Below are 119,310 nucleotides of genomic sequence, written 5' to 3'. Positions count from 1 at the left end.
ACATGCCTTTCATGACAAACCACAACCAAAAAGTCTTTGTCGAAAATCGGTGAAACAAAACAGCACTTTCGTCCTGGACTCTTGACAAACGGCATATTTACATTTTTTCTTCGTCAGCTCCGAAACTTAGGAGAAAATTTCTGTTCAGGTATGCCACCAATTTTCGATAAAGACCTGTCAGCTGTTCTTTGTCATTTGACGGGAATTTTCAATACATTTACTGTGTTCTTGAGTCCGTCTTGCGCCGTGGATCGAAAAATTCCTATACCTCAATTTGCAGGTGCGTGCGACGACATCCCACCTTATTCTACTCGCAGCAGCGCAGCACGCTTTTGAAGGGGAGGGGTGGGGGAGCAAAACACATTCATATGGTCATTTTTACGCTTTTAGACTTTTATTTTCTAAAAAAATGTGCGCATACTTGTCTTGAACGGTAAATACATCGTCTGCAATTATCATCTTTAAAAATCCATATATAGGTTTAAGCAGAGGCTTAAAACCTTAGACTTTGAATAGGAACTTTTTTTTGTGTTGTTGAGTTTTTACATACGTGCAATCAGGTATGATGATTTACGTCTGGGACCGACATTCAACGTCATACCCGAAAGACGTGGGCCAGAGGTCGAACCTCCGCATCAATCTGTAACTTCCCATTTACAGGCGCACACCACAGCTCCTAGATTATATACTTATAACAATTCATAATAAGAGATTCATTGTTTTGCATTACATGAGAGTGTGAATCGCTTACAAACTTTCGAAAAACTTCATGAAGGGCACATGAGAGTAATTCACCCACGCGCAAAGCATGTCGGACAGGCGTAAGTAAAGATCACATGACTTTATTGATTAAAATAATTTAATAAAAATACACAAATGTTTGTATATTAAAACATAAATGATAGAAACAATGTCATGTTCATACTCTTTAATATTTAAGGCCTTTGGGGAGGCTAGACTTCATTTTTGTATTTCATTTTAATTATTATTACCCACAATGCCTTTCGGGTTTTTCTGGCAATGAACTGGCCGAAGTTATGGTTAGTCTTATTTCAGGCCATTTAACTTTTGATTGAGCTGGGCAAGTACCCGATTAACATATCAAGTTTTAATGTACTGTTAATTGTGACTAATTTCAGTAAATTAAAGCAAAATCTATCGTGTGATTGATTTTTGATGATTTTTTGATGAGCTATGATTTAACACGTGAGTGAATGGGGGTCTGAAATACTCATGTGAGCCCTGAAACATCCGCCAGTGACCATGACTTCAGGAGGAGTTTTGTTTTTCAAAGGCCGACTTCCCGTCTAATATACGTTTAGGGCCTTCAAAAGAGCGGTGTAGAAGTAGACCTAAAATGACGTCACTTTTTTCTCAATATTCATTGAAAATTACGGAATAATAGAGGTAGATGTACGGGTTCCATGACATTTGCTCCGGCGACAATCTGCACGTTAAGCCAAATATAAAACCTAACCTCCACAACTAAATAAACCCGAATCCTTATCTTTACATTATTCTGAACCAAAACCGCTATTTACTTTTATCTTTTTAAATTTAATTTCCAGGCAAAAGACAACAAGAATATGTACAAGAGGAAGAAATTACCATGCACCGACTAGTGCCTGATGATGACTAAAAGAAAAACTAGTTTCTGTTATGAAGCTCTCCTCACTAGTCGGGATTTACAAATATACAAAAATAAAATCGGTATAAAATGGCGATATATGTTTAGATGCATTACTTATTAAAACAAAGAACTTAATGATAATAAAGAGATTACAATCCTAACTCCACCCCTATGCCCTCGGAGGCCGGAGCAATTGTCGCAGGACCAATTGTTGTGCCACCGATCTGCACGACCCCTCTGATGGTATACTCTTCTTCAATAGACCAGTTCGTAGTTACTTCATGGACAATTTTGGTCAAATGACCTTTCATTTCTTGTATTATGATAGGCAGACTTCAAAGCAAGATATTACGTAAGCTTGCCTTACATAGCAGGATGAAGAAATTGAATAGACCAGGTGACTAGAATAGCACACCAATGAACACTTTATGAAGGTATTTGTTTCATTCCTACTTTGAATGCATATCATAGCATGTTGCACAATGTACTTGGCAAACTGTAAAATACCAGCCGATCGTGGACGCATTGTTGCTTTTTGTGGATGTAAATGAAAAGCACTAGGTATTCAAAAGAATATATGAATAATCAAGACATCAAAGTTGGTGCTTATCTCATTAGATTTTAAACCACCATGTCACTTTAGTGCAAATGACCTTCCTCTGATCATGCGTAGAATCTTTTGATCATGCGCAGAAAGGAACTACGAACTGGGTTTATACGCCACCTGTGCATTTACGTCGCCACACCAACTTCACCACTTTCACCTTCCATTTTGTGAATAAGAGAGAGTGAATTCCTTCCACAAAGACACCCCTAATAATGCTAATTAGGTTGATCAATTCGCGCTGCAATGAAATATACAATTTCTTTGTTGATTTGAGGTTAAAGTTAAAAGCTTCTCAAGGCCATACGTTCTCGTAATTAGAATGATTTATTCACGAGCCCGTTGTTCGATTGCGAGCAGGAGCAAAGCCAAAAAAAAAAAATATATATGTACTGTATGTCAAAATGGGCAATTTGGTGCAAACTGATATTTTCCCCCATTATCATCTGCGTGAAGTAGTTGTTTTGCAGTTTAGCAAAGCTATTTTGAAGTGATTTCTGATTGATAAGACATATAGCCATTTGGGGAAAAAAAATTAAATCTGAAGTATTCATTTATTTATTTATTATTTTATTTTCATTTGTTCATTTATTTATTTATCTGTTTATTAATTCATTTGTTAATCTTTTTATTTATTCATTTATTTGTTTATTTATCAATCTATTTATTCATTTATTTATCTTTTTACATATTTATTTACTCATATATAATTAATTGTTTACTTCATTAATTGATTAATTAATTAAGTCATTTAATTAATGAACTATTATTCATTTGAGGGAGCAGAAATCTTAGTGGTAGTTTTGTTTAAGGACAGAATGACAGAAAATCAAATTTTCTTGTAGCGTTGTCTGCTGGGTTGTTTGCATGATATCATATAGACTGCAGGCAGAGACCATGCTTGAAACTTTCATCAACATTTGGGTCTTCAGTCTTGACTCTCGACACAAGACTAGCGCATATAAAACTTGCTGATTCAATTAAGATGGCGTGACCCCCCAAAAAGAATAATGTTGCGTATATGTAAATCATTATGACGTTTACGTAATGTCATGTAATTTTGAAAAATGATTATACTTTTATGTACTTTGGTTATTGAAATGTGGAAATAAAATAAATTCATAAACTAAAAATAATTTTCTGGGAGAGAGGACCTTCATTACACATACCATTGTAGGCTACGCATTCGGACCTCTTAACTCGAGTGAAGGGTTAGCACGTACATCAGGGGCCCGTTGCAGAAAGAGTTGCGATCAAACGCAATTCAAAAAATCTTGCGCAACTTGATTTTCAACCTATGAAGCACCCGTATTCGGGACTTGCGCTTGATATTTTGACTTGCGTTGAAACGCAACTCTTTCTGCAACAGGCCCCAGACTAGATATCATATTGGAATAAAATCAATAACATATTAAACAGGGAAGATGACATTGGTGTTTTATAGTACAGGTATTGTTTAATCAGCTATCGTCGTGTTATTTATTCTTCATTAACGGGAAGAGCATCAATCATGGAGTCTTGCTACGTAACACATTCACCTATATGTAGGCCTATTTTTTACGTCTCGCATGGTGAAGTCTATCATTGCACTTTGGAATAATTTTATTTGTTTCGAGAATGTACGATTATAATGTTATACACAAATCAAGCAGTGAATATTGTATATGACACCGTTAATCTAAAGATAATTCAATTTTTTAAAGTTAAATTCATTGTCATACAAAATGAAAAAAAACCCATAAACACATGTGCGAAAGATACAATCTGAATATATAGGGATAGATTCTGAACCTCAAAAAGAAACGTTTCACTTCTTCCTCATTCATCAAACTATACTATCACCACGAACGTATGTATATATATTTCAAACTATAAAGGGACTATATGATTTTCAATTAAAATTTACCACACAAATGCAGTCTGGTAGGTTTAATTGGTAAACAAATGTTATGCGTATCTCACCGATGCGCATTGCAAAGTGGGTCTTTAACCCAAAGTGTAAACTACCTGTAGATCACATCTAATTAATGTCGTTAGATGACTATTAACGAAATTAATGGATGATTGATGATTTTGTAGCTAATTTTCAGAATTACATTTGGAAACTGAAACAGTATCATCTTTCGTCGTCTTACCACTAACATTACCGAGGAAAGATGGTTTTATGCACTGGCGGAAGGGGGGGGGGGGCATGGGGTTATGGATCCTATAGGTTTGAAGAAGACATATTCTTTTTCCTCAACTGAAATGATCTTTTGTAGGACACGAACAATGGTGGAATGAACCAGAAATTTCGAGGGATGGGGGGTGGGCAGACACGGCGCATGGACTAAATATTTAAAAAGCTGCGAGAGCGAAGCGAGCTATCAATTTAACATTTTTCAATACAATTTTTTGAAAAATATATTTTGACATAATATCAAGAAAAAAAAAATCACATTTCACTCCTTTTCCTTTCATTTTCTTACTTTTCTCCGTTCGTTTTCTTTGCCGGGTAAACTTTGGGGTCCATGACCCCCCCCCCCCCCCATCGAATCTGTACGCCAGTGGAAAGGATTGTGAATGCCATTGAGCGTAGGCGCTATTTATCGAGTGCAAATTGAAACAACGGAGACACTATAATCATGATAATGAGCCGTGTTCTAAAAGTAAAACTAAGTCATAAATATACCTCAACTATTGTCTTCGAGCTGATAGTTTTTATGTCTGTTTGGATTTTCATAACGAATTAATATTTGGAATGTAATTTAAAGCAAACATTTCTCATGACACCTCCGATGAGAATTCAAATCGCGTTTTGATTGTTCGGTGTAGAAAAGTAAAGCATTTATACACTGCAAAAACTCCGGTGTTGATTTAACACCAGCCCGGAATCTATATATGTCCACACCAGAGAAGTGTTAAACAACACCAGTTTCGTTTTGGTCTAACACCAGAAAGGTGTTTAAACAACACCAATTAGTATTAAAACAGCATCGGTTTGATTAAAAACTGGTGTTGTTTCAATACTTCTCTGGTGTTAAATCAACACCGGAGTTTTTGCAGTGTAAATGTACTTATGAAAGGTAAGTATATGAAATAACTGGTCCATTTAATGGCATAAACCATTGTTGATAATCTTTATCGTAACATGAAGCGGTGCAAACTCATCCTCTTTATTTTCCACCACAGTGAACAATATAGTTATTTAAAATCATGGCCCTTAAAACTTCAATTTATCAGGTAGGGTACATTCTATTTCAATAACTAACCTTACTTGATTAAGTATTAATATGTTACTTTTTTAAACCATTTAAATATGTAAAACGGTACTGGGATCATACGAGTGACAACATAATGATTCAATCATATTACATAATATCGCGTTCAGACTATCATTAATATTTACTTTCTTCGCATTATTTAATACTGCAGGTTGGCCCTTCTACTTTGATGAAACTACATGTACTTCCATTCACAGGGGCGCCAAGAGGCGCAATTACAGAGGCATCAATCTACGTATAGATACAACAAACTAAACAATACGGTAACACTAGAATGTCTTGACTCCTAGCAAAAGTAATATTGAGAGTGGATAAATGGTAATCCAAAAGGCAGAGCCATTAATGCTATAATGTTATTGAATTACTTTGAATATTTTTTTTAAATTTCATTCCAAACATTTGCTGGGAGTCCGTCAGTGAGGATTTAAGCAATATGATATCATGTATCCTTCACAAGAATTCGTTCACATAGTTACTATATTTCCTTAAAACGTTTACCATAAAAATATAATTGACTCCGATAATTTAGCCTATTTTTTACGTATATGTATGGTAATACTCTTTCATGATAATCTTGTTTGTACGGTATAGCCTTTTTTCATTAGTTTATCTTCAGATACCAGAAGAAGGCCCGATGGCCGAAAGCTCGTATCAAACCTGATGAAACAAAGACCAGGCTACGTGTCAATGCTTTCTTGCTGTATTAGCATCCTTTCAATTATATAGACACAAAAAGCACCCACCCTATGTTGAGGTCCATGCTCTTTATACAATTTATATATATACAGAGAGAGAGATAGAGTAATCACAAATGATAAGTATATGCCGTAGAAATAAAATCATATATTTTAAAATGAGCGTAGCTCTCAAAAATGAAAGGTATATAAGTCACACTCTTCGTCAGTGCCCATGATGTGACAAAAAAAGAAGAGAATTCAAAATCCGTTTCTGAAACAGTCGTGAAAACATACATTCAAAGGCACCGGGTGACTTAGGGATTATAAAAGGGGAATTTGGTGTAGGTAACACTCTCTTGGGATTTTGCATTCGAGACCAAAATTTGGATGCGGAAATTTTTGGCTTTCCCGAACCCCCAGAGAGGGTTAAAGGTATTGTTTAACTTTGTGAGCAGCCGATTTAAAAAATTCTCAAACCAAGATGAAACATGTGTACAAGTGCATGTATTAGAACTAATAAATCCTGAAAACAACCATTATTGAGAATGAAAAGCTAAAACTACAAGGCAAACCCTGATTTTGTAAATAGGCGTCTTATAGACGCCTAAATAGTACACACAAGTGTATGGGATGAAATTAAGATGGTGTTTTCGGTCACTTTATATATCAATTTTTGAAGCACTAAATAATTATTTTCGAACGCAATTTTTTCTGGGCTTCATTTTTGTAACATATCACAGACACAGGTTACAAGCGTGACCTTCTAGCTCAGATTTTTTAAAAGTCAAACCAATGTTAACCAATCACTTTAAGGATGACTCTTTCAGGAATGTCCGGACAGATGCGGAACTGAAGGGAAGCGGATTACAAACTTTTTATATGCCCTGTCCTGACGTTGTGCTAGCCCTCCAGTGGATGCATGGCGTTATATGAGAGTCCTAGGGATGGGAAACTGGAGGGGCATTTCATCGAAACTTCATTTCCTCTTCTATATTGATCAGTTTTACTCTTATGGACATTCACAGAAACAAAAGATTCGTCGAACGCTGCTGTACTGATTGCTAGTTCGGCATGTGTAACAGTGAAGTTCGAGTTGTGTGATAGGTTTTATTCAATATCATTCCTGCACATCTATTTTGGAGTGTTTGCAGGCTTAATATTTTAACCCATGTGGATTGGAGTTCCGTAGTATAAAACATAATTCAAGGGTTACCTGGTGTACCTCAATAACAACAACTTACAGGCGCGTAGCCAGGGGGGCGGTGGGGCGGTCGCCCCCCCAAAAAGAAAAAAAAAGAAGAGACAAAAGAAAGGAGAAAAGCGAAGGGAGGAAAGGGAAGAAAGGTAGCTTTGTGGGTTTTTCTTTTTATTCTTTATTTTTTTCTCAAAAGAGAAACTCCTTCACTCTTAATTGCTCTAAATTTATATATATGAATTTTGCTTCCGCGCTGCGCGCGGTTAAATGACAATATTGCAGTTCTCCTTTGTTTCCCTAACCCTTTCTCTAACCCTGTTTTTCCACGTCAGCTATGTGTTTCTTGCCAGTTAAAGTTAAATGCATACATTAGGGCATGGAATAAGAGTAATAGGCCGAAGTATATGAAGTTCTTTTTTTTTCAAATTGATCGCGCAACTTCTGGTCGGGTCGACTCCGGGCGGGTAAATCTTTATATCAATTTCTGCCGTCACCTCCATATTATAGGCACCTTCTCCCGCTTTTCAGCTCATTACTAAACAACCATAATTTGGGGGCAAACGGGTTCCTTATTTAAAAAGAGGAAGGTATAAAATTCGTGTCGTATTGAATAAAAAATGTACAATATTTTTTAAATCAAATTCTATTAAAATTTTCCTGCACATTCACCTCCTGTCCTGTTTTGCGCCCTCAGTTAGAAATTTTGAATGACACTTGAGTTTCTTTATCATTCAAAATTATGCGCTTCAGGATAAATCAAAGAAATTATACATCATCCTTTTTTATATAATTTTAATAAATCACAGAAGTTTCAACTTTTTGCGCACCATTTTCCTTGTAATGAAGTTCAATAACCTTAGAAAATCAATTGAATTAGAGCTGATGGGGTAGAGATATCTGCATTTGATAAAACGTCCACCCTTTGAAATTTCAGAGTTTCATTGCTCTGCACGGGGAGAAATATCTTCCTCCCGGCATATATCCTTAATTGTTTTGCGAATTAAAGGTATGCACTGTCGCTAAATTGTTTGTTATCAAATCTGATCTTTCCAAGGGAAGCATTCAGTATAACTTCGGGAATACCCTTATCTCGGGACCCTTTTCTTTAGAAAAAAATTGATAAAACGCTTTAGCTTCCGCGCTTCCGCGGGGAAAATATTATTTTAATTTCCTCCATTTTATCCCTTTTTGTGCGTTCACAATCACTTTTAAAAACAAGGTTCAAAATCACAATATAGTCAACTGAATTGGAGCTGATATAGGTACTAGAGACAAGAGAGACGGCTCCTTTTTCATTTTAATTTAAGAAACACCGAAAGCTTCGCGCTTCGCGAAGGGAGGGGGAAACTCCCCCTCCCTGCACCCACCCCCTAGGGAGCGCGCTTCGCGCGCTCTGTAAGTGTTGGCACGCTTCGCGTGCATTTACCGCCCCCTCCAAAATGAAATCCTGGCTACGCGGTTGCTTACATCACCATCAGCAACAACAACAAAAACAGCAGCGACAGCAGCATGCAACAACAGAGCACTGCACCACAAATAACAAGTGCGCCCTTAATGTAGACAGAGAAGGTTTTGGGAACAGTTAAATACATGGGCAATGAACCATGTTAATAATTAAAATCGATGGTTTGGAGTGGGTTTAGCAACAGACTCAGATGTCAACATGTTCAACTATAATTTCATTGAGGCAACTCAGGCAAGGGTCTATGTTATCAAACATTTTCGTTAAGTCAATAGTCAACTTTTTATTTCTATTTCCTCAAATGAGAGAGTATAATTAACAACTGATTGTCACTGTAATGTACGTTGTGAGACAAAATAATAAACCGACGTTCCTGTGCATCAAGTTTCATACCATCGAGTTTCATAGTCGTCAACAACCTTCCTCAAACCTGACATGTTTTTGTGAAGCAATGGATTTCATCGAACTGGCATCTCTGGGAGGCAATGAAGTGCCTGGAAGCTGCTTCCGAGCCTCCTGGGGAGAGAACGGAGGGTACGAACTCCTGTTTATACCCTGTTGAGGAATGGGCGGAAGTGGCCTCGTTGCCATATCAAGGATTGTGCTTTTCACTTGGGCACTGCCCTCTTCTTGGATAATCGATGAAAATAAAATGGCAGGAGTCATTTCCGTTTTGTCCATCGAGCTTGCAGGAGCCTCCATCTCCTCCCCTTCCGGAATGCCATCAAACTCTATTGGGATGTGCCTCCGTGGCTCTTTTCCCTGATCCTTGCAGAGATTTTGCTCCGTAGGCCATACACGGGACTTGCCATCATCATCCGGTTGACAGGGAACACTGTAGGTATTAGAGATTGCCTGTAGTGAAGGCATACCATGTAAGCTCTGATGAGGACTGGTCATGTCTTCATAGTTCTGGTTTGAGACCCCCCACATTCCTTCAGGAGAAAGCTTCCTCGATAAAGATGGATCCGAGCGACATAAAGGGTTTTTCCAAAGACTATTGCTTCCCATCGGATACGATCGACTTGAAGGATTTAGACTGTTGTCCCGAAACGATTTTAAACGGTCAGATTTACTTTGGGATCCTCGCTTCTTCTTGAAATTGATTTGGATATCATCATCTGACATGCGGCAATTAATCCAGAACCCTCCATCGGACCCATCGTATAGGGGGTTGCAGAGTGTCTCCAAAGATCTGGATATTCGACGAGTATCCTTCAAGCTGTGATTGAAAGTTCGTCCGTATCCAGCGTTTTCCTTCAAGACCTTTGGACTTATGTTGCCTTCTTCCATCAGATGAGGAGTGACAGCTGACATTGCAACAGCCAGTGGGTTGCGAACCGACAGGTGCGTGTCGTTGTCAATCATGAGCGTCTTCCCCTGGCTGGGACTCAACGATGTTGCATCATGGAGGTCATCGATGTGCTGGATGAGTATTGTGGACGGCGATTGGCTCCGACAGTAACGGTTGCGACGAGAGAAGCACATGTAAATGATCACCATGCAAGAGACAATGAACAGTATTCCTAGAGTGGTTATCGTGGCCGTTGACCCTGGTTGGTCTGGTTGACTAGATGGTTCATTCGAGGCAACAATAGTGGTAAAAGTTGATGGTAAAATATTTCCTGTAGAAAAGCCAGAAGACTCCTTTGTAATTAGTGTATCCATTCTCTCTTCTGATATAGGTAGATGATAATAGGCCTACTCTCCATCGGGAAAACTCAATCATTATAGGTATTTATACAGAGATCATCATCGCCATTTCGCTCAGATCCTTAGGACAAATGCCGATTATACCAGTGTCATTTTAACATCTCGTGTCCATACCATTCAATCCAACTTCCAACAGCATAACGCCCGTTTGAGAAAATTCGTTTCGGAACAAGAACATGAAGTGTAGCAAATCAAAAAAATAGAAACTTTGTATTTTCCCTCATTCTGAAAAGTTATTTTCCTTCTATCATTTCGTCCCGCGTAGAAGTTATCATTTGAGGTATGCTTAGGATGCTTAAGCAAAATTTGCGAAAGTAGTGTAAGTGTGTAAGCTCAGTCGCTGTAAGAAGCATTGGTTCTTATAGGAAGTACTTAAATAGCATCGTCTTTCTCTGTACTTGTGGTTTTCAGACAGTCTTTTGTTTGACAGAAGGGCAACGATATTTTATTTTTGTTTCGTGTGGATTCGGAACATTAACATCCATTAATCACGACGTATAGCGAAAGGAGTTTCGAATATGAAGCTTTACATTCAATGGATTATACTTTCAGTTTTATCTTATGACACAAAGAACAATGACAGTTTAGTGTAATAGATCAAATACCGAGGCGTAAACAAAGATGTTGCATGCAGGAAGGGGTGTGGTCGCAAAGTCTATAGTTTATGGGAGAGCTTTCTCGGGTACGTTTGAAATGTGTGTTTGTGTGGGATGTAGGTGTGTGTATGTGCATTCAAAATGTGTTAGAAATAGAAACACAGAGACATGATCACCTAGGTTGTGTTTCGAAGACCTTGGATGATCCTCCTTGTAAGGAACGTAAAGGGCGTCAACACTTTGCAGGTGTTGTTGCACTCTGCGTTCGTTGGTTTTCACTATTTGGCCACCCGATTGGAATGGCCGGATCACCGGGAAACTCATCTCATGAAGTAACACATTTTACAAGCAACCGAGACCCTTGATGCCGACTGGCAAAGCCAGAATTTATCAATGAAAATCACCGAAACTGTCAACAAGTACAACTGCCGCAGCAGCTATAGGGTAAATCCCATTATAAGATACTCCACTGGTGTTTTGGATGCCTAGTGCATCAAAGCGAAAGGAGGATATTAAACGAAAGAAAGAGACTAATTAATTTGACAAAATCATCTAGTAAAAACATGTTTATGAACCTCATTATTCAAGTTTTATGACTTTAGCACAAGGTTTTATTCTTGACAATGTTATGCTGTCCGAAGCTTGATTGTGAAATGAACCAGTCAAGAATTATAGATATGAAGTATTTTGGGTAACACACAAACAGATGAACTACAGAGACGTCAGTCGGAGCTAATAAGTGGGTATTGTCAAAAATCTTAAAACTTTATTAAAGAGTCACAACACGACACCGACTGCAATCTGGTATGACATTGGTAATGATAAGCAATTAGTCCTCATTGTCCAGGATATATATATCATGATCATGAAATAGACACGTCTTATGAAGTAAGAAGGCATTTTGTCGCGGTAATCAGTATATGTTACGGAATACGTTAAATATGGAATACGTAGTATAATACTCTCCAAATGCAAAAGAGATAATCTAGTGATTGTAGGGATCAATCCATTGTGAGTGAACTGTAGCCAACATCCTTAAAGAGTGCATTTTCGCTTCTTCTGGAGTGAATTGTGCGTCTTTTCAGACACTTTCATTAAAAAAAGAGGTAAAAATCTCAATCATGCATTCATTTCATTCTATCCGTATTTCCGTCATTAACGTCGATATGGCCATTTCCTTTTTATGTGCAACTCATCCTAACTGGCCCTTTTGTACGGTTGTATTGGCAGCTCTCGGCGTGGTATTTTTGGGGTATCATTATAATAATCCCTCGAGAGGGATTACGTGAGCATGAAATTGATTCCTTCCTACTGTTAAAGAGGAAATTATGTAAAAAATAAACAAACACGCGCTTCTGAACCTCACAATGGGCCTTTTCAAAGACAATCGGTATTATAATAATCCCTCAAGAGGGATTACGTGAGCATGAAATTGATTTCTACTGTTAACTAGGAAATTGTGTAAAAAATAAACAAACACGCGCTTCTGAACCTCACAATGGGCCTTTTCAAAGACAATCGGTAAAGCATGATAAATTGTTTCATTAATTGTTGAATACGGTTTGCTGTCGTTTTGTCCTTTCAAAATGTAGTATTTCCGCCGTTTTTCCATGTATTTGTTCTCTATCACACGCGCGGACCCCCCCCCCTCTTTCCCTACATTTCCTTGTTTCTTCTTTCCTTGAATGAACCATGGACTAATAAAACGGAACGTTCTTTCGACATCCTTTAATCCACGCATTATCCACGTCTTTATTATTGATGTGCTTAATACCTGACAAGGATCTTTCAGCTCATATATTGAGAAAGTATCAAATAATGAATGCGTACTTGTCATCATAATTAGAGCACATGCGACAGCTTGAAAAGGAACATATTTCTCATTTAAATTTGTTTGGCTGAAGACGCTTTGAACGAATGCATGCCAAAAAAAATATATTTTTGTAATTTCAATGTTATTGGTGTTTGATATCGGAAACTTCAAACACATGTGCTTACCTTGTTTTTAAAAGACGAGTTCTTTATCACATACCTTATGAATAGAAAATGTGAATACATATTAACATAATAACCCTGTTTTTAAAGAATTCAACATAAAGGAACGTATCTCTTGATGACAGAACTATTGAATGAATACAAAAGGGGGAAATGCATATAGGACAAAAGACCTTAAAAAATGTCACCAACATCATGTTCATCACCATTATTTATACAATGTTCAATACTTTTTCTTTCATCTTCCGTTCTGTCTGTTTGCAACTATAGCGCAAAATTCCGGTAGCCTCAATATACATACGCGTCTGGTACTGAAATTGCAAAAGAACACCCGGGCACCGTCTTACAAAGAGTTGCGATTGATCCGATCAATCATAACTATGGACGGCCACCAACGTCAACATCTAAAATGCATATTTGTTCAAAATATTTTCTAGGTATGATGTATATTCATGCATTCCTCATTATCTTGAAGATTCAGTTTGATTCTCTTAGTTTCTTAGTTTACTAAGATATTTCCCGAAGAAAAAATTATGACCTTGATAGATTTCCATATACCTGAGATTGATCGGATCAATCGTAACTCTTTGTAAGACGGGGCCCCATTATCCCCTCCTCGGTTTCTTTCATATACTTTACCATCCTTCTCTGTACGTATTTCCTCTCTTTTCTTGTTTGCCTTTTTTGCCTTTTTTCCCATCCAGTGTCACTTTTATCATTCTAACTTTGTCCGTTAATAAGGAGGATCCAACCTTGGTCTTAAAATGGTGTGTAAAATAAAGAGAGAGAGGAGAGAGAAAGAGAAAGGGGGTATCGTCATCATGATTGGTGAAAGTTTGAAAGAAATTGGATAAGCAATAAGAAAATTATGGCTATTTCAAAAATGATATCACTAAAAATATATAGGGAATGCATATACTTAATTATCACGATTTCGTGGTTTTTCTCCTATCTATTCCCTTGAGGCAGTATTCAAAATAAAACACAGATTGTTTGCGTCCTCATGATATAAAAATATATTTTAAATAAAACCTTTTATTTATTTTTTTATTATTATCATAATTTTTATTGCATTTAATCCATTTCGTGTATCGGAGTAATAACGGGACGGAAGAGTATTCCATAACTACATCATAACAAAACCAATACGGCCAATCCCCCCAAAAATAGTCTAATTCGTCAGATATTTTTCAAATTTCAACTATCGATTTGTCTAATTCTTCAATTTCCTCTAAAACCTTTTATTTTGGATTGCACTCCCTCTTTACGAGGAAATTCAAATTATATTTTTTCACTTGAGAATCAAAGAGAAGATGCGAACGATATATGTTATATAGAGGTATACCCTTGAAAAGGCTTGAATACAGCCCATCTTCATGTCTCTTTCATGCAAGTTTATATTAAATCTATTCTACGCAATATAATATAACTTTTTTCCATCGTTGTTTCTTTTTTACCCCTCTGCCTTCCCGTTTCTACAAAATAGTATTCTTGCATTTAACATCACTATATCATATTTATTTATAATTGCAATTCCTGTAAATGGCACGATTTTAACTCATTATAATTATTTTATTTTTTCATACCAGCCGATGACCCAAATTGAAATTAGCTTTCAAGTGTTTGTGGGTCTTTTGTTCAAGACTCCTGAAAGTATTCTTCTATGTATCAAATCCATTATGTTTGGTGACTTGGCAAAGAAAATCAACCAATCAATAATTCAATCACTCAAATTGGCAAATGGTAATAATTTTTTTTTACCTGATTGCTAAGAAATCATGAATGCTTGTCAGAAAGCAACCACAGGTCCCACGGCTTAAGGTCCTCTCCGAGGGACATGGTAATATGCCTTACCAAAGGGCAAACCAAAACCGCAATATAAGGTAGTGCCAACGGGTCATAGGAATCCGCAACCCCCGCTCTACCAACTGAGCTATCGCGTCTATAGTTCATAAATATCTTATGAATACCAGACTCTCACACATCTCACTGCACCCCTTCTTTCCCTATCTTTCTCTCTTCCTCTACCACTCTCTATCTCTTATAAATTGCTTGAATCCAAGTAATTATATGTAGTGTGCATATCTTCTTATCCAAGGCAATCATGAGGGAAAGATACCAAAAATGTCAGGGCCATGGGAACGATTTTTTTCGCTGTTGGTGCTGAAGTAAATTTGACAAGCAAAAAAGAAAAAAAAAGGCTTTCACAACGAAATGAAGGTCGTTTGAGTCCCGAGAAATTTGACACCCCCCCCCCCAAAAAAAGGGTTTCAACACAAAATGTTGGCCATTTACAATTCATTTCTCCAGAATTCCAAGGGGTCAGGGTGCTGCCTATGGAAAATAATACACGCAGCACCCACTGGGAAAACCGGGGGGGGGGGCTGCTCCAGCACCCCCAGCAGGCCAGGACCCCCGCTCCCAGGGCCATGGACAATGTCCGTTTATGATTCTGACTTCAATAAGGGGTGATCACACATGACCAGCTGAGATGGATGTTCATGGCGGTTTTCCCCCGAAGATGGATGCAATCAGTGCCCTTATAGTTCAGTTTGGTCAACTCGCTTTCAGTGTGTTACAATGTTTTGCAATATCTTTGGATTGTGCTTTCCTAACAAAGCAATACGTGCCTTATCGTATACCCATTGAAAACAAATTCGCCAAACTCTGTAATATTACAAAGGTCTCCGATTGCATCCTTTTTTTGTTGGAAAACCAAGCTCGTGAATCGCTATCTAAGCCAGGGAATTGTAATTGCCCCTATGTGAAAATATTGACTGGTCAAAGGCAATAAGAAAGAGGTACGACTTCAGCAGAGTCCTAAAAGTGGATTTCTGGTCACAAGAGCAAAGGAATGGATAAAAATATAAATCAGTGTCAGGGGCGGATCCAGGATTTTCAAAAAGGGGGGCACATTATCCCAAAGTAATATTTGACAACCCCCCCCCCAAAAAAAAAGGGTTTTAACCAAAAATTAAGGGTATTTTGTCCCCAAAAAATTTGCCGAGCAAAAAAAAAGAAGGGTTTTAACCAAAAATTAAGGGTATTTTGTCCAGAACAAAATTTGACAAAGCAAAGAAAAGAAGTCTTCACTTTCAAAGGGGGGGGGGGGGGGGCACACTTCTGTTTTAACGGCATTTTTACATTACAAATTTTAATTGTGCACCCCCCCCCCCGCCAGTGATCAGTGTTATTCCCAAGGTGATTTATGAATGAGGTTAATGTACTCTCCATTCCATTTTCTTTCCCTTCTTCATTATCTCTCTTTCCTCTCTTTTTCCTTACATAATTTACATCATCCATTATCAATTTCATTCCGACAAATGGCTCCAATATCTAACCATCAATTTCTTCTTTAAATATATTCATAATTAAACTTCACTTATATTTGACATTTTGTTAATATATTTTATTAAATGCATGTATGTACAATATATTCATATTTTGTAAATACATGTATATCTTTAGTAATACAACCATGTTAAAATTGGCGTGTAGTTAACTAATTATTTCTACTTGTGTAAAGTCTTGATTTTCTTGAAAAGTTGCATATACAAGGAAAACGTTCCAATTAAACGAAGGAGCAATATAAATTAATCGGGGGGGGGGGGGTGTGAAATAATATTTCAGAAATATCAGAGTAAGAGGACCAAGCAAGGGTGAAAAAATGTCAGTATCATGTCAAAGATTTGGCATTAAAAAGAGTCAAATCAAATGAAATTTGACACTGACTTGGTAACATACATACAGTGCGTCCCACAAAAAAGGAAACCCGTTTTCAGAGATAGATTTCACAATTATTAAATAAGTTTTTACTATAAATTTGATACTCATGGCAAGAGTGGAATCTCATCTCTAATTTGAAACCAATAGGTTGAATAGCAAATCGTTCTTGCATGGCCGGTTAAAAAACAATAAATAATGAGGCATATCAGAAACGATTTGCACAGAAACTGTGAATCTGAATCCTTTTTCATTTCAGGGATCAGTGAGAGTACAAAAGAAATGCTAATGAGCCAATTATCAATAAGCACTTTCATCGTATCATGAACCAATCTTGTCCAATTTTTCTGCGCAACATGGTTTTGACATTAAAATATTAAACTCGTTTTGCTCATTAATGTGTGACGTGTTCGTCACATATTAGGTATCAAAATAAAGAGGAATAATTGAATTATATGATTGTGTAAATTAGATATCATAATTAATTTGCCTTAGAAGAAAAAAGATATTGGAATCCCGGTTTCCTTTTTTCTGGGACATACTGTATATTAAAGGAGAATGAAACTCTTGGAGCAAGTTAGCTTTTGTGAAAGCAGAAAAATCAAAGAATAAGATCAACAAAAGTTTGAGTAAAATAGGACTAGCAATAGAAGAGTTATGAGCATTTGAATGTCAAGATCACTAATGCTATGGAGATCCTCCCATTGGCAATGCGACCAAGATCTATGATGTCACAGATGAACAACTCTCCCCTTTTGGACACTGAAAATATACCCCAAAACATCTCTTTTTGCTCATTCTATAATCATATGACAAACGATTCATCAATGATATAATGTTGTGAAACCTCTGTACTTGAGATAGACTCTATAAAAGTGAGAATATAAGTGAAATAAGTACTAAAGTAATGAGGGAGTTGTACGTGTGTGACATCACAGATCTTGGTCGCATTGCCAATGGGAGGATCTACATGGCATTAGTGATCTCAATATTCAAATGCTCATAACTTTCTTATTATTCATTCAATCTTCCTCAAACTTTCAACAATATGTTTCTTTGATTTTTCTCTTTGATATGGATTCAGCTGGTTTCAAGGGTTTCATTCTCCTTTAAGTGATGTATGATATTTGATAAACATCTCATAAAAGTTAATTAAATGTCATCTAATTCTGTTTAAGCAATTTACAAACATAAAGTTTTTGTCAAAGTTAATTGACCCAAAATGACCTTTTGACCTGAAATCAAACTCACATAATTGCTGGTTCTTGATAAACAATTATCATGTTTCATGGAATGAGGAACCATAAATTTCAAAATTACTGAAAAATCAGACGTATGAATGTTGATAACACAACATTGTTAAAGTTCATTAATCTCAAATGACCTTCAACCTTGATTTTGTGAATTGACATGATAAGTGACAGTCGATTACCATAATGTCCAAGTTTCATGAAATAAGATCATAAAACCTGCACAAGTCCAATAATTACCGACGTCAAGCAATGTTTCAGACCAGATTATGCAAAACATGTACCTATTCTAAATCTAACTCAAATTTCTCAGAAGTCGAACAGATTTCTTTGGTCCTAATAGATTTGCCTAAAGCAAAGTTATTTGCACTTTGAAGTTATGACATAAAAAAAATAACTTAAGGATTAGATTTATTATTTTGCTTCACATTGTCGCTGAAAATGCTATCAAAGCTTCTGTTGTGCAGGTGAGACAATGATGGTAATTATAGTGCAGGGATGTAGTCACAGCTGGTACATCTGAGTCGCAGCCGCTGGAGAAAACCTTCTCCCATAGATTTTGTACTTGTGACTTGGGCCGAGGCCATGACCGGCACAACGTGGCCTCAATTACATCCCTGTTATGGTGCGCTTTCATGCGAACTTGCGAAAAAGAACACACACAGACTCCAGGGGCACTGCTCACCAACAACACCAACAGTGATCCAACAACTTTCCTTGATTTTGATTGGCTGACAAGCAGAGTTTCTATGGTAACGGTTGGATAAAGCATCCTTCCCTTTCATGAATTCTCACAACGGTAGAACGCCTTAAGGCCACCGCACACCTTACGACCCGACTGGTCTGCGACTGAGTGAGGGGAGATAAATCGCAAGGTAGTCATAAGCCTCGACACCGCACACCTTGCGATCCGACAACCATGCTGTCTGCGACTCATGCATGCGCTATTTGCTTTTTGCCATAGCAACTGAAAAAATGACGCTTACTACTGCGCCTGCGCGTTGCTGCCGTTGCATATCCTGTACGCGTCATGACTCTGCTCTCTGATTGGCTGGAAGGTGGATTGAGCTTGCGATCCAGTTTTAAGGATTCGACATGACAAATCCTTATGATTTTCCTTGCGATTTGTCTATGACCGGTCTGAAACTCTCACGCTGACAAGAGCTGTGACGTCACATTTCTCTTCACTCAGTTGCGGACCAGTCGGGTCGTAAGGTGTGCGGGAGCCTTTAGACTTGCAATACAACTTCTGGAATGCTAATAGGCACATGTGCAAGACATTAAGTTATTGTTGTGCGCAAGCACATAATAATAATAACATTAACAATAATATTGAGATTAATTCATATCTAGGGAAATCACTGTATAAATATACTTTACTGTACTTTGATACTGCTTTCACTGCAAAAATGAATAGATACATGTAATCTTCTTAAAATATGCTTTCTTCAATACACAGATAACAATACATGTATAGCAATATCTGGCCACATAAACATGTCACAAAAGTTGCATTGCAAACTAAATCTGGAATGAATCATGAGTTGTATTGTCAGAACATTTAACTACTGTCACTATCCTATCACCAGTATAAAACTACTCTCTTTATATTTACATACATAGGACCATTTTTTCGATGTGATTTCTGCTATGAACCTTGTGCTGCCTTTTCCAAACTTTTTGTAGCATCCTTGAGTTTTCCAACCAGGTCCTGAAAAATATTATTAAAAAAACACCAAATTAATATAAAAACACAGAAAATGGGCTGATGAGTGATTAAACCATTGACTAATACTGGAACCGGGAAGTCCCTTTACAAAACCTATAGGAATTACAAAATTCTGTCGTCAATGGGTGAAGGCATTTACAAAGTGTCGTTTATAGGACATGGAAAATGTACTTCTGTGAGTTCTGCGTGAGTGTCATGTATCCCATTCTCAAGTCATTTCTGAAGAGAAAGTTTCAAACTTTCAGTATTACGAATAAGTGCAACAAAAATTTTGCCCCCATGCCTCCAGTCCTTTAGGGTTAAAGTATTATAATAAACATTTTTTTAAATGAATGCCTGTTAAAAATGATATTCTTATTAGTGTGCCTGTTAAAAATGATATTCTTATTAGTGTGCCATTTGTGATTTGACATCAAACCAACATCACAATCATAATAATCACCACCAGCACAACTATCAAGTACCATAAAACCTACCACCATCATATCATCACCATCTTCACTGACATCATTATCATCACTACAATCATCATTAACATCGTCATCATCCTTGTGATCATCACAACCACCTTCATTATTGTCATCTTCATCACCACCATCATCATCATCCCATCATCATCATCATCATCACTACCACCACCACCATTATCATCATCATCATCCCATCATCATCATCATCATCATCACCATCATCATCATCATCACCATTATCATCATCATCATCACCACCACCACCACCACCACCACCATCATCATCATCATCATCATCCCGTCATCATCATCATCATCACTACCACCACCACCACCATCATCATCATCATCCCATCATCATTATCATCCCATCATCACCATCATCATCATCATCATCATCACCATTATCATCATCATCATCACCACCACCACCACCACCTCCAACACCACCACCACCATCATCTCCCTCTACTCATCATCATCATCACCCACTATTAAACACAACTATAAACTCACCTGTAACTGTTCTAATGAACAACTAAACTGTACATCTTTGGTGCCTCTATGACCCTGCTCTGTCTTCAAACTTATCTGATAGGTCGGCTGGTTGATTTTATCTATGTGCTTGTTCTGCAATGAGAACAAAAGAAAATAAAAACAGTAGAATCAAATGACCATACTGGAAACTGCTATGGAAAGTAGCACTAATGGTGATATTGATCGTAATGAAATGATTGGATGAAATTTAATCATGTGACCAGTCATTTACTTCAGCTAACAGGCAAATTTGCTAATAAATGCTCGGTACTTATGACTTGTGGGGGCACCGTGGTCTAGTGGTCATAGCTCTCGTCTCTCAATTTGAGGAACGTGGGTTCGATTCCCAGCCATGGCGTGTTTTCCTTCAAGAAATTTACCCACTGCGCTGCACTCAACCCAGGTGAGGTGAATTGGGTGCCCGGTAGGAAAAAAATTCTCGAATGCTCGAGCGCCTGAGTGGGCAGCACAGCTAAAGCTGTAGTAATAATAGCACTTTGTATCCTTGGGCAAAAATCACTTTATAATCCAGCTACTATTATCTCACTAGGACTACTTCTCTCGACCAGTGATGAATTTTAGATGAGGATGGTTTATCAGTTAACAAGGATCCACATTACTATATCACAAAAACATATTATACACATCATTTTTCTCAGGCAATAGTATAATCACACACTTGCTACCTTTGAAACAGTCCAAACGCCTTTGGATATGCTTCAGGCATGCAAGAACACCACTAAAGGTACCTCGGGCGAGCAGTTCTGAATAATACCCTCAAAGATGTGTTTTATTTGTATTTTGAATACCATTTTCTTTTACGACATACTTTAAAATTTAAATTCAAATTTATTTATTTATTTCACTTTCATCAAACAAAAACAAATTGTATACCATGTATAAACATAAATATTTGTATCCCTTGCAAAAAAAAATAATTTAATAATACATATGTTGTGAAAAAAACTTACAAAGGGGGGGGGGGGCATTTTTGCTCAAAAGAATGTTAAGAAGCTCCCAAAACAAAAACAAAACAAAAAAAGGTCTTCACTTGCATCTGCACATTTTCTTATAAAAAAGTATTTATTTATATCTCTCGAGGGAAAGGGGGAGGCACGGGTCGGATGTGCCCATATCTGGATCTGCCAAAACAGCATTCCATGACCGAAAGTGAATTTTTAAAGTCCCTCATGAGAGAGACTGCCATACCTACCTTCAGATAGTAGTCTAAACGCCAGTCTACATCAACGATGTGGGGAGGGGTGTGGCTGATGTTACTCAGCATGGATCTAATCACTTGTTTCTTCTCCTGGAAGCACTTGATGAAGATATCTATCCTATCCTGGCTGAACTTGCTGTCCTCTAAGATGGAGCTACATGTAAACATTGAATGAAGACATCATGACATTAATGTTTGTTTCAATGTTTTCTTAAGTCATATCATTGTTGGGGTGAACAAATCTTGTCTTGAGGGAAGCTCAAACTTAGAAAGATAGCAACGGTGGCAACCTCACATTGTCTGACAATGGTCTCCTACTTTCTGTTAAGAAGTCTTTCTAGGCAAAAGAATGTTGCTACTTATGTCTTGGCTATTAAACGATGCTTTTTCTGAGTTGTCCTCAAAATATTTAAATCTAGAGATATAAGGTTTTGTCACCCCAGTGAAAATATTTGATCTAGTTAGAAGTGTTTGTCAGAAGAATTTTAACACTCTTTGACACCATTACAAAATGAAAAAAAAAAATCTAGAACTACTTCACAATATTATGAATTCATCAGGCATACCGTAAGGGCACTAGTATTCAACCCGTTTGGAGAGTTTCCTCAAATATATAGAAATATGAAATCTACCTTAATTTCAGACCTGTGTTATTTCCAAGAGCAAATGCTGGTTGTTCTTTTTGCGTTATTTTTTTCTTCAACCAGTCGACTGTGTGCCCGGGCGATCGAATTATACGGCGATGGTTTTTGGCACTAGTATTCAACCCGTCGGCACTAGTATTCAACCTAGCAACGAAAGATGGCCCTGTCTCTCAATCTGTCCTTGTCCCATCCAACTAAGGACTAGACCATTTGAGATGAGACCGAACAGGGAATTAGTCAAAGCCAGAGACTTACATAGATCTAGATCTAGTTTAGCAATCTAAACCATTTTTAAATTTGCTGTCTATCATCACTAGGTTGAATACTAGTGCAATTCAGTGCAAAAGGTCATCGCCGCATAATTCGATCTTCCGTGCATACAGTCAACAGATTGATAAAGAAAATATCGACAACATATTACCCTGGGAATAACAAAGGTATGAAATTAAGATAAATTCCCTATTTCTAAATATTTGGGGGAGTTTGTCCAAATCTTTGAATTATGCCGGGTTGAATACTCGTGCCCTTACGGTACATGTCTATCCTTTATGTTGTTGGTTTCAAGCAAAGTATGCATCTAGGTGATCATTTTTATTTGGTGAAGCATGTTGCATCTTGTTGGGGGATTAGAACCACATTCCTTTATTTGGTTTAGGCTTGTCAGAAAATAGTGAAGAAATCAACAAACTTCTGTGCCCCCCCCCACTTATAAAATCCGAGATACGCCCCTTCCTGAATCCAATGTTGACCCACCTGATTGTACTGTTGTCTGCATCATGTTTACATGCTTCTAAGACAAGGGTGTACAGTGCTGCATAACTCTGCTTCAAAACAGCTGGTTCAATAGAGGAAAGAGCTCCATCTGAAAAGAATAATCAATTAAAATGGTGATAGTTAACATAGAAAAAAATTGTTGTTCATGGCTACATACGAACCACACTTTAAGTGCTGATTTTATTAGCCAGTGTCATCACTCTAAATGTATATATACAAAGGTATATACAACGGTAGCACTGTGGGCTTCGTTCAAAGTACGTATAATTTTCTAATTTTTTTGTTTAATTTGTCATCGCTTTGAATGTTTTCCATAAAGTATTATCGTCAGCAAAAATAATATAAAAAGTATGTTTTTGAAGTTATTGCATTTATTGGTGTCTATATTATCAAACAATCATGGAAATTGTGCATAAAATGAATCAAGAATCTAATTTTAAAAATACAGACAAGCTGAAGTAAGGTTGTGAATTGTATTAGAGCCACCAAAGACCTTCCTTTTATTTCTGTGGAAGAGACATGCGAAGCAACTTTCCAGGTCGAGGTAAGCGATTTTGCTCTTTGTTTATGTGCTTTTTATGTAAAAAAATATTTGTAAAATTGAAAATGGAACGCTTTTCACCAGAAAAAGCCCTAGTGAGTAGTGGAATGAGTTTCGGCCAACATTATTCGCGTTATGAAGCGATGTTAACCAACAACTCTAAAATCCATTGGGTACACACGTTCGTAGTGTGGGGTTAGTATAGCATACTAACCTCGCAAAACGTGTGAGTGACACGAACCATCGCCTGAGCCTGAGGTAAGCTCTGCTCAACTGTTACATTGTATGGCAGTGTATCCTATTGCCGGACACCTTTATTTCAGTGCTTTAAAAATGACAACTAGAGGAAATACAATCAAGAAAAATTCGCACTTGCTATTCTAAATATTATGGAAATTATGAATATGATAAAATTATTTTATATTTACCAACCATTTTCTTTGCATCGCACTTGCCGCATACCCCTCAACGAAAAACAATTATTTTCGTGCGCGACAAATTACATCATGATTCCGGACGCGCGCCGGACGGGTAAAGATATTCTTGATTATTATGATGTAAGAACAAATTTGTGTGATTTTTTCTTCTTATATCAGATCATGAGTAAATTCTAAGTTTTTGTTTACTTTTTTTATATCGAATCTGAGCAGATGTTGGTACCGTAATAAATTTGTGTTTGATAACTTATTTTATTTATTTTTTTTAGCTGCATGTTCAATGGCACTTTCCAATATTATGCTAGTTCGTATCGTGACGCTCATCACGTTCTATCGATGCGCTAGCTACCGATCGACGGCTCTACTCACGGGTACCTTGAGAACTAGCCGTCGACGATCACCCACAATACACCACACCTCATCATTCGAAGGAGCGGACGAGATTGAAATTCGGCAAATCAGGCCCATATTTCTGTTAGAAAATATATCAATTGCTAATGCCAAACTATTGATATTTTAAGCATTTTCTGTCATTTTAGAGATAAATAAGGTATAGGCCTAAGTTGGATTTTTTCGCCTTGGCCCTTGCCCCACTCACACTAATACGTGGTTTGTATATATATACGAACCTCGTACACCGGACCGTGTTTGACCGTAGATTTCGAAGTAGTCGGCAAACATTGCTTCATTGCTGAAGTAATATTTGCCGAAACTCCTTCTCGCTACGCACCAGGGCTCTTTCCGGTAAGTAGCAATACATAACAAAATTATACATACATGTATGATATTTAACTCATTTCATTTAAAAAGAGCAAATTTCGCTTACCTCGGCCTAGCAAGTGACTTCGTTTGTCTCTTCTACGGAAATACAAGGAAGCCCGTTGGTGGTGCTAATAAATTTCACAACCTTGATTCAGCTCCTCGGTAATTTTATAACTGTGTCTAAATTCTTTGAATGCGCAATTCTTATGATTAATTTACTAATTATGGGCACCAATAAATAAAATACCATCAAAAACATAATTCAGGATTACTATTGGCGATGATAACACTTTTGTTGCAATTAATTTAAAACGATGACTAATATAATTTTTTTTTTTTTAAATACACATGCCTGGAACAAAACCAGCAGTACAAGCAGTATTAACGAACGTCACGGTATACCAAAGTCTATACAATGAAAAGATTGGACACTTCACGGACTTCGCGTAATGCCTTGCGTCGATTTGCGTGTAAAATAGTGTAGGTTCCTAATCTTTCCCTTGTCGTGTCTTTGATATGAATATAAATCGCGCGCCTTCTTTAGGCGAAAATTGATATCTACGCTGACCAAATTTTATCTCCGTGAAATCTTCACTAAAGATCAAGAAAATATACATATTTTTAAGAAAAAACTTCAAGGAGAAGTCACGGAAGGATCTAAATGATTCGGTAAGTGTCATAGCAGAATGTGAAATACCAGATTATTGGTGATATTTTATGTGGGCAAAAGCCCACTATCTTTTTGACTTGTCGTGTGTGTCGCGTGCATATGACTGATATTCCTTCGCACGCGAGATGATATGAACCCATGGGTGCCCTTGCCCACTCTAGGCGACACCCCAATACTTACCCTTGTTAATAAACTGGGACTCCACTCACGCGCATTTGGGCCGCCCTAGCTTAGAACTAAGCAATATTATCTAGAAATTGTTAAACTGTAGTCATAAAATATATTCTATTAAATAAATTGATAATGTTTAATCGGTACTCACCGGTTCTTTTGTTGCATTTTCAGACCATTTCTCACAATTCTTTGTAAATATTTGCGGTAAATTTTGTCGCCGTAGACAGCTATACGTCCATCTTTATTAATAAATGGAGCGCCCTTTACGATAGTTGTTAATGCCTCGGATAAAATTATTAGGCATTTTGGCCTGTGTTCAAGGCGTTCTTTCTGTTTTATTTTTTATATTGAAGATTGTGCATTTGTTGAATAGCGCCGTCTACGTCAGGTATGAGATCGAGTGTATAAATACACTCTTCAAAAATAATTATGATTCCGACCTGGCGCTGTTAAACTTCAATCTCTTTCACCTAAATTAGCGATGAATGCTAGCATTATAAAATATATATTATTAACGTCTGACAAAAAGAATAATCAACCGATCAGCTGACGAGAACGCGAATCACGTGATCTTCATATCAGCTTCGATCGCGAGTCAGAAGTGAAGAGCAACTGCCCAGAAAATCAGGAAAAAGCCGTGAAAATGTAAGTTCCCCTTCATTTCTTTCATTTTTTGTTGTTGCTAACGATGCATTTAAATAAGAGAAAGGAATATAGCTTGTACTTGTGATATAATATAGAAATATCCTGCTCTCAGAGATTTCTAACCAAAAATAATACTGATGTCGCCTATGAGGTCCATACATGTAATGTTTGGACCTCATACTAGTGTAAGGGTTTACAGGCATACAGATATTATTCTTTGCACTTGAAGCTTTCATATATATTACTGAGGACTGCTTGATACATGTAGGGGAGAGGAGTAGGACTTTTGGAAAAGCTGCTACAGCTATGGTCTTGGTTATGAGTTATCTGTAGAATAAAGCCTTTTATGTAATGGTTTGACTCTAAAACTATCCTGTCTGAAGTCTGGTTCTTGTTCAGGTATTCTACCCCTTTCACTAGGAGTACCCTTGGCCTTGGCCTTGCCCCACTCCTAGTACCAATGAGGTCCAAGCATTACATGTATGGACCTCATAGGCGACATCAGTAGTATTTTTGGTTAGAAATATCTGAGAACAGGATATTTCTATATTATATCACAAGTACAAGCTATATTCCTTTCTCTGATTTAAATTATAATTGGGGTGTCGCCTAGAGTGCCTTGCCCTTGCTGTTGCAATCTTGTTCTATGTCTGACTCTGAGTACTGTATGTAAAATTGAATAGCGGAAGTCTTCTTAGTCTTACGGTAAGAAATTGTTTTCGAACGCAGTAATATGCGCGTCCGGAATCATAATAGTGTCCGGTAAATCGGTAATACAATACGTGACTATAGTATAAATAAGTCTATAGGGCCTACTTAGAAAATAGAAGTTAGAATTACTCTAGTGAGATGCTAACCCAGAGAGCTCCCGCCCGCGCAGCGGGCGGGAGCCCAGAAGCTTACCGTGTATTTTACCATTGTCACCGGACTAGGGTGATTTATGGTCTAAATATTTCTCCAAATGAATTGTGAAAACGGAAAGTATACAATTACCACGATTATACGGATGAAGGTCTAACGAGTGGCAGATTCCTGACATCTGGGCACAGTCTGGAACCTCTAAAAAACGAAAAGTTCTCTCCTTCTACCCAGTCTCGATCGGCCATTTTGTTACGATTTTTAACAAAAATGGCCGATCGAGACGGGGTAGAAGGAGAGAACTTTTCGTTTTTTTGAGGTTCCAGACTGTGCCCAGATGTCAGGAATCTGCCACTCGTTAGACCACTCTAGGCGACACCCCAATACTTACCCGTGCTAATAAACTGGGACTCCACTCACGCGCGTTTGGGCCTCCCTAGCTTAGAACTAAGCACTAATATCACCTTAAAAACTAAATCTACAAGGTATGTATAATCTATTTATGAATTTAATAATGTTTAATCGGTACTCACCGGTTCTTTTGTTGCATTTTCAGACCATTTCTCACAATTCTTCGTAAATATTTGCGGCAAATTTTGTCGCCATAGACAGCTTAGCGTCCATCTTTATTGATAAATGGAGCGCCCTTTACGATAGTTGTTAATGCCGCGGAGAAATCGTTAGGCATTTTGGCCTGTGTTCAAGGCGTTCTTTCTGTTTTATTTTTATATTGAAGATTGTGCATTTGTTGAATAGCGCCGTCTACGTCAGGTATGAGATCGAGTGTATAAATACACTCTTCCAAAATAATTATGATTCCGACCTGGCGCTGTTTAACTTCAATCTCTTTCACCTAAATTAGCGATGAATGCTAGCATTATAAAATATATATTATAAACGTCTGACGAAAAGAATAACCAACCGATCAGCTGACGAGAACGCGAATCACGTGATCTTCATATCAGCTTCGATCGCGAGTCAGAAGAGAGGAGCAGTTGCCCAGAAAATCAGGAAAAAGCCGTGAAAATGTAAGTTCCCCTTCATTTCTTTCAATTTTTTTTATTGCTAACAATGTATTCAATTAGTGAGATCGAAATGTAATGATTAGACAGTACGATAGCTTGTAGTTTTGATAAAATACAAAAATAATCATCTTCACAAAGATTTCTGACACAAAATACTACTGATGTCGCCTATGAGGTCCATACATGTAATGTTGGACCTCATTGGTACTAGGAGTGCGTTAGACCTTCATCCATATAATCGTGGTAATTGTATACTTTCTGTTTTCACAATTCATTTGGAGAAATATTTAGACCATAAATCACCCTAGTCCGGTGACAATGGTAAAATACACGGTAAGCTTCTGGGCTCCCGCCCGCTGCGCGGGCGGGAGCTCTCTGGGTTAGTGAGATGCCTGGATTACCGTACCCCGCACAGATATTTACGCATGGGACCGAATTCAAGTTCAACTTCAAACATCCGGATTACGTACTCACCATTTTCATTAGAATTACCGGTTTCCGAAACGTCTGAGAATATTTTCTGTAGCAAAGGCTCGAAGGCCTTATCTTGAACTCTAGCAGAACTCCCGGCTAACTGCAAACCATCTTGAATCTCCACAGAAATCTCCATTTCGGTTCCCAAAATACGCCTCTTTCCAAACTTGAAAGTTGAAACAGACTACGGTGTCTTCAATTTGCAGAGCGATAAGTGTTTGAAAATATAACAGGGATTTGGCGAACACACTTTTCGTAGTACTCTATCGTCAACGTACAGTGTAAAATTTAGAATGGTTGTTAATGAAAATGTACTCGAAAGGGTTCCTTTTCTATGAGGATAAGTTGGGGAAAAAATCGAATTCTGTAAATAAAGAGACCAAAAGTTATATCGATGATAATCCCATACATACCAAAGTGGTGTAAGACGCACCGGCATATGGATTTTTTTTTTACATCTTCAGAAACTCGGTTATTATTATTGCCTCAAATATCTTAATTTTACTTTAGTGAAATATTTGAAATGATATCATTTCACCCAAAACTTAAATACATCGTCCAATCGTGGAAAAAAAAAACACCTTTTTTACGCGTCTTGGGGAGTGGTGTCCACTTTGTAATGGCAGTGTCCACAGACGGCGACCCCCCCCCCCCCCCCTGGGTGTCATTCCCTCTCAATTTTTTTTTTCTGGGGGGGTCGTCTTCTCTCGATTTCAAAGCATGATATTTTTTATCCTTTTCAAAGCATTTTTGATAGATTTTGTACTATTTGTTTGCTCATCGCTCCGAAAGATGAATGTGATGGACAATTTTTCAGTAAATCTTGTTGATTCTGAAGTGGCACGCGTATACTCATCAATCAATCAATCCATCCATTCATCCATCAATCAATCAATCAATCACCGCCCTGAAATAAACCTTCATTCGATCTATACACGAAGTCGTGCATGATATCGTCGCTAGGCCACTAATTTGGATAGGTTAGGCGGGGATGTTCAGCCCACAAATCCTAAACCATTACCCTTAAGAACTGAAATTGGTATGAAATGAGGGGCTTACCTAACATGGGGCCGTTTCATAAAGCTGTTCGTAAGTTAAGAGCGACTTTAAGAACGACTGGACCCTTCTTACGCGCTTAACCATCGCCAATTCAATATACCATTTACCACAAGAAATTAGGACCACCAGTCGTTCTTAACTTACGAACAGCTTTACGAAACACCCACCTGGACTAATTGCGAGCTTAAATTCCTGGGGCCATTTTGCCGCCCCCCCCCCCCCCCGCCAGATCTCGTCCGCGGATCTTGTTATCACGACGAAAATTAGGTAAAGGACATAATCTACGTGGTTTCATAGGTTAATTGGAGTGGATTCATAATATTTTCAAATATTACTTTATTGCTTTCATTTACTTAAATAAACGTCCTAGAAGGCTAATGTTCAGTGAAAAAATACATTCCTAACAATAAATGAAAAATAATTCCGGTACCAAAATCTATTTCCCATGCATCTTTAAAAACAAACTTTTTTTATGTATTTCTTTCTTTATTGCTTTTCCGACAATAATGTTTGTGACATTATCTCGGCCATAAATAGCGCCGAATTAAATGATTACTACCAATAAAAGTTGAAATAATCATTCATTTATGAGTTTTAGGGAAAAACACATTTGTATCAGTGGCATACAGGGGGCTTGGGTGCTTACCCCTCCAAATTTTTCACGGCCAAAAAAAAAGAGAAAAGGAAGAGAGAAGAGTGAAATATGACATGATTTTCTGATATGTCAAAATCTGTCACAATCGCGACGGAATTAGCACGAAGGTCGAGAATAATGTTGCATAGGTAAATTGCACTGAATCCATATAAAGTACTTTATTCATGAAATCATACTTTTTGCTCTGATTCACTTAATACAAGTCCTAGAAGCTAATATTCGATGAAATTTCCCCCCCCCCTTTTTATACATTCCTAACAATAAATGAAATATTCCGGTACCAAACTCTATTTCTCATGCATTTTATTTATTTTTTCTTAACTTTTTTTTATGTATTTGGTTTTTTTATTGCTTTTTGTACAAGTTTTATTTGTGACATCACCTCGGCCATAAATAGCGTCGAATTACATGATTACAGCCAATGAACATTAAAATAATCACTCATTTAAGAATTTCAGCTAAAACGCATTGTGTATCTGTGGAGAGCAGATGGGGGGGGGGGCTTAGTGGCGCTTACCCCTCTAAATTTTTTCACAGCCAAGAAAAAAAAAGGTTAAGCAAAGAAAAAGAAAAATAGAACGATGAAATATGATATGATTTTCTGAATAGTATGTCTAAATTTATCACAAAATTTGACTTTGTAATAAAAAATGTCGAAATTTTGCTCGCTCACTCAAAACTTTTTATAAATTTTGCCCGATACGCCAAATCTGGCCCCCTAAAAAATGTTTGGCTCATTATGCCTCTGTTCTGTATTAATCACAATTTTGAGCAAATTTCGTAACCGCGCCGTATATACACGGGCATCACAAACTTGATCTTAAAAGTTGCGCGAGACTTGAAAGTATTTATACAGCGAACGGCGAAGTCAAAGAATTTCGCGCGGTGAATTTATCGCCAAAAAAATCGAGGGGGCTGAAAAGCCTCTCCCCAGTATAAGTTACGGTTAAGGACTAGATGGTCATCTGCAATGGGGGTCTTCGAGAATTGATATCTGAAATGGGGGGGGGGGGGGCTGAGAAAAGGGGAGAATGAGTTGATCAATGTAAAAAGTGAAAATGAAATCATTTGGAACAGCTGGCAAGGAGTGAAAATTTTAAGGGCCGCAAATACCTGTATTCCCATTATACGTGAGCCCCATCCCCTCCCTCGAGCGACTTCAGCAATATTTGATCAACTGAACATCAGAGTCATTATCGTCCTATTGACACCGATATCGCCATCAACATCACCACCATCGTTGTCATCGTTGTAATCACCATTAGCAAACGTGATCATACACGTGATCATTCATCAGCGATGGTTCACTCCCGTTTTCACGATTCTATATTCACCAGTCATACTGCCAGGCCCAACACTCTTAAAAGGGAAGGAGCTGATTGGAACCCTTTTTTATCCCGTATTAGGAACTTAAGGTTCTTCAAAGAAGCGGGAAATGGGTCTAAACAGTCCTTTAGAACCGTTTATGGTTGTACAAGGAGCCATTTAAGTCTTTCTATACAACTTGTTATTTATGTGGTGTTAATAACCCCATAGGTTGTATGAAGAACCCTATACAAAGTTTATGGGGTTCTTCACATCACCGAGAACCCCATATGTGATTCCATGACATTTGCTCTGGCGACGATTCCTCCGCTGCAAATTCCACACATTAATGGAATGACCAACTTAAACCCTCTATTTACCACTACACTCTATCCTAAACCTACCCTAAACCTGAAATAAAACCCTATTACAACCCTAACCCGATATCCTAGACAAAATAAAGCCCAGAGCAATTGTCGCCGGAGCAAATGTCATGTCACCGTATAGAGTACCCTAATTTATAAAGGGTTCTTTGTAGAACCAATAATATTTCTAAAGGACTGTTCAGAACCATTGTTTCTGCTTCTCTTAAGAACCCGAAAATTCCAAATCCGGGACAAAGAAAACTGCCGAGAGTGAAGTCCAACCAAATTGTTATTCCCCGCCACACTCAATACACTAAATATTCTGAGACAATTTGCATTGACTTCTTATTTCAAAATATGGCTGTCATTGGCGAAGCGCCATTCACATGAGACGTAAATATGCAAAAATGCGAGGGGGTGTTACCGAAAGAAACGCGACCCTTGAAAGCTTAATCTCACGAAAGAAAAAAAAACTACTGGTGTCAAAAATTCAAAGGGCATACTCAAACACCTTTCCCCTCCCAACCCCCGTCAGATAAAGAAATGCAACATCCACACCACACCAACCCCCTTGTCCTGTATTACTTCACAGAAACATTCAACAACACAATTTTATTTTTCGGTAATTTTCATCTTTATTCGAAAATTTTGACACAGCTTCACTCATCGGAAATAAAGGAGAGCAATATTTCATGATTACAGAAGGAAATTCAGGGCTCCGTAACACAAAGATTAGCGATCAAACGCTAAATTAACTGACCAATCAATATCAATGTTACATGCACATTAAGTTTAAAATACTGACCAGGAACCAATCAGGGGTGTTCTTTCATATTTGCAATTCATCGCAAAACTGTAAACTGCAAGAAAAACGGGTTCACTTTTGCACTTTCAGCAATGCAACAATAAAGTGTAATTTCGCACCTTTTTGTTCCGAAAACGTGAACATAAGCATCTGTAAACGTGCTTCAAGAATTGTAGGGGACAAAGTTGCACACAAGGGCCCTGTTGCAAAAAAAAAAACTATGGCAGAGTTTTTTAATGTGTAAGTTTCAAAGGCATAATTTTGTTTGCAAGTTTTTAATATGGCAAAAGTTTTATGCAACGGGTCCCAGATGTACGATGCAGTTCCAGAATGGCATTGGGTTGCACCTTTAAAGGCGCAAATTTGAACTCGTTTTTCTTCAATGTACTTCCAAACTATTTGAATTGGATAAAGACTATTAATCCCGGATATCCCCATTTCATCAAAATATTTAGAGAGTAAAGAAAGTTAATTCTGTTTCATGAAACGGATCGTGGTCAAAATGTGAGAGCTAGTAGACAGTTCCGGTTAGAAAAGGTTAGAGCGATCATTTAAGGAACTGTGTTTCTTGCTCGAATCCTTTTCAAATAGCCGCTATCCGTTCATCGTTAGCAAAGATAAATTGGCTACCCTGCGTATTTCCCCCCCGTATTTCGGCCACGTGCACAAATTCTAAAACGGGAGAGGTGTCCCTCAGCGGGTCCGATGGTCTGAGTTTGAACATAACACTCTAATCAGAGGGTGTACTATGGTAAAATGCATATTATCATAAAATAGCATTCCCTCACTTGCCATAATTATTATTGTTGCCTTATCTGCACGAAACGTTGATCTAATTGCATTGGTAAATGATCTATCTTTGTTATGTTGGCGTTTTGTTCTGTCAATGTAGCCGTAATTTCGGTGTAAAAGGAAGGTAGATACTGGACACTTTCTCGAATCATAAGCGAAAAATCGATAAAAACTAATTTCTTTCGATGTCATATTTTTTAATAGGACAATATATATGGCAAGTGACCGTATGACTATCTTGACCAATATATTCCAGAATTAGAGGGATTTGGACAAATAACTATGCCATAAAACTAAAAGTATTCTTCCTAAATATTTCAGCACAATATATTTGAATATTATTTTCATAGAAAATTCAGAATCATAAACTTTCCCACTAACGCAAGAAGACCTGAACAAAGATGGATATTTCATTTTTCTTATAAACGTGATGTAGGACCATAGGCAGAGCAAATACGGTAAATGAATCGTTGGAAGTATAAAACGGACCAAATTTTACATCGGGAAGTTTCTAAAAATCTTAAACGAGGATATGATGATGAATAACCCCGCTGAATCAAGAAGGAGAACAAAATCCGGTGATAATCAATTCAATAATGATTAAAATGTCAAGAATTTGTTAAAAACCTAAGATATAAGATACGATGCATCTCTAAAGTAAACATCAGCATGGATAAATTAATATATTTTCGTAAATAAAATTCGAACCATCCAAAATGACATACATGAATAATATCCACCCTCCAAGAGCGAACACAATCAAGTTTACATACCACGAATTTTCCTTCAGAAGGTTATTGGTATTAAACACAAAACAAAACACAAAACATGGATTTCCGAGACACTGAAATAGTTCCTCATCACGATACTGCACTTTCTGGAGGCCTCTTGAAAGGACCCAATAAAGAAAATCATTTTGTACAGAAACCACGGGTCCGACCTCAAAATGTCTTGCTCAGCTGAGAATAAAAGCAGCATGTCCCTATCTTCGTGGTATACCGACAACGGGCAAAACGGATTTTTTTTTATCATTCAACAAACATTTCAGGTCAAAGGTCACTATAGGTCCTCGCTTGCACGGTCGCACACCAAACATCGACTCCAAGTCGGTGATAAAACACAAACTGATTTCTGATCATTGGATCGCTACATTGGGTGTTGGTGTCGATGGCGTTGGTAAACTGATGGAACTGGGATATGGCTGGCCTACCCAATTCTCGGGCCCAATGCAGCAAAAAGTTGCGTTTAAACGTTTAAACAAAGCCTAAAAATCCAGCGCAAGTTCCGATCGTTATGAGTTTGAGTTTTTTAGAGTTGCGTTTGATTGCAACCCTTTCTGCAACGGGCCCCAGATTTCATGAAGTAGGTGGACAATTCGAGTAAGAACCGACTAATTACACATCAAACGAAAGTCGCAATTGTCTTCACGATGAACAGATGACCGTAGCAGTGTTGAAGATATTGCTAAATGCCTGGAAAATCTGCGTTTCAGTTGCCATCTCACAGGTTGTCATATCTGGCAACCTCTTTTGTTTCTGATGGATGAGAAGCAAATGTATCTGTTGGACCGCTTCTATGGTACCTGTATGGTAAACAGTCCTTTCATGACATGCTCCTCAGATTTGGATTTGCTTGAGAACCCCTGAAAACATCAGCCTACATGCATGATTGTATAGAACGAAGTTACACAGTCTTGCAAAATCTTACATAGCACGTGTGCCAATTTACTCCACTCGTTGCGTTCCTATTCCGATGGCCGCAAGAATTTCTTACAGATTGCGATAAAAAAACTGGGAGATCCTACAGCTGTCCGACTTAAACCAATGGTCGATATGCATGGGAGTTGTATAATCCGTCGCTATGACCTGTTCGCTGCAACAACAGACCCGGGCAACGCCGGTACGTTCAACGCACTATTCGATTTCACTGTGTCCGGTTGCACACCCGGTGTCGTTGCGGGAGACGTGTTTTCCTGCGAACCCTGGTTCGGCGAAGTGTCCTTCGGTTTCGACGCAGCTGATGGGAGAATTTTCTGCTGGTTTTGAGAAGTGTCTGTTTTCTTTGGTATTTTCTCAGGAATGATGGACGCGTTTTTATCAGTGAGGGTTCTTTTCAGTGGTTTGGCAAGTGGTTGGTAAACACGGTAGACAAGAGGCATCGGTCCGACCTGTTTACATGGAATGAAGAAGAAAAATAGAAGAATTACTTCAATAGGAAACAATAACTTAATACGAAAAGAACCAACCGCATCGTATTTCTGTTATCGCTTTTTCATGACGAACACTGATTTTATTCTGTTTCGATGGTGCTTGCATTTATTGCATCAGAAGGGAATAATGACCATATCAAAATCAATGTATCGTCTATCTGTGGTTGATTTCAAGAGGATATTCTTCGCATCAGTAAGACTGCACTGGGAGATGAGGAGCAGGGGATAACAACAGTTAGACGAAAAGGGCTATAAAGAGAAGTATGACAAAGGATTACCATCATACATAATATCAACAGGTGTCCAACTGTTAAAAATATCGAATATCATTGAAATTCAGGTTCTCCCGAATTTGGCATAGTGTTTGATTTAGAATTGAACGTAAGTTTCTTGCAACGTCCCATACAAGACATTTTAGAATAATATTGAACCTACCCGACCCCATGTGTAAATGTAAGCAACGTCCATCAAGGTGTATTCGTCTGGTAGCAGTTCATCTTCGCTTCCTCTGTACATGACTTCAATCTGAAAAAAAAGGGTGGAATAAATCAATAGACAACATTATAAAAAGATTATTCGAGTCACGACGCAGAATAACCGTAAGGGAACGCAGCGATAGGGGGGATTTAGCCTCATGGGGTTGGATATAAAATCGAAAACTCTCTAGGGGACATTTTAAGGCGAAATATCGAATATTGGTTCTGTCAAAAAAGGTGTTTAAGATCTTGATCTTGGACTCCCATTGTACCTTCGTTTCATGAATTGGAACATTAATCCCTGGACACCTTGACCCGCACAAACGTTGACCTTTTTAAGGGAAAGAGACAGTGGCGTAGCTACGGGGGGGCCTGGGGGGGCACGTGCCCCCCCTGAGATTTGGTGTGCCCCCCCAGGTGCCCCCCCAGAAAAAATTGGCAGAGCAAAAAAAAAGGAAAGAAAAAAGGGAGAAGAAAAGAAAAAAAGAAAAAGGAAAAGAAGAAGAAAGACAGAAGAAAAAAAGAAGAAGAAAATAAGAGGAGGAAGACGAGTGAATGAAATAATGTAATTAAAAAAACAAATCTTTTTATGTTACTATATAAAATTTTTGCTGGCGCTTCGCGCCAGAATTGCCTGTTCGATGAGATTCATATCTTGCTCAATAGGCTGATATGGAGTAAGGTTTGAAGTCAATATACAAAACATATTTTAGCTCGACATCGAGCTTTCATTATTTTTTTTTTCATTTACAAATTTAAGTGCTCTGTAAAATGTCCGTTTTATGGTCTACATATATCAGCATTTTAAGCTCACGCTGCGTGGTCACATTGTTTGATTTGCGAAGTTCATATTGTCTACGTGTATTCCATAATGTTCCATTAAACAAATGTATTCAGAATGCCCAGATTTTAGGTCTACATCTACAACACGCGCGATAGCCTGCATGTTCTTTATTTAAAATGTACATGTACTTGAATTATCCAGTTTCACATCAGAATATCAATAATTGTCTGCTCACGCTTCACGATCGCATTATTAATGATACCCAATTGACTATATCCTATTTATGATTTACAAAATATGAATAGAATGTCCCGCTTTTAGGTCTAAAATCTCAATTTTCTTCCTCTCGCGCTTCGCGCTCGCATCAATTGTTTAGTTACATACCTATCCCATTTATTAATACAAAAAGTGCTTAGAATGACCATTTTTTAGGTCGGAATGTAAAAAAAAATTTGCTCGCGCTTCGCAATCGCATTATCGAAATATATACCGTCTTCGTGGGTAACTGTAAGCAGTCCTTAACAGGTCCCTTTTCGATAATGCTAGAACAGTTTATAAAAATTTATGTTCGCGCTTGGCGTTCGCAGTAGCCATCTAGTTACATACGAATCTTGTTCAGGATCACACATAACATTGCCCAGAAAATTAAATTAAAAATACATGAAAGTAAAAAAAAAATCGCTCGCGCTTCGCGCTCGCACTTTTTATCAGGCTTATGAGATTATTTCATGTTTATGTTGTTTTATAAGAATAAAACTAAGAAGTGACTGATATAGGTGAAGATAATTTCGGGCCCCGTCCCCTACTGGCGAAAGTCGGATCCGCCCTTGTGACATATACACACACACACCGGGAAAATGGTCGGTGCCCCCCCTGAAAAAGCAAGGACCCCCCAGTGCCCCCCCGGGAAAAAAATCCTAGCTACGCCACTGGAAAGAGACCGCGGTCACGTTTGGCGGACATTGACGAAGTAGTTCGACCCGCAACGGATCGAAAGTTCGACCATCCAACCGATATCGCCCGCCGAATTACCTCAGGCCGACTCATATATACGCGAGCGTATAAAAAAAGTCAAAATTTTATGAAAGAATTGTCTGAATTATCTTTCGGCTTTTAGCTTCACATCATGCTCGATTTCTGAAGCACTTCGTCAAGACAGTAAGTAAACGTAACTAAATAATTGTATGTTACATGACACGTTCCCACACACATAATGCATTCCGCTCCCAATCAAAGACTTCATATTATGTCTGTTATCGGACATGCCATTGTTGAAGCACGAATATCGAAAGAAGGGGGAAAGAGAAAGAGAAGGAGATACTTTAATAGAAGGGTAGAATTACCTGGTAAGCCAGTGATAATCCAAACTTGTGTCTGATAAACTTCTTGATATGACCTATGGAGACAGCTGCAGGGCATCTTAAGTACCGTTTATCAACAATCTGTAAAAACAATAATAAAAAATAATCTCAAAAATTTCAGTTTGTATTCGCCAAGACATAAGAAAGAGAGAGCAACCAGACCGAAACGATGAGTTCTCAATTATAAATCTGAAGGGACTGTCAGAGAATGTCCGAAGGAAGCGTTTCCTGGAATGTGATCGTCCGTCTGCCCGTCCACGATTAGGCAGATCAAAAGATGTTTCCACGAGTAGAGATGATAATAACATTGTGTGCGCTTGAAAATATTTTCGGCCAGATAAACGGGCCGTAGAATTTGCCTCGCAAATCTAAAGCTATTACTTTTCTTTACACTTTTTTTTTTGCCTCATTCACATTAACCCCGGAGACAATTTTGAACTGAAAATACAATCGTGGGGGGTGTGCCGTTTTAGGATAAACACAATCGCGAAGATGTTCGATCGCATTCACAATTACGTACGCCTTTGAAGAGAGACATCTACAACTCCTGATAGCACATTTTTACCTTACTGAAGTCCACCCTTGTTCTTCATTCCGGAGAAAACATATTCGAAATCATATTCTCAGTTTAATCTTTATAAATTTGTACTTCGCATTTCCAATATCGACCTATACACATCTAAATATGTAAACCCCTATTGTATCCACGAAGGGGGTTATATGATTTTTCCTCAGACTCAAAGCAATCGCTCGTCCTTTCCATGTCGAACCACTTCCTTAACCCAACCCTCCTGCTCTCATGTATTCACTTCTTCTGTTTATTCTTTCGTCATCTCCTCCTCAACCGCCACAAGAACTCAGCAGTACACATTCCGAGGTTAACCCTTCGTCATCGATGAACATCTACCGCATTTTCTTTAGGATCTTATTTCATTATGTTGTAAAGTTGGATGTTTTAAATGATATTTGCCTTACCTCGTCTGACAACCCGTTTGCATCACCATTTGCTCTCGTCTTGCCGTTTATTGGACCGCTGGTACTCTTTAACGTCGACGTTCCATTCGGCTTTCCTTTTAATCTTTCCTGCGCCGATCGTTCAGCTGCATCTGTCTGACCTCCCCGTTTCTCCTCCGTCGCCTTAGCACTTGACTTCGCACCGCTCGCCGCAACCTTCAGTGCTGCGGTAACCGCAGCGCTCACAACCGCTTGTGTGTCTCCTGCCGTTGGTGCCGCCGTTGGTGCCGCCGCTGAGGTATTTCCTTTACTGCTTCCCGTTGCGCTCCCACCGGCAACCGCGGTAGTACCACTGGCAACGTCGGGATTACTTCCACCGCTCTCACTGCTTGTATCACTACTGCTGCTGCTGCTGCTGCTACCGCTGCTACTGCTGGTTGACACATTGTCCCCATTACCGACTGAACGCGGTAAGGCAGCGGCTGGTTTAGGTTTTGGTATGTGAATGTTCTGTTGATAGTACTCGAGGGAGAGACTGAGATGTTCATCGTCGGTGTAAATAATGAGCTCCTGTTCGTCCATTTCTCCAAGTTCTTCCCTTGAAACATTCTGTGCGAGACTAGTACCTATAATAAGAATATACCACAATTTTGTTTAGGAATTTATGTGATACTTTCTATTTTGTTTAGTGGTCATTGCAGTTCAAAGCGGCAAAAATTCAATATTCAACCTTAAAATGTGTCATCGCTTTAACATTCATAACAACAATTTCGAACTATAATTTATGCGAGTATAAGCCGATTTCTTTGATAATGTCATACAATGAAAAGAAATACCGGGGAAATGTAACTATGGATTAATTTTCCAAGGGGGCGCCTCGAAGACATTTCTTGGCGATTACTTTTAGTCTCCATTAGATAAATCCTCCAAGCTTTTACTAAAGATTTATAGTAAAATTTTTCTCAAAGTTCGGAATTAAGTTTGTTTAATAAATCAATCGGAAGCGGAAAACTCTCCCAGAAAGGTTTGATAAATATGATTAAACTTACTGGCTTCTGGGTGTGACTTGTAAAACTCTCTCCTCCTTTTCATTTCTCCTGCAGTAAGAAAAAATGTAAATCGGTATTATTTTGTTTTTTCTGGAATGAATGTTTATACTTAATAAATTAATATCAGATATTGACAGCATAACCCCTTTCATGTAAGAGATACTCATACTCTACGTTCGAGTGAGCTATGAACCAAGTTGAGCTTCGTTTCTCAAAATCATGTAGTCGTGGAAAAGGTTATCTCCGAAACAAATTCGTTATTCGGAGTTCCTTTACAAAACCTCGCTCATCCTTTTCATTCGTGCACGGCACTTTACTTCAACTTTTCCAGATAAACTAATTTGTTCATACTATATTTCCTATGCTTTAGTCAATCTTCTAATGCGACATCCACTATTAGCACAGGTATGAAGTCTAATAAGTTTATATCCGCATTACATCAACACTATGACCATGGGGTTCTCGCTGCGTCGAAGAATGTGAGCACAACGAGATTGTTATTGACGTGGTAAAGGCATAGTGAACAGTATACCCATGACACATTAAGGAGCTTCTTAGGATATATTAACAGCTCCATCGACGTACCAAAAAACTGCGCGGACATAACGCATATCCAGTTTGTCTCTACGTCAAAATATACGAAGGTACTACGAGTTGCCATTTGCTCAGACGTAGCTTGAACGTAGCAGAAACTGTTTGGACGCTATACAGACCTCTTCTGTGTGCGCATAATAAACTTAGTGAGAATGCCGCCAACGCAACATGAACTTAGCAAGGGCGTGGTGCGGACGTCGTAGACATTGACGTTTTAAGTTTTTTACGAAAAGCAACAACGTTGGCGCAAAGTCCAATGGATTTTCTCAATATCAGCGACGTAGCAAGAAGTTAGAACATCATCCAGTGCAAAAAAAAACAACAACAAAAAAAGCCTCACGCATTTTTATCGTTTCCTCCTGTTGCCAGTGTAGTAAAGTCGAGTATTTTAAAAAATGCTTGCTTGGTCTCTATGTCGATACATATGTATACATTTACGTTTACTTACCTTTGAACATGCTGGGTACCAATTTATAGACAAGATTCTGCAACGTTTTGTCAGATCTGTGGGTATCAGAAATTGAAAAGAAAGTCATTTTAAAAAAGCGTTCTAGAACCTCTGATGACCGATACACAGATAGAAATCGAATGTATGACAGTTTTTCTAATAATGTAGTGATATGGTGCAGATAATATTTGCATTTAGCATACATCTTTATCAAACATCTTTGGGGGCCTCGTCGTGACAGTACTGAATTAGCATCGACACTTCAAATCTTTCATGAACACTTGGAACTTTTCCTGCATCTAATACCTATTGCAACGATCTGCAGGCTTTTCTAGGTGATACGAAATTATTACTCTAAAAACACTATTTGGGTTTTATCATAGAGGAAAAAAATAAATAAAAATCATCACCTGTAGGCCCTGCTATGTTTTCAAACCATATTTTATCATTTAAAATCCTATGTTGAAAAATTCTATAAAAATACGTTAAAAATATTTTAACAAATAATCGCGTTAATACCTGATGTTGAGTAGTGGTCTGGTCTTGTGGACTTGTGTGTCACATACCGGACATTGCTTACTGGTGTGAAGATAACGAACAATGCAACTCCGACAAACTAAATCAAAACAGAAAGGAATATATGAGGGTATGACAAGGCAGAACATGAGAGAGGGGGAGGGAGTTGAGAGCAAGAGTCAAAGATAGGGAAGGGTGGTAGAGGAGGGACAGGCATGACAGGCATTTTCCATTAATCATGTATAATTTTGTTTTCATGGTCAACCCCTCCCCTGCCCATCCAAACTGTTCCGCGGCCTTTGACACAATCATGATAAAATAGCAATCAGATAATACTGATACCTAAACCAGTGTAATGAATAGAGGCTTAAAGGGATGCTCCGGGCTGAAGATATTTCCATATCTCAATAAATAGAGTAAAATTAACAGAGCAAAATGCTGCAAATTTCATCAAAATCGGATGAAAAATAACGAAGTTATTGAACTTTAAAGATTTGCAAACAGTTCTAGGCATGTCTTCATTTCATGAATATGCATTAGGAGGGCTGATGATGTCACATCCCCACTTTCCTTTTTCTTATGTTATTACATGAAATCATAATTGTTTCACTTTTTTTTTTATAAATGTGTAAATGATGTGTCTCCATTATGATGAAATACGTTGCACTTGCAGCAAGAAATAACTAATGCACTTAATCAGTTGTCAATCAAATTGTTTTAGTTCTTGGTAGAAAAAAATTGAATAAACTTAATTTCAAATAATAAAATACAAAAGAACAAGTGGGGATCTGAGATTATCAGCCCACCTAATGAATATTCATGAAGATATGCCTATAACTGTATCACCGGAATAATGCAAATATATAAAAGTCAACACATGTAACTTCGTTGTTTGTTATCCGATTTTTATGAAATTTTTAGCATTTTGCTCTGTAAATTTTACACTATTTATTGAGATATAAATATCTTTAACCCGGCGCATCCCTTTAATTAACAGTTCGGTTATGTACCCGATTTTACTCACATGAATGTAAACATTCCATGATGCTTGTCGCATCCACGATATATCCTTTGCACAGCGTACATGTTAGGTGCTTATTTAGATCCGTTATCTTCAATCGCGTTTTGCGATGCATGATGGCTCTGCAAATAAATCAAAACAAAGGGAAGAATACACTTATAATTATGTATATTAAAATAATAAAATTGGATATCGGTGTAGCGAACAAAGTCCATCGTATCAAGTAGGCCTACTGAAAAACCTTCGAGTATCGCACTGGTTCGTCAGCTAAGGTTATTCTCACAACTCCTTCCAGATGGCATACACTGAAGTGGATCGTGGTGAAATTTGATACTATTCATTTCAGATAATATGTTTTGAAAATCATCTGAAAACACTATAAAACTAAATATGGCAAAAAATACTAATAAGCATAAAAAAATGTTAATTTTCGGCGCGCTTTCCTCGCAAATGTCTGTATAAAACTTGGCGAGTGGAACGTGCCGATTTTATTTTTTAGTTTGCCTCCACCCCCATCCAAAACATCGATCGAAGTACATGCAAAGAGTACATCTTTTTATTTAAACAAGACAGTGAAGCGCCTCTGGCAGTCCCGCCTGCGTTACGCGATTCAATATAGCAGCAGTGCTGACTTTGAAAAAAAGGTATTAAATAGTTATTAAAAAAAAACCACACAATTCATATGACAATAAAATATAACATTCGTTGACACTAAATGAACTTTGACCTTGGTCATGTGACCTAAATCTCATGCAGGATGTTCAATGATACTTGAGTACTCTTATGTCCAAGTTTCATGAACTAGATCTATAAACATTCAAAGTTATGATGGCAATTCAGCAAATGCCCCCAACATGGCTAAAGGTCGTTTACCGTAAATGACCTTTCACCTTGTTCATGTGACCTGAAACTTACACAGGATGTTCGGTGATACCTGAAAGCTCTTATCTCTAACTTTCATAAACATGATAAACTAGATCCATAAAATTTCTAAGTTATGATGGCAATTCAAAAAATTCCCCCAACATGGGCAAAGTTCATTGACCCTAACTGACCTTTGACCTTGGTCATGTGGCCTGAAACTCGCACAGGATGTTCGGTGATACTTGATAATATGTCCAGCTTTCATGAACTATAGATCCATAAACTTTTAAAGTTATAATGGCAATTTAACAAATACCCCAACATGGCCAAAGTTCGTTGACCTAAAATGACCTTTGACTTTGGTCATGTGACTTAAAACTCAGGTAGGATGTTCAGTGATACTTCATTACCCTTAAGTCAAAGTTTCATGAATTAGATTTCGGGCAGGATGTTCAGTAATACTTGATTACCCTTGTGTCCAGGTCTCATGAACTGGGTTCATATACATGTACTTCCCAAGTTATGATGACATTTCAAAAACTTAACCTATGTTAAGATTTCAATGTTGACGACACCGCCGCCGTCGGAAAAGCGGCGCCTATAGTCTCACTCTGCTATACAGGCGATACAAAAATGAAATAAGTTGGTCCATTGATGGCTCCGTAATTAAGTAGAGACGACTCATCTGCCCAAGGGCAAATGTTTGTATGTAATGTATTTTTTTATATGGATTTTTTTTTATTTAAGAAAATCTTGAAAATAGTGCAGTGGCGATGACAACGGTGATATGTCTTTTTATTCCCCCATCTCTCTTATACTTCATTTATGTTAAAATGCACTTTTGCACTTTTGAGAGTAATAATTCAGTGGGTGCCGTAAGAAAAGCAAAACTAATTCAATTTATCGGGTTTCGGTTTGGGTTATACTGAGAGTGTATCCCATCGATTTCAGTCTAGAATTTATTGAAAAAAAGTCCCAAAATGCACATTCATTTTAAATGAATTTTTGTATTGGGATACTAAAATGGATTATGTATACACCATCTCGGAGCTATATAATTTTGCATACTGTAATTCACATTCCTTGTATTTACACAACCGTTTCATGGTGTATGTCGAGTGTGTGTGTTCATACGTGCAAATTTTTCAAAAGGCACATTTACAACCAGCGAAGAACGTGAGCCAAAAACAAGTTGAATTTTCTTGGATAATCAATACATTATTAGGTACATTTATCATTAATTTACATTCGATTGGCGTGTACATTTGTATGTACATCTCACATTGGTAATCCAAACGTGACCATATCATTTTCTGAGTGTATACTCATTCATAATAGTTTTCCTTTGACAGTTGAATTCATTTAATTTATTCGAGACCGAAAATTGAAGTATACATATATAATATATACCTAGAAGTATTAATATTTCTCGTATGTAGTTCGTGTTTACACTGTAACATTACCTTGTCATTTGGTTTGGTTATTCCACGATCATAATATTGAATACAAACAATATCGTAGCTGCATGCCCACTCAAATAATAATATTCTGAGGTCATGATAGTGCACAACCTTTTTTCAAGGCAGTACATTATATATATATATATACAGTGCGTCCCAGAAAAAACGAAACCGAGATTTAGCGATGATTTATCATAACTTAATCACAAAGAAAATAGACAAATGACCGACCAATGTAAAGCTTAGAATCTCCTCTTTCATCTGATATTAATTATTATTATCTGATATTAGATTATTTCTCCTTCACGCATGAGTGAGCAAAAACAATTTGAAGAGGGGATACCAAAAAGTCATTTGGCGGGTTGTATCTAGCTTTCAAAAGGAAAACCACATTTTAAAAAAGTTCAATATCTGCTCTTTAATTTGATACCTCAATTACAGAAAATGGTCAAGAAATAACAAAGTTCTGGTTATTTGAAATAAGGCTTGAATTTCAATAATTTCATAAAATGAAGAGGTTTTACAGGCTAGCGTTCAAACTCACTCGACACTCCGTTTTGTTTACGATCAGCCATGCATTTAGTCTTTTGTTAACCATGCGATAGCTTCTTTGGGAAACCGGTGAAAACAGTTTATTTAATGAAATTATGGAAATTCAAGCCTTATTTCAAATAACCAGAACTTCGTTATTTCTTGACCATTTTCTGTAATTGAGGTATCAAATTAAAGAGCAGATATTGAACTTTTAAGACATGTGATTTTCTTTTTAAAATTCATATACCCCCCGCCAAATGAGTTTTTGGTATCTTTCCTTCAAATTGTTTTTGCTCACTCATGCGTGAATGAGGAATAATCTAAGTAATATCAGATGAAAGAGGAGATTCTAAGCTTTACATTGGTAGGTCATTTGTCTATTTTCTTTGTGATTAAGTTATGATAAATCATCGCTAAATCTCGGTTTCGTTTTTTCTGGGACGCACTGTATATCATGAATCACCTCTTTTTTATAAATGGCGTAAATCTTACTGTAAAATAATTTATGAACGCCCAGCGTATCCAATCGGAGCGGGTTGCACGTACAAAACCAACATAGCAGTAGAACAAATAGATACAAGAAAATGGTTTGAACAAACAGATATAATATGAAGAAAGTGCATATATTTTTTTTTTTTTGGGGGGGGGGTGAAAACTGAAAAGTTATTAAATTAAATGCATGGTAATATTGACAAGATTTTAATCGAGCCGTCTTAGTTAACAAGGGCACACTCTTCTCATAACTCTTTTTTTTTCTGAATACCAAACTGTACAAGGTCACGCGGAGCGCCTGCCTGGGGCTTTTCGAAAGTCATATTCATGTCCACTTATATCAAAACGGAATTATACACGGTATTTTAAAAGCGGCATGCCTGAAGCGGATAAGACGAGGGGACTGTCTCATCACACCAAATTACCTGGTCCTCATGTCGGTACCATAACCCATCCCAGTAAAAACCTAAACAAGACCAAAAATATAAATGAATTAATAAATAAACAAAAAAAGATTGAAAGAAAAGCGAGCGCATGCATGCCCTCCCAACCGATGCATGATTTAAATGCTATCGATTTTTCTTCTCCCTCAAGGTGTTTATTATGTCGATCTCACAAAGTCTGCACCTGCTCATATAGGAACGCAAACCTCTTTTTGTATTACTCATTTGGATTATAGAGCTTCGATGTATTGTATAAGCATTCTCGTTTTAAAACTTACTATGTACTGTTTACCTCCCCCCCCCACGAATCTTTAAAAAAAAAATGCATGGACGAGAAAGAAAGGAATACAGAAGAGGAATAAAAAGTGGATAGCTATTTAATAACAAATGGCATGAATGGGGCAGAAAGAAGGGTGACGTAATAAACTACAAGAAAGAAAAAGATATAAATAAAATGATACAAAAAATTGAAAAACTTAAAGAAAATTGGAACAATCAAAATATGATTATCAAAAAGGAAGAAAAAATAGACCCTTTTTCCAAGACTGCCATTTCTTTTTTCTTTCAGAAATTATAATGTCCTTAATGAATGGCAAAACCTAATTGGCAAGAGGCGGAAAGCAAATAGGATTTGCGATGAATCGCACATATTAAATAACGATTCAGGTTGGGTTCAGTGTTATGATGAAAAACGAACATGCAATAATGTTTGAAAAACATTTAACGAAGGAAGCCTCGATCTTGTAAGGTGCGTGCTTAACTGTATAAGAGGTCAAAATCATAAAGACTTATGTTCTCTTAGTTCATCGCTTAAACGCTTACATTACCCATGGACCTATTACGAACCACAATGTTACTAGCCAATAACTCAAATACAAAATGGGGTATTGGGAACCGGGAATTACTATCAAGGAGGAAATGGGGGATTACCCTTATAACATCGCACGGCAACGAGTCACGTGATAACATGAGCACGGGGCTTCCCCTAATCCGAAGTGGACAGCACCACATTGAATTAAGCATGGAGATGACTCCGAAATACAAATGAAATACATCTAAAACTAAAACTAAAAAACGCAAACTATTTAACAATGTTTATCTCATAGCGGAATGGGAAGAAGCCGCACCCAATTATTTTTTTAAATATCAAAATATCTTACTTTGTTTTTACTTGTCAATGTATGTTTATTTTGCCATTTTTTATGGGGGGTGTAGTAATTTTTTTTCATTAGTGTCAGCCGAGAATTTGTGTAAATCGCTACCCCCCCCCCCCCCCCGCGTCAGAATAACCCCAATATATATTGTAAATTTGACTACCATGAATTCAGTGTTAGCAAATCCTCCTGAAAAGCGATAAATGTACATACATTAAATATCATGGAGTGCTATAATCATGCTAAAATCAAGGGATCGGAGCTCAAACCATGGGGGTAAAAAAAAAACCTTCTTGCATGCTTACCCCCAATGCGCATGTAGACCTTGGTCTATGGGCAAACCAAGTCAATTGCCCTTTATTTCATAAGAATGCATGCAAAACCTTAGAGTATTCGCTATTCACCGGATTATCATCATTTCCGCTCAAAAAGAACCAATGATAGACCTATCACAGAGCAGGGTCGATAATAGCAGTATATCGATTTTTTTTACACTGTCAAAACAGTTGGCTCGACAAACATTATCTTCCTATTGATACCCGCTTCATAAAACTTGTTATATAATATAAACAAATTGCAGGGACGGTTTAAAACTACTGAAATTGTTCAATTTGATTGGCTGATCATAAACTTGCTATAGAAATTGCGTATAATTATGATAACAATTCTTTATGAAAAGGGCCCCAGAAACCTTAGAAGGGCTACCCACGTTAGCATTTAAACGATTTACATGTATTCACTCTAAAAACAATGTGACTTCAAATTTGAATAAATATCAGATAATAGCGTACATGCACAATTACTATTATCTATTTTTTGGACAAACTAAGGGTATATTCATTTCGATAAGCTACCGCACAACATCTAAGATACTGTACTTATACTGTACTTCATTTTTTTTGGAAAGTCACCCTTCAATTTTAATACAAATTTTATTTATATATTATAGCAATATCTTTTTTTCTTCTCACTCTCCCAATATGCGAGAATCCCTGAAAGAATAATGAACACAAGTCGAGTTTATGTTGACGCCAGATTTTGGCTTAGATCAACGGACGGGGGCGCAGAATTCTTTTGCAGCTGTCAAGGTATTATCCTCCCACAGAAAAAGGGGTTTTACTATTAAAATTACGGTTGATTTCTCAGGGTTTTTTTTAAAAGTGTTTTCTTGTCTCCAAAAAGATGACAAGCAAACAAACATGAAAAGGGTCATCAATTGAAAAATAAAAACTATTTTAGAAAACGGGGGTACGGGGTATTTCTACTTTTTTTTTGGGGGGGGGGGTGACACGACATTTGGTCCGGCGACAATTACCAAAGGCTTTATTTCGTCTAAGATGTACGATTAGGGTTGCAATAGGGTTTTATGTTATATGTTTAGGATAAATCCATAGGGTTGAAGTTGGTCATTCCATTATTGTGTGTAATTTGCAGCGGAGCAATAGTCGCCGGAGCAAATTCGATAGAATCGAGGAGGGGGCGTGCCCGGCTGCTTACACGTATTTACCTATAAGTACGGCCTATATACTCCTGCATACACGAAGTTCCATAATTATGTACTGTTTTAACGATTGCTAGAGAGATTTTGAAATGAGGTCGAGTGAGAGAGTATTGGGATCATGATTCATTGACACAATTCTGATGACCTTTTGCGTGGAGTTTCTGTATCGTTTAGAAAAAACGCGCCTTTATTTTTAGAGCACCACTGCATGTTCCTATATTTCTAGCGCTTATGTTAGGTCTACACAGCAAAAAATTGTGGTGTTAACCGGTGTACATAGAGGACCACACCGGTTATTTTACACCGGTGTTAAATTGACAGTGTTAGTTTAACACCTTTGGTTGTTACATTTACAATCTTTGGTGTCATGTTCAATCTCTAGGGTGTAACTTTAACACCACACTGTGTGGTCCTCTATTAACATCAACTGGTGTCAGTTTTAACACTGATCACAGTTTTTACAGTGTACAAGATCGAATTGATCGCGATTCATTTCATCCCCCTTATTTTGTATTGACGTAATTAATCAAGACAATAATTGTGGTTTGGAATGAAAATCCAAGAATTATACGTACATGTATATTGCATTTAGCCTTATAAACAAGTTCTTTCAAATCAAGAACAATGTACGATGTATTTTGTGTATAAATTTTGCATGCATGGGAGAACAAAACAACACTATAGAAAACAAAAATCAAACCATTTATCCCTTTTATAGGGGGCGGGGTCATCCTTTGTTTTCTCCCTTTTGGAGGTGCTATTCTTGTTCAAGTAAAAAAAAGGAGGAGCGGTGATGGTCGGAAAATTTGCGTTTCTTCCGCACCAGGGGTGATTCCCCCCTCCCCCTCTTCAAAATGTCATCATCTCGTCCAAAATATATAGAGTAACCAAATTAATGTCTCACGAAATTACAGCGCATGCTCCGCACTATTACAAATAATTTTCCTCGTTTTCTCATATTCCTTAGTTTGATCCCAGAAATGTACACACATAAAACAAAATGACATTCCATATCAAAATTTTGAGGAGAACAACACGAACAAGGTCACAAAGGTGAATCAATTATGGTTTCCAAGTAACAACGATCATTTAATATAAATTATAACTCTCCCCGACTGCGATATAATAGAATTTTGATATATCGCCGATATATCAAAATTCTAAAAGAAATATGCATTATAAGAATACGGTGTTGATAGAAATGAGGAAATAAAGTGTCCAAAATGAAACATGGTAATGATATCCCGCTATATAACATTTCATTTTCTATGAAACTTATAGTATACGTGTGTGTCAAAACACTGCCGCATAAACCACGAAAGCGAGGACAGACTCATGTCAAACAACTATTCTCCGATTCTCACACAACATGTACAAGAATGTATTCTCACGTAAAAAAAATGTGTAAAGTGATGTGCATTATCATGTTTTATATTGGATAAAAACGTTCTTATTTTTAGGAAATTCGGCCCCTACTATAAATTTGAATAGACCGATAATGCGTGTGTTATTCCACACACAAAAATAAAAAAATAATTCCATAGACATAGATCTAGACGTTATATGTACGTAGATTTAACTGTATTAGGATTACGAGCGAAAATATTAAACTTCACAACAGAACTAAACTCGTTTTTTTTTTTAAAGACAAAACAGCCTTATTGGTTTTTAGTTACTGTCCGTGTTTCGTTTACTTTGTACATGTAAGATATCAAAATGTCTCGTCTTATTTCCGCTTGCTTACTCTACATTGTCTTCGTGATGTGAAATCTCATGTGCCAACTTATTGTCTATACGGTGCATCCTTTACATATCCTCGATGCAGTTATAGCTCAAGCATTTTATTAAAGGGATACTCCGGGCTGAAAATAATTATATCTACATAAATAGAGTAAATTCACAGAGCAAAATGCTGAAATGTTCATCAAAATTTGATAACACACACTGAAGTTATTGAATTAAAGTTTAGCAATAGTAAAAACATTTCTATATGCACGTCGTCATGAATATTCGTTATATAGGCTGATGATGTCACACCCCCACTTTCTTTGTTACATGTATATTTTCTGAAATAATAATTCGTATTTTCATAAAGCGTGTATCCCTTATAATGGAAGACGTTGCAGCAATGAATATCAACAGCATTAAATTAGTTGTCAAGCCATTAGTTTCAATTCTTGGTGGAGAAAAATTGAATACACATAATTTTGTGTTAATACAAAATAATAATTGGGGATATGACATCATCAGTTTGCTAATTGAATATTCATGAAGACGTGCAGAGAACTATTTCACCAAAATAATGCAAATCATTTGTCATAACATTGTTATTCCTTGTCCGATTTTGATCAAATTTTCAGTGATCTCTTTGTCTGACTTTTCTTTATCTATTCAAAGAATTATTTTCGGCCTGAAGAACCCCTTTAAAAGTAATAAAAAATATACTTCATGTACAACATGAGAAATGCTTGACCGAGCACACTAAAAAATGAAATGTTAAAAGAGCGATTGAAAGGTTGGATGGGTGACAACCTTTTCCAAAATGCATTTACCAATTTAAATGGTCCAATCTAATATTTGAATTTTTGGATTCAGCTTTATACAAGGTTTTTATAACATTTAGAAAAGGTTGTCATTAATACTCCAACCTTTTAATTGCTGATTTGACATTTCAGTTTTTAGCGTGATTGTGGGGGGGGGGGGGGTTAATCTGCAATGTTTACATTGTAGGCTTAATTAATATTATTTTGACAGTTAATCAGTGATTCAAAATGGTGATCACTGATCCAAATGATTGTCAGAGCAAAATCGGAAATAAAAAAGAGGAAAAAAATCTTTTTCACGCATAATGTTGCAACGCCATCGAAATAATTAGTTGTCTACAGTTCTTGGGTAACATACATGTAGATAAAATGATTATCAATATCAGTGATCCCGATGGTGCAATATGTAGATCTAGATTCAAATAAAAATTTTAAAAAATACTTCATGTTATCATTATCCCCAAGAATTACATGTAATTCATCGAGCAAAATGAGCCCTGCCATTTCGAAATCACTTGCACGAAAGCGCGCGCTTTTCTCCATCGTTAAGAAAAGTAAACGCGCGCTTCTACAGTTTAATTCACTACATGTACTTGGAAATGCACTGTACGAATGGGTCCATGGTCATGATGATGTGACTTTTCGAACGGCCACGGTGCACGGAGATATACGTGAGCGGTGCGGGACGGAGGCGGAGCATGGCCGGGTTCCCCCGGAGGATAAAAGGATGCCTTTCCGCTAACACCTCCCCAATTTTGAGATGCCTCGCATGCACCTTCCAGCAAAACCGAAAACAGATCCTCCTCGCTTCTCCATCCACGCTCCATCTCACTTCGTCGTCTTTCTTGGAACAAAGGATTCGGTTTTGAGAGGAAGGGCAACACCACAGACGTCCACAGATGACTTATACAGTCATCTGGTCATCAACGACTTGATTTTTTAGAAAAAAAAATCTTTCGGGTTCTGAGTATACATATTGTTATTGTAGAATGTCTTGTATATAGGAAGATAAACGATGCAACATTATTTATGGAATCACACGCGGGATAAATCACATTACTGATCATTCAAGCGAATATACATCATTCTGATGGATTATTCCGCTGTTATCAAAACAAGAGGAAATTCCATTTCACCCTATCGTTTAGAAAAAAAGAATATTATCGTTTTATTCTTCATCTCCCGGCAAGGGAATTACTTCATATTATAGCTCAATTGGACGCTATTAGACATTTATCCCTATCTGATTTTTTTTTTGTCTGAATTCATTCATTTCTAAAGAGAAAGGGGGAGAAAGAGTATATTCGCCATGGAGAAAGAATAAAACGCTTCTCACTCTGCTTAGCATAGTCACATCAATGATAATTAACTTTGGAGTGACTTTAAAATGTTTCACACAAATTTCACTTTTGGTTTCACTCGACAACTAATGAAATTGAAAATTATTCACCCCTCCGAGTAAATTATGATCTAGAGTTTCTTTTATAGATTTGAATAAGCAATTTGGTTTCTTTCTAGATCTAATTTGAACTCCACAATCTGATAAAAAATTGAGGACGGGTACATTATATTTAGGATGATGATTATTAATCGCTCTGTGTTAACATAAATTCCACATAATAATACTACATGCAGACAACCATTTTTGTAAAGCGGTAACAAATAAAAATACGATGTATTATGTACATCATGATGTCAAATAACGCATGTAGTTTTTTTACACGTTTACCCAAACAAAATCTTGATCATATTCAATAACGGCAACAATTCATACATACATGCATAATAATATGCAAAAAGGAATGAAATCAACTTTTCAGTCTTCTTGCATGTAATCATAATGGAATGATGATTTGTTTTAATTTTCTTCTTATCGGGGGATGTTTTGTCTGTTTTCTTTTCTTTATCTTCGTTTACTTGTATATTCAATTCAATTCATCATGACAATTTATTTCATTTATTTGTTAATGATATTATTTTATTCATAAATATTATTAGTTTCGGGGTTGAATGTACAAGCAATTACAGTTATCCGATATAGGTATCATGTTTTCTTTTTGAGGGTAAAACTGTCACAATAATGGTAAGGTTGTGGCATATACAAGTCAAGTACCAGGGGGCCGTTTCATAAAGCCGTTCGTAAGTTAAGAGCGACTTTAAGAGCGACTGGTGATCCTTTCTTACGCGCTAAACCATCGCCTATGGTGTATAACATTTTCCAAAAGAAAGGATCACCAGTCGTTCTTAAAGTCGTTCTTATCTTACGAACAGCTTTATGAAACACCCACCAGTATTGATAAAATAAACATGATCGTTTTTAAACTGTCTCCGAATTGGAAGGAAATTCTTTGATTTCCAAATCGGAAACGAGCGAAGCGAACCTGAAACTTAAAAAAAGGTGAATCATCCCGCTTGTGTCTGAAAACGATGTTAACAAAGATTAAAATCATCCTTGGTATATTTATCTCTGCATGTCTGTATACATTAATTTTTCATAGAGTATATACATATATTTGAGGCATATTATGCTATATGGTCGTAAATAGAGTAGAAATGTATTATCTATAAATTTCAGGGATTAAAAATAATCCACATCGGCTGTAAATAGGGACCAGTCGAATATAAGATTTAGATTCTAAATCTTGTGGATTCAAAATAAAGCTAAAAGATTACAATTTAATCTTGGGTGGATTTGAAAATTAATCCTTTTTCCTAAATATTAAAAAATAAATACAAGATTCGGCTGGTTCCTATCCCGATCTCGATTAATTTAAAATCCTTGAAATTTAAAGTGCATTCGTTTAAAATATCAAATTTTGGCATAAAACTATAATGGTCATTGGTAATGTGCATCATGTATACAGTGGGGGTCAAACTTTATCCAACCATCACGACCATGGTGCAGCAATGTAGCAAAGTATGCCTATACTATACGAAAGGATCAAGCAATACCCCTCCCCATGTATACTCTTGCCCCTTCCACTTTCCATCTTCATCTATTATCACAGACATAATTCTAAAAATGTTGCAGAAGTTTAAACCAGCTGTTTTTGCAACCTCCATCCCAATTTGACTTTCCTTGAAAAAGGAAGAAAATGAAATTCCCGGCCGGTGTAGCGGCAGAGCTGGTTCCACCGGCGGATACTTTTTGTTTTGTAGTAATCTTTATTATTCATTCAAATAAAATTCATGCATACATAATCGAGAAAATAAAACAAAATGATAATTGCAGCTGTGAATACATAAATCAAATTACACTGAAATAAACATAGCAGACAAATTGTATCAGAACAGAGACATAATCCGAAATCATGCAAAAATAAAATTTCAACAATGTATGCAGCTAAAACAAATAAAAAAAAGACATAACCATGATAACAGCTACGCAAACTGAAAGAATGAATGTATATTGATACGATATCCGCCGGCAGGTATCGTTCTTAACGGCAGATATCGTTCTTACTCGGAACCATTTCTGCCGGGTTGATTATTTATTTTCCTATTAAAAATAGATAAATAAAAATGATAGGTCCTATATAATTTTGAGGGAAATGAGTATTAAAGAACGATATCAGCCGAAGAGAAATTGATTCTGAATCCACCGGAGTTGGAACACGATCCGCCGGCAGATTATAGTGTTCCTAACCGTATCTGCCTTCAGATCCGCCGCTACACCAGCTCATCAGCTTTACAGGTATACATTTTCAGATAATCATGTTTAAGGGGTCGAACTTCTTCCAGCTAAGCTCTCTGTTTATATCAAAATCAATTTATTGATGTTTAGAAACGTTAGAAATCACAAAATGCACGATTGGTAATAATAGGTAATGTGCATGCACAATACTTTAAATAAACTTCACGATACAGTATACATGTACATCTGTATCGGGAACTGCACATGTACATGTACATGTAAACTAATTTTCATCCGAAATTAATATATTAGTGCATGGTTACCTTTTCATTCGTACCCGTTAAAATTGTAAAAATAACATTTAACACATTTCCAAACACTGTATATTCTACAGACGTAAGGGGTGGGTAGGGTGATAGACCCCACTGATAGAAATTTGATTCCCTTTTTTTAGTTGTCAGACCCCCACCACCCCCCCCCCCCCCCCCTCTCCGACAAGGTGTTCGAAGTACATGTACACCAATGTCTCCAAAGTCACATAAAACTTATATGACGCCCAAAGTGATTATTGTAGCTGTCGTACAATTATGCTGGCGCTGTTTCTATAAACGCTATGTCATCGGATTCTGGATTCTACATGCTTGTATCATTATTGATCTCTTAGTTCTTCAGCGAAAATCATTTTGAAACAGTAGTGAAGTATGATTTTATTTTCTAAATAAATTGTCATGATCTATCACCAAAAATAGATTTTGGACTATTAAAAATGGTCAAACATTTTCGCTCGAAGCTTTTCATAAGTCTTGCCCCAAACGCCATGTCTGACCCCCTCAAAATATTACGCTGCTAATTTTTGGCACTCAAAATACTCATCAACTGCATTAATTTCAATATCTACATGTATCAAATTACCAAGGCCAAAAGTTCCAAGTTCCATAAAGCTTTTTCGTTTATAAAATAACGCATGACCTTGCGGTCAACTTGAGAATGAAGTGCTAAAAAATATAGGTGTAAATCTATATTTTGATGTTTTGTTCTTAAGTGAAAATACTCATCATGATCAAAGCTAACGTTGTAAATAATGCTCGTGGATGGGGAGTGGTAAGATTTATTTACACGCAGACAACTTTTATTTCTACCTTCGTAAGTTGATGCGGTATGAACTGATTCACGAAATTAAATGTTCTTAAATGTTATTTTCATAGATTTAAAGTGAATTAAAAACATTGTAATTGTTTATTTTAATCAAGTTACAGAATAAACATGCTTTCTTCTTTCTTCTCACTTCTTTTTCTACTTTCTTCTTTCAATACTTCTTACTCTATCATAATTTTCCTCTCTTCTAAGACATGTTTTGAGTGATTGTCTGAGGTGACCATGGACCTATATAGGTCCATGGTCTGAGGGTATATCTGATGTTTATGACAATTCGTGGTGTGCAATTATACTATTCACTTTTATCATCATCAAGTTTGAAGTAAAAAAAAGACAGCACGGTGATTCATAATCAATTTAGTTTTCTGCAATACAGACGCTTAATTAAATAAATTTGAGCGCGCAAAGGAGGAACATGTTGGTGTATGGAAAATAGATCTTTTATCCTTGATTGTAAGAGAAGAGGCATTCATTTTATCTGACTCAAGTTACATGTTAAACATGGTAAATGCACATTACAGTTGTGTACGATTACAATATTATTTTTGCAAAAATATAGGAAACAATGGAGAAAGGAAATTACAATGTAAGTTTATCCCCTAGCCGCGCGAAGCGCAGACGCGAAATTCAATTCATAATGAAGTTTAGAACTAGAAGACGTCTAGTTTACTGAGTTATTTTAAAGAAAACTCTCTTTGTTCCTTTTCCCCCTTAATTCGCTTTCTCAATTGCCTTCACCTTCCCCCTCTCGCTCAGTCTTTTTTATTCAATTTTCCTGCATGGGGGGGGGGGAACCCTGATGGGGGAGGCACCCAGACCGCCTCCCTGCTTCGAGTACTTGGTTGAATTCAGTGACCAATTTTCATAATTATTTAAGCGCAATAGAGTCGATTAAAGAGTCATGTTGTGATGATGTACACGCACACATGGGGAATGTACATGTACTTTGTGCCAAATTGTTACACAAGGGCAACATTACTGACGCGATTCGTGTTAATTACTCACTGTAAATTACGTCAAAGATTTTTTGTGTGTAATTCAAGTGAAGATGAGTATGCTGGCGTACCGTCAATTTTGAATGTCAGACTGCAGTAAGTGTTGAAGAGTATCGTGGAAGACTAAAACCTGAAAAGGTGCATCTCTTGGCCTCCTCTGTTACAATAATCATATGCAATAATTACTCGAAATGATGGGGGGGGGGGGCAAAATTACTGAGTTGGTAAGATAGACCTACATGTACATTAACATTTCATTTTTTATACGTGTTATACATGTAGTCTACATGACCTTCAGATTAAGCTTTTCAAAAAAAAAATGGGGAGTTTAAATTTTAATATTATCATAAGTTATTATAGTCAAAGTTACTTTAGTTTGCATTAGTTCTCATTGTTTATATCTTATTCCGATTGATGTTGTACTTTAAATTTGACTATGTATTGTTTGATTTTGTTGTGCTTTGTGAACGGAAAATGAATAAATCTAAATCTATTTCTAAATAATATTGTGCGCACTCTGTTGTGCTACATGCATGAGGAATATCCCCTAAATTATGCGCCATGATTATTGTCCTACAGAACATACATGTACAAATCTATACATGCAACGAACATTTTATTCATATCGCGAATTAAACAAATATACACAAGTTAGTTTCAGTTAAAATCAATTTAGGAGAGAATCTTATCAATACCATTTACTACATGGACAGTTACTGGACTCTACCTTTAAAAATGTTATTCCACTATCCTGTCCAGGAAATGAATTAATAGAGAGATTGAGTGAGTTTCAACATTTAACTCCCATCAAATATTAAATGACTGTCTCACATTTACATGAAAACTCATTCGTGATTCGCACTCGGAATGATGAACATTATACTGTACATTCATGATCTAATAATCTAAACGTTCTTTAATTAATACTGACGTACGATCGTGATGGTAGTGGGGGAGGAGGGGAAGGACGAGGAGGAGGTGAAGAAGAAAAAAAAGAAGAAAAAGAGAACAGGAAAAATATGAATGATAATGATAATAATAATGACAATAATAATAAAAATATCAATAACAGTAAAAATATTTATGTCCATGATAACGACAATGAAATTAATATACATTAAGCACCTTACCATCAATTTTAGAAAAAAAATATATACAGGGAATGTGTATACTACTACTATACTACTACTACTACTACTACTAACATTGACTAATAATAATATGAAATCAATATTACATTAAGCATCAAACCATCAATTAAAAAAATAGACGGTGAAAGTGTTACACTGCAACTAAATCGTCGGGCAATTTTTACGATTATTCTTTTAAAATAGTATGCCCTTTCTAATTTACTGGGTTATTTAGTTGTACAGGACTTCAAATTTCGAAATAATATTTTAAGCATCATTGGAGATAGCCTACAATAATTCATGTACGATGTACATGTACTTTTCAATATTAAAAGAAAACAAATTATCCTAAAAATAACGTTCTTTCGTGACGCCGACTGTCTTTAAGCCTACATGCACTTGCTTATCTGTTCTGTCGTTCGGCCGTATAATTGAGATTAATTTTATTTCAATCAATTAACATCAAAAAATTGTTATATTTCATTCCAAGTCTGAATGTTGAATTATTTTAACTTTTCTCGGCATTTTCATTGATGAAAATAACCTGGAAAGACATACATGTACAATGCCCAAAAAAAGTATGTCCAAACTTCATGTTTATACTGACATGACTGAGCGTGCATTTACCATGTTCACTCCGGATCGGCACTTGGAAATCTTTCAAAATGGAAATACATGTAGATTAAGGTAATTACAAACACGGGTTGTAAGTTGCAAGGAGTACATCAAGGCCCCAAATGTTATAATTTCATTCTTTATTCACCAAGTATTACATAATATTCCATAAGAAAAAAAAAGATCAAATACACCATCATTGCTCAGAAATTGCAACATTACTTTTTACATTCACGTGAAGTAAACACTTATAATGGAATGAATGATATACCGGCGGAAAAAACTTTAGGGTTCAGTAATGTTTTTCTCTAAATACACTTTAATAGAAGATTGCACGAAGTGCCGGTACATGCAATTACTTTCAAGGAATAGCCCCCCCCCCCTTAAAAAAAGGTTTAGCATCATTTTCCCCAATAATGATTCATTCATGTATATAGGTGCATGGACAAATTTTGATTACGAATGAAAGTGGTGTACGTGCATTTTCTAGCAATTTGCGTTGGCGATTGGAAATGCTCATTTTGAAAAGTCCCATAAATTCGATTAAAAACATTAATTTCAGCAAAAACAATATTGCGTAAAAATCTCTAAGAAAGCTTTTTTTTCTTGTTTTATTTTATTTTTTTATTCATCGACACCATACATGTAACGATATGAAAAAATAATACACAGCTGAATTCAAATAAACACACGAAAGAAATAAATCGCGGTACTAAAAAGGAGCTCAGGGTTCAAAATAGAAAAACTTAGAGGAGAAAGTTACGAAAAGGATGAAAAGACACCAAGTTAAAAAAATATATAAAACAGAAAAGAGGAAAGAGAAAGTATATTGTAAAAAAATGTAAGAAATCACTGATCTTAGTGTTTTCTTTGGGGGCACCAATAATCAATACTTACATGTACATTGTACATGTAAAACCGTTGTTATATTAATTTTTGATTGAGTTTGACTTGAAAATTGTACATTTTGTTTTTGTTTGGTTTGAGTCTTTATAAATAAAGATAAGCTCAGAACATGCAGTGTCAAAGTGTGCCCAATTAAAACTGATATTTTGAAAGAGACTGATTTATTTATGAAGAAGAAAAAAACCATCTTTGATGTTATTGTGATAGTAGTCATGGTGCAAAGTCATATAGACGTACATGTATATATGCTTCACTTTATGCATGAAATATGTATGCTTTTTTCGCGTAAAACAAAAAAGAAATGTTCCATAAAATATAAAGAAGAAGAGTTATTTCTTCGTATAACATTCTTTGAACATTATCCTCTCTATATTTACATTGAAAAATCTGAATTTTTTTTTCCTGTACTTGTATTCTTTCATTGCGTTTTGATAACACGAAATGAATTTTGCAGTCTTGTCACAGAAAGAAAATATCATGATATTTAGAAATGCAAATTCTCTTTGTCATCATCCTTTTATGAACCATCTTGTTTTTCCTTTTCTTCTAGTTTCTAGGGTTTTTCTCTTCCTCTCGCCTCCTTCGTATACTTCTTATATCCTCTATATCCTTTTATAGAGCCTTTTTTTCTTTCAACTTTTTTCGTAATCTCTTCTTTATACTTCTTTTGCTCTATTTCTTTTTTTCCGTCGGGTTTTTTTCTTTTCTTGTTTTCTTCCTATAGTCTTTTTTCATTTTCTTTTTTTTATTCCACTTCTTATTCCTATTTCCCTTTTCTTCTTTCTAATTCTTCTTCGTCATTTCCCCTTATACACTACATTTTCTTCACCCCATATAGACCTTCTTTTTTTCAATCCGTAACTCTTTATCAATTTACATGTACATGTATATGTTTCCTTCTTCCATTATTACAAAACATATTTATTTAGCCTATTTTACACAGTAAAAAGTAACATCCTGCCTTGCTATAATTAGGAACTGATAAGGCATTATTTACCAAGATGTGAAAAAGCAATATTCACTTTCTAATTCTTATTGCTTAATGAACATTGCGAAACCTTTTTATATACATGATATAGGACTAAATTCTTAAATAACCGTAAAGTCATACAGTAAGTCAGGTTGTGTAAAACCTCTACACAGTCATGTTGTTTAATTTTGTATTTGAGGTGTAGTATATACATGTAGCTCTATAGTTTTCTCTGGAATTATTAAAATCAAATTCTGTGAAACAAAGAATTGAAACCACCTTGATTTTGAAACAAAAATGCACCATCTATAACCTGATGGTCTAAAAATAATGTATATTGTCGAACCGAATGTACAGTAATATCGCTCTTCAAAAAGTTTTTATACAATGCTGATAATGCTTTACACTTTACAGTATTTTTTAACAGTCCATGCATAATTTCTTAGAAATTAGAATTAAATAGCTGTTTAACAGTTTAAATTACATGCTTAATTTCTTCAAGATTTATATAAAAATCAAACTTTGTTTAATTTTTAAACAAATGTTTAAACTAGTAAATAACTACAATAAAATTCATATCAGTCTTGAAAACATGGACAAGGCATTGTATTTAAAAACAAATCAGCGTTTTGTCTCATAGTCAGCTGAACTTTGCGCACGACTGTCATTCAATAAATTAAACACAAAAACAGATTTAACAAACAATAATCAAAACATATTTCAAGCAGTTTGAATATCTCAAGATGAAAACAAAAATACTATCTTAATTATTGAAACAGAAAACAAACATGATGAAACAAAACAAAAACAAGATCTATAATACAAGCCAAAAATAACCACCGATTCATGGACGTTCACTTTCATCACACGCAAGCAACACACTGCTGGCTATAGCCATCGTCTGCTTCGATTTCGTTTTGCAAAGAGCGCACTTTTGACCAACATACAAATCAAGTTCGAAAATCACACCATTTTACCACCTATGACATCAAAATTTTACTATAATCATTTGAACACTATACTTTCAGTGTCCATATGGATGGAATCCGTAATAAAACCCTAGAACTAAACAAAAAATGAGTTTTATTGAGAAGGATTTTCAAGAGGCGCGGGGATTTCCGATATTCGTTTATGCCCGGTGTTATTTGGTTGGTAATTCCCACAAAACTGTGCAATTTCATCTCTAGGATGAAGTAGAAAAATACTTTTGACTATTCGATAGTAATCCTGTGAATATGATTAATAATTTTTCGTTGAACTACAACATACAAACATGAATTTTCACAAGGAACACGAATGGAAGATAAATGTGAATTCACACGCAACAGCGGTCTTCGAGACCTTAACAGCTCGACTGAACCGCACAAACTCAGAGAAAAAAAAAAGATAGTTATGTTCTCCCAAAGTGAAAAGCTTGACGATATTCGTTAGAAGAAATTCTAAGCTGCCATGAAGGGCGAGAATTTCAATTTGTAGGTTGCATAGAGATAAAGCCTGTAATTTCCCAGACAGCTGTGAACGAGAGAGCATGGAAACCGAGAGAGCTGGCTCTCCGACCACGCACTCCGCACACGGCACTAAATCCACCATTTTGGATTCCACAATATTGACAAAAAATTACAATCGAATTTCATATGAAAAATCACTCGGTGCAGCTCACCTACTTCGATTCACACCAAAATCTTACGAAATCTGAATCTTTAGAATATAGAGAAAACGACTCACATATTTCCCAGGCGGCACTCTTCCGGAAACAAAATATATCAGCGAAATTCGGAGGGTTTGCAGGTTGATTTTCGATCTCGTAGCTCGTTTCACCACAGCCGGCGCATACGTAAAAGACACGCAGTATAAAAGACTAGTGTATGTGTGTGCGGTGATGAATGGCGGATAAAGTCACGTGACTGAATTCCAATTGACGGCTAACATGTACAGAATACATAGAAGAAGTGTTGAGCAGGCTAGCAGGGTACCTATATATTCGTACAGATATCGTCGAGGGCCCTTCCAAAAGCAACCATGTATGCCGTTGTTTCGGAAAACGTCATCGCGCTCCTGTTAGCTGTGACATAGACTGGGGAAATTTATGGCAATGGTTTCGAATGGCTAAGATCTTCACCGAACGCGGGAAAAGAAGACACTTCGCATTATCTACGTGGCCGTGGACGGTTACAAATTTCTCCGCTTTTTGCACTTTGTATTTTCGCAAACGGATCGCGGGCGTTATAGTGTGTAGGATCGTGTGGGCATAACGTGATAAGACTTCTTTTCATTTTATGACAATTGAATTTCATAATAACTCAAAAGAGAAGCGATAGATTGAAGGTTATCTTTCTGGTTCAGTTGAAATCGATACGCTGTTTCGATTTGACGTTTAATACAACGTTAACCTCAGGCCGAAGTGATGCTCTTTTTTCGACTGTACAATTGTGACTGTATTAAGTTATTTTGTATGATAGAAAAATGTAATTAGCACTTTTAAAGCAAAGGTGATATTTATGCAGTCATGCTTTTTAGTTTTCTTTTCAATAAGATTCAAAGATATGATTCTCTAAAAAAGAGTGTATGTGTCACTATCAGCGATCATGATGTTGACTCACCAAAACTAAATATTGATTCATCTATAATTGACTGATACGTCTGAGTTTGTCATGTTAACCCGGTAATTTATATTTTATAACATTAAAAAAATTGCCATGACACATCAAATGAATTTCTTGGAAGCACACGAAATGAAAAGGAAAAACAAATCCCCCCCCCCAAAAAAAAGTAAAGATGTGTTTTAGTTTGTATTCATAATGCAACTGAGCCAAGATTTTTAATTAACTGTTCTGCACACATCTCATCTCTGTAAAGCTATACCTCATTAACCCATGCAGAAGTTTTCCATGGAGATACTCAAAGCGGCCGTTTAGAAATAATTAAGTAGATCGCCTGCGAATGTAAACTACGAATTAAAAGTTTAATCAACCTTTTAGTTATCAACAATAAACATGACAAAATGAAATGGCAAATTTTTATTATCCATGGGTTATTTGGTAATTAAGTTGTTAATGACGCGCACATGACTTTTGTCCAAAAAAAAAACAATTACAAAATAAACGAGAGGAATATTCTGATTTCCGCCTTTGACTTTAAATACCAATGTTGATACAATGTTACAAACTGTACTGTTGAATGATTACAATAACCATTACCTTTTTATTTGCATGTATGCATCAAAATTGTGTATAGTTATTCTTGGGATATCCATGCATTGACATTATTAATCTCTTTACTCAACTATTTTGATAATATTTTACTAAAGATCCACATGATATAATAGTTTATAGGCCTGCATGTAAATAAAAGATCAATCACTAATATGCATTGTCAATGTCAGATTTGGTTTATTACTAGGTTTTTATAAGCAGCATTATTTTTTTAAGGGAATCTAACCTTGTGTAAGTATGTAGGTTGTATTGTGTATTTTGTCTGCATGTTTTATATTCATTCTAAAATAATGTAAAAAGAGAATGCTTCAAAAAATTGTGTTAGTTTTAAGAGAATACATGTATTTGAAAGGAATAATCATGCTTAAAAACAACCAAAGATTTTAACTAGATTCGTCTAAGAAACAAGCCATTAATGATGATAATGACTATCAGAGAGCATATTCTAATCACTATTTAAAGTAGGGTGTTTTTTTTTTCAAGATAAATTATCTAAAGCATGCAATGATAGGAAAATACCAATTCGCCTCAAATCGACTCTTATAATTGAAAAACGAAGCTGTTTCTTGAAGGATTTTCTCTCAAAATTCTGGATTAATTCTTTCATATTTCAGCAGAAACATAAATTACGATTTCGTTTGTGGTCTATCAGTTTCGAAACACATGGATTGATGATGTCTTTATGTAGAGAGTTCTGTTGCATTCATTCGGAACTCATTTTCAGGGTCCCGTTACACAAAATTTTAGCGATTAATCGTACGCTTGATTTTCACAATTATTATTGATCGTACTTTCATTGTTAAAATAATTTAAACAACGCAGTTTACTATGTGAATCGCACAGTAGTTGTTTAAACATTTTAAACAAGTGTTTAAAATCTTAAACAACTATGCTTAAATCACTGATAATTAAAATATGTTTGAATTTAAACTTTTTTTTAAAGATTTTAAACACTTGTTTAAAATATACAAACAACAACTGTGCGATTCACGTAGTAAACAGCGTTGTTTAAATTATTTCTAACAGTGTTGTGGTCAATGCAATGAATTGTAAAGATACTTTTTTTTACCATGATTGATATATAAGCTTTGTGTTACCATGGTTACGGGCCCCAGGTGTTACAAAATCAATGCAAGAATTCAATATGAATACCAAATCTATGTCAATGCTTAATATAATTTTTTTATTGAAGATGATGATGATGATGGTTATTATGATAACAGTTACATAAATAATAATAAGAAGAATAATAACAATAGATAATAATAATAATGCTGATAACAATTGTGATTGCTAATAACAATAACATTTATAAAGATGAGGACGATGATGATCATCGTCATTATTAACAAGAGTGGTGCATGTTCCCGGAATAATTATCAGGGGAGCGTTTCATCAACATTTTTGTCCGACAAGTTGTCAGATCTGACATCTTTCCTTGATTCTGATTGGCCGAGAGCCACTGTTACTATGGTAACTGTCGGATAAAACAGGACTTGTCGGATAAAACGTCTGACAAGTCCTTCATGAAACACTCCCCAGGTTATATGTAAATGCAAAACTCTTTTTGCCGCAGAGATTGTCAGAAGATTTGATGAATATTATAAATTATAGTGTGCCATGAAACTCCTCAATCTATAATGTCATGACATTGAGTTCTGTTTCCCCTTTTGGAGATGGATCGTTTTTGTTTTGTTTCGTTTCATTTTCAATTTCACTATAGACAAGACAATCGATTCTAGAGGGCTCTAATTTGCATTAGTTTATAATGTCACGGCGCAAGATTGAGTTGTGTTTGGTGCTTTAATCGTAACTTTTCCAATGTATGAGAATATTGATACGAAATAAATAAACAAAGAGCTCGGATTTAGAGCTTTTACTTCGAATGAATGCATGTAATGTTTAATTACAACAATTTTGTTCATCTTTTCATCTCCTTTTTTTCTCCCTTTTTCATCGCCATCCTTCTTTCGCTCTCTGTATAATTCCATAATAAACTTATTTCAACAATCTATTCATAGTTATATCTTGTTGTGGAAGGAATCGCCAAAAAATTGATGTATGAAAGTATTATTTGAAGCGATTGACATTTCCCCTGCATGTTTGATGGTTTATTATGAACTGAGTCTTTTTTTTTCATATAGGGTTTCAATTTAACAGTGTAGTTCTCTATATATGCTCTTCAAATAAACTAATTTTGAATACACAAAAAGCTGTAAAATAGTATAAATCATAATTTCATTATTAGATAGATGAGAGTACAGAATATTCTCATATATATATGACACCTCTACAATCATAGCTATGATATCATATCAGTTCCAGCGAAATAATAAAAAATAAAAAAAACATATTCCTCTGATTTCGATGAACTTTTCAGCGTTTTGCTTCTTAATATTGCTATATTGATATTATTGTTTACACCATACGATCTTCAGCCTGAATTACTTCTATTAATCATGATTTACTGTTCTCAAAGCCAAACATGCCAAAAGTAAAGAAGCATGCATGAACAGGTCTCTATTCTAAAGCTTTGTTTAAAAAAGAGAATAAAGGGTATTTAAAAATACGAAAAATATATATGAAAATAGAGTTAATGGATGGACATGGAATTTATACTTTAAAAATTGCATTTCGAAATGGAAATATTAAAAAAAAGATAATGATATTAATAATAAATCCGTAAATTTGCCATGCAGGATTTGTTCTTCAGAATAACGACCTCATAAAAAGTGCTATAAAATCGATCAATGGTTTTGCAGAAAATTGCAATTTCCAATCACACCTCATATCAGCTAAAATTCAATTGAGTTTTATTATATTTTCTAAAGGAAGTGACTCAACCGTGTGGTGAGATCACTGATCCACCCTAGCGAGGTCAAAGGTCAAGGTTCATATTTCCGTTTTACAACAAATCAACTTTATCATGTCTCGAATTCACTCTCATCAATCATGTCAATGCGTGCGCCTGCATGTTGATAGACGACGTAATCCAAATTCTTCAGAAAGCTTATAAAAAACCGGCTACTTGTTTTGTAAAATAAGTTTGGTTTTTTTTACAGATGCATCAATAATATATGAATATTACATGCCCTCGTTTACACATAAAAACGCTATTTGTGCAGTTAAATCCTTCTTGTTTAATAATTTAAACAACCATGCTTTTATTAAAAACTGAATTATAAAAAATCTTTATTGTTTCCAGATTTCAAACACTTCTTAAACTGCGTTGTATATCTTTAACCGTCGTTTTTCTGTGTCTTCTGAAGTTCCGTTAGTCAAAAGTTTTAGTTATTACGGCGACCTTTTATTCCGTTACACTGAAATTGCATATAGGCTAATAAAAATGTTTGTCGGACCGAAAATGAAACATGGTTCGTTAATCCGAACATAAATTTTTGTGGCGATATCCCGAAAGCTCGTTAATCAGAAAAGAAAATAGTTATCCATTCCGAAGTTTCGTTAAACTGGCAACAATAATATTGATGAACGTTAATCTGAAGATTCGATTCTACGAAAATAAATAAGGTTCCTTCAAAAACACGAATGGACTGGACTTGCTATATGAATCTCATGCCTTATTGTTGGTCTATTGAACCTGCGGAATAACAAACGTTTTTAGATTAACGAATTATTTCATTTTCAGAAACTTATTTCATTTCAGCATCTTTACACCAACGAATCTTCGGACTTAATGAAAGTATTTTTTTTCTCTCGCAATATCGAAACTTCGGATGGGCTTCGGAATAACGAACTACAGGCCTATTCAGCGTTTTCATGTACCTCTGTTATATTGTTCCTCCAAGTCTTTCTGATAAATTTTCTTTTAATGACGATTTCCATTCATATAATACACGCAGTTCCTCTCATTTTCATTTACCATTGACGAGAACCAATGTTGCAAAAAATCTATTTTTTCAAAGGTCCAATCATTTGGAATAACCTTCCTTTACATAAAAGATAGCCCTTCCCTTTCTGTTTTCAAAAGGAGAATAAAATCATATTTAATTGATAATTACACTACTTAATTCATTTACTATATTACAGGCTTTATCGTGACTTTGTTTATGTTACGTATTTAGGATTTTTAGGTGTTGTATATTGTAAGTTTTTTTGTATAAATTTGTATTTTGTTCTTTTGGTGGCAGCACCAATAATGCTTCTCTGCCTTCTAAGCTGTCTCCTCGTTTGATGAATTATTTTTATTTCTTATATATTCCAATATGTTTGTAAATGTTATTTTTAATATATGAACGAAATAAATGCATATGAATGAATGAATGTGTATTCACAGTGTGTTCACCGTGTGTTCCACAGTGTGTTCACAGTGTATTCACAGTGTGCTTCAAAATGTGAAATAAGAAAATGTTTTAGTATTGTGTTGTTTTATGATTTGTTTGATTTATTATAACACGGCTATAAAGGGTGAATGGTGTTACTTTGATGAGTATTCGGCATTTCATTCACTTTGAGAAGCTGACATACAGATGGAATCAATCATTATTGTCAGATTTGGAATGAGGAAAAAATATACACTGATTCGAAAATTGCTTTAAAGAATGCTGTGATAAACTTTTCTCAAAAAGTTGAACTATCAAATTAAATATCAATTAAGTTAGTCTACGCGACTACACAGATAGATTTCAGTCAGGGGAGTTGTCATGGAAATTGTTAACGACGGTGATCATTATCCTTCAGTATTATCACCCTTTTGCAATTTCAGCCAATTTACCCCCTTTTATGGGTATATGATTGGTGTACGCACAGAACACTTTGTAACATTATTTGTCTCTTAAAGCTTAAAACTTACAAAATAATTAAAAACTGTAGGACAGGTGAAAAAATATTTTCCCATTTCGAGTACAGATGAAAAACAAAACCCAACCCAGGACCTATAACCTTTTGTCGATCGTTAAAAGTCGCGAAAAGGGGTGATTTTTACGAAAGTTTGGAATGCTCATGCGATCATGCATTGCCATGGGACAGAACATTGCGTCATCTCCGGTGTCTTTTAAAAGCGACTCAAATACGGCCGATGAAGTAGGCCTATGGTGGATATTTCAAATGTAGAAAGTAATTCGTATTCGCGGCTGGTGACGTATAATACAACAAACATCAAAATGTCCGTGTTCCGTGTCTGAAATGCAATTTTTGTCAATATAACTGTATAGACTCTTTACGGAGTACGAGGTGCGTCGCATGTACTAGCCTACGTTGCACTGCGGGTGCCCGCGCGCGCATAATTCCCTCTCGCTCCATCGATCGGGTGTTGTCGCAGCCTTTGTTTGTGTCATAGAAGGGCATTGTGCAAACACCGCACGACTGTGCAATCATCACATCACTCTTACCAACCATATTTTTTTTAATAAAAAGCTCGATTCGGATTTACACTACGAAGACGGAGAAAGTGGAAAAGCGATATTTGCTTTTATATCATTATGTCGAACTCGTGCAAAATAATGACGAATTTGATCACTGGCTATCCAATCGCAGTTAGACCTATATTCAAAAAGTGTTCGACTTCCCACGTTTGCGTCAAAATCAACCGAGTCTTGCAATCTGGGAACCAAAGAAGCATGTCATATACAACATATTCATTTTCAAATACAAAAAACACACTCACATACACCTTTCATTTCAGTATCGAACATTAAAAAATTACAGCGCATTAATGACGAACTAATACAAAACAGTTTAATGTAATTATAGGATAAAATGCTTTAAAATGGTGGAGAGAGAACCCAACTCGAAATACTCATTATTATTTCTTTAATCGGATTCCTGTGTTGAGCATTTGGCTTGTTGCATTTTGCACCGTTTACATTATTTATTTATGTCAATCAATAATGTTTCAACCTCAAAACTTACGAAATGCGTTATCAACGCATTATCATGATAATTGAAAACCATTATCGGGGAATCGCTTATTTCAGTCGACACTTCACTATTATGTGCATAACATAAATGTCTTTTGCGTATTTATATTAACGTAATAATGGGAAATACAAATATTATGATACTTGCTTGTATACATTCGTAATCTATACTATTTTTGAATTATGAGGTTAAACGACAGTTCATGTCGGTGTAATAATAATTTATAATGAGCTTTACAAATCATTAGTGTTTAAATTCGAACAATGCTATTTCTTCCTTTATCACAATCTCAAAAAAAGTTAAATCGATATCGAATCTATAAGAAATATAAAATACTACACAACAAAAAAATAAAAAGATGTTGCCCATTTTCATTCATGACAGTATTGTCATTTGGAGAATAAAATTGTGACAACTGGTAACAATACTATTTTGCCAAAATCCTTGTTGGTAAAAGAAGTGACAATTGTTTCCAATACGGATACCATCACTGGTCAAAATACAGTATGTGTCTCTTTTCTTTAAATTTGAATTGAATTTTATATTGGTTCCACTTTTAGACCAAATATTTTCTGTATACATAGCAAATATTCTTTAACATAGTTTATTTAGATCAAATTAACTATTTAACAAAGTATTCAACATAAGGTACACTACACATAATGTTATAAAAGCGAGGAGCCTAAATATAGAACAGAACTTTGACAGTTTGGATATGAATTAAATCCATGATTCCCATTTTAAATTAAACTACATTTTAACTATCTTCAACATCATAATTCATAATCATCTCCATGATATTGATGAAACGTCTTGAAAGCACAAACAGATGAGCGGAAAATATCTGACTTAATAAAGTGATTTCACTATTATCTATAATTTGTTTGATGGTGTTTGGTTTGGTTTGGGTATACAACAGCTAGTGAATTTGTTGCGTTTTTACAGTGTGTACGACCAAGAATCGATAATTTTGTTAATAATCTCTCTATAAGCATTTTGTCGACTGTTTTACAAGAATTAAAAAAAAAAAAGAGAGAAAAATAATAATCTCGCTGGCGGGGGGAATCGAACCCCGGGCTTCCGCGTGGAAAGGGGTGGGATACTTACCACTGTAGATTAATGATAATGCTGATCGCTCTGTAAACATTATGTACAGTATGTTATAATAAACAAAAGAGAAAAAATATTCTCCTTGGCGGGGAATCGAACCCCGGTCTTCCGCGTGACAGGCGGAGATACTTATCACTATACTACCAAGAATTGGTGATTCTCTACAATATGGTCGCCCTGTAAGCATTATGCCGAATAAGAATATAAAGAAAAAGGGAAGAAAAAATGTTCTCCTTGGCGGGGAATCGAACCCCGGTCTTCCGCGTGACAGGCGGAGATACTTACCACTATACTACCAAGGATTGGTGATTCTGTAAAATCTGATAGCTCTGTAAATATTATGAAAATTATGTTATTATTATTATTGTAAACAAAATATAAAAACAAATTCTCCTTGGCGGGGAATCGAACCCCGGTCTTCCGCGTGACAGGCGGAGATACTTACCACTATACTACCAAGGATCGGTAAGCTTTGCATTTCTGATTGCTCTTTAAGTATTATGTCCATATAAGAATATTGACAAAAGAGAGAGAAAAAAATTGTTCTCCTTGGCCATGTTGGCCGGAAATCGAACCCCGGTCTTCCGCGTGACAAACTGCACTATATACTACAATTTGCAAGGATCTCGACTACATACAATAATTAAACCATAACATCTATGATATTTTTCATACAGCGGGATACGCTTGACAAGTAAAATCATTCTTTTGGAGGTTTATACTCAGAATGTCCGGCAGTTCCTTCATGTCTTGAAATCTCCTTGGGTAATTGAACATAATCAGTTGTTCCTTTAGCCAGAGATCTCAACCAGTGATACGAGATAGTGTTAAAAGGGGTCGCTTCCATAACGCATGGCGGATTTAAGAACACCCTTCATGACAAAGCACAAACAATTAGGTCTTTGTCGAAAATTGGTGAATCAAAACAGCAATTTCGTCCTTGACTCTGATGGGCAAACGATAATATTTGCATTTTTTCATCAGCTCCGAAAACTAGGACGAAACTGCTGTTCCGGTTCACCGATTTTCGACAAAGACCTCCCAGCTGTTCTTTGTCATTAATTTTTTTTTGTCATTAATTTTGTGACGGGATTTTTCAATAGATTTACTGTGTTCTTAAATCCTTCCCGTTGTAGTATAGCGAAAACTCCCTTTTGAATTTCGTTGGGGATTACATGCTTTTCAAATTCGTCCATTGAATCATGGGCCTACAATGGACTGATGTAAAACCCTAAGTTCTCATATCTACAACATTTCGTTCCAATCGGGTTGTGCATTGATTAGCGTATATATACAAAACTCTTCACATATTAGAATAAACCAATAGGGACTCTCCCTTTTGCGTCTGCACAAGAAGATACATATTCAACCACATATTGAAATAGAAAACGGATACAGCACAGGCCTATCTGCTTCGTTGATTCTTCTCAAACCGTTGACTATTGAATAGTCAAGGTCATAGGTCATAGATCTGCAAACAATATCGAATAACATGCAATATATTCATTATACACACGTGATACTCCTGTCAATGTGTCTGGCAGTGGGCCAAAGTTTCTATTGTTATTGCCTTGGTTAATAAACAAAAAAGATGATGCAAACACATTATAATCTGTAGGCCTATATCACACTTATCACTTGATCAACTTATGCACATATGGTATTTTGTATCATAGGGATTTATGCAGTTTAATTGCGGGTTATAATAGATAATATCTCACGGGGAAACAATAGTTGAGCTTAGTGCATGCTATATAGAGTTTATATTAGGTCTGCTCAATTTACATACCAGGCAATTATTCTGATAGAGTTCAAGATATTATTTGTTACAAATCAAAAATTAGGTTTTGTATTAATCTGATTATGCTCAATGCAATGCAGAAAAACAAAGAAATTATTCAGTAAAACGGACAGGGCACACCACTTCGACATAATATCGTTTGAATTAGAATGAAAAGAATTGTATAAGCCTATCAGTAAAAAATGTAATAAAATAGCTTTCTCCTTGGCAGAGAATCGAACCCCTGTCTTCAGCGTGACAGGCGGAGATACTTACCACTATACTACCAAGGATTGGTGAAAGATGTTATACACACTGTTTTTTTACATTTTGAAAGGTATGATAATTTGCACCGCTGTAAAATCAGTATAGGCTCGCATCATGCATTCTCATGATCAGCATAAGAAAAAGGATTTAGATTGCAGTTGTGAGGTGTCCGTCGCATTATCTAAATGTTATATTTATTGATTAGATTATAATTTTTTTCTCGTTCGTTTATCAATTATACACAGAAAAACAATTTATAAAATATTGTTCATAAACCGGATCAAATATGTTCAGATAATCTTGAGCAAACTGTTCAAAATGTTAACAGCAATGCTCTATTTCGAATTTCTCATCATCTTTTCACCAGGTCATATTCTTATGTCGATATCAATAATTCAAATTATATATCGTATAATTTGTTTTTCAAACCATGATAAGGTCAGACTCGATGGACCTATTTAAATAATTTACTTTATATTCACTCGTAAAATAAAGTCATCCTGGTTGGAACAGTATTTTGGGCATATAAAATGTTAAAGTGGAAAAAAGAAAAAAAAAGTTTTAAAAAGTGATATGGTAATTTAGGGTCGCTCTCTAAGCATTATGCCGATTATGAAGAATATGAAAAAGAGAAGAAAAAATGTTCTCCTTGGCACGGAAGCGAATCCCGGTCTTCCGCGTGACAGGCGGAGATACTTACCACTAACTATACCAAGGATTGATGATTCTTTAAAATATGGTCGCCCTGTAAGAATTATGCAGAATAAGAATATAAAGGAAAAGGGAAGAAAAAATGTTCTCCTTGGCGGGGAATCGAACCCCGGTCTTCCGCGTGACAGGCGGAGATACTTACCACTATACTACCAAGGATTGATGATTCTCTAAAAACAGGTCGCCCTGTAAGCATTATGCCGAATAAGAATATAAAGGAAAAGGGAAGAAAAAATGTTCTCCTTGGCGGGGAATCGAACCCCGGTCTTCCGCGTGACAGGCGGAGATACTTACCACTATACTACCAAGGACTGATAAATTTTCAGCAGGAACGATCAGTATAAAATATTATGTCGATTAAGTTATAAGAATATAAGAAATTGAAAAATATTGTTCTCCTTGGCGGGGAATCGAACCCCGGTCTTCCGCGTGACAGGCGGAGATACTTACCACTATACTACCAAGGATTGGCGATTTTGTAAATTCTAATCCCTCTGTAAGTATTATGTACATTATGTTATTATTATTATTATAAACAAAATATAAAAACAAATTCTCCTTGGCGGGGAATCGAACCCCGGTCTTCCGCGTGACAGGCGGAGATACTTACCACTATACTACCAAGGATTGATGATTCTCTAAAATATGGTCACCCTGTAACCTTTATGCCGAATAAGAATGTAAAGAAAAAGGGAAGAAAAAAATGTTCTCCTTGGCGGGGAATCGAACCCCGGTCTTCCGCGTGACAGGCGGAGATACTTACCACTATACTACCAAGGATTGATGATTCTCTAAAAACAGGTCGCCCTGTAAGCATTATGCCGAATAAGAATAAGAATAAGAATATAAAGGAAAAGGGAAGAAAAAATGTTCTCCTTGGCGGGGAATCGAACCCCGGTCTTCCGCGTGACAGGCGGAGATACTTACCACTATACTACCAAGGACTGATAAATTTTCAGCAGGAACGATCAGTATAAAATATTATGTCGATTAAGTTATAAGAATATAAGAAAGAGAAAAATATTGTTCTCCTTGGCGGGGAATCGAACCCCGGTCTTCCGCGTGACAGGCGGAGATACTTACCACTATACTACCAATGATTGATGATTCTCTAAAATATGGTCACCCTGTAAGCTTTATGCCGAATAAGAATATAAAGAAAAAGGGAAGAAAAAAATGTTCTCCTTGGCGGGGAATCGAACCCCGGTCTTCCGCGTGACAGGCGGAGATACTTACCACTATACTACCAAGGACTGATAAATTTTCAGCAGGAACGATCAGTATAAAATATTATGTCGATTAAGTTATAAGAATATAAGAAAGAGAAAAATATTGTTCTCCTTGGCGGGGAATCGAACCCCGGTCTTCCGCGTGACAGGCGGAGATACTTACCACTATACTACCAATGATTGATGATTCTCTAAAATATGGTCACCCTGTAAGCTTTATGCCGAATAAGAATATAAAGAAAAAGGGAAGAAAAAAATGTTCTCCTTGGCGGGGAATCGAACCCCGGTCTTCCGCGTGACAGGCGGAGATACTTACCACTATACTACCAAGGATTGATGATTCTCTAAAATATGGTCACCCTGTAAGCTTTATGCCGAATAAGAATATAAAGAAAAAGGGAAGAAAAAAATGTTCTCCTTGGCGGGGAATCGAACCCCGGTCTTCCGCGTGACAGGCGGAGATACTTACCACTATACTACCAAGGATGGATGATTTTCTAAAATATGGTCACCCTGTAAGCATTATGCCGAATAAGAATATAAAGAAAAAGGGAAGAAAAAAAAGTTCTCCTTGGCGGGGAATCGAACCCCGGTCTTCCGCGTGACAGGCGGAGATACTTACCACTATACTACCAAGGAATGGTGGAAGATGTTATGCACACTTTTTTTTTACATTTTGAAAGGTATGTTTGCACCGCTGTAAAATTAGTAGGCTCGCATAATGCATTCTCATGATCAGCATAAGAAAAAGGATTTAGATTGCAGTTGTGAGGTGTCCGTCGCATTATCTAAATGTTATATTTATTGATTAGATTATGATAAAAATTGTTCTCGTTCGTTTATCAATCATACACAGAAAAACAATTTATAAAATATTGTTCATAAACCGGATCAAATATGTTGAGATAATCTTGAGCAAACTGTTCAAAATGTAAACAGCAATGCGCTATTTCGAATTTCTCATCATCTTTTCACCATGTCATATTCTTATGTCGATATCAATAATTCAAATTATATATCGTATAATTTGTATTTCAAACCATGATAAGACCAGACTCGATGGACCTATTTAAATCATTTACTTTATATTCACTCGTAAAATAAAGTCATCCTGGGTGGAACAGTATTTTGGGCATATAATATGTTAAAGTGGAAAAAATAAAAAATAAAATTTAAAAAGTGATACGGTAATTTAGGGTCGCTCTCTAAGCATTATGCCGATTATGAAGAATATGAAAAAGAGAAGAAAAAATGTTCTCCTTGGCGGGGAATCGAACCCCGGTCTTCCGCGTGACAGGCGGAGATACTTACCACTATACTACCAAGGATTGATGATTCTCTAAAATATGGTCGCCCTGTAAGCATTATGCCGAATAAGAATATAAAGAAAAAGGGAAGCAAAAAATGTTCTCCTTGGCGGGGAATCGAACCCCCGTCTTCCGCGTGACAGGCGGAGATACTTACCACTATACTACCAAGGATTGATGATTCTCTAAAAAAAAAGGTCGCCCTGTAAGCATTATGCCGAATGAGAATATAAAGAAAAAGGGAAGCAAAAAATGTTCTCCTTGGCGGGGAATCGAACCCCGGTCTTCCGCGTGACAGGCGGAGATACTTACCACTATACTACCAAGGATGGATGATTCTCTAAAATATGGTCACCCTGTAAGCATTATGCCGAATAAGAATATAAAGAAAAAGGGAAGAAAAAAATGTTCTCCTTGGCGGGGAATCGAACCCCGGTCTTCCGCGTGACAGGCGGAGATACTTACCACTATACTACCAAGGAATGGTGGAAGATGTTATGCACACTTTTTTTTATATTTTGAAAGGTATGTTTGCACCGCTGTAAAATTAGTAGGCTCGCATAATGCATTCTCATGATCAGCATAAGAAAAAGGATTTAGATTGCAGTTGTGAGGTGTCCGTCGCATTATCTAAATGTTATATTTATTGATTAGATTATGATAAAAATTGTTCTCGTTCGTTTATCAATCATACACAGAAAAACAATTTATAAAATATTGTTCATAAACCGGATCAAATATGTTGAGATAATCTTGAGCAAACTGTTCAAAATGTAAACAGCAATGCGCTATTTCGAATTTCTCATCATCTTTTCACCATGTCATATTCTTATGTCGATATCAATAATTCAAATTATATATCGTATAATTTGTATTTCAAACCATGATAAGACCAGACTCGATGGACCTATTTAAATCATTTACTTTATATTCACTCGTAAAATAAAGTCATCCTGGGTGGAACAGTATTTTGGGCATATAATATGTTAAAGTGGAAAAAATAAAAATAAAAATTTAAAAAGTGATACGGTAATTTAGGGTCGCTCTCTAAGCATTATGCCGATTATGAAGAATATGAAAAAGAGAAGAAAAAATGTTCTCATTGGCAGGGAAGCGAATCCCGGTCTTCCGCGTGACAGGCGGAGATACTCACCACTATACTATACCAAGGATTGATGATTCTTTAAAATATGGTCGCCCTGTAAGCATTATGCCGAATAAGAATAAAAAGGAAAATGGAAGAAAAAATGTTCTCCTTGGCGGGGAATCGAACCCCGGTCTTCCGCGTGACAGGCGGAGATACTTACCACTATACTACCAAGGATTGATGATTCTCTAAAATATGGTCGCCCTGTAAGCATTATGCCGAATAAGAATATAAAGAAAAAGGGAAGCAAAAAATGTTCTCCTTGGCGGGGAATCGAACCCCCGTCTTCCGCGTGACAGGCGGAGATACTTACCACTATACTACCAAGGATTGATGATTCTCAAAAAAAAAGGTCGCCCTGTAAGCATTATGCCGAATGAGAATATAAAGAAAAAGGGAAGCAAAAAATGTTCTCCTTGGCGGGGAATCGAACCCCGGTCTTCCGCGTGACAGGCGGAGATACTTACCACTATACTACCAAGGATGGATGATTCTCTAAAATATGGTCACCCTGTAAGCATTATGCCGAATAAGAATATAAAGAAAAAGGGAAGAAAAAAATGTTCTCCTTGGCGGGGAATCGAACCCCGGTCTTCCGCGTGACAGGCGGAGATACTTACCACTATACTACCAAGGAATGGTGGAAGATGTTATGCACACTTTTTTTTTACATTTTGAAAGGTATGTTTGCACCGCTGTAAAATTAGTAGGCTCGCATAATTCATTCTCATGATCAGCATAAGAAAAAGGATTTAGATTGCAGTTGTGAGGTGTCCGTCGCATTATCTAAATGTTATATTTATTGATTAGATTATGATAAAAATTGTTCTCGTTCGTTTATCAATCATACACAGAAAAACAATTTATAAAATATTGTTCATAAACCGGATCAAATATGTTGAGATAATCTTGAGCAAACTGTTCAAAATGTAAACAGCAATGCGCTATTTCGAATTTCTCATCATCTTTTCACCATGTCATATTCTTATGTCGATATCAATAATTCAAATTATATATCGTATAATTTGTATTTCAAACCATGATAAGACCAGACTCGATGGACCTATTTAAATCATTTACTTTATATTCACTCGTAAAATAAAGTCATCCTGGGTGGAACAGTATTTTGGGCATATAATATGTTAAAGTGGAAAAAATAAAAATAAAAATTTAAAAAGTGATACGGTAATTTAGGGTCGCTCTCTAAGCATTATGCCGATTATGAAGAATATGAAAAAGAGAAGAAAAAATGTTCTCATTGGCAGGGAAGCGAATCCCGGTCTTCCGCGTGACAGGCGGAGATACTCACCACTATACTATACCAAGGATTGATGATTCTTTAAAATATGGTCGCCCTGTAAGCATTATGCCGAATAAGAATAAAAAGGAAAATGGAAGAAAAAATGTTCTCCTTGGCGGGGAATCGAACCCCGGTCTTCCGCGTGACAGGCGGAGATACTTACCACTATACTACCAAGGATTGATGATTCTCTAAAATATGGTCGCCCTGTAAGCATTATGCCGAATAAGAATATAAAGAAAAAGGGAAGCAAAAAATGTTCTCCTTGGCGGGGAATCGAACCCCCGTCTTCCGCGTGACAGGCGGAGATACTTACCACTATACTACCAAGGATTGATGATTCTCAAAAAAAAAGGTCGCCCTGTAAGCATTATGCCGAATGAGAATATAAAGAAAAAGGGAAGCAAAAAATGTTCTCCTTGGCGGGGAATCGAACCCCGGTCTTCCGCGTGACAGGCGGAGATACTTACCACTATACTACCAAGGATGGATGATTCTCTAAAATATGGTCACCCTGTAAGCATTATGCCGAATAAGAATATAAAGAAAAAGGGAAGAAAAAAATGTTCTCCTTGGCGGGGAATCGAACCCCGGTCTTCCGCGTGACAGGCGGAGATACTTACCACTATACTACCAAGGAATGGTGGAAGATGTTATGCACACTTTTTTTTTACATTTTGAAAGGTATGTTTGCACCGCTGTAAAATTAGTAGGCTCGCATAATTCATTCTCATGATCAGCATAAGAAAAAGGATTTAGATTGCAGTTGTGAGGTGTCCGTCGCATTATCTAAATGTTATATTTATTGATTAGATTATGATAAAAATTGTTCTCGTTCGTTTATCAATCATACACAGAAAAACAATTTATAAAATATTGTTCATAAACCGGATCAAATATGTTGAGATAATCTTGAGCAAACTGTTCAAAATGTAAACAGCAATGCGCTATTTCGAATTTCTCATCATCTTTTCACCATGTCATATTCTTATGTCGATATCAATAATTCAAATTATATATCGTATAATTTGTATTTCAAACCATGATAAGGCCAGACTCGATGGACCTATTTAAATCATTTACTTTATATTCACTCGTAAAATAAAGTCATCCTGGGTGGAACAGTATTTTGGGCATATAATATGTTAAAGTGGAAAAAATAAAAAAAAAGATTTAAAAAGTGATACGGTAATTTAGGGTCGCTCTCTAAGCATTATGCCGATTATGAAGAATATGAAAAAGAGAAGAAAAAATGTTCTCCTTGGCAGGGAAGCGAATCCCGGTCTTCCGCGTGACAGGCGGAGATACTCACCACTATACTATACCAAGGATTGATGATTCTTTAAAATATGGTCGCCCTGTAAGCATTATGCCGAATAAGAATATAAAGGAAAATGGAAGAAAAAATGTTCTCCTTGGCGGGGAATCGAACCCCGGTCTTCCGCGTGACAGGCGGAGATACTTACCACTATACTACCAAGGATTGATGATTCTCTAAAATATGGTCGCCCTGTAAGCATTATGCCGAATAAGAATATAAAGAAAAAAGAAAGAAAAAATGATCTCCTTGGCGGGGAATCGAACCCCGGTCTTCCGCGTGACAGGCGGAGATACTTACCACTATACTACCAAGGATTGATGATTCTCTAAAATATGGTCGCCCTGTAAGCATTATGCCGAATAAGAATATAAAGAAAAAAGAAAGAAAAAATGATCTCCTTGGCGGGGAATCGAACCCCGGTCTTCCGCGTGACAGGCGGAGATACTTACCACTATACTACCAAGGATTGATGATTCTCTAAAATATGGTCGCCCTGTAAGCATTATGCCGAATAAGAATATAAAGAAAAAAGAAAGAAAAAATGATCTCCTTGGCGGGGAATCGAACCCCGGTCTTCCGCGTGACAGGCGGAGATACTTACCACTATACTACCAAGGATTGATGATTCTCTAAAAACAGGTCGCCCTGTAAACATTATGCCGAATAAGAATATAAAGAAAAACGGAAGAAAAAATGTTCTCCTTGGCGGGGAATCGAACCCCGGTCTTCCGCGTGACAGGCGGAGATACTTACCACTATACTACCAAGGATTGATGGTTCTCTAAAAACAGGTCGCCCTGTAAGCATTATGCCGAATAAGAATATAAAGAAAAAAGGAAGAAAAAATGTTCTCCTTGGCGGGGAATCGAACCCCGGTCTTCCGCGTGACAGGCGGAGATACTTACCACTATACTACCAAGGATTGATGATTCTCTAAAAACAGGTCGCCCTGTAAGCATTATGCCGAATAAGAATATAAAGAAAAAAGGAAGAAAAAATGTTCTCCTTGGCGGGGAATCGAACCCCGGTCTTCCGCGTGACAGGCGGAGATACTTACCACTATACTACCAAGGATTGATGATTCTCTAATAACAGGTCGCCCTGTAAGCTTTATGCCGAATAAGAATATAAAGAAAAAGGAAGAAAAAATGTTCTCCTTGGCGGGGAATCGAACCCCGGTCTTCCGCGTGACAGGCGGAGATACTTACCACTATACTACCAAGGATTGATGATTTTCTAAATATGGTCTCCCTTTTAGCTTTATGCCGAATAAGAATATAAAGAAAAAGGGAAGAAAAAATGTTCATGCTGCGACAGGGTGATTTCTTTGTCAATTGGCATGATCAATTTGAATAACCCTCTTAGGGTTCACTTCCCCCAAGCATTAGCTTTGAGAAAAAAAATAGAATCAGTACCTCATTGTTTTCCGAAGTAATTAATTCCCCTAGGCGTTGTGGGAGCGCCTGTAATCTGGGGAAGTTACGAACTGATGCAAAGGTTCGAGGTTCGAACCTACATGGTCAAGTCTTTCGGATGGCAACGCTAAAGTTCGGTACAAGTCTGTAAACACACCCACCCCCACACACACACACACACACACACACACACACCCTCGCGCACGCACCCATCCACACACACGTACATGTTCCCAGGTAATGCATGGGTGAAAAAAATTGAGGCAGCTCTTTTAAATTTGTGTATGTGATTTTCTTTTTGAAATTTAGATACCCCCGCCAAATGAATTTTCGGTATTCTTTCTTTAAATTGTTTTTTTACTCACTCATGCGTGAATGAGAAATCTTCTATGTTGTACCCAGATGAAAGAAGAGATTCTAGGCTTTAATTTACAGTGATCGGCCATTTGTCTATTGTATTTGTGATTAAGTTATGATAAATCATCACTAAATCACAAAAAAAAATGTGAGACGCTCTGCATTAAAAAAATCGTCACTAAGAAGTCGAAACGGAAAAGAAAGAAAGAAAAAAATGATCTCCTTGGCTGGGAATCGAACCTCGGTCTTTCGCGTGACAGGCGGAGATACGACTATACTACCAAGGATCGATGGCCACCTACAATAAAATTAGGTTGATTAAAAGACAAGTCCACTCCCAAAAAAAATCTGATTTGAATAAAAGAGAGAAAGTCCAACAAGCATAACGCTGAAAGTTTCATCAAAATAGGATGTAAAATAAGAAAGTTATGATATTTTTAAGTTTCGCTTAATTTCACAAAATATTTATATGCACATCCCGGTTGGTATGCAAACGAGAAAACTGATGAAATCACTCACTCACTATTTCTTTTGTATTTTATTATATGAAATATGAAATGTTCTAACTTTCTCCTCATTTTCCTGTAAAAGAAAATTGTATTACTCCCTGAACATGTTGAATTCCCATTGTTTAACATTTTATGGTTCAGTCAAGTTTGTCCTTTTTGTCAAATCTGTAAGAATTGGAATATTGTGTAATTCAAACAATAAAAAACAAAAGAAATAGTGAGTGAGGGACATCTCTCTCATTTGCATGTGACTAAATTGTGCATAATATCATAAATATTTTGTGAAGAATAAGCGAAACTTTAAAATGTCATAACTTTCTTATTTTACATCCGATTTTGATGAAATTTTCAGCATTATGCTTGTCTGATTTTTCTCTATTGACTCAAATCAACATTTTTCTGGGGTGAACTTGACCTTTAATTTTGGTTTTGTTTTTCTCGATTGCCAAAGTGTGTCAGTTGTGTTAAAAAGCAGTTGATTATTCCTGAAACACCTAACAATACGCGCATTATTATTCTTTAGCGGATTCAATTTATTCGTTTAATTAATTACTTCATTTAGCAGTTTATCTACAAGATATTCAAATGATTATATTTTTTCATGCATATAACCACCCCTTTTTTTATGTATTATTTATGTATATGCTTCTGCGTGAGCTTACTTTAGAACTGGGTGGATGAAAAATGCAGAAAAAATTTGGAAAATTCGCTTTTTTTTCATAATCAGAAGTGAGATGATAATATAATTCATGCAAAAGATTGTGATTCATAGCAAATAAATGTCAAATGAAAGCAAGCGCACACAAGAGAAAAAAAGTTCTCCTTGGCGGGGAATTGAACCCCGGCCTTCCGCGTGACAAGTACTTACCACTTTACTACCAAGGATTGACAATGAAGATCTCAAGATTCGATGTATTGATTTTGAGGTCCGACCCCTTTTCCAAATGCGTTATTATTCAATTCAGAAGCAGTAAAAAATTGTTCTTGAAATATTTACAAAAATTATAAAATTTTCAATTTTTATAGTAATTTCATGCCATTTAATTTCAAGTTATTTTTACTGATTTATTTTATTAATTGATTGATATTTTAACTATTCTATCCAAGTTCATCTCATTCTTTATTTTTTTCAATGAAAATAATTTCATCTAATTTCGTATGCTTATATCTACATAATTATCTACGTATTGTCATCTATCGTTATAGTTCAGTTATCTATATATGTATTTTATCTATATATTTTTTTAATCATCCATTCATAAAATATCCTATAGTCGCTTCATTAAAATAAATGAATAGGTGGATAAGCAATAAAGCAAACATGGGAACATTTTTTTTTAATAAGAAAATAGATAGAAATCGGAAATCATGAAGAAGATTGTGAAACAAGAAGAAAGGTAAAACGAATTAAAAACACACACAAGAAAAATAAGATCTCCTTGGCGGGGAATCGAACCCCGGTCTTCCGCGTGACAGGCGGAGATACTTACCACTATACTACCAAGGATTGATATATTTTATATAAAGTTTTAATTATTGATTCCGCGGTATTTCCGAAGTATTGCATGTATACGATGCGCGATGTTGCATGCGTTCAAACAGCAACACTTGCAAAAATAATGGCTAGTCGTTCCTGAGTGTATTCATGACTCATTTTCCTCCGGATCTCGGTAAGCAATTATTTCATTCAATCGTTCATTCTTCTATCAGATAATAATTAACAATATATTTATCTATTCATGTACACATGTATATTGTTTCATTCTTTTGTTTCTTTTTCGTTTTTACATTTTATCTTTCATTAATATGTTCTTTTATTCTGTAAAATTGATATTTGAGCATATATCAAATTTTGTATTATATCGTGACAATTCTACACAATCAAGTATGGCCATTCATGCATAGCTTTACATATACATTTCAATAGCTCATAAGTCTTTTGTTAAGTGTGCCAATGATTATAATTACAGCCCGCACTTTGCTTTGTCAACGGTGTTGGTAATGAATTGGGTAGCTACAAAGGAGTACAACCCATTACCTATAGGGGGTGCGAGAACAAAAGAACTATACCCCTCCTCTGAGCAGCATCTCTCAAGAAAAAAACAAATAATGAAAAAAAAAACTTTGGCGTTGACATATGACCGCACCGATTATTTTACACCGGAGTTATTTTTTGGGTGTTAGTTCAACACCCATGGGTGTTACTACGACATTTACTTTTACACTCAAGGGTGTTATGGTCAATCTCTATGGTGTAATTTTAACACCCAAATGAGTGGTCCTCTATATTAGTCAAGTCCAGAATTGAAAAAATGTGCTCAGAAAAAGTGCTTTAGGCATTTTGTGTTAATGCTGATTTATCAATTGTTTTAAGGTAATTCAGGGGTGCTGAATCCAAAAATGCTGTTTGCCAAACTTGATTCCGACGTTTTCATCCTCAAATCGGCAAAAAACAAAATGGCGGCATTTTTAATGCAGTTTCCCATATTAAACGATTTTTATGGGTGATTATATTTCAGAAATTGGGATCTATGCGTTATTTTTGATACCCAGGGTTGCAAACATAATGTGTCCGACTGATTCGTCAGCCATCTTTAATTCCAAGATGGCTGCCATGATTCACAGCTGCTGATTTGATAAATAATATGGCCAAATGTTTGATAATTTTGAGGCGATGCTGGCATATTCATATTGTGGTATCTTTAACGTGTCCGCCATTTTTCCCTCGCCTGCATAGCAGAAGCAAAACATGGACGTCGCTTTTCCGACGGCGGTGGCGAAGTCGACATGAAATCTTAACCGAGGTTAAGTTTTTGAAATGTCATAACTTTTAGGGTATAGATGTCTATTTCATGAAACTTAGGCATGTCAAGATTAAACAAAGTCTATTGACACAGGTTATAGTTACAAAAGGTCGCCAAGGTTACCTGGAAATCCAACATTGCGTCCACAACGGCAGTCGTTGTACCGTCAACTAAAAAAATAAAGTAAATCCTCAAAATCAAAATCAAAATCATCAAAAACTTTCAAGGCAAATAATGAAACAGGACATGTTTTTTACAAGATGGTCAGTGAGTGTGTCAGAGAATCCAAGATGACCATCCAAAATGGCGTCTATAATGGACGTTGCAACTTTGAAATGGTCCAAATTCATAGAATATCCACCTGGTAGAAATAACTTTGGGGTCTACCGAGAATAAAATAAAACATATATAAAATCATGGTTCCAAAGAGAAAAATTACATTGGAAAAATTTCAAGATTTATCAGTGGTGCAGTTTTGCAAAAAAAATGATGATGGCTTAAAAAATAGTTGCTATTTCTTAAAAATCTGGCTGCAAAGTCCATATACTATCTACCTAGAAACATGTTTGTGTCTTTCTCATGATTTCAAGGGTCGAATGATATAGGTGAAGACGAATTACAGGGATACAATGTTGTCCATCTTGTAAAAAAATGAAGAACGCTCCAAAAATTGCATTCAAGTTGGCCACCATTGTTACAAAAATGATAATACTTCGTGTCCCATCTATAGTGCCACTATTTTGGCGTCTCTGTTTCTAAGACTCATGAAAATATGTTTTACAAGAATTAGTGACACAATTAGACGGTGGTGCGACAATAGGTAAACATAAAAAAACTAACTTTAAAAAAGTAAGGTACACTTTCACCTAAAATTTTTCCATAATTCACTGATAAGTATTTCAAGACACGTCATTTTTGTGCTTAGGACGATCCTATGGTTTTATGATTAATGGACAGTAGTCATTTTTTACGCAATTTCAGAAGTCGCATTGGACTTTTTACGACGAAAAGGAAACTGACCATCCTTTTTATTTGTCCCGATTTATTATTTTAGCCTTCAAACCACAATATTGTAGATTTTGTTCACCTAATTATGACTATGTTTAGGTGATGGAAGTCTTTTTAGACTCACTTTGAAAGCCATCTTTGAATAATAGGCAAAATGGACAGCTTCATACCATTGTAACTAATCCAAAAGTATTATTTAACCCTTGAAACCGTAGTGTAGACACCAACATCATATATCCCAGATGGATTCTAAATAGATTATGTCAATTTTTAAGTACCAGCAACCATTTTAGAGTCCTTAATTGGAATCCATCTTGGATTTTTAGACATACAGGACCATTGATTGCCCTTGTAACTTATCCTAATGTATTACTTGACCATTTAAACCAAGGGTTAGACAACATAATCATGTACCCCAGGCGGATATTAAACAAACTATGTCAGTTTTTAGGTAACAATAGCCATTTTAGACTCCAATTTTGGAAGTCTTTTTGGATTCTTGGACATGCTGGACCTCTGACTGTCCTTGTAACTTGTCCTAATTTATCACTTGACCCTTTAAACCATGGGTTGAACACCCAAATCATATACCCCAGGCTGATATTAAACAAACTATGTAAGTTTTTCGGTAAGAACGGCTTATATAGACTCCAGTTTTGGAAGCCATTATGGATTTTTGGACATACTGGAACCACTTACTGTCCTTGTAACTTGTCTCAATCTAATACTTGACCCTTTAAACCATGCGGAATACTAAAAAATCATATTCTCCTGGCGGTTATTAAACAAACTGTGTCGGTTTGTAATTAACGACAGACATTTAGACATTTTTGCAGCCATCTAGGATTTTTGGACATGGAGGACCATAGACTGTCTTTGTTACTTGTCCCAACGTATTTCTTGACCCATTAAACCATGGGTTAGACACCAACATCATATCCTCAAGGCAAATATTAAACAAACTATGTCGGGTTTGGGGGTTTTTAGATAACAACAGCTATTTTAGACTCCAATTTTGAAAGCCATCTTGGATTTTTGGACATAGTGGACCGTTGACTGTCCTTATAACTTGTTCCGGTTTACTTCTTGACCCTTGAAATCACCAATGAATAAAACCCAAATAAAATACGTAATAGATGAATTATGAATTTTTAGGCCATGGCAGCCATTTTTGCGCAATCTTGGACTTTCAGGTACCCTGGAGTGCTTATGTTCACTCTTTCCTTTTATGCTCTCCACCATTGAATACATGTATGCACCGAAAAAGGTGTCTAGGGTAGAAAAGTGCCGGTTATATTAATTTTCAGTTAATGGCTGCCATCTTAGACGCCATCTTAAAAATAACCACTTTCCCGGATACGGATTTTGATGGATTTTTAGTATGTTATTTCTGAGATCAAATAGTACCAAAAACCGTTGACAAACATTTTTGTTACAAGTTTTGGGGGTCAGAATAGAGTAAAAATGGGTGTAGAATGGCGGCCATATTGTTTTTGCCAATTTGAGGATTTTAACATCAAAATCAAGGTTGGCAAACAGCAAATTTGGACTCAGCGCCCTCAAATTATGTTAAAACACTTCTCAATTCAGCATTAACACGATTTGCCTAAGACAGTTTACTTTTCTCAAATCTGGACCTGTCTATATAGACAGCAACTGGTATTAATTTTAACACCAAATGACAATTATGTTCAAAGGAAAAAAATTTCTCATTTGCTGTAAAGCATTTGATTTATTTTTTTTAAACACGGTAAAAAGCCCTCGATCAGCCAATGGCTGGTTTTCAGAGAGGCCGTGCAATATACAAACAATACAAAAAATAACAAATCATAACAAAATTAACAAAGTAAAACAAATACCTATATACAAAACCAAAGAGGGAGGATGAAACAAAACAGAAACAACATCAAAACAGAAAAACAAAAGCATGACCTCGCAAAAAGCGACATGCGAGCATGAACACCACATCATGGCTGCAATTCTTGTCACTTTTGGGTGTTACATTAATTAAACACATATCTAGATAACAAGCATGGCAAGTAATGGTTATTTTGTTTTGTATTTAAATGGAAAGGAAATGAAATCAAATTCGACATACAAAATGATGTATTTATTTTGTTTTAGAGAGGGCCCTTGAATGATAAAAGACATAAAACATACTATACAGTCTAAATTACAAGGATTTAGAATAAATCCATTACGGCTATAAATTGAGATCAATCCATAAAGATTTAAATGCTAATGAATTTGAATATAAAAATCAATCTTTAAGATTTACATTTAAATCTTTAAAGATTGATTTTAATTTTTAAATCATAATATCGACTGGTTACTATTCGCATCCGTAATGGAATCATTTTAAATCCTTGTCTTTTTAGTGTGTAAATCAAAAACAATAAATAGTCGAACACATCATACCGGCAAATATTTAAAGGTCAAGTCCACCTCAGAAAATTGTTGTTTTGAATCGATAGAGAAAAATCAAACACACATAACGCTGCAAATTTTATCGAAATCGGACGTAAATAAAGAAAGTTATGACAATTTTAAGTTTCGCTTGGTTTTCACAAAACAGTTAAACGCACAACTCAGTGATATGCAAATGAGATAGTCGATGATTTCCATCACTCACTATTTCTTTTGTTTTTTATTGTTTGAATAATACAATATTTCAATTTTTACAGATTTGACAAGAAGGACCAACTTAACTTAACCATAAACTGTTGAAATAATGGTAATTCCACATGTTCAGGGAGAAATGAATCTTTGTTTCACTTGACAAGAAGGAGAAAATTAGAATATTTCATATTTCATATAATAAAATACAAAAGAAATAGTAAGTGGGTGACGTCATCAGTCTGCCAATTTGCATACCGACCAGGATGTGCATATAACTGTTTTGTGAAATTAAGCGAAACTTTAAAATGACATAACTTTCTTATTTTACATCCGATTTTGATGAAATTTTCAGTGTTTTGCTTGTTGGATTTTTCTCCTTTTTTAAAATCAACTTTTTGTTGGGGTGGACTTGTCCTTTAAGATTAAGATGGTGCAGTGTTTTAGTAATAGAATACATAATTAAATCAAGTCAACAGAAAAACAATCTACTACAAAATAAGTAGACGTGAGTCAATGAGTCCCCCTCCCCCATTCCCGTTATAACCTGATTGAATCCGGGTGCTTTCAATAAAAAATATCTAACTATGACTTAAAAGACAACACAAGGATTGGAAACACTGAAGAAAATAAAAGGAAATCAAATATGCCCTCAAAAAAGTGGTCTCCTTGGCGGGGAATCGAACCCCGGTCTTCCGCGTGACAGGCGGAGATACTTACCACTATACTACCAAGGATTGGTGGTAGAAAATTATTATCGCATAATCTTTATTTCAGGACAGTCTCGATACAGGCCTATTTATTTTATTTAATCATTCACTTGTATAGAAAATCATCCTATAGTTAGAATAGAAGGTCTATTGTAAGTTCCAGCATTTTCTGTAGAAATATTGAAATATTAAAGTTAAAGAAAGCAAAAAAAAAAGTTCTCCTTGGCGGGGAATTGAACCCCGGTCTTCCGCGTGACAGGCGGAGATACTTATCACTATACTACCAATGATTGATAATTTTGTGCATCATAATCGCTCTGTAAGCATCATGCCGATTATGTTATAAGAATATTTATTTTTTTTTAAAGAAGAAAAAAGGAGTTCTCCTTGGCGGGGAATTGAACCCCGGTCTTCCGCGTGACAGGCGGAGATACTTACCACTATACTAGTTCTAGTTCTTATAACAAATCAATTAATCTATTTCATTTATCTCGAGTTCTTTGAATTTTATCTATATAATTCTCTGTATATTTATTCATTCAATCCATTTTATATCCACATTAAGTTAATATTCCGTCTACAATTGAGCAATAATACTCGCCTATTTTTGACCAGGAGGAAGAAGAAAATTCAGTATTCACGAAATTATACTTATATCTCCATTCTAGTTGAAACGGATAATATAAATGACATTCGACTCTCAAAAAATGATATAAAACAAATGATGTAAATCTGTAGACTGTTAAGGATTTATGTAAAAAAAAAAATATTATTACTCTTGAAAAAAAAAGCATAAATTGAAAAGAGAATACAAAAAATACTACTCTCCTTGGCGGGGAATCGAACCCCGGTCTTCCGCGTGACAGGCGGAGATACTTACCACTATACTACCAAGGATTGATAATTCTCTAAAAACAGGTCACCCTGTAAGCATTATGCCGAATAAGAATATAAAGAAAAAGGGAAGAAAAAATGATCTCCTTGGCGGGGAATCGAACCCCGGTCTTCCGCGTGACAGGCGGAGATACTTACCACTATACTACCAAGGATTGATAATTCTCTAAAAACAGGTCACCCTGTAAGCATTATGCCGAATAAGAATATAAAGAAAAAGGGAAGAAAAAATGATCTCCTTGGCGGGGAATCGAACCCCGGTCTTCCGCGTGACAGGCGGAGATACTTACCACTATACTACCAAGGATTGCTGATTCTGTAAATTATGGTCGCCCTGTAAGCATTTTGCCGATTATGTTATAAGAATAATAAAAAAAGGAGAAGTAAAAGATTAGTGTTCTCCTTGGCGGGGAATCGAACCCCGGTCTTCCGCGTGACAGGCGGAGATACTTACCACTATACTACCAAGGATTGATATCTACATTATACAAAATTTGATTAATTGGCTTTCATGTCGTTCATGTTTGTGGGTCATCACAGTCATTCAAGCCCGAAGGTGTTCATGATTCACGAAAGATGGTGAAGATGAATGGCTGTAAATGTGGCCAGTTTCATTACGCAGTTCTTATAACAAATCAATTAATCTATTTCATTTATCTCGAGTTCTTTGAATTTTATCTATATAATTCTCTGTATATTTATTCATTCAATCCATTTTATATCCACATTAAGTTAATATTCCGTCTACAATTGAGCAATAATACTCGCCTATTTTTGACCAGGAGGAAGAAGAAAATTCAGTATTCACGAAATTATACTTATATCTCCATTCTAGTTGAAACGGATAATATAAATGACATTCGACTCTCAAAAAATGATATAAAACAAATGATGTAAATCTGTACACTGTTAAGGATTTATGTAAAAAAAAATATTATTATTACTCTTGAAAAAAAAAAGCATAAATTGAAAAGAGAATACAACAAATACTACTCTCCTTGGCGGAGAATCGAACCCCGGTCTTCCGCGTGACAGGCGGAGATACTTACCACTATACTACCAAGGATTGATAATTCTCTAAAAACAGGTCACCCTGTAAGCATTATACCGAATAAGAATATAAAGAAGAAAGGAAGAAAAAATGTTCTCCTTGGCGGGGAATCGAACCCCGGTCTTCCGCGTGACAGGCGGAGATACTTACCACTATACTACCAAGGATTGATAATTCTCTAAAAACAGGTCACCCTGTAAGCATTATGCCGAATAAGAATATAAAGAAAAAGGGAAGAAAAAATGATCTCCTTGGCGGGGAATCGAATCCCGGTCTTCCGCGTGACAGGCGGAGATACTTACCACTATACTACCAAGGATTGATGATTCTCTACAATATGGTCACCCTGTAAGCATTATGCCGAATAAGAATATAAAGAAAAAGGGAAGAAAAAATGATCTCATTGGCGGGGAATCGAACCCCGGTCTTCCGCGTGACAGGCGGAGATACTTACCACTATACTACCAAGGATTGATGATTCTCTACAATATGGTCGCCCTGTAAGCATTATGCCGAATAAGAATATAAAGAAAAAGGGAAGAAAAAAACGATCTCCTTGGCGGGGAATCGAACCCCGGTCTTCCGCGTGACAGGCGGAGATACTTACCACTATACTACCAAGGATCGATGATTCTCTAAAATATGATCGCCCTGCATTATGCCGAATAAGAATATAAAGAAAAAGGGAAGAAAAAAATGTTCTCCTTGGCGGGGAATCGAACCCCGGTCTTCCGCGTGACAGGCGGAGATACTTACCACTATACTACCAAGGATTGATGATTCTCTAAAGTATGGTCGCCCTGTATGCATTATGCCGAATAAGAATATAAAGAAAAAGGGAAGAAAAAATGTTCTCCTTGGCGGGGAATCGAACCCCGGTCTTCCGCGTGACAGGCGGAGATACTATACTGAAATGTTATCTTGCAGAATTTTTATTAAGAGATTCTCTGACATTAGGTTTCTAGTTCCATGCATGAATTTTAGCAAGATGGATCCTTATCTCACGCTAAAAAAACTTTGTCTAAATTTTGTTATTACGGCTCCTCTGCCTCACTTGATATGTACTTCATTATATCAAAATAATGATTATTTTCATGTATTAAGGATTCATTTTGACTACATGAATAATGCAGATACTCGATAAAATACATTAAAACATTTATCAAGTTGTTAACTTTTTTTAGTCTTGATTGTCTGAAAATAGGCTGTAGCTGCTATTTAACATGGAAAAGGTACATGATCTCTTTTGGAATCAGAAAGCTATTGTAAAATGGAAATAATATTTTACCATCCTTACAGTAAACAAATCAACCGATCAAACGAAACACCGTAACGCCCCCGTGGCTTATATATCGAAATTGAAATTAAAAGTGAAATGCCATTTATTTTGCCATCCTTGAATATTATATCGAAATGAAAGACTCTATGAGTCGACATCAAGTCGTTCACAATAAACAAATTTAGTACAAGTCAGAATGATCATACAATAGCAATTATGATTAATGCACCTCTTTTTTTCATAATTATATTGTTGATGTTCGAAAGCTTTTCTTTCTACTCCTTCATTTTGAATCTCTTTTCTTCTATCTTCTTTTCCCCTCTTCTACATCTTCCTTCTTCTTCTTAATTCTTTTTCTTCTCCTTTTTTCTTCTTCATCTTCTTCTACTTCTGCTACTTCTTGTTCGTATTGTTCCTCCTATTCCTCTTCTTTTTCCAATGTTTTCACCTTCCTATTTTTTCTTATACCCTCCAAGCTTAACAAGTATAATAATTTCTCAACCCTTTTAAAGTATAAAGCAAAGTACCGATTTCCTGTCCATATTTGCCATCTATGATCCTTGATGATACAAAAATATAACTACAATCGTTTAAATCGATTTGCAAATTGCTATGTGACTACGAATGCACCTCCACTTATAATAATAATAATGATAAAAAGTCAATCCGTCAATAATCTTGTCATGGCCCTATTTCTCGATGACTGCATTGTAATAGACGTAATGTATATCACTCGGCTATTGATCTTCCATTACTGTCCATACATCAATATAGAATAGTGGTAGAAGAGAATAAATCGTGAAATGTACATCATAATTTTGTTTCTTTAGTAGCCGAAAAGGAAATCATCATCATTTTCTCCACAATTAGCATAAAAAATTATAATTTAAAGCACTGGCAAGAGCACAAATAAATTTGGGCTTTTCTTGTTAAAAAGGAGAACGGTATAATTCCTGATATATAATTATAGTTGATTCTTTTTTTATTATTGAGTTTCAAGTTACAATATTTATACCCTATATAATTACATCATGTTCCTAAATGAGGGCTTAATTGTTCCATTAATTAAACAATACTCTGTTCTATCATGATTTATCTAAAACTAAAGGAAGAAGGCTTTCTTTCATTTTCATTTTCAATTTCTTTATTTAGTTTATAACTATCTATATATTTACCTTAAACTTTAGCACTCTATACAGAGTGGATTTTGCGCTTTATTAGCTACTCTTACCTAACCCACTTGAGGGATTAGGATGAAGTTATTATCATACACCAAAAATAAATCATTATATACCATTGTACTGAACGACACACTACACAAGTCATGCACGGGCATATAATATTGTGGAGGCGTTATCCAAAAATATCTACCTCCGTTAAATGACGTCATTGTGTTACTATGACAACACAGATAGGCGTGCGTGAGGAGACGGACTGAGTATAGTTATGATATAATTGATGGGTCACCGAAGTTTGATCAAGTCGTTTAGTTCTGTGGAGCGTTTCACGATACTGATTGACGGTGTTTTTTCAGCGAGAAATCTTCCTTTAGCCAATCACATGTAAGGATTCCAGTATAACGTATGGCTGTAGTTACCTGTGAAGATGATTCCACTTGAATCGGAATAAATTGTAAATGTAAATACGGGTTCATGCTTCTTTTTATGTCATCATGAAAGTGAAAACAACCAACAAACTGATGAGTTAATATAAGCTGAAGGGAGTTCAATGAATTCGATGGCTCATCATCATGAATAAGTGAATTCACACTGGTTGCCTTATTTTTCCGACTTATATTCAAGTTCGAACATTGTGATGATTGTGGATGAATGCCAGAAATGTCTTCATATTACATGTATTAGTTGAACTTTCCAAAAAAAATATATATCGTTAAAACAAGCTAAGAACATATTATTCATTTTCTCTTTAACATCCTCTTTACATAAGCATTATTGTGGAGTTAAAACATCATTCATTTTCAGTAGGCGCTTTAAGCGTGTTAAAATAGAAAAGCGTTATAATATCAAGGAACTTCAAACACAGCTCCTTGCATATATATGCTAAAACTGTCGTTCTCTGTCTCTTTAACTCTCTTCTAAAATAAACCTTGAAGTATACACTCTAAAACAATCTCTTCAATTTTGAAATAAAATTCATTCCACGGAGGGGCACTCGATATGATTTCTGTTAAGGAAAAAAGGGCTAGATATGCCCCATCTGGCCATTAAACGAAGAAAATATGATTTTGAGAAGAATCTTCTATTTAAAAAGAAAAAATTATATTGAGTGCCCTTATGGTAAGGATGCTATCTATACAAATTTGAATAGATTGTTTTTAGTTTGTATGATGAAACTGAAAATCTGGATGACTGATAAATGAAAAATAAAGAATCGTAAATTTGATATTTGTCATAATTATGAACTGTCACATGGAAGTCGGTTGTCTTGCCGACTGGAGATTTTTATTGACTTTCTACATTAACACTTCTGCTTTCATGGTTTTTAAATAAATCACCATCGGCTGTGAATAATGACCACCCGACCCACTGACTTTGGATTTAAACCTTATTGATTTGAATCCAAATCTTTCGAGATTTAAAGATAATATTTAGGATTCAAATTAAATCCTAATGACAATCTACTGAAATATAAAAGGATCACTTGATATTATATCATTGATAATTTATAGTTACTGTCAAAAGGACAAAATGTTTATCGTGTCATGCGAACGAACAGAATCTACCAATTTTGAACAATTTTTAAACAATTATTTAAAAATACAAAATGAATCAAGTGACATCGTGTTAAGGTATGATTTAACCAAACTCTTTGCGTTTTTGGATTTAGAGTATATAAATAGCCGATCTGGATTCATTCTATATCCTTTACATGTATTCGTTGATTCAAGATAAACTTCAATAACCATGGTAACAGAAACCATATTTAAACCAAGATTGCGATAATATTGCCACAGGCTTCAGTCCTGATTTGTGGTTTGTGGTTAACAATGTCTTGTATTCCTGTTGAATTTTATATCATATTCATGATTGTGGTTTGATATTCAGAATTCTGACTTTGTCTGCTACTGTCATAAATAAAAATCGTTTCTTATTCCCTAATGTGCCCCAAATAAAAAAAAATAAAAAAATACATTCGCAGAGCATTCCTAAATAATAAATACTCAAGGTCAATTTTCTTCTCTTTTATTTCTTTAAATGTTCTGTATTAACTAGATTTATATATGTTTTAAAGAGACGAGTAGTATTTTAGGAAGCTCAATGTTTCTAGCATATTCAGATGGTTGAATTTCATATCGGGTGATGCAACTAAAGCCATTTATAAAAGCCATCCTGTATGGGACGTAAAATTAGGCCTTAAAAAAAAGATACCTCATAGTCTCGTTCAATATTCCTACATTTTGTGAATCGTTCGCGAAGAAATAACCAAATAATTGCTACTGATTATCAATGAGATGACGAGATGACGTTGAACAAAGTTGAGAAATGATCTCAAAATAACGATACGGTTTTAAATTACAACATCGTCCAATAAAATATAATTCGAGACAGTTTGTGACTATTTAGCCTCTTGTGGCCAGTACGCTGTATATGGCAAATGGCTATACTGATGATATTCAAATTAAATCAGAAGTTTATTAAATGATTAAAAAACACAGCTCTCCTGATTCTAATTCTTGCTTTAAATTATCGTTAGTCCATACATTAATGATCCATACGAAGAAACAATCAGAAGGCATGTTTTTCAAATTGTGAATTTATAAGATTAATGACAATTTAAATGAAAATAAGAGTTTAGTTGCAAAAGGGGTTAGGTCCAACTTTGGACCATTCCGAGAAAAACCATGCTTTTTATTCTCACTTATTGCAATATTTTTATGAGAAACTAAATTGTCATGATGTACTACCCTATCATGTGAACATAAAATTGGGTATAAAAGAAATCTACAAGTCTTCAATATTTTCTATATATTTTTTTTTAATTATCATTGTGGACCTAACCCCTTTTGCAAGTAAACTGAAATGAATCCAATCTCTTTTGATTGAAAAATGATTTTTCTTTGCCACTTTCATTCACGTTTTCATTTGAATTTCAAATTTTCTCTGGTATCATCAGAGTGACTAAAAATTTAGAGGTTTAGAGACAGAAAACAATAAAATTTATGAAAAATGGACCTAACCCCTTTTGACAAATGAGTTCTTCAGAAGAGTTTTGTTGCAAAAGGGGTTAGGTCCAATCCAAGAAAATCATTTTTTTAATTCTCCCATATTGCAAAAATATTCTTATGCGAAACTGAATTTTCATGATACCCTTCCATGAGAACATTAAATTAGGTATAAAAGAAATCTACCTGTCTTTTTTTTTTTTTTTTTTTTTTTTTTCCCCCAATATAGCACTACCATTTATTGCGACATAAATCAATAGAAAAAAGAATTAATTTATCATGTATACATAGGCCTATAACCTTCACCATACACAGCAAAAACTGTGGTGTTAACCGGTGTACACAGAGGACCACACCAGTTATTTTACACCGGTGTTAAATTGGTGGTGTTAGTTTTACACCTATGGTTGTTACATTTACACTCTTTGGTGTTAAGGAAATCTACCTGTCTTCATATCTTTTATGATATTCTTTTCCAAAAAATTCTGTGTGGACCTAACCCCTTTTGCAACTAAACTGAAATGGACCTAACCCCTTTTGAAAAAAAAGGGATTTTTCTTTGTTATTTTAGTTCACTTTCTAATAGGAATTTCAACTTTTCTTTGGTATCATCTTATAGACATACTAAAAATCTACACATTGAGACATAAAAATCAAATTTGATGAAAAATGGACCTAACCCCTTTTACAAGTGAGCTCTTCAAATATAGATCCAAATCTAAAAAGATAATAATTAGGGCCTGTATACTCCTAGAAATCAATATGTTTACACACTCGTGCATCATTAATACTTACTTCGTCAATGTTTATGATCTTTTCATATTTACACCATATATAAAAAACTAGCATCTAAGGCCCTCTATTCATTCTATCTAAAAATTTGAATAGTCTTATTATATAATGAAAAAAGATAAGAACTCAGAATCATCCCTACATCTTTGGAATTGTGTATTTTAACGAAGATGTATAATTACAATTAAGGAGTCAAGACTCTATTGCAAGAAATTAATGCAGATATTTTTAGCGAGAGTTGCTGAATAGGGAGGAACGCGAGTTCTTCTCGTTCCGCCCCGACACTTCCCCGTGCCTCTCCCATAAGCAGCCGGTCGGAAATCGAACAATATGACCACGCCAGGAGAGAAGCCTGTTTTATGCCCGCTTTACACGGTTTACATGGCTTATTCCATGGTACCTCCTTTTACTCCCTGAACACAAGGAGGGGGGGGGGGGGGTGATCTGGTATACACAATAGTTTCCTTTTTTTTCTTTTCGTGATATGAATATGATTTTTCAGGGACGCGAAGTGGGAGTTTAACATCCACTCTTCGATCTCATCGCTCATGACGAATTTTTATCGGGTTTAGTCTTTATAATCAGACCGTTTGATTTTTTTTTATGTAGGAATAACTTTGATATAAACCATTACCAGGGAGATCATCTGCATGAGTGACTATAGACATTAAAAGGTGTACCTAACTTTTGAAGAAAAAAAATGTTCACTCACCATGTTTTTTTTCGAACAAACTGAAATGAAATCACACAGAACCAAACATTTTAACTTCTGAAGGTGTGGAAAATTCTATCAATAATATGAACACATCGGATTATTTTGTTTGTCATACATTCGATTAAATCAACACAATGCAAATATAAAATGAAGAATTTAGCAAGGTAATTGTGTTATGCGTCATGTGGTGTTTATATTATGGTAATATGTTTGTAATATCTACATATAATAGCCTATATTTCTAAAATATTCTTTTGCTACTATTCCAACATTGAACATCATTATGAGAACGGATAATTAGAGGGGTTTTATTTATTATTTTGGAAGGTGTATTATGTTGGAGTTAAAATATAGAAAGATCTTTAAAACTGCATCACGACTGCATTGATAGGAATTAAAAAAAAACCAAACAAACAAAACAAAACAAAACAATCCTATGAGGTTCTTTATTGGAATAAAGGTGATAATAATGATTATGAAAAACACCCTATAAAGTTCTATACAATAGAAAATATTTGAAAGAGGTACAAGAATATAGCTTGATAAATCACAATTTATATGTCACATGAGTTCGATCAAAGAAAACAAAAACAAAGCAAATGTTCGATCAGAGAAAAAAAAATCAAATGTCAATAAATAATTATCAAATCCCGTTCACGCTTTGACAAAGAAAGAATCACTGATACTCGAGTAACATCGAAACATTCCAACAGTATTACGAAATGGTCACTGAATGTTATTCCACTCGTTAAAAGTCCATTTAGCATTTAGAACACCCTCGATAATGCCGCTATCAGGGGTGGATCCAGGATTTTCCAAAAGGGGTTGGCACATTTTCCCTAGGAAAATTTGATACAAAAACAGTTATAACTTTCAAGGAGGGGGGGGGGGAGGCGGATGTGCCCCCGGATCCGCCACTGGTCGCTATGGTCATCTGAAAATACCCCGTTGATCACTAATTACTTCCCCAAAGCGATATAATTTTATAAATAGCTACAGTCAAATATCATCCTGAACATTTCAGCTCATTCCATGCTTTAGAACAGGATTTTCAAATAAACAAGACAAAAATATGCAGATGTTATTACATCAAGTACCCGATCAAACTAATTTTTTTACTTAATATTGGTATGTTAATCCAATAAAAAACTTTTATTTATTTTATATCGTTCACATCGTAAACCTATTAAGCTAGGCACACACATTATAGTCGAGTTCATTAATCGGAACTGTTGCATGCACTTTTAGAGCTTGAACCCCAAAATAAAGATTCGCTTTCAGGAAGGTTTTATACTCTTATAATGATGATTGCAATTTTATCACTCATCATATACTTTCACATTGTGACTGATATATACATGCTAAAATTGTATTCTATTCGAAAAAATTAAATTGTTTATCCAGGCTGTCCTTCCCAATTCTATTAGAAATATACAAATCTGTGCATGGATTCAAGGTTTTGCGTATGATTAAAACATCACAAGGTCTGAATATTCAGCCTAGTCACAATGCCCAAATATGGAACCAAAGTCCCAAGAGGCGCTAAGTTACCCTCGGGCTATATTAAACCTCTGACCCACTGCAACCCCATTAGATCACGTGATTCGCTGTGAAAGCTGTGAGAAGGTGAATGCAATATAATAGGGAAGGTCTTGGCGACAGAGCGATACCTTGAGTTGGGTGATGAATTATTTTGAAATACATTTGATAAGGGTAAATATTATTTCAGTCAATACACTTCACAGGAACTCCAGTGAGAATAGAAAGTGCTTGAAATTCTGTGTAATGAGCAAATTAAAATCGAATCTGTTTGTTAATTTAACGCCCAAACTTTCTCAAGATTTGAATACATAAATTTTTCTATCGAAATTCAGCAAAAATTTTTTTTTCAATTATTCTGCATTCGCGTAATGTCTTGCTCTTATTTCACCTAAAATTTCTGATCCAATGATAATCAAGCTCAGAATCAATTTACCCCATCCACACGGTTTTCTTAATGAAAAAAAAGCTGTATTGGTGAGGGCCAATTATTCAGTTTAAGTCATAAAGAATATCGTGTTTTTTCTCTCTTATCATCAAGCCTAATAGTAATTTTATACCAATGAAAATAATCAGTATACGGCTTAACTTGCTGGTCCCACTAAAGATTAACCTTGTGTTTTATAATACCTTCCACTAATTTGATTAGATTGTGAACGATTGAATGATTAATGCGAATGAACGAATAAATTAGGAACGATGAAATATATAAGCGAAAAATACAACGAAATAAAATGAGTAAATAATTATTAATGAAAAATGGGTAAAAACAAAAATTAGTAAAATTTAGAATAGCCTAAATTAATAGATAAATTACAATGAATTGGGGCTTATACTCTCTTCCAATTCCCCTTTCCAAGCTATTATTTTATCCTGGTTTTTCTGTCTTCTTTAATTGTAACTCTTTAGTTTTAGGTCTCCTCTCTTTTATCTCCCCACCCCCTCTCTCTTTCTCTTACTTTTTCTGACCATGCAAAAAATCACTGTCAGATAGCAATTTTTACGTTTTTGTACGTTTTTGTACCCCCCCCCCCCCCGTTTCCGCAGCCCCGCTTCTTTCTTGCAGTTGTCCACGGGGTGGAACGCGGGGCTCTACAGGAATTGTTCGACGCTGCTATGAATTAATTTTTTTTTCTGTTTGACAATGTCATTATTTATTCTCTGTTTTCAAAATCCCATCATGGCTCTAAAAAGGTTTACCCGATATTGGGTAAAAATGGGCACATGCATGTTTGTTGGCGGGTAAATAAAATACATATTTCCCGCAATGTTGCGTTGAAATTTACCCTTTAAACATGCATTTTGCCCAATATCGAGGGAAAAATGTATAATTTTTATTTTTACTTATGAATGCTAAAATGAATTTTGTATGTATAAATGAATCGAATTTATCATCGCATTGCTGTTTATAACGTCATAAAAGATACGCGTTATTCAGAAATGTATAGAAAACAGAAACTTTAGGCAACGACTAGTCTGCTGTTGTTAATATTTTCGACATAAAAGGTAAATCCAAAATATAGCCTACTTCAATATTTCAACTAATTTTTATCATATTTTTTTAACGGAACCTGATCTCATCTTCTCTGTGAGCGCTTTATAAAGCAACGTTAACTTATCAAGGCGTATTATATACTGATCTCCGAACAGCGGAGGAACTGAAACGAGAGAGCATGAACATGCATGGTCAAGAATGAATGAATAAAAGGGTAAATTATAGGCTATAAGTATACAAGACAGTTGTACAAGTTGCTATGACTATAACTATAATGCAGATTTTTGTCATGTTGTAAATTGAAAGAAATAATATCTTTAAAAAATGAGAGGAATATATAATCTCAATGATTAATAGTGCACTGGGATCGGCTATGATTTCTTCAACTGCCAATAATATAAGAAGAGAAACAAGAGAGAAAAAATAAGAAATCAAAAGACCCCAATCAAATAAATAAATCAACTTATAAAAAATAATAAAATAGGGTAAAGGTAAAACAAATAATTTATGATGTTATAATGAATATATAGAACAAAGAACAAATAAGTAAAGAGATGAGTTAATATAAGAAAGAAAGAAACAAACAAACAAAGAAAAAAAAGGAAAGAAAGAAAGAATGAATGAATGAATGAACAAATAAATAAATAATGAAATAAATAGAAATATAATAACCAATAATTAGATAGATGAAAAATAAACTAAAATTACAATTCTAAAGTATTGTAACTACGAAATATCCTCTCTTTTTTTACCTCAATTAAACAACAAGTAAATAAGGTCGCCTATAAAGAGGGGAAAAGAAGAAAGTAAACTTGAAGAGAAACAGAACACTGAATTGAAAAATGATATTCAACTCCCAAACTTTACGCAATGCATTCAGAATTGAAGTCCTGATGTCGCCCTCTTCCGATAAAAACAAGTCATCCAAGATGGCAGCTTCCATGGACCAAAATTTGTTAGAAGAAACCAACACAAATGATGTTTTCCCATCATTCCTCGAGAGATATTTTACCCCAAGATATCAGATAGGTGAATAATTCATAATCCTTCATATTTGATTTCTTTATATTCTGATATTACCCGTGTGAATAACCTAATTCTTGACGACACATGTCAGGTTTGTATATCGTAGTTCCACCTATTGCCAAATTTGTAATGTTCACCATCCATTATCTGTGTTTATTTCTAGTCCTCCCGCAACAGACATGCAAGACGATGCCTCGACTCGTATTATTGTGAAAAACCTTTAATCCTTTTTTTTTCGAGTAATTCTTTTAAATTTTGTTACTATTCTTCTGTTCTTCAAGGCTAGGCTAGATCTATATCTAAACTAGGCCTATTCGTTTCACTTCTATTTCTAACAAATCTAAGTTCTAGTCTACTTTATTCAGGTCTAAGTTAACGTTAGAGTGTAACGTTACTCATTAATTTATGTTCATGTGCATGTGTTCTGTAACTGTGTTCTGTAAATGTGTTCTGTAAACAATTTATCCAATTGTTTAAGTTCTTGGTAAAATTTATTTTTGTAAACCTAATTTCATATATTTAAATACAAAATAACAAGTGGGGATATGACATCATTAGCCCACCTAATAAATATTCATGAAGACATGCCTAGAACTGTTTCACTGGAATGATTTTATTCATATTTGTTATATCCTTTTTTATTCAAAGAAAACATACAATGTGAATACAATTAAGATTCATAATAGTAAATGAAGTAAGGAATTTTAAAATTAAACTAACACGTTTACACAAATGGAGAATTACAAATATACCAGGTCCATAGTTCATTTGGATAATAATTGGCTTTTTGTTAGGGTTTGTGAACGCACACACACATATAAAAACATATATTTAATGTGTGTATGTGCTTTTTAGTGAGCTATATTTTGAATGGGATAAGGAATGCATGATATACAACACAGTAAATTCACTAAGCACATTCCATCAGACAAAGACAAAGATAATTTTAAAGAAAGAAAGAAGAAAGAATGAAAAAAAGAAAGAGAAGATGAAGGAGAAGAAAGGGTGATGATGGTGACGATAATTATGAAGAATAGAAGAAGAAATATGAAGAAGAAAAAATAGGAATAAAAAAAATGAAGAAGAATGAGAAGGGGGTGAAGTAGAAGAAGATGAGGAAAAGAAGGAGAGTGAACAAAGGATGATGGTAATGAGGAAGATGAAAAAGAAGAGTGAAAAGAAATGAACAATAAGATGAATCACTGGTAGTAGTAGTAATAGTAGTAGTAGTTGAAGTAGTAGTACTAGTAGTGGTAGTACTAGTAGTAGTAGTAGTAGTAGTAGTAGTAATGAAAGTAAGAGTAGTAGCAGCAGTAGGGGTTGTAATATAATAGAAGAAAAAGAAGAAAGCGAAATATGATTTGGGGAGAAGAAAAAGAAACAATATGATTTGGGGAGAAGAAAAAGAAACAATATGATTTGGGGAGAAGAAAAAGAAACAATATGAAAAAGAAGAAAATAAAGAGGATGAGTATACACAGTAGAAGCAGTTCCCAGTAGGCTGTAGCCATATTAATATATAGGTAGTGGTGATGTTAGTCGTAGTAGCAGGGAAAGAAACAGAATAAGAGGAGGGTGATCCCTGGTGATGAGGAGAGGGAATAAGAGAAGCAACAGAAATAATGGCCAGGGGTACTTTTATTTCAGCCCAAGATTTTCAAATAAGTCACACTTCTGTATAACATTGATTGGAGATCCGTATATTACTGCATCAATAAATTCTAATGCCTTCATATTTTTTTAAGTTAATGTTCTGATGTAAAATGGAAATGGAAATGGAAAGTATTGCCGGGTATTGATTTGATTTGGATAGCACAATGTCAATATGAAAATGGCGCCTACATTGAGCATGTGCATGACAAAATTCTGACACGAGAGTTCGTCCAAGTCCGCCGTTCTCCTCCCACATCGCCAATGTCAAAATACCTTCCTGTTTTAAAGGACAAGTCCACCCGAACAAAAAGTTGATTTGAATAAAAAGAGAAAAATCCAACAAGCATAACGCTGAAAATTTCATCAAAATCGGATGTAAAACAAGAAAGTTATGACATTTTAAAGTTTCGCTTTATTTCACAAAACAGTTATATGCACATCCTGATCGGTATGCAAATGAGGAGACTGATGATGTCATCCACTCACTATTTTTTTTTTTTTTATTATATGAAATGTGAAATATTCTGATTTTCTCCTCATTGTCAAGTGAGACAAGTAATTCCTCTCAAAAGTGTGGAATTAGCATTGTTTAATACTATATGCTTCAGTCAAGTTGGTCATTATTGTCAAATCTGTAAAAAATTAAATATTGTATAATTCAAACAAAAAACAAAAGAAACAGTGAGTGAGTGACATCATCGACTGTCTCATTTGCATGTCACTGACTTGTGCATATCACGGTTTTGTGAAAAATAAGCGAAACTTTAAAATGTCATAACTTTCTTATTTTACATCCGATTTTGATGAGATTTTCAGCGTTATGCTCGTTTGATTTTTCTCTATTTATTCAATCTACATTTTTCTGGGATTGACTTGACCTTTAACAAGTTTCTTTGTAAAATATATTGTTTCTTACTTATACAGTGCGTCTCGAAAATACCCCCCCCCCCAAAAAAAAAAAAAAGAGAAAAGAACAGTGTCACACAATGTGATCACAGTGTGTTCACATAGTGGGCTATTTGTATATTATTCACACTGTTGAAATGCTCAAATTCAACAGTGTGAAGATATTTTCACAGCGTGGACACCTCGACATTGTGACTGTTCACAGCGTTTTCACATGGTTGATTATGTGAATATTTGATTCTCACCGTTGAAATGCTCAAATTTAACAGTGTGAAGTTGATTTCATATTGTCTATACTGTGAACACACTGTGGAACACTGTGTTCTGTCCAGGAGGGCTTTCGAGAATCGATGGGATTTTTTTTGTCTAACTTCATATTTGAATCACAGATAGGATTAACAAATGACATATCATTATAAAACTTAGAGTCTCCTCTCTAATCTGGTTCATGAAGTTGAAAACGTTCATTTTTTTCGTTGAACAGACACAAACGGAAAAACAGCAGAGGACTTCTGTATTCTTCAGCATTCCAACAAGTAAGTGTAAAAATGATTGCAAAAATGCTTACTTTTAAAAGATTATCATTCGTTTGTATATAGTGCCTCAAACCCTTATGTCCCATTTCTCTCTCTCCTTCTCTTGCTATAAATCTAGAATATATATGGCTCACTTTATTGGCATATTTGCAGATTCGTTATATTGGTATTTGTTGCACACCAGTATTTATGTATTTTTTTAATATTATCAAATGGTAAAAAATTCAAATATTATATATATTACCGATTGAACATGAACAGTGCATGGGGAGGGGGCCAGGACAAAATTATGTTTTTCATGATACGAGGAAAACAAAGAATATTCATATAAAAACAAGAGGGGTGTGTGGCATCATTGACCATCCGTGATGTCAATAAAACTGTTTTGCGGAAATGCGTGAATCGCTGAAGGTATTGCTTTTTTTTACATTTTATTATGATGAAACGTACATAATATGTTATTTTTCGTTTGTTTAAAGTCTAATCGATTTGAAGGAGGTATGAAAATTATAGCTTTGAGACTTTGTATTATGAAACTGCTTATCGAGAAGCTTCTTGTTACATCCTATATATATCTAGGGCCAAGGGCTTGTTTCAGGAAGGCTTAATACTGTTGTAACTTTGCCATTGTTATGAAAAAAACCTTAATTGTGATTGGCTGCTAAGCCCTGTAACTAAGGTGGTTTCCATCATGGAAACGTAATAATTATTGTAATTTTTTTTTATGAATCGGGGCCCGACCTTCATTCAAACGATCACGACGGTCTGACATCCTGTTCATGCGCAAGTTAACGGCATGTCACCAAACGTGTAATTACCGCGACTACTCTCCTAAACGAAGCGTGTCAAGTGTACCCCTATTGCCTGTCATCCGATCACCGCGTGATGCCGAATGATCGATGCTAAATCACGTAGCTATTTCTCAGAGGCCGTGTCGTTTTTGTATTAGCGTGCGCGAAGGTCGCTACTTCCAAATAAGTTCCAATCTATATATTGGTAAGTCATGGCGGTAACGAGTCTGGCACCTTAATCCTTTGAAGCATCAGTGACAGTTTGTTTCACTGATTGGTTTGAAGAATGAGATCAAGGGGGGAGCGTCCTACTTTGTTATTTCCAAGAAAGACGGGCAAATGCTTTCAAAATCTGTCATCCTTTGCCCACGTATTTTGTTATTGCTCTCTTTCCCGTCTCCCGCTCTCTCCTTGTCTCTCCGGTCGCCTCTCCATCTCATTCTCGCGCGCTCACAGATGTAATTTGCATATTCATCCGTAGACAGAATTTCTCATCATGGGGATAAAGTAGAAGTGCTTATATAAGTATAAGTTAAACGTTGTCAGACATTCGATATAACAAATCTAGAAAGGGGCTTTCAATGTTCTAATAGTTTTCTTTACTGTAGTTGCTAGTGAACGATGAACACTCACATAGCAGCAGCTGATCTGAAGAAGGGCTAAATCATTACCGCTAAAAAGTGGGTGGCAATTGTGGTTATATGTGTTAAACAAATCCGCCAAGAAGAAAAGAGGTGACAGACATTCTCCCTTTGATACCCCACCGCATTAAAAGGGAATTAAACCTTTGAAAAATCAAAGAATAAGATCAAAGAAAGTTTGAGAAAAATCAGACAAATAATGAGAAAGTTATGAGCTTTTGAATATTGCGATCACTAATGCTATGGAAATCCCGCCATTGGCAATGCGACAGAGATGTGTGATTTCACATGTGAACAAATTTCCCTGTGATGGACTATAAAATACCCAAAAAATGTAGTTTTTTCTTCTTTCTTATGGTAATATAAACTCTTCATCCATAACGTATTCTTTAAAAATCTGTATTACATGCCCTCCTATAAAACGAATACATTATCTACTAGTAGATGTGATAAAAGAGACAGTTTAAGTGTAATATATAGAAAAGTAATGGGACAGTTGTTCACATGTGACATCACACGACATCTTTCTCGCATTGTCAACTGCAGGGTCTACATTATAATAATGATCTAAACTTCAAATGCTCATAACTTTCTTATTATTATTCAATTTTTCTCAAACTTTCGTTGATCTGTTTCTTTGATTTTCACAAAAGTTTTCACAAAAGCTATCTTGTATCAAATGTTTCATTTTCCTTTAACATGCTTGAAGTCAAGACCTCCAGTACAGAGTCGGATACAGGAGAAATGTAGGTGGAGGTGAGGAGGGGGGGGGGGTCTACAAATGTGGGGTGTCACTCTTCACTGCTTGATATTTGGGTGTCAACGGATTGTTTAGAGCATTAACGAATCTAACAGTTATTAACATAATTTGTACATCATTTTGTTCAGATTTGTATCACTTGTCGGTGTATTCAAAAATATTTATTATCAAATAAAAAATTCATTTGATTTAACATGAAAATGTATAATCATAAAACACATGTTATGGAAAAGATATTATTAAAATTTTAATGTTTTTGAGTAAATTTGATTTACAATTAAAACATCAATTTAAAAAAGTTGTGTCCCTGACAAAAATGATCCACTTTCCCTTTTGGTAAAAATAATTTCTCAGACAGAGTTTGGTCAAACATCTCCACATGAAAACTTCATATAAATGGTATATAGCCTTTTTTATGCCCCCGCAGACGAAGTCCGTAGGGGGCATTAAGCGTTGCCCCTGTCCGTCCGTCCCCGACTTGGTTTCCGCGCAATAACTCGAAAATTATTTAATGGAATTTAAAAATTTGTGGTGTGTAAGTAGATGACAGCAAAATACAGGCTAATTTCGATTGCGAAGTCAGCAGGTCAAAAGTCACAGCTCATTATATATGCGAGTTGGTTTCCGCATGATAACTTTGGAAATATTTACCAGATATTAAAAGTGTTTGGTGTCTGGGTAGATGACACCAAAATACAGGCTTTAGTTTGAAATCGGAGCCCACAGGTCAAAGGTTACAGCTCAATATAGATATGCAAGTTGGTTTCTGCATAGTAACTTAGGGAATAATCAACAGATTTCAAAGAATTGTGGTGTGTGTAGGTAGATGACAGCAAAATACAGGCTAAGTTCGATTGCGAAGTCCGCAGGTCAAAGGTCACAGCTCGTTATATATGCAAGTTGGTTTCTGAATAGTAACTTAATGAATAATCAACAGATTAACAAAATTTTTGGTGTGTGTAGGAAATTCTGCACGATATTAACTTCAATCATATTGAATGAATTTCTGATCGGGTTAAGCGGGGGCATCTGTGTCCTTTGGACACGTCAAATTTCTAGTTTTGTTTTGTAATGACTAAATCTAGAATGATCTATGAAAAATAGCCACATTCACCGTTAACTTCAAATTTCACAGAGAACTAATCGCTGAAGACTTTCCATCGTTACATCGGAACGCTAGAATTTAACCTTTACCAAAAATTTGAAAGTCCTTTAAATTATTCAAATTTTATGGCTAAGTGTGAAATAACCTTTGTGCTTGATTATGACTTTCAGTTTTTCGATGCTTGCCCGGCTTGGCAACACGACGTGTGGGGTAAACTTTTTTCAACAATGAACATGTACAGTGTTGAGATAACTTGCCGTGTTTTGCTAAATATATTCGGTTTTCTTGCCAATTTCTTGAATGCGATTCCCTTTTAATCGATGCCCTTTAAATCGCTATAGCCTGAAATTTCCCAGGCGACTGACGAATTGCTCTACCAACTAGTGATATTTCTTCAAATAACAAGACGAGCCCCGACGGCTGGAGGCCGATGACATCATAATGCTTATTGACACTCTGCCGTCTAATCAGAACAGTTCTATTTTTGCTAATGTAAATAATGACCATTGAAAGCATATCATGAATGGCAGCATGTGACGTCACCAGTAAGGCTTGCGGAAATGGTAGATGTCTGATGTGTAATGTGCTCTGGAGTGGTGACGTCATTTTTCAGAAGTTTGACTGAATGTCCGTATCGAATTATTCCAGTTCGCGGAAAGTTATGTTTGAATTCCGGCCGCCGCTTTCCATATTTTATTACGTTGAAGTGTTCAATATTTGCTATGGAATCCATATTGTATTCGATTTCCACAATGTGCATTTCCTTTTATTATCATGAGAGGTACATCACAATTGAGTATTCCTTCTAACCTTAACTTTATTGTACCCCTCCCCAGTGCAATATTGATGTTCCATGACATTTGCTCCTGCGACAAATTCCATACATAAAAGGACAAGTCCACCCCAACAAAAAGTTGATTTCAATAAAAAGACAAAAATCCAACAAGCAAAACACTGAAAATTTCATCAAAATCTGATGTAAAATAAGAAAGTTATGACATTTAAAAGTTTCACTTAATTTCACAAAACAGTTATATTCACATCCTGGTCGGTATGCAAATTGGCAGACAGATGACGTCACCCACTCACCATTTCCTTTGTATTTTATTATATGAAATATGAAATATTCTAATTTTCTCCTCATTTTCAAGTGAAATAATAATTAATTCCTCCATGAACATGTGGTATTAGCATTGTTTGATAATATATGGTTCAGTCAAGTTGGTGCTTATTGTCAAATCTGTAAAAAATTAAATATTGTATAATTCAAACAATAAAAAAGAAAAGAAAAAGTGAGTGATGGACATCATTGACTGACTCATTTGCATGTCACTAAGTTGTGCATATCACTGTTTTGTGAAAAATAAGCGAAACTTTATAATGCCATAACTTTCTTCTTTTACATCCAATTTTGATGAAATTTTCAGCGTTATGCTAGTTTGATTTTTCTCTGTTTATTCAAATCAACGTTTTTTATGGGGTGGACTTGACCTTTAATAAAATGACCAACTTCATCCCTGGATTTAACGTAATACCCTATCCTAAACTTAACTCCAATCCTGTCATAAAACCCTATTGCAACCCTAACCCTATATCTTACACGAAAATAAAGCCCGGAGCAATTGTCGCCGGAGCAAATGTCGTGTCATCAAAACGGTTCGTCCTAGATTTGTAATCTGATTCAATGCCTTGGAAACTGAGGTGCCCGTTAGAGAAAGAGTTGCAATCAAACGCAACTTGATTTTAACCCGATCAAAAGCTTGCATTCGGCATTTGCGCTTGATTTTTGACTTGCGTTTAACCGTAAAAGGACGGGGGGGGGGGGCATGATGCCCCCTCAATGCTTCGCGCGATATTTCCGAAACGCAAAAAGATAGAGCCGCAAAATTTTATGATTTTTTTTCTTTGAAGTCTCGCGCAACTTTTGAGACCAAATTCGCGACGCCACATGACTTTTTATGAGACAATGTCATGCCGAAAATGGCTCATTTTTATATTTTGTGTATAAAGTCTATGGGAGATGAAATTCATAAAAGGGTAATTATTTTTCATTCTAGTTGTTTAGTTTGATTGCTTTAGGGTTTAATATAGTTGTTAGATTGTGTGTAGTAATTTCCATGGAAAAAAACAATGAAAAACAAAAGACAAAAAACTAAGAAATACATGAGAAATTCTAAGAAAAATGGCTTTCTCATTTTTTCTTTGTGGAAACCATTAAATAAGACTATGAAGACTACAAAGATGACATCTGGGGAAAAAAAATGAAAATTTGAAGTGAAATTGGGTATTAAATATGCAAATAATGTTCTTCACGAATAAATTTGAATATTTTATTCATAATAAAAAAATATATTTTCGATTTTTTTTTACACTTGCTTGTAGTTTATGTGGTAATAGAGAATGTGCGTGCAAAATTTCCACGCAATCGCGCGAACGGCGGCCGAGAACAGAAGGGGGGATGGGGGGATCATGCCCCCCAGTCCCCCGTACATCTCAAATAGCCCAGTCTTTTTAGGGTTAAACGCAACTTTAAGGCAGTAGCATATCTAGGGGGAGGCACATCCCCGGGCGCCCCTTTCAGGGGGCGCAAAGATGGTAAAGGGGACGCAAATATATATGCCTGCTACACCTGGAAAACACACAACCAGTTAAAATAAAGCATAGTATCAACTCGAGTGCGAATATTTTTTAATATAAGGACGTTAAGACGGAATATTCTAAGTTGGTTAATTTGTAATCGTAAGCATGTTTAGTATCTAACTAAACAATGAACGCGAAGCGCGAGCTGAAAATTATTGATATTCAGACCTGGAAAAGGGAACATATATATATATATAATACACTGTGATAGGGGCGCGGTTTTAGCACTTGCCCCGGGCGTCTTTCATCTTAGATACGCCACTGCTTTAACGGGCCCCTGATCTCACAGCATTACAAAAAAGAGGCGCGGACCGGATCTACAATTTCCACATAGTCAGCCTCGTCTGGTGTTTCAAAACAAAAAAAATAACCCAATTCATTCTGTTAATGTTTGATATAATAAAAAAAAATTACTTCTATACTTGGTTGTCTTTTCTCTTTCAGAATCTGCGTGATAACCCTTGCGAGAGGCCATCCTATAGTTCGGGACAAGATGAAAATCGAAAAGGTCGATTTTCAAGCGAATGCCAATACAAATAGAATGGACAATAAAGTCATCGGCAAGAACAAACGAGTAAGTCGTGGTTATTGTATTCCTTCGCAAAGTAAAGTCTGTTCTAGATCCTAATCAAGTGATTGGATGAGATTGATCACGTGACCAGTCATTTATTTGTGAATAGTTAACAGAAATATTCGCTAATAACTGGTACTAATGTCTAATTCTATTGACCGGTCATGGTTGTGAGATGAGGATGGTTCATTAAGTAAAGATGAGCCGCATCACTTTCTTATAAAATATACAAGACACATCACTTTGATCCGGCATGAGAATAATTACACATACGTGGTACAGTCCAAGCACCCTCGGCTATGCCTCGTGCGTGTTAGGACTGTTCCAGATGTACCTCGTGCGTACAATTCTTACTCGTGCCCTCATGCGTATTATTTATGTCCTGATAATTTTAGTCCAACCAATAACCATGGATTACATATCGTTCTCTTCGACATAGACTTCATACATCTCAACCCGAAAGCTTGTCCCCAGTATTACTTTGTGGCTTTGACAATTTCTTTCAATTTTCATTGATCAAAAGGGGACCAAAATAGGAAACGAATATTCCAAAATCACAATAAATTAATACATGACATTCTTGCCAACTTCGAAGCTTCATATCGGTTTCTTCCATTTGCACATCCTAAAGGAATCTATTTGGGCGTGATATCGCAAAAGTTACGTTATATTTAAACATCCAATCATCATCATAAACTAGTACATGCACATGTTACAATTTGGAGAATTCTGATGATATGCCTACACACATAATGCATAGACACGATTGATGGTCTCGTCATTAATCCATTGTGATTACATGTCTCGGTCACAAATTAACCTTTAAAATTGTCCGTCTACTCGGGGATTAGACTGGTATTGAAAGAAGATAATACGAGAAACCCTCAGTTGAAATATCTATTGACAATTCAAAATTGCGGACTGCTGTTACATGCTCATCATGCTTTTCTCAAATTCCAAAGATTTTTTTTTTCATATTGATGGTGGCTCAGTGGTAGAGCGCCCGCCTCATGAACGGGAGGTCATGGGTTCGATTCCCGTCATACCAACGACATTAAAACGGGACTTTCTGCCTTGTCAGGCACTCGACCTATGAAAATGGAGAAGGGTAATAATAATAATAATATGTTATGTTGAGGGCCCGTTCGAAGAACAGGTAATAGCTGAAGTGGCTACCCTGGGTAAATAAGAGTTATTGTTATTATTTTATTGTGTAATGTTTTTCCCTATATTAGGGTTGTATTTTCACCAATTTTTGTTTTCGTAGATTACAGTAAGGAGTAAACATAACGTTGAAATGCACTAGTTATTTAGGACAAATGTTTCGCAAACGCAATTACAGGGACAGGAGATGTGGACTAAGAAAAAGTGAAAGGGGAGAACATTGAAGGTATAACTATGTATTGAGCGGGCTCAGTTTAATAAATCAGACGTATTAAAGGATTTGAAAGATGTTTACTGTAGAACATTATTCATGTTTGTAATTTGCTAAGAATGGCTAACGATGTTGTAATTGCTCTTTGCTTTAAATCTGAATCTGACGAAGTAATTTGTTATGATTTGGGGGTATTTCTGGAATGTGCTCACTTAAACCTTTTTCCAAGAAGACCTTTGATTATCTTTTCATGGCATTAAAAGTAAAATTTCCATTGAAATCTAACAATTATTACATGCATTATAATGTGTATATCAAAGCTTATCGCTTTTACTTCAAGATTTTTTTTTAAAAGAGGCATGTAAATTGAGCATCGGATTCGTTTGAAATCTCACTATTTCATCATCTGGGATCAATTGCAGACTCATTGATCTTTAGACGAAGATGTGAAATTTCTATGACTGCCATTTCATGTGACTACAAACCACTTCTGATTGACTCAACCGAATTTAAATAGATGGTCGCAAAATTACTGCCTTGCCATACCATATGACTGTCAAACCAATTGATATGAATGTAAAACCAATCGATACTGACATACCATTTCTTATGATTGCCACACCATCTGATATGACTCCCACAGAACCACACCATTTGATACGACTGACACATCATTTGACATGACTGCCTCCCCATTCGATATGACTATCATACCATTTGATATGACTACCACATCATTTGCTATGACTATCATACCATTTGATATGACTACCACACCATTTGATATGACTGACACGCCATTTAATATTACTGACACACCATTTGATATGATTGCCACACCATTTGCTATGACTGACACGCCATTTCATATGACTACCACACCATTTGATATGACTGACACGCCATTTGATATGACTGACACACCATTGGATATGACTGACACACCATTTGATATGATTGCCACACAATTTGCTATGACTGACACATTTGATATGACTGCCACACTATTTTATATGACTGACACATCATTTGATATGACTGACACACCATATGATATGACTGCCACACCATTTTATATGACTGACACACCATTTTATATGATTGCCACTCCATTTGATATGACTGACATATCATTTGATATGACTGACACACCATATGATATGACTGCCACACCATTTGCTATGACTGACACACCATTTGATATGACTGCCACACCATTTGCTATGACTGACACACCATTTGATATGACTACCACACCATTTGCTATGACTATCACACCATTTGATATGACTACCACACCATTTGCTATGACTATCACACCATTTGATATGACTACCACACCATTTGCTATGACTATCACACCATTTGATATGACTACCACACCATTTGATATGACTACCACATCATTTGCTATGACTATCATACCATTTGATATAACTACCACACCATTTGATATGACTGCCGCCCCATTTGATATGACTATCATACTATTTGATATGATTGCAACACCATTTGATATGATTGCCACTCCATTTGATATGACTGACACATCATTTGATATGACTGACACACCATATATGGTGTGGTAGTCATATCAAATGGTGTGTCAGTCATAGCAAATGGTGTGGCAGTCATATCAAATGGTGTGGCAGTCATATCATACCATTTGATGTGACTGTCACACCATTTGATATGACCATCATACTATTTGTTATGATTGCAACACCATTTGATATGACTGACACATCATTTGATATGACTGACACACCATTTGATATGACTGCCACACAATTTGCTATGACTGACACACCATTTGATATGACTACCACACCATTTGCTATGACTATCATACCATTTTATGTGACTGCCACACCATTTGATATGACCGCCACACAATTTGCTATGACTGACACACCATTTGATATAACTACCACATCATTTGCTATGACTATCATACCATTTGATATGGCTGCCGCCCCATTTGATATGACTATCATACTATTTGATATGATTGCCACACCATTTTATTTGACTGTCACACCATTTAATATTACTAACACACCAATGATATGACTGACACACCATTTGCTTTGACTGACACACCATTTGCTAAGACTGACACACCATTTAATATGACTGCCACACCATTTGATATGACTGACACACCATTTGATATGACTGACACACCATATGATATGACTGACACACCATTTGATGTGACTGCCACACCATTTGGTTTGACTGCCACACCATTTGATATGACTGACACACCATTGGTTATGACTGACATAACCATTTGCTATGACTGACACAACAATGATATGACTACCACACCATTTGATATAACTGACACGCCATTTGATATGACTGACACACCATTTGATGTCATTGCCACACCATTTGCTATTACTGACACATCATTTGATATGACTGCCACACCATTTGATATGACTGCCACACCATTTAATATGACTGACACACCATTTGATATGATTGCCACTCCATTTGATATGACTGACACATCTTTTAATATGGCCCATTTGATGTGACTATCATACTATTTGATATGATTGCCACACCATTTGGTTTGACTGCCACACCATTTGATATGACTGACACACCATTGATATGACTGACACACCATTTGCTATGACTGACACAACATTTGATATGACTGCCACACCATTTGATATGACTTCCACACCATTTGATATGACTGCCACACCATTTGATATGACTGACACATCATTTTATATAATTGCAACTCCATTTGATATGACTGCCACACCATTTGATATGACTGACACACCATTTGATATGACTGACACACCATATGATATGACTGACACACCATTTGATGTGACTGCCACACCATTTGATATGACTGACACACCATTTGCTTTGACTGACACACCATTTGCTAAGACTGACACACCATTTGATATGACTGCCACACCATTTGATATGACTGACACACCATTTGATATGACTGACACACCATATGATATGACTGACACACCATTTGATGTGACTGCCACACCATTTGGTTTGACTGCCACACCATTTGATATGACTACCACACCATTTGATATGACTGACACGCCATTTGATATGACTGACACACCATTGGATATGACTGACACACCATTTGATATGATTGCCACACAATTTGCTATGACTGACACATTTGATATGACTGCCACACTATTTTATATGACAGACACATCATTTGATATGACTGACACACCATATGATATGACTGCCACACCATTTTATATGACTGACACACCATTTTATATGATTGCCACTCCATTTGATATGACTGACACATCATTTGATATGACTGACACACCATATGATATGACTGCCACACCATTTGCTATGACTGACACACCATTTGATATGACTGCCACACCATTTGCTATGACTGACACACCATTTGATATGACTACCACACCATTTGCTATGACTATCACACCATTTGATATGACTACCACACCATTTGCTATGACTATCACACCATTTGATATGACTACCACACCATTTGCTATGACTATCACACCATTTGATATGACTACCACACCATTTGATATGACTACCACATCATTTGCTATGACTATCATACCATTTGATATAACTACCACACCATTTGATATGACTGCCGCCCCATTTGATATGACTATCATACTATTTGATATGATTGCCACACAATTTGCTATGACTGACACATTTGATATGACTGCCACACTATTTTATATGACTGACACATCATTTGATATGACTGACACACCATATGATATGACTGCCACACCATTTTATATGACTGACACACCATTTGATATGACTACCACACCATTTGCTATGACTATCACACCATTTGATATGACTACCACACCATTTGCTATAACTATCACACCATTTGATATGACTACCACACCATTTGATATGACTACCACATCATTTGCTATGACTATCATACCATTTGATATAACTACCACACCATTTGATATGATTGCCACTCCATTTGATATGACTGACACATCATTTGATATGACTGACACACCATATATGGTGTGGTAGTCATATCAAATGGTGTGTCAGTCATAGCAAATGGTGTGGCAGTCATATCAAATGGTGTGGCAGTCATATCATACCATTTGATGTGACTGTCACACCATTTGATATGACCATCATACTATTTGTTATGATTGCAACACCATTTGATATGACTGACACATCATTTGATATGACTGACACACCATTTGATATGACTGCCACACAATTTGCTATGACTGACACACCATTTGATATGACTACCACACCATTTGCTATGACTATCATACCATTTCATGTGACAGCCACACCATTTGATATGACCGCCACACAATTTGCTATGACTGACACACCATTTGATATAACTACCACATCATTTGCTATGACTATCATACCATTTGATATGGCTGCCGCCCCATTTGATATGACTATCATACTATTTGATATGATTGCCACACCATTTTATTTGACTGTCACACCATTTAATATTACTAACACACCAATGATATGACTGACACACCATTTGCTTTGACTGACACACCATTTGATATGACTGCCACACCATTTGATATGACTGACACACCATTTGATATGACTGACACACCATATGATATGACTGACACACCATTTGATGTGACTGCCACACCATTTGATATGACTGACACACCATTTGCTTTGACTGACACACCATTTGCTAAGACTGACACACCATTTGATATGACTGCCACACCATTTGATATGACTGACACACCATTTGATATGACTGACA

At 35.9% G+C, this 119,310-nt stretch overlaps 2 protein-coding genes and 38 non-coding genes across 40 annotated transcripts; all 40 read right to left on the bottom strand.

Annotated features, from left to right (window-relative positions):
- Positions 1–19,542: 19,542 nt before the first annotated feature.
- Positions 19,543–29,253, bottom strand: LOC129275148 (COMM domain-containing protein 3-like). Its single transcript, XM_054911935.2, has 5 exons — positions 29,068–29,253; positions 23,461–23,569; positions 22,058–22,217; positions 20,824–20,937; positions 19,543–19,819 (listed from the first exon to the last, which is right to left on the bottom strand). The coding sequence occupies exons 1-5, from the start codon at positions 29,201–29,203 to the stop codon at positions 19,757–19,759; spliced, it is 582 nt and encodes a 193-aa protein (XP_054767910.2). The 5' UTR covers positions 29,204–29,253; the 3' UTR covers positions 19,543–19,756.
- A 3,808-nt stretch (positions 29,254–33,061) lies between these two features.
- On the bottom strand, positions 33,062–64,114 carry LOC129275147 (polycomb complex protein BMI-1-B-like). Its single transcript, XM_064108427.1, has 9 exons — positions 63,582–64,114; positions 43,464–43,582; positions 42,443–42,539; positions 41,924–41,979; positions 40,882–40,929; positions 39,854–40,458; positions 38,861–38,959; positions 36,693–36,782; positions 33,062–36,215 (listed from the first exon to the last, which is right to left on the bottom strand). The coding sequence occupies exons 2-9, from the start codon at positions 43,573–43,575 to the stop codon at positions 35,907–35,909; spliced, it is 1,416 nt and encodes a 471-aa protein (XP_063964497.1). The 5' UTR covers positions 43,576–43,582; positions 63,582–64,114; the 3' UTR covers positions 33,062–35,906.
- Positions 64,115–72,285: 8,171 nt separating this feature from the next.
- On the bottom strand, positions 72,286–72,357 carry TRNAD-GUC (transfer RNA aspartic acid (anticodon GUC)). The gene has a single exon. It is a non-coding gene; the product is annotated as a tRNA-Asp (tRNA).
- An 88-nt stretch (positions 72,358–72,445) lies between these two features.
- On the bottom strand, positions 72,446–72,517 carry TRNAD-GUC (transfer RNA aspartic acid (anticodon GUC)). Its single transcript has one exon. It is a non-coding gene; the product is annotated as a tRNA-Asp (tRNA).
- Positions 72,518–74,900: 2,383 nt separating this feature from the next.
- Positions 74,901–74,972, bottom strand: TRNAD-GUC (transfer RNA aspartic acid (anticodon GUC)). The gene has a single exon. It is a non-coding gene; the product is annotated as a tRNA-Asp (tRNA).
- An 80-nt stretch (positions 74,973–75,052) lies between these two features.
- TRNAD-GUC (transfer RNA aspartic acid (anticodon GUC)) lies at positions 75,053–75,124 on the bottom strand. The gene has a single exon. It is a non-coding gene; the product is annotated as a tRNA-Asp (tRNA).
- An 84-nt stretch (positions 75,125–75,208) lies between these two features.
- Positions 75,209–75,280, bottom strand: TRNAD-GUC (transfer RNA aspartic acid (anticodon GUC)). Its single transcript has one exon. It is a non-coding gene; the product is annotated as a tRNA-Asp (tRNA).
- An 88-nt stretch (positions 75,281–75,368) lies between these two features.
- On the bottom strand, positions 75,369–75,440 carry TRNAD-GUC (transfer RNA aspartic acid (anticodon GUC)). The gene has a single exon. It is a non-coding gene; the product is annotated as a tRNA-Asp (tRNA).
- Positions 75,441–75,521: 81 nt separating this feature from the next.
- TRNAD-GUC (transfer RNA aspartic acid (anticodon GUC)) lies at positions 75,522–75,593 on the bottom strand. Its single transcript has one exon. It is a non-coding gene; the product is annotated as a tRNA-Asp (tRNA).
- Positions 75,594–75,685: 92 nt separating this feature from the next.
- Positions 75,686–75,757, bottom strand: TRNAD-GUC (transfer RNA aspartic acid (anticodon GUC)). Its single transcript has one exon. It is a non-coding gene; the product is annotated as a tRNA-Asp (tRNA).
- Positions 75,758–75,994: 237 nt separating this feature from the next.
- On the bottom strand, positions 75,995–76,066 carry TRNAD-GUC (transfer RNA aspartic acid (anticodon GUC)). Its single transcript has one exon. It is a non-coding gene; the product is annotated as a tRNA-Asp (tRNA).
- A 237-nt stretch (positions 76,067–76,303) lies between these two features.
- Positions 76,304–76,375, bottom strand: TRNAD-GUC (transfer RNA aspartic acid (anticodon GUC)). Its single transcript has one exon. It is a non-coding gene; the product is annotated as a tRNA-Asp (tRNA).
- An 81-nt stretch (positions 76,376–76,456) lies between these two features.
- On the bottom strand, positions 76,457–76,528 carry TRNAD-GUC (transfer RNA aspartic acid (anticodon GUC)). The gene has a single exon. It is a non-coding gene; the product is annotated as a tRNA-Asp (tRNA).
- An 81-nt stretch (positions 76,529–76,609) lies between these two features.
- TRNAD-GUC (transfer RNA aspartic acid (anticodon GUC)) lies at positions 76,610–76,681 on the bottom strand. The gene has a single exon. It is a non-coding gene; the product is annotated as a tRNA-Asp (tRNA).
- Positions 76,682–77,298: 617 nt separating this feature from the next.
- Positions 77,299–77,370, bottom strand: TRNAD-GUC (transfer RNA aspartic acid (anticodon GUC)). Its single transcript has one exon. It is a non-coding gene; the product is annotated as a tRNA-Asp (tRNA).
- Positions 77,371–77,606: 236 nt separating this feature from the next.
- Positions 77,607–77,678, bottom strand: TRNAD-GUC (transfer RNA aspartic acid (anticodon GUC)). The gene has a single exon. It is a non-coding gene; the product is annotated as a tRNA-Asp (tRNA).
- Positions 77,679–77,759: 81 nt separating this feature from the next.
- On the bottom strand, positions 77,760–77,831 carry TRNAD-GUC (transfer RNA aspartic acid (anticodon GUC)). Its single transcript has one exon. It is a non-coding gene; the product is annotated as a tRNA-Asp (tRNA).
- Positions 77,832–78,601: 770 nt separating this feature from the next.
- TRNAD-GUC (transfer RNA aspartic acid (anticodon GUC)) lies at positions 78,602–78,673 on the bottom strand. The gene has a single exon. It is a non-coding gene; the product is annotated as a tRNA-Asp (tRNA).
- A 235-nt stretch (positions 78,674–78,908) lies between these two features.
- On the bottom strand, positions 78,909–78,980 carry TRNAD-GUC (transfer RNA aspartic acid (anticodon GUC)). Its single transcript has one exon. It is a non-coding gene; the product is annotated as a tRNA-Asp (tRNA).
- An 81-nt stretch (positions 78,981–79,061) lies between these two features.
- On the bottom strand, positions 79,062–79,133 carry TRNAD-GUC (transfer RNA aspartic acid (anticodon GUC)). Its single transcript has one exon. It is a non-coding gene; the product is annotated as a tRNA-Asp (tRNA).
- A 771-nt stretch (positions 79,134–79,904) lies between these two features.
- Positions 79,905–79,976, bottom strand: TRNAD-GUC (transfer RNA aspartic acid (anticodon GUC)). The gene has a single exon. It is a non-coding gene; the product is annotated as a tRNA-Asp (tRNA).
- A 235-nt stretch (positions 79,977–80,211) lies between these two features.
- TRNAD-GUC (transfer RNA aspartic acid (anticodon GUC)) lies at positions 80,212–80,283 on the bottom strand. Its single transcript has one exon. It is a non-coding gene; the product is annotated as a tRNA-Asp (tRNA).
- Positions 80,284–80,364: 81 nt separating this feature from the next.
- Positions 80,365–80,436, bottom strand: TRNAD-GUC (transfer RNA aspartic acid (anticodon GUC)). The gene has a single exon. It is a non-coding gene; the product is annotated as a tRNA-Asp (tRNA).
- A 771-nt stretch (positions 80,437–81,207) lies between these two features.
- Positions 81,208–81,279, bottom strand: TRNAD-GUC (transfer RNA aspartic acid (anticodon GUC)). Its single transcript has one exon. It is a non-coding gene; the product is annotated as a tRNA-Asp (tRNA).
- An 80-nt stretch (positions 81,280–81,359) lies between these two features.
- Positions 81,360–81,431, bottom strand: TRNAD-GUC (transfer RNA aspartic acid (anticodon GUC)). Its single transcript has one exon. It is a non-coding gene; the product is annotated as a tRNA-Asp (tRNA).
- An 80-nt stretch (positions 81,432–81,511) lies between these two features.
- TRNAD-GUC (transfer RNA aspartic acid (anticodon GUC)) lies at positions 81,512–81,583 on the bottom strand. Its single transcript has one exon. It is a non-coding gene; the product is annotated as a tRNA-Asp (tRNA).
- An 80-nt stretch (positions 81,584–81,663) lies between these two features.
- On the bottom strand, positions 81,664–81,735 carry TRNAD-GUC (transfer RNA aspartic acid (anticodon GUC)). Its single transcript has one exon. It is a non-coding gene; the product is annotated as a tRNA-Asp (tRNA).
- An 80-nt stretch (positions 81,736–81,815) lies between these two features.
- TRNAD-GUC (transfer RNA aspartic acid (anticodon GUC)) lies at positions 81,816–81,887 on the bottom strand. Its single transcript has one exon. It is a non-coding gene; the product is annotated as a tRNA-Asp (tRNA).
- Positions 81,888–81,967: 80 nt separating this feature from the next.
- On the bottom strand, positions 81,968–82,039 carry TRNAD-GUC (transfer RNA aspartic acid (anticodon GUC)). The gene has a single exon. It is a non-coding gene; the product is annotated as a tRNA-Asp (tRNA).
- An 80-nt stretch (positions 82,040–82,119) lies between these two features.
- TRNAD-GUC (transfer RNA aspartic acid (anticodon GUC)) lies at positions 82,120–82,191 on the bottom strand. The gene has a single exon. It is a non-coding gene; the product is annotated as a tRNA-Asp (tRNA).
- A 79-nt stretch (positions 82,192–82,270) lies between these two features.
- On the bottom strand, positions 82,271–82,342 carry TRNAD-GUC (transfer RNA aspartic acid (anticodon GUC)). Its single transcript has one exon. It is a non-coding gene; the product is annotated as a tRNA-Asp (tRNA).
- Positions 82,343–84,833: 2,491 nt separating this feature from the next.
- TRNAD-GUC (transfer RNA aspartic acid (anticodon GUC)) lies at positions 84,834–84,905 on the bottom strand. Its single transcript has one exon. It is a non-coding gene; the product is annotated as a tRNA-Asp (tRNA).
- Positions 84,906–90,491: 5,586 nt separating this feature from the next.
- Positions 90,492–90,563, bottom strand: TRNAD-GUC (transfer RNA aspartic acid (anticodon GUC)). Its single transcript has one exon. It is a non-coding gene; the product is annotated as a tRNA-Asp (tRNA).
- Positions 90,564–91,361: 798 nt separating this feature from the next.
- TRNAD-GUC (transfer RNA aspartic acid (anticodon GUC)) lies at positions 91,362–91,433 on the bottom strand. The gene has a single exon. It is a non-coding gene; the product is annotated as a tRNA-Asp (tRNA).
- An 80-nt stretch (positions 91,434–91,513) lies between these two features.
- Positions 91,514–91,585, bottom strand: TRNAD-GUC (transfer RNA aspartic acid (anticodon GUC)). Its single transcript has one exon. It is a non-coding gene; the product is annotated as a tRNA-Asp (tRNA).
- An 80-nt stretch (positions 91,586–91,665) lies between these two features.
- Positions 91,666–91,737, bottom strand: TRNAD-GUC (transfer RNA aspartic acid (anticodon GUC)). The gene has a single exon. It is a non-coding gene; the product is annotated as a tRNA-Asp (tRNA).
- Positions 91,738–91,829: 92 nt separating this feature from the next.
- On the bottom strand, positions 91,830–91,901 carry TRNAD-GUC (transfer RNA aspartic acid (anticodon GUC)). Its single transcript has one exon. It is a non-coding gene; the product is annotated as a tRNA-Asp (tRNA).
- A 675-nt stretch (positions 91,902–92,576) lies between these two features.
- TRNAD-GUC (transfer RNA aspartic acid (anticodon GUC)) lies at positions 92,577–92,648 on the bottom strand. The gene has a single exon. It is a non-coding gene; the product is annotated as a tRNA-Asp (tRNA).
- A 385-nt stretch (positions 92,649–93,033) lies between these two features.
- On the bottom strand, positions 93,034–93,105 carry TRNAD-GUC (transfer RNA aspartic acid (anticodon GUC)). The gene has a single exon. It is a non-coding gene; the product is annotated as a tRNA-Asp (tRNA).
- A 77-nt stretch (positions 93,106–93,182) lies between these two features.
- TRNAD-GUC (transfer RNA aspartic acid (anticodon GUC)) lies at positions 93,183–93,254 on the bottom strand. The gene has a single exon. It is a non-coding gene; the product is annotated as a tRNA-Asp (tRNA).
- Between the last annotated feature and the right edge of the window lie 26,056 nt (positions 93,255–119,310).

Source organism: Lytechinus pictus, chromosome 13 (assembly GCF_037042905.1).
Source record: "Lytechinus pictus isolate F3 Inbred chromosome 13, Lp3.0, whole genome shotgun sequence".
NCBI classification, from domain to species: Eukaryota; Metazoa; Echinodermata; class Echinoidea; order Temnopleuroida; family Toxopneustidae; genus Lytechinus; species Lytechinus pictus.
Note: the sequence above shows the minus strand (reverse complement) of the source record. Positions and strands in the feature narration are given on the sequence as shown.

Excerpts from the sequence above, each read along its gene's own strand:
- LOC129275148 (XM_054911935.2), bottom strand. The coding sequence starts at position 29,203 with ATGGAGATTTCTGTGGAGATTCAAGATGGTTTGCAGTTAGCCGGGAGT. Across the intron at positions 22,218-23,460 it reads GCAGACAACAGTACAATCAG|CTCCATCTTAGAGGACAGCA; the intron begins GTGGGTCAACAT and ends GTTTACATGTAG. Across the intron at positions 20,938-22,057 it reads GTTTAGACTACTATCTGAAG|AACAAGCACATAGATAAAAT; the intron begins GTAGGTATGGCA and ends TTCTCATTGCAG.
- LOC129275147 (XM_064108427.1), bottom strand. The coding sequence starts at position 43,575 with ATGCATCGCAAAACGCGATTGAAGATAACGGATCTAAATAAGCACCTA. Across the intron at positions 42,540-43,463 it reads CATGGAATGTTTACATTCAT|TTTGTCGGAGTTGCATTGTT; the intron begins GTGAGTAAAATC and ends GTTTTGATTTAG. Across the intron at positions 38,960-39,853 it reads CAAACGGGTTGTCAGACGAG|ATTGTTGATAAACGGTACTT; the intron begins GTAAGGCAAATA and ends TTGTTTTTACAG.